General features: G+C 45.0%; 2 protein-coding genes and 1 long non-coding RNA gene across 3 annotated transcripts; 1 reads left to right on the top strand and 2 right to left on the bottom strand.

Moving 5' to 3' along the window:
• Window positions 1-4,450: 4,450 nt before the first annotated feature.
• Window positions 4,451-75,665, bottom strand: LOC131919948 (guanylate cyclase soluble subunit beta-2-like). The gene is made up of 15 exons (XM_059274377.1): window positions 75,612-75,665; window positions 69,043-69,116; window positions 54,590-54,684; window positions 41,661-41,821; window positions 36,560-36,659; window positions 35,512-35,708; window positions 33,459-33,567; window positions 31,966-32,069; window positions 30,033-30,249; window positions 20,187-20,507; window positions 16,132-16,280; window positions 15,374-15,520; window positions 13,861-14,015; window positions 12,349-12,500; window positions 4,451-4,758 (listed from the first exon to the last, which is right to left on the bottom strand). Exons 1-15 carry the CDS (start codon window positions 75,648-75,650, stop codon window positions 4,616-4,618), a joined length of 2,163 nt encoding a protein of 720 aa, XP_059130360.1. The 5' UTR covers window positions 75,651-75,665; the 3' UTR covers window positions 4,451-4,615.
• On the top strand, window positions 48,948-51,103 carry LOC131919949 (uncharacterized). The gene is made up of 2 exons (XR_009381471.1): window positions 48,948-49,074; window positions 50,967-51,103. It is a non-coding gene; the product is annotated as an uncharacterized LOC131919949 (long non-coding RNA).
• Window positions 75,666-89,044: 13,379 nt separating the features above from the next.
• C9H13orf42 (chromosome 9 C13orf42 homolog) lies at window positions 89,045-117,167 on the bottom strand. The gene is made up of 4 exons (XM_059273069.1): window positions 116,772-117,167; window positions 92,477-92,624; window positions 90,113-90,347; window positions 89,045-89,219 (listed from the first exon to the last, which is right to left on the bottom strand). The coding sequence occupies exons 1-4, from the start codon at window positions 117,165-117,167 to the stop codon at window positions 89,045-89,047; spliced, it is 954 nt and encodes a 317-aa protein (XP_059129052.1).
• Between the last annotated feature and the right edge of the window lie 5,566 nt (window positions 117,168-122,733).

The raw sequence follows: 122,733 nt of genomic DNA, 5'->3' as shown, positions 1-122,733 counted from the left end.
CCAGCACTCGGGAGGCAGAAGCAGGCAGATTCCTGTGAGTTCGAGGCCAGCCTGGTCTACAGAGTGAGTTCCAGGACAGCCAGAGCTCCACAGAGAAACCCTGTCTCAAAAAAGAAAAAAAATAAACGAAAGAACAAAAAACAATTAGAAGCAATGGCTACCCAAAGCAGGACAGCATCCGGTGAAAGAAGGAGGAAGGACATTTGGCTGCAGAAGTCAGACCACGTCATGAGGAACAACAACCTGCAGACACGGGGGAGGTAAGGAGCAGGGTCTGCATCCGTGTTGACAGCGGTGGGAACAGTGTAAGGATCAAGGCAGCAAGAACTCGCCCACACCAACTTCCTTGTGGAAAGCAAAGGTATAAGGTTGTAAAACCTGCTGATGACAAGGCAAAACCTTTCTTCTCAGACCCAGGCAAAGCTGGAGCCAGGAATTCATGAAGGGGGAGGAGCTCGTGCCTGCCTGTCTGAGACAGCACTCCTCTGGAGGACTTTAAAAGCCACAAGAAGTTCCTTCATGCTCTACTTGCCTGCCTTGCAGCAGCATGGGTTTCTGTCACAAACTTTATCTTTAACGTTCTTTGAGATGGAAGCAATTCAGATGAGATGCTCTGACAAAGCATGTGTCCAGAAGTGCTACCTCCACCAAGAATCTGGAGCTAACTCCAGCCTCCGGTCTCTAAGGTCACAGATGTGTATCCAGCAGCCTATGTGAGCATCTCACTTATTCCCACTAAAACCTTCCTCTTGCTACAACCTCCTTGATACACAAAATTTACTGTGACATGTGTAATCTCATTACAATGCCACACCCTCTGAGAAATTAACCTCTGGGAAATCTCTTATTTAACATTAGATGCTCTTTCTTTCTTTTCTTTCCTTCTTTTTTTTTTTTTTCTTTTTTTTTTTTTTTAAGAAACAGGCTAGTGAGGTAGCCTGACTACTTGAGTTGGATCCCTCAAAGTCACTTAATAGGAGGAGAGATCCAACTCCTGCAAGATGTCTTCTGATCTCCAGACCCCTGCTATGTTACAAGCACACACACACACACACACACACACACACACACACACACACACACACACGAGTGCAGTCACATGCACGTAAACTCTTTAAATAAAAGTACATACACATACACAGTCTAAAGAAAAGCACATGCGCCAGGCGGTGGTGGCACACGCCTTCAATCCCAGCACTTGGGAGGCAGAGCCAGGCGGATCTCTGTGAGTTCGAAGCCAGCCTGGTCTACAGAGTGAGTTCCAGGAAAGGCACAAAGCTACACCGAGAAACCCTGTCTCGAAAAACCAAAAAAAAAAAAAAAGAAAGAAAAGAAAAGAAAAGCACATGCACACACACACATGCTCCTTAATGAAAAGTGCTTGCACGCACAAACACTTTAGAGAAAAGCACACACACTTATCAGATCTGCGTTGATAAAAGTCATTATCTGTGGCAACAGAAAAGACACCATTTTTTAAAAACCCTTCAGTATTGTACACAGTTAAATATTCTTTACTCTTTTCACCTGCTCTTTGGTGTTTTATCTACCATCTCCCTTTCCTGAACAGTTTCTTATTTCATGTCCTATATCTTTGAACTAGCTTGGGTTGGCTCTCAGTGATTCTCACCCTTAAGGCAGATTGAGTTTACCTTAAATAGAATATCTGTGGTCACATCTCAGCATAGCCGGCATTTCCTTTATGAACCAGGGTTTTAAATGGGAAGTTTAGGTGTATTTCTCCAAGACCAATGAAAAGACACTACCAGGATATTTGAAATGCAAGAAGTTGATACAAAAGTTCATATGAGAAAAATAAATTAGCATGAATATTCAAGAAAAAGTTTTTAAAAAGTACTACCAGAAATATCTTTGCAAGCTCAGTGAAATTTACTGTTTCAGTTACAAAGATTAGGAGTGTGGTGCTGATATCCACTGTCAAAGAAAAAAAAATCAGTTTTCTCCAGTGGAGTTTCACTGGGTACCAACCACACTCCAGAGCAAGTCCCATGCCCACACAAAATGGACTCCATAAGGCACGTGTGTGTGTGTGTGTGTGTGTGTGTGTGTGTGTGTGTGTGTGTGTTTGGGGGGTTGCTTTTTTTTTCTTCCTGGTTTTTATGTTTTTGTTTTTTCAGTTCTTTTGTTTTGTGAGTGTGTGTGTGTGTGTGTGTGTGTGTGTGTGTGTGTGTGAGAGAGAGAGAGAGAGAGAGAGAGAGAGAGAGAGAGAGATGAAATTGAGTCACATCAAGTGGAGCCTCCTGAGGGGAAATAAAATGATTCAAAAACCCTTGGAAACTTTTTGGACTGCACCATGCAGATGCTCAGATGCTCAGTCTCTCCTCTGTTTCAATACACACGGAGACGGATTTTCTCATGCCACCTTTAAAGAATGACTCAGGCATTCGGTTGACGTATCATTATCACATTTAGAAGTTAAACAGCCACTGAGTCTGTGAATGCTCATCACACAGTTATTCTTGAATTTTTCTGTGCTCTCCGAACGTACTCTATTTATTTAATGGTCCCTCGGGGAGCACCAGGTGCCTTTGTCCCTCAGACAGGGCCAGTTGTGTAAAAACCTCTGCATCTGTCAGGTTTCTCTATGTGGCACATAATTGCCTGATTTCCATTTGAAAGTGCAGCCCTGACATTAAAGCCGCAGAGACCCACCATGGATCACAATAGCTTCCTGACACCCCCAAGAGGGACAGGGGTGGGGAGAATAAGCGTGCTCCCCAAATGAACGCTTGCCTCCACAGGGGCCAGGTCTGAATTTACAGCTGCAGATGAAGTGCTCCTGGGGAACACACCAAGAAGAATAAAGAAAAAGAAAGCTACCGATTAGCATGAGTCTGTCACAGCCAGATGGTCGTCTTCGGAGAACAAGCTCCTCGGCTTGCTCTCCTGGGTCTCCAGGCTATGGCACAGCACCCACTCTCTGCGGGATGGATGACGATGACCTCACCCCTCAGCCAGGCAACCAGCAAGTCACTCTCTTTCTTTCTCACACAACTTGAGCTGAAGGAAAGTTGGAAATGAAAGAAAGACTAAGAAGGGACAGGGGAAGCCAGAAGAATGAACAACAAGCCTTAGCCCAGGAGAGGGGGATAAGACACCAAGCCCAAATGATGCGTCAGGAATTGACATCAGCTGGGCACAAAGAGGGCCGTTGGAGGAGAAAGTGGCAGACAGGGGCCCCAGCAGACTGCCATCTCCTTCTCAGTGCCCTAGAACTTTGCCTCCACCATCCAGGATTTCCCGGGTGTACAGGAGAGTGAGTGGGAGAAGGGGTGGGGTGACTTTTAGAAGCCCGAGTTTGAGCTCTGTGCCCCTGAGGCAGGGCAGTGGAGAGTGTTTTCAACTTCTTATTTAGGAAACTATGTCACCTCCCTCTGTGGCTAGAGGCCAAGGAATCTGTCAGTCATCAGTCTGAGGACCAGCCATCTGCCACTATCTGGATAGGCCAAGCCTGGGACAGGTGCCCTGAAGTGGAAGAAGCTAAGAGGGACTGGAGCAAGGCTGGGTTGGGGGTTAAAATGAGCCTGCCAAGCTGTAGAAGTAGGGGGCGGTTCTCTGTAATTTTCTGCTCTGGGAAGGGCTCTAACTAGAGTATGCTGTCCACCAAGCCAAGCATTTACTGTTTATGAGCAAGTCTCTTATTGGAGTGACAGCCTACATCTGCTGGTGTCCATGAGGTAGACCACCAGATGTTTCTATGGAAACACAGCATGCACAGGTGTATGCCAGAGCATAGACATTCCATGAGCTAACCTGTTCAGTAAGGGTTCACACACCTCTCCTGGCCTCTGGGGCCTCAACTCACAGAAGATTCCAGACCGAATGAAGGTGCATTTGAGGTATGAGGGGCCCTGTGAGCATTTTATCAGCCTGGCCAAGCTTCCCAAGTATCGTGGTTTGAATAAGAATGGCCTTCTTCCTCCATGTGATAGTGATGGACTCTTACCTCTCTGGTACCATAAGCCCCAAATAAACCCTCCCTTCTATAAGTTACCTTAGTCAGGGTGTTTTAACAAAGCAATAAGAAAGTAACAAACACACCCGAGGACCGGGAAGATTGTCTCTAGCAGTGTTTAATAGAATAAATGGCAGCTCCAGGACGATGTGTGGAGCGTCCGGAAAGGAAAATGACTTCCTTTCACCCCACTGGCCCAGTGCCTTCCACAGTCCAGCTGTCTTAGTGGGCAACTTATAAACTGTAGGGTCTGGGTCTCTTTACTCCAGCTCCTCTCCCTTTCTCCTCCCACTACCTGTTAAAAAGCATACTGGAGCCCAAGGCCAGGGTGTCCTGTGAAAGCAGACCCTAGGGCACCTGTCCAGAGGCAAGGATTTGGGACGCTAGGGAGCTAAGACCAGACATAAGCAGACCCACAGGCAAAGTCAACATCTAGAACACGTACAGCCCAAGTCAGTTGAAGGCCGGCCACGAACCATTACTACAAAGCATTTTCCGAACCTTCCAGGCTTGGGTTTCATTTCTCTTCCTTTATTCTCAAAGGGGTGCTGAGAAAGATACGCAACTGAAAACATTTTAATTTTCTTTGCTGCCGTTGATTAAAAGGAATGAATCCCATAGGTTCACTTTTTCTCTTGATTACAATACAACACAGAAGGCAGACGGCACAGCACTAGCCAGGAAACTTGTCTTGGTCTGATCTGGTGATGGCTGGCCATTGCCTGCATCTGTGGAGTCTTGCCCTGCCACAGGGCTCCCAGCAGGTGTGGCTTCATCAGAAGCTGAAACAAGACAGAAGTGTCAGTGAATAAAACTTCCAGCTGGTTTTCCTGCAAGGGGGCCCTGTTGGAGCCAGGCTCCTGGAAACACAATGTGGCCACTCTGTATAATAAGGTCTTCCCAGCTACAAAGACACCCCCACACCCCTTACTCCTCTCAGTAATTTTGTTCTGTTAGGCTGCGTCACTACAAATCTTTACCTCTACACAGCTCACATGCCCTTGCTGGCCTGAAACTGTCTATGTGCTCTGGACAGTAAGGCCACCGGGCGTGGGGTTCAGACCTGGGGCCACGCACTGGGGTGTACAGCACTGCTGGCCTGTGACTGCCATGTCACTTACTCTTTGGGTCTCATGTTTTCTCATCTGTAAAATGGGAGAAACTAATAATTCAAGTGATGATTTCTATCAAGTGATTAACCCAATGTCCCACATGGAGAAAAAACACCAACAGCCAATTTGTCTACCTGTGGGAGGCCAGAGAGCGGGCTCAGGGACACAGCTGCCTCTGGGATGAGAGCCAGGAGAGGAGGAGGGAGTGGAGTTAGAGAGCTCTGGCCATAGGAGGCTGCCTGTCAGAGGCCGGCTCTGTCCCTGCTGCCTGCCCGCTCTGCAGCATCTGAGATTCGGTAACATGTCATGTCTGTTTTCTTCTCTATAGTAATCATTGTCCCAGACACACTTAAGTTCAGAAAGGCTCCTGTGGTGGGTTGAGGCTCACATACATCTAGCATCCTTAGAAAGCCGGCAATCAAATCTGCTCTCCCTCCCTAAATTCATGAGTCTACTTCTGTGGCACAGGGTGGGGGCTGGTAGCCCACAAATCTGCCTCATGATCAGTTTCACCTTAAGCTCTAAAGAGTATCAGGCAGTTTCCAGCATGGTCAGCCTGTAACAAGCCCTGTTTAATAAAGTATTTAGTGACCAGGAGGTGAGTCAGAAACCTGGGGCTTCTGAACCTGCCTCCAGTCTCATGTCCTCAGACCCAGAAGCAAAGAAGGAGATCGGGACAGGCAGGGCCTGCCTCATGGCAACTCAAGTAGATAAGTTATGTGCAGAATTTAAAATGGATCTAAAAGTGACATGGAATCAAGGTCCATAGAACTCTCAAATTACACATTTTCTTTTCAAATATATTCTTATAGAACATGGCCCAAGTGGAGTGGATAAGTCTAGATCCCACTAGTTGAAGGTTCATCTGATAATCTATCATTCCCCCCTCTCCCCATCACTCAGCACACATGAAGGCAAATGCTGAATCGTGTTCAGCCAGCAACTGTTACCTATTCAAGGGTTAGCGTTGTTTTTTCCTTTTGTTTTGTATTGCGAATTTTATTATTCTTAATACTCTTTATTTCTTTCATTTTTAATTATGGAGTTTATTGTACTACTAGGTTTTTTGGAAATCTGATAATTACTATAATTGTAAAAGTTGAATGATGAGAGAGTGTGTTTGAAAGGGTTTGGGTTCACTTTAATGCTAGTATCACAGTGCAGAAATGCAGAACACAAACTCCGTGTGTGTGTGTGTGTGTGTGTGTGTGTGTGTGTGTGTGTGTGTGTTTCTGTTTGTTTTCTATTGAAAACACTTGGGGTTTAGAAGAAGGCTCAGTGGGGGAAAGTTGCTTAAGTGTGAGGATTAGAATTCAAATCCCCAGAAGCCACATAGAAGCCACAATGGTTGGTGGGCTTGGCCGCTTACCTGTAATCCCAGCACAAAGGTGGAGACAGAGAATCTCTCAGCAAGATGACTATCTAGACTCTGAAACACCTAGCTTCACATTTGGTGAGAGAGCCTGCCTCAATATATAAAGGTAAAGACATCTGATGCCAGTCTCAGGCCTCTGCATGCATATGCGCGCGCGCGCGCACACACACACACACACACACACACAAACACCCACACACACACAAACATGTGAACACACATACATTGGCAAGCACACTACACACATACATTTAAAACAAAAAACTACCCAGCCACCCGTCTCCAGGTTCACTGCCACCACCAGCACTAAAGAGTGACTGAATTCTGTCACCCCAACAGTGCTCTGTGCCTCAGTTTCCCAGAGGTAAAAGCATCCCCATGGGCATTCTGCTTTCCTCTAAACTCATAGATACATAATGCTGCAGGAGGGCCAAGAAGATGTCTCAGTCAGTAAGGAGCTGGCCAATCCCCAGCATCCACATAAAAGACGGGCACGGTGGCACACACCTGTAAGCCCAGCACTGTGGGGGAGAGACAGGAAGATTCACTACCAGCCAGCCTGGCCAGCCAGTGAACTCCAGGTTCAGAGAGAGACTCTGTCTCAAAAGTTAAGTGGCAGGAGGAACTTCAAACTTTGGCTTCCATTAGTATATGCACTGTACCTGTACACACACACACACACACACACACACACACACACCCCACATACATACAAACAAGTGCATGCACACATGAGAACACACACATACATGCATATGTGTGTGCACATACAGTATAACATTCTGATTAATTACCTTTCCAGATTCATTATGAGGTTTATCATCTATGGATTACTAATAATATCCATACACCTGAGATAAACTACACAGAAACCTAAATTGGATGAACTTAATCTTTCCTGAAGATTTTAGCAGAAACTTCATGATTTTCAGAATGTCAAGGTCACCAAAGTTACACTGTAAATGTGCAGAGACATACGATCACTGGAATTTCCATGTGATAGTACATAAATGCGTGTGTGAATATGTCACAGCACAAGTCATGTGGGAACTAAGGTGCCATGTAAGTGCACCTTTTGTTTAATTTCCATACTCTGCTTTAAAATATGTTTCAGGGGCTGGAGAGGTGGTTTAGCAGTTGTGAGCAATGGCTCTTTTTCCAGAGGAGCAGGGTTCAATCCTCAGAACCCACATGGCAGCTCACAACAATCTATAACTCCAGTCTCAGGGACCTGACATCCTGCTGTGGCCTCCATAGGCACTGTATACATGGGCTGCACCGACATACATGCAGGAGAAATATCAAATAAAATGAAAACAGAATAAAAAATAAAAGTTATTTGAAACTCTAAAGGAAAGAACAAAACAGTATAAGATAAACACATGTATATGTAATACTCCCATTTTTGTAAGAGAAAGCATACACACATATGCCTTTATGCACACAACTCTAAGAAGATGTGCACCTCAATTTTTAAAACATTAATCTCTCTGAGTGATAAGTCACAATGGAGTTCATTTTCTTCTTTTGGCTTATTGAACTTTCTGGGTTTTTTTAAATAAGCATTTCTTCTCAAATATAAATTAATAAAAAAAAAATCTTTGGTTAGATGAACCACACAGCCAGGTACCAGAAGCAGAATAAAAACATTTGGAAATAGACTGGACGCACATAAATGGAAATAATGGCTGCAGACGATACCTCCCCTCCCCCACACTGGGCAGACATCCATTGTGTGGTTGTGTGCGTGATATTGCCAGTTATGAGGGGGTTGGGCAGGGTGCTGTGGTGTTGGCCAGGACAGTAACATGGAGTTTGGGGAAATGCTGTTGTCTTGGGGAATAGAGATTGGATTTAGACCACTGCTTGGTATAGGGGCAGGACTCTGTGGGTCTACCGGGTATGAGTTTACAAGCAGAGATTCTAACACTTGTGAATAAAATCATCTTTTATTTTTCTTGCATTGCTGCATCTGTCCTACCACCTAGATAATAAAATCTGGAAGGTCACATTTGGCTTCAGCCCTGACCCTCTATGAACTGGGGCAGAAGGTTTGGGGCAAGTCTGGGCATAGACTCTTCAATCTTCTCCTTCATCTGTAGGCTTTGCCCACCTCAGTGTGACCCTGACAGAAGCTTTGCCCATTCTAGTATTCAGCATGAGGCATATAGCTGGCTTGATCCCTGGACCTCTATCTAATTTGCCCAGATCTAGTCTTCAGCTGTATGGCATTAACTGGCTGTGGCAGAAAGACAGGTGATAGGCTAACCATATCAGAGTGTGGCCAGAGAAAAGGGGTCATGGTTCCAGAAATGAGGGGTGTGTTGGGGGAAAGGCAGGGGTTCAATTCTACCAATGAGAAGAGAAATCTATGCAGGTGGCACAAAGGGTACAGTGGCATCCCCAGGACATGGAGAGAGGGTATTATTCCATGGTTTCTTTCCATGGGCGAGGGAGCCCATGCCGTGGAGGAAATATGTCTCCAATTTCTAGAACCCTTCACGTTTTGCAGTGATCTGAGCAGATCCTCTGCCCATTTCTGCCATCATAGGAGCTCTTCCTCTACACTGTTTGCTGGATGCATTGTGTGTACTCAACACCACCCATGCCTACCACAGTGCCTGATGCTCTATGAGAGGTTGGAGGTCCTCATGCCTGCAGAAGGATCACATTTTCCTGCTCATTCAATGCTCCCTGTGTGGTTTGAATGAACATGACCCCATAGGCTGTGGTAGTTGAACACTTGGCGCCCGGCTGCTGGTGCTGTTTGAGTAGGTTTAGGAGGTGAGGCCTTGATGGAGAAAGTATGTCACTGGTATGTGCTCTTTGGGAATTTAAAGGCTCACACCATTTCTAGTTCAATCTCTCTGCTTTGTGCTTGAGGTTCAAGATGTAAGCGCTCAACTTCCTACTCCAGCCACCATGCATATAATCTGAGTGTTTTCTGCCTCCACTCTGCCGTGGGAGACTCTTCTCCCTCAGGAGCCATAAACTCTTCTGTAAGTGGCCTTGGTCCTGGTGTTTTGTTACAGCAGCAGAGCAGTAACTAAGACATACCCTATACAGTCTCTTTCCTGTAAGCCACTGTGGGGTCTCTAACAGTCTTGTTAGTGACTAGATATTTCTTTCCAGATGAGCCCTCAGCAGTAGGGTCTCAAAGTGACTGCCACGTATAAACACCTGGAGTCTGTGGGAGTGCCTTCTGCCTAATGTATTCCTCAGAACAACTCTGTGAAGCAGGCCCTTCATCACTCCTGCCTTCAGAGTGAGGAAAACAAATGCTCTCCCTACACTCCAACCCAACCCGAGTAATTCTGGATTCCAATGATCTATCTCTCTGTCTTTCTGATGGCTCCTGAACCCAGCAGCTTATTAGAACTGCCTTTAAAGCTGATTATTAATCCAGAGTCACAAGACCCATGCTCGACCTCCTGGATTGTCCTCAGGGTGAAGCCCAGCTATCTGTCTGTCCATAGCTGTCTCAAAGATGCTTCTGTTCCCTTTACACCCACTGCTCCCATGGGACCCATTTCCAGTGTGGCATACCTGCCGTAGCCCCCAGAGTGATAAGAGTGACTTTAGAGGCCACCCTAACACTAACAACCCACATTCCTCTTTTCAGAGGTTACTTATGCAGAGTCCATTTACACCTCTCAAGGTGCCCCTTCTACAGAGCCTTGCTGGGTTAACAGCCCAACTTCCCAAAGCCCAAGGGTCAGAACAGCGAAGCCACTCATGAGTCCTGAGCAAGAGAGGTGTGGAAAATTTGACAGTCACACTTTGGAAAGACTCAGGAAGGCTTGTGAGCTGAGGATAGTGACCCAGCCTCCCCAGCAGCTGGCTGCAAACAGCTGGACCACAGTAAATTGGATATGTCTAGAAAGACGCTTACGTCGCTTAGACTCTGTAAAGTAAGGAGTCAGGATCCTGGCAATTGAGTGACCACAAACCCATCCAAGAAGCGCTCCAACAGGGGGATTGCAAGGGTGGGAAACTTCCCCCTGTTTGCAGGAGACAAGTGAGAAGTGAATCAGTAAGGCCACAGCAGGTAACCACAAAACCCTAAACTTGACCAAGAGAGAGACCCTAACCTCTAAAGTTCTCCAGAGGAACAGTTAAGAGTTGGTTAAGTAAGTCCCTCAGACTAACTTTACCTGAGGGGAACCTAGCAAGAAGACACCTCTCACTACGGTTTCTAAGGAGGGGTCACGGCAGAGAGGGACCTGGGCTACTTGTCTAAGCATTGTATACAGATCAGCCTGGAAAGCATTACTCTATAGTCACCGGGAGATTAGGAGACAAGTTGAAGAGAGCTGAAATTCACAAAAAGCATTAATCCCAAGGAGCCTGCCTGCAAAGACAGCCAGAAGGGCAACTTTTTAGTCAATGCTGAAAGGCATTTGCTTAAATATCTAAGTAAACATACCCCAGTTTCTCTCTGGCTCATACTCCCTTTTAATTACACTGGGAAAGTCTTCTTACAGAGAAACACCCAAATTCACTGTATAGGGAAAGAAAAGCATGTTATCAAAGTGTTACTGAGGTTCTGGGTGGAGCCTACAGGTCTGGTTCCTGCCCTGAGCTTCCTATCACCATAGCAGAAGGCTTAAGAAGGTTGAGAGAAGGGTTAGCCTGGCCCTCAAAGAGGCATCTGTATAGTGCTCTTCAGTGCTGCCAGGGCTCTGAGACATTCTCTTCAGGAGAAATGGTACCTATCAGGGCAAGAAGGTGGCAAGGGATTGTCTACATCTGACAGCCATGAGCCAAGTCAGATAGAAAAGTATGCCAAACAGCCACCATGTGTGGCAGGCAGCCAGGTGGTCACATGCTGAGGTGGGTACAGATGTGACCAATGAGGGAAGTCCTGGGTGTTCATCCAACTCCCAAGAGCTTGGGAAACAAGTAGATGCTGAGGTGGCAAGGTCTTCTCTCAGCAACCATGACCTTTAAAAAACACACATGCTGTGATAGCCTGTGGCAGCTGTATTCTGCAGCCTTTCCCCCAAAGCTTAATCCCATAGGGGTTTATGTGGTTTGAATGAGAATGTCCCCCATAGGCTAAGATGTTTGAACACTTTGTCCCCAAGTAGAGGTGCTCTTTGGGGAGGCTCAGGAGGTAGGATTTTTATTCCTTTTTCCCTTTGGAAGCTTCTAGTATATGTGGAAAGCCTATTCAGGAGCCTCTACTTGGGTGGAGGAGCAGGAGAAGCACTCAGAATAATTCCTTAGTGCCAGGGCATCTGTGGGAAAGCTAATCTCTTGGATAGACAGGCTCCATGGAAACTGATGTGGGTGAGACCTTGCCCCAGAGTGTGAGTGTACAGGGAAAGATTGCCGAGCTGATCATGGCAGGTTTCCATTGCATGGATGGTAGCAGCCTTGTGGAGGATGGGATCCTACCTGTCTGACCCAAGGACCATGTTAGACACATCTGAAGAACTCAGTGCTGTGGGATGGTCTGTATGTCAAATTGCTCTGATTGGTCAATAAATAAAACACTGATTGGCCAGTGGCCAGGCAGGAAGTAGGTGGGACAAGGAGAGAGGAGAATTCTGGGAAGCGGAAGGCTGAGGCAGGGAGACACTGCCATCTGCCACCATGACAAGCAGCATGTGAAGATGCCGGTAAGCCATGAGCCACGTGGCAAGGTATAGATTTATAGAAATGGATTAATTTAAGATATAAGAACAGTTAGCAAGAAGCCTGCCACGGCCATACAGTTTGTAAGCAATATAAGTCTCTCTGTTTACTTGGTCGGGTCTGAGCGGCTGTGGGACTGGCGGGTGACAGAGATTTGTCCTGACTGTGGGCAAGGCAGGAAAACTCTAGCTACAGCTTAGTGAGGAACCCCCGGCATTGAGGACAAGCCTCATGGATTTGCTTACCCTTCGGATGGGTGAGAGCTGTAGGTCGCCCCATGATTTCATCCTCGGTGGCATTCAGGTTCTGGATCAGAAAGTATGTGGTCATTTTTCCTTTCCCTTTTACTTCAATCTCACCTCTCTTGACAATTTCAAACCCTTTGTTTTCCAGGGCTCTATAGAGAGAGAAGTGAAATGTGCTAAATACCAAAGATCACAGACCAGTCCTGGACCCACAGCAGAGGAGGGAGGATCTGAGGTGACATCAGAGCCTGTTAGGACATCAGGGTGAGGGACTCAGTGGGGAAGGAGGGAGGCACGAAGGGCCAGTGTTCTGAGCAGGGTGCCAAAGGCTAGGAGTGGCCACAGGGGACCCACACACCTTGTTTCTACCCTCCTGCTTGGTCTTTACTCCCAAGCACCCTAGTTCTGTCTAAATCCTTATTCAAGATTCAGCTCGGGCCATCTCCACAAAGCCTTCTTTCTGGCTATGGACCCCTCCCCACCTCCCATATCCCATGCTCTAATTCTAAAGGTGGGAGAGTAGACTGGTTAGTGTGGGAGTCTGAACCTTACCCAGTTCTTCCTGGCCTTCTTGGAGCTGAGGCAAGCTGTTAACTGGTATTTCTTTTGTTTTGTTTGTAAGACTCAATATCAAATGTTTTCCTTTGCTCTTCTTTTATTGGGAGTATTTTTTTTCTACAATATATTCTGATCAAGGTTTTGCCTCCCTCACCTCCTACAAAATCTTCCCACCCATCCAACTCCAAGCCTTCTTTCTCTCTCTCTTTAGAAAACAGGAAAATTAAAAAACAACAACAAAGTCACCGGATCTTTTTTTTTAATTGTGCTTCATGTTAATAAGAGTGGCAGTGGCTTTTCTTCATGGGGCAGTTTAACAGCGAAGGAGCTAACTGGTATGAAGGAACTTAATCTAAGTGTGGCCTAACCTAACGGCTAGAGAAATAGTGCTATTTTGGTGTACATCTTTATATTTGTTCTACTTAAAAAACAACTATGAATTCTCTTTCTTCCTTTACTAGACCAAGCTGACAAGATTTTCCTGAGAAAGACCAGGGAGTACCTGTTTCAGGCATTGTGAGCCACAGTCTCTGTCAAGATTGCCTGACTGCCATTCACAGAGACATCAGCTAGTGATAATGTGCAAATAAAAGCATATGTCTTATATCATGAGACCTTGCTGCTGAATTCTAGCTTCTCTTTTGGGTACCACAAACAAAACAGTCACTCCATTTAGCTCAGTACTGGGGCTATTTTCTCCAAGTACCACTGTCTTATCCCATTAAAACTATTTACAAAAACAAGCAATAAATTGGATTTGGCCTGGGGGTTATATGAAAAAAAAAAACACACAAGTTATGGTAGAAGTCCCACACTATTTCCTGTCTGCAAGTCAGCAAAGCACAGGAGAATTAACATCAGCTTCCTTTCCTGTCCTTCCCCATGCTGCTGGGCAGTGAGATGGTCTGGGGAAGCTGGAAGGACAGTGAAGGCAGGAGTAAACCAATGACCAACCTGTAGGCTGTGGGGCTCAGATGCACTTTGTTGGGAAGCCCGTGACTTTCCATCCTCGAGGCTGTATTTACAGTATCACCGAACAAGCAGTACCGGGGCATCTTGTCTCCCACGACACCTGCCAAGACTGGTCCAGTATGGATTCCCACTCTGATCTGTACAGAGAGAACTTCACTGAAAAGAGAACACTGAATCTTTTTGCCTTTACTTTGAAGGCATGGTTTAGCTAAAATGAAAAAACACCTATTAAAGTGGTCAGCTCCATGAGGTTTGAGAAGTGCACATGTCACTGCGATCACCATCAAAAATGAAATGTAGAACGGTCCATTACTCTGCAAAGTCATCTTGTGCCTTTTTCTTGTTAGCATCCCCCAGTCTGCTGCATGGGGAATTAGAGCATTTCTTTCTGGGGGAGAAGGGAAGACCGTAAGTCTTAGAATGCTAATGCAGCATATAAGGATGGCAAACCTCAGGAAGTTCCCAAAGGTTGTAAAAGCCCAAGGGAAGGGAAACTGCCTTTGCAGGAGCTGCCTGAAAAACTGTGTGTTGGGGTCGGGGGTCCAAGGAGGCAGCCTCCATGAGCTGTTGCTAATACTAGGGTAGGCTTCTTAGTGTCACAGCTGCATTTGAGGCTCCTGTGAGTATCCCTAATAATCTCACAGGTTCACTAAGCTAGTCTTAGGCTCAATTGCTCATTTGGCCTGTTTCTGGTGCCCTACATGAGATGAATATTTGATCATGTCTCCCAGGAAAAGTCCCACAACCTCACCCTCCCTCCAGAAGAGATTATTGATTTCTTACTTATATCAAAGATTAATTTGCCCTTCTAGGACATCACATAGTCATAATTTTTATTGCCTAGTAGGAAGAATGTACCACGATTCATCCATCCATTCTCCTCTTTGTGGATATTTAGGTTATTTCCAGTTTGGAGCTATGATAAGTATGGCAGCTATAAACAGTCTGTAGAGATACATTTGTGAACACATTTTCATTCCTTTCAGGTAAAATACCTAAAAATGTAGGTACCACCTTGTGTCATAAAATAAATACACATTTAATTTTTACCAAACCAAAACCACCCCAAATTGTCCAAGGTTGATTGTCCAGTTCTCCATTCATATCAGTAATGGTAAACACATGCTATCAGGGGCATGCTTTTCCCCAAGCAGGAATCTTGGTGACTTAGGAAAGCCAAGTCACCTGCAGCGATGCTTGAACAGAAAAGCAGGAATCACAAATGAGGTGTGCTCAGCACCGGCCTATCACAAAGAAGAGTATCCATGAGTCACAGGAAAATCTCAAGAGCGAACAGCCTGCTCTGGAGCCTGGGAAAGCTGAGCCTTCTTCACAGCTTTCCTGCTCAGGAGCATGAGCAAGAGAAGAAAAGACTCTTGATAGACGATGCAATGTATATGCTATAGCATACGCCAAACCTACCCTGGGCAGACGAGAGCTTTACTTTCGTGTGTTACATTTTGTCTCTCGAGTGAAATACTCCTTTGCTCCCTACCTGGATGGGTTCTCCAGTGACAGGATTCATCACTTCCTCTGCAGAAATTCTCATGCCCAAAGCAAAATTAGCAACTCTCTGAGCATGGCTCTCAACAGGCACTGGTACGCCACCCACCACCATGTAGGCATCACCTATTGTTTCCACCTGCCAGGGCAAAAACAAACAACAAACAAAAAAGTGTTCAATGAGTTTCCTTCGTGTCCCAACCAAACACCCACATGTGCCTGCCATTTTCCAGACATTGACAAGAGCTTTTTAAGGTACTGATTTCTTTTCCCCCTGGGGAAATGAGGAGCAGGAAGGAACACAGGAGAAGGAGCACAAGATGGCCAAGAGATATTTCTGACTTTGTTTTGTTTTTCTTTTGGTGTCAGGGATGGAACCCAGGGTCTCACATAGCTAGGCAAACACCTTATCTCTGAGCCAAACCCCCAACCTCCTTTCTGCTTTTAGTGAAAATGAGTCCCAGAGAAGATGAAGTTCCTGGGTAGTCATATGATGTTTTATATTAGTTAATGAAATGTGTGGGTGAAACTCTGCTGAGCAGGAGACTGGTGCCGGGGAAAGTGGTGATTGCTGCTCCTGGGTCCCCAAGCACCCTCTGAGTATGGGTATTCTAAAAGGACTCCTAAAGCACTTCTTTTCCTTGTGTGCCTCTCCTCTTCAGACTGGTGCAGACCAGTAAAGGGAGACAGGCTCAAGTGCTTCCTTCCTGGCCTGATTCCAGAAGCAGGCTGCACCACACACACACTTACTTTGTAGACCTCGTGAACACTGGTCAGCCTGTCAAACTTGGAGTACATTGAGTTCAGCATATTCACTATTTGGATAGGTTCACAGACTGCACAGATGTTGGTAAATGTCACCACATCACTGAAAAGGATTGTACACGTTTCAAATTCTCCTGCAACAGAAACGATGTCAGTGGTAGCCAAGGATACAGAATAATGATTCTATGAATGTTTAATTCAGGGTCTTTTGAAGACCAAGCCTGCCTGCACCCTGGGGGAAAGGAGCTGATGTCATTCTCTGCTCCCCATCTAGTCAACAGATATGAGCACATACATTGAGTCCCTGCTGTGAGATAGCCATTGTTCCACAAGAGTCCTGTTGCATGAAATAGACAGAAGGAGCTCCGAGCCTTATAGAGTGCTCCAGCTAGTGGTGGAGGCAGGAATATGAGCAAGCAAATGCTCCCACTGAGAAGTGATAGTGGTGTGGGTTGAGAGAAAGGGCCCTTTTGATAAAGCAGAACCTGAACTACAGAAATGCCAAGCTTCGGGTCCCGAGGAGTCCGTCTTGGTACAGTGCCATAGCTGCCACTTTCTCCTCTTTCTTTTCCTCTTCTACCATGGTCCCCAGTTATACTAACTTCCACATGGCAAACGACGATCTTGTTAAGTTAGTACTCACTTTTTTATCCTTAGCATACACTACAAATGGGACCCTGCTCTGTCCATGCCACCTCTAACCTTACATCTCCACGACTCCTTCTGGCTTACTCTGATCCAGTCATGCTGTCTTTCTTGGGGTTATCTCAGCATGAGGAGCACCCCCTACCTTGGGGCCTGCACAACTGCTGTCTCTATGCCTGACGCACACTGCTCATCTCAGGGAGAAACTATTTTGGAAGACTATTTATACTAATAAATGCTGCATGCTAGCATGTAGAGCAGGCTTGTCGTGGGCAGATTCTCAGTAACTATGGACTGACTAAGTGGATTGCTGAGACCTGGAACATAGTAGGTGCCTTCTGCATTGTCTGTCTGTCCGCCTGGCACTAATCTGTCTTCACACGACTCTATCACTCTTACTCTGCCCTTCTCAGCATTCTCACCTTGTTTTATTTTTTTCTTGTTCATTATGGTCATTTTTTAAATGGAAAATATTTTTTTTAATAAAATACATTCTGATCATGGTTTCCCATCCCTCATCTCCTCCCAGGTCCTTCCCACCTCCCTACCCATCCAACTCCACACCTTCTTTCTCTCTGTTTAAAACACAAATAGATAAATAAAAAGCAAATGAACCAGAATAAAACAAAACAAAACAAACAGATAGAAAAAACACAAAGAAAAAGCACAAGGAACATATATACACACACAGACACATTCACACATCCATAAAGACACAAAACTGGAAACCATATTATATAAGCAAAAGACCAACAGGGTTAAGAACAAAAAGACCAAACAAAGCAACATGGGACAGAATATCTAAAAACAGCACTGAGCTCATTTGGCTTTATGTCTTTGTCTGGTTCCCTCATTCCTAAATGTTGCCTGTTCCCCACCATCTTCTCCTCTCACCTCATATCCTGCCCAGCTGCTTCTCTGTTGCTCTCATGAAACACTGACTAAAGGCACATGGGAAGAAAGGGGTTGTCTCCTCTTACAATTCCCAGTTAACAATAAATCACCGAGGAAAGTCAGGGCAGGAACTAAAGCAGGACTGTGGAGGAACACTGCTTACCTGCTCGCTTCCAGGCTCACTTAGAGCTACCATTCAGATACAACGTAGGACCACGCGCTCAGAGGCGGCACCACCCACAGTGAGCTAGGTCACCCTCCATCAATCAAGAAAAGCCCACAGACATGCCACAGGCCAACTTGATAGAGGCAATTCACCCTCCATCAATCATCAAGAAAACACCCCACAGACATGCGACAGGCCGACCTGATGGAGACAATTCCTCAGCTGAAGTTCCCTCATCTCAGGTGACTCAGGTGACTTTAGCTTGTGTCAACTTGACAAAAGCTATTCAGATGATCTTACATCATTCACAGAGCCTATGATTAATTATCATCCACAGTTCAATAGATTCTAGACCTATATAGTTCTATGCCAGAACTTTCCCTTCATTTCTGCCTACAATTTCTGTTGTTGTTGTTTTTTGTGGGGGTTTTTTTTGGCTGTTTTGGGGGGCCCACCACCCAGCTCCCAAATCACTCACGGAGGCTTATTCTTGGTTATGATTGACCGGTCTTAGCTTGGCTTAGTTTCTAGCCAGCTTTATTTTAACTTAAATTATCCCAACTACCTTTTGCCTCTGGGCTTTTCTCATTCTCTTGCTTCTGTAAATCTTACTCTTACTCCGTGGCTTGCTGTGTAGCTGGGTGGCTGGCCCCTGGAGTCCTCCTCATTCTCTGGCTACTTCTTTTCTTTTTCTTCACCTCCCAGATTTCTCCTTCTACATATTCTCTCTGCCTGCCAGTCCCACCTATCCTTTCTCCTGCCTTGCCATTGGCCATTCAGTTCTTTATTAGACCATCAGGTGTTTTAGACAGGCACAGTAACACAGATACACAGAGTTAAACAAATGCAACATAAGCAAAAGTAGCACACTTCAAAATAATATTCTGCAATAAATTCCTAACTACTCGCTGCTCTTATTATGGGAGGTCCTGCAGATATCTCACGCTCAACCTTTCTAAACTGACCTGACTGCCATTGCCTCAGGCCTGATCTTCTTTCTGGTGTGTGTGTGTGTGTGTGTCTGTGTGTGTGTGTGTGTGTGTGTGTGTGTGTGTGTGTGTTGCATATACATGAGAGTTCATATACATGAGCCCACAGGCCAGAAGAAGGAATTGGGTATCTTCCTCTACTGCTCCCTAACTTCTGCCTGGAAACAAGGTCTCTTACTGAATTAGAAGCTCCCCATTTCAGCTAGGCTGGCTGGCCAGCAAGCTCCTGCATCTACCAGTCTCCACCTCCTCCAACCCCAATGCTGGGGTTCTAGTCCATGCAGCCATACCCAGCTTTTTAATAAGTTTCTCTCATTGTATCAGGCTTCCGCATGGTCACGTACTGCTTTTTTATGGCGGTAATGGGGATTTGAACTCAGATCTTCGTGTTTGCAGAACAAGTGCTCTTACCCATTGAACCATATTCCCAACTGTCTATTCCATCTGTAAATAAATCACAACATGTTTTTATGCTGGCAACTTCAGAGCCCTCACCATTTACCCTCAGAATAAAATCTTGCTGGTTGCCCCTTGCCCAGCCTCAGCCCAGGCCTGCCTCATCATCTGCTGTGTGATGAGCTCCCAGTCTTCCCTCGCCTCCTTCACTCCATCACATAGCCGGCATACGTTAAACTAATCACGCCACTTCTACTGCAAGAAAATGAACTTGAGAGTAGGGAGATGGCTAAGAGGGCAAGATTGCTACTGTGTGAGCATGAGGGCCTGAGTTCAAATCCCCAACACTCACATAAAAAGCCAAATACAGCGGTCCGAAAGCCTGAATGTGGTGAGGGGAAGATACCGGAACATTTCTGAGGCTTGCTGCCCTCTAGCACGGCTCTAGTATCAGTGACAAGCCACGTCTCAAAGGAATAAGACAGAAAGGAGTAGAAAGGGACAGCTGTCTCTGACCTCCATGGGTGTACAGGCACATGCACCAACACACACACATATCTATACAACACACACACACACACATGCACACACACATGCACGCACACACACACACACACACATAAAACCAGTGAACTCTCACTGTCTAAAAAATAACAATTTCATTTTCTATAGGAACCCAGAAACATCACTACACCCCCAGAGCCTCCTTGTCCATGTCCTGCTCTGAAAACAATCCACGCCCCACTCTTGTATTGTTTTTTTATTATCTTCAGTATAGGGAGAGAAATGAAGGGGATGTGGGTTAACCACTTAACCCAAGGTGATGCCATTTCTAAATGATAAAGCCATAAATCAAGCCCAGATCTGCCTAGGTTCAAAGTCCACATCCTTTAGCATGAGCACCATCCTCCCTATACTCCAAGGTCGCTGTCAAAGGAAGGGTACCTTACCTGCTGCCACCTTTTTGCCCTCCTTGAGCTGGTTGGCCACGTGCTCAGGCAGCATGGCATACAGCAAGGTCTCTGTCTTCTTCTTTTCGATGGCCAAGTGCTTGGAGAGGACACGCAACTCCTCCTTCTTCTCCTCCAGCTGGCGGGACAGCTCCATCTCTGCCAGCCTTTGCTGGTTGAGGAGGATGAGATCCCTGGTGGTATCGTGGGGGGCGATGTCAGAAAGATGCATCTTGCTCTCTTCCAGCTCTTGCAGGCTGCGGAGCTTTGGAGAACACATGAAGATCATGCACTCCAGAGAGTCCATCCAGATCATCTGGCCTGCCCATCACAGAGAGGAGTGTGACAATATAGAATGTCCCACACGGAACAAGAGGCAAGCAGCTCCCGTCCAGCTTGTCCTTTAGCCTCTGCACAGCCTGCTCCCTCCTTCTCAGCCATGTGTCATGAAACTCATCTGTACTTCTGTCCCCACTCACTCATCTGCCACTTGTGCATAGTGGCTCTTCCTGTGACTGTGGTTCTGAGCTCGAGGTGCCAACACCAGCTGCTGTGTCTTCTCTCTTTGCTCTTCTACTGTCTTAGATGCCAACCTAACCTTCCCTCTGGAAGTCTTGCTTCCTGAGGCTTCCTACCACTGATTTCTCTCTGGACTTGCCCTACTTAACTGAGTGTTTTCTCTGCTCTGTATCTGTCCTCTCCCCTCTTCTCACTTTCGTAAATGTTGCATTGTCTAAGACTTTGATTCAGGGGCACTCTCCCTCTGTCTCTCTGTCTCCATCTCTCTGTCTCTCTCTGCCTCTGTCTCTGTCTCTGTGTGTGTGTGTGTGTGTGTGTGTGTGTGTGTGTTTCTTTCTTTAAAAATTTGTATTTGTGTGTAGGTATGTGTGTTTATGTTCCCAATTTGAGTGTGGCTGTGTCAGATGCCCTAGAACTAGAGCTACAGCCAGTTAGAGACCATCTGATGTGGGTACTGGGATCTGAACTTGGGTCCTCTACAAGATCAAGTGCTCTTAATCACTGGGTCATCCCTTCAGCCCATTTATTTATTTATTTATTTATTTACTTACTTACTTATTTATTCATTTATTCATTCATTCATTTTTGATGTCAGAATATGTATCACTCTGTAGCCTAGGCTGGTCTTGCACTCATAGCCATCCCCCTGTCTCAACCTCCCAAGTGCTGGTATTATACGTATGAGCCACCACACCTGTCTGGGTTTTCTCTTTTAACATTATCCAGCAGTGTCCTATGCTACAATGACAAAAAAAAACTGTGTCTCATAAGAAATCTTGTTTCCCAGACTCAAATTGTGTATTTCTTTAAGAATAGATATAATTCTTAATGTATCATAAAAGCAGTGCCCATTCATTACAGTAAAGGAAAAAGCATAAGAGAATAGTGAACATCATCTATAATAATCATATTGCAGATACATATTGACTTTTAATGTTCTGAATTACCCAAAGAGGGATTCTAAGCACAAGAGAATAGTGAAAATCATCTAAAATAATAATACTTCAAATGCATAATGACTCTTAATATTCTGTATTACCCAAAGAGGGACTATCCGGTATCTATTTGCAATCTGAATTTTTCACATAAAATATACTTTCCTGCAGTATATACAGCACAACTTTTGCTGACTACACTGGTTGTGGTGTCTTATTTAAATTATAAGCCAGCATTGATTACATCATGTCTAGTGTATCTTTCTATAAACAATACTGCCGTGAACGAGCCTGACACCTCTTTATGTATACCTGTGGCTGTTTTGTTAAAGGATACACTCCCGCAGACGGTATTACTTAGACAAAAATAAGCTGTTTCTGAAAGCTCTTAATACTCACTTCCCAATCGCCCTCCGTGATGATGTGGTAGCTATGGTGGTTGTTTCCCCAGCTCCCCGTTAGATGCTTGTTTACACATGTCTGCATCTCACTTCCCACCTTCTCTACAAGTGACCTCCATCACGGACTCTTTTGTCACCTAAGTATTAAGTACCAAGTATTGACCTGGCACACTGCTTTAGGCATCAGAATATGTGGTGACTTGAACTGACAAAATTCTTGCCCTCAAGGATTTTAGTTATGCCCTTTCTCAGTTCCTCACACCTTCCTTACCAGTTCCTCAGCAAGAATGGTAATAATTATCCTAAATATTCTCTTGTAACACCTAGTAACCACGTCCTGCCTTATTATGTTGTGAGTTTGTCCTGATTGTCTCCCCTGGACTCCTGTCTAAGCTAATCAGACACCTAACCCCTCCCACCTGCACCCCAGCAACGGCCATCACCTGCTCACCAGACTCCATTTCTCTAAACCAGGATCCATTCTTTGACACGCTTCTAGTCTGGCATTCAGACCTCAAATCATATCCACAAGAAACCTTTTAAAGTGTTTCCAACTTCATGGCAGAGTTCAGGTCTTCATCTGGCCAGTTATGTCTCTTATCACTACACTTTATGATTAACTCAAGCTTTCAGAACATCTTTTCCTATGGCTTTTTCCTCAGATCAATGTGTATATATGCTCAACAATATATATACACATGTGTGTGTGTGTGTGTGTGTGTGTGTGTGTGTGTGTGTATAATCAGTGTAACAGGTAGCTCAAGGTGCCCTCCATACAGGTACAAAAATGTGCTCGCACTGTATTGAAGACCTAAGCACAAGAGTAAAAGTATAAAACTCTTAGAAGAAAACAGAGGAAAATGGCTTTGGTTGTGTCAGTGATTTTGTGACTGTGACACCTAAACACAGCCAGAAAGAGAAATCTAGATGAATTAGACTACGCTAAAATTTAAAACATCTGTGCATCAAAGAACACAAACAATAAATCGGGGGCAACCCATAGGACGAGAGAAGATGTTTGTAAATCATCTGTCTAATAAGGAGTTAATAACTAGAATACATAAAGAACTAGCTCTCTCTCACACACAGGAAAATATGGACAAAGGACTTGAATAAACATTTTACCAAATACACAAAGAAATGGACTAGAAGTGATGGTATTGGCATACTCCTGTAACCCAGAACTTGAAAAGAAGAGGCAGGAGGATCATCATGGTTTTAGAGATCTTATCTCAAAAAGAAAGAGAGAAAGAAGGAAGGAAGAAAGGAAGTTACAGAAATACTTAAAGTCACCAATTATTAGAGAAATACAAATAAATCAAAACCACAAGAGACTTTGCAGTTATTAGGATGGCTGTTATTTTTAAACATATAGAATGTAATAAGTATTTGTGAGTATGTGGAAAAATTGAAACCCTTGTGCCTTATTAGTAGGAAGGTAAAATATTGTAGCAACTTAAAAAATGTTAAAGTTTCTATTAAAAAATCCACATCAATTCTTTGCTCTACTGCAACCTGCCTGTAAGAGCCCCTCCTCCCACATCACCTCTATTCCTGAGGCCTCCATCTCTTGTTATCAATCCTGTCCCCTTAGTTCTTTCCACAGCCTGTTTCAGCCTTTCCTCTTAGCCACCAACCCGCAGAAACACTATCTACCAGGGACCCCATAGCCACCACACTTGCCTGGGATTCAGAAAGGGCAAAAGCAACCAAAGAATGGAACGCCCCCACAACAAAGACACAACCAGATATCGACACCAAGAAACACCTCAAAATATAACAACTCTAGATGCCTAGATCCCTGCACAAAACCACAAACAACCAGGACACTATGCCTCCGTCAGAAGCCGGTAACCCTACTGCAACAGGCCCTGACAGATGCAGCATAACTAAAGCACAAGCCAGGGACTTCAAAACAGTGATTATGAATGTGTTCAAGGGCCTTAAATAGGAAATAAATAAATCCCTCAATGAAGTCTGTGAAAACACAAAAATAGAGGGGAATGAAGTAATAAAAACAATCAAGACATGAAAGTAGAAGTTGACAAAGAAATAGAATCACTAAAGGAAACTCAATTGAAATAAAACTGGGATGAAAAACTTAAGATGTCAAACAAAAGTCTCAGAGGTAAGCCTCACCAACAGAGTGCAAGACGTGAAAGAGAGTATCTCGGGTATTAAGGACAAGGTAGAATAATGGACAGCTCAGCCAAAGAGAATGTTAAATGTAAGAACATCCAGGCACAAATCATCCAGGAAAGCTGGCACGTCATGAAAAGACCAAATCTATGAATAACAGAATAGCATGGGATAGAGGAAAGAAAATAAGCCCAGGTCAAAGGCACGGGAAATACTTTAAACAAAATCATAGAAGAAAATTTCCCCAATCTAAAGGAAGAGGTGCCTATCAATGTACAAGAAGCATACAGAACACCAAATAGACAGGACAAGAAAAAATTTCCCCAGAACACATTATAATTAAAGCATTAAAAAATGTATAAAACAGATAAAGAATATTAAAAACTGCAAGGGAAAAAGATGAAGTAACATATAAAGGCATGTTCATTAAAATAAAACTCAGTGGAGACTCTGAAAGCCACAAGGGACTGTTCTTCAAACTCTGAGAGACCACAGACGGCAGCCCTGACTTCTATAACTAGCAAATCTATTGGTATCAGTAGACAGATAAAGAAAAACATTCTACAATAAAGCCAAATTTATATAATTTCTATCTATAAACTCATAGCACTAGTGCCTACATCAAAAAAAGGAAAGATCTCACATTACTAACTTAGTGACATGTATGAAATCCCTAAAACAAAAAGAAACAGCACACAAACAGTAGATGAAAATATGTATTATGAAAAACCATATTCAGGGTGAAGCCAATAGAGACAAATAAAAAACACAAAGAACGAAATAAAGAGCTGGCTCTTTGAGAACATCAACAAGATGGACACAACCTTAGCCAAACTAACTAGAAGACAGAGAAAGAAGGTCCAAATGAATAAAACTAGATACAAAAGGAGGAGATAATAATAGACACTGAGGAAATTCAGAGAAGCATAATGACATATTTTAAAAATCTGTACTCCACCTGGAAATGGGTGATTTTTTTTATATGTCTGTGACCTATCAAAGTCAAAACAAGATCAAATAAGCAATTTAAACAGCCTCATAAGCCCCATGAAAGAAAAGCAGCAATTACAAGTCTCCCAATAACAACCAAAGCATAGGGCTGGATGGGTTCAGTGTGGAATTCTATCAGACTGTCAAAGAAGAATTAATATCAATACCCCTCCAATTATTCTACAAAATAGAAACTAAGGGAACATTTCTTAATTCTTTTTACAAGGTCACTAGTACCTGAAGGCAAAGCCTCACAAAGAGCCAACATAAATTATGGTCCAATTTCCCTTAAGAATATAGATACAAAAATTCTTAATAAAACACTTGTAAACCAAGTCCATAAACATATCAAAAAGGTTATCCATCATGATCAAGTTGGTTTCATCCCAGAAATGCAGGGATGGTTCAACATGCACAAATCAATAAATACAATCCACCATATAACAGATTGAAGGCAAAAACCACGTTATAATCTGAGTCAACACAGGAAAGGCCTTTGACAAAATCCAGCATCCCTTCATGATAAAAGTCCTGGAGAGACTAGGGATACAAGGGACATACCTCAACGTAATAAAGGCAGTTTACAGCAAGTCCACAACCAACATCAACCTAAATGGAGAGAAACTCAAAGCATTTCCACTAAAATCAGGAACAAATTAAGGTTGTCCGCTCTTACCATACATATTCAATGTAGTACTTGAAGTCTTAGCCAGAGCAATAATACTAAAGGAGATAAAAGGTATACAAACAGGAAAGGAAGTAGTCAAAGTATCTTTATTTGCAGATTGTATAATTTTACATATTAAAAAAACCCTAAAGATTCTACAAGGAAACTTCTACAGTTGATAAATAATTTTTAGGAAATTAAAAGGATTCAAAATTAACACACACAAAATTTAGTAGCTTTCCTATGTACAAATGATGGACAAACTGAGAAAAAAAATCAAGGAAGTAGTACCTTTCTTTTTTTTCATAATAGCCTCAAAAATATATTGGGATAACTCTAACTAATCAAGTGAAAGACTTGTATAATAAAAACTTCAAGAAATTGGAGAAAGAAATTGAAGATACAAGAAGCTAGAAAGATCTCCCAAGCTAATGGACTGGTAGGACTAATATTGTTAAAATGGTCATTATACCAAAACTAATCTACAGATTCAGTGCAATCCACATCAAAATTCCAACACAATTCTTCACAGAAATTGTAAAATAGTTCTCAACTTCATATAGAAACAACCCCTGCCCCAAATCCAGGATAGCTAAAACAATCCTGAATAATAGAATAACTGCTGGAGGTATCACCATCCCAGAGTTCAAGTTGTACTACAGATCTGTAGTAATAAAAACAGCTTGGTATTGGCATAAAAGTAGACACATTAATCAACTGAATCAAATTGAAGGGCACCACATATCTAAGGGCACCTGATTTTTTTTTTTTTTTTTTTTTTTTTTTTTTTTAGCAAGGAAGCAAAGTAAGTAAATAAGTCAACATTGGAAGAAAATACAGTATCTTCAACAAATGGTGCTGGTCAAACTGGATGATGTTTGCAGAAGAATGAAAGCAGATCCATGTCTATCACCTTGAACAAAACTGAACTCCAAATAGATCAAGGACTTTAAATAAAACCAGATACTCTGAATCTGACAGATGAGAAAGTGGGGGATAGGTTTGAAGTCATTGGAACAAGAAAGACTTTCTGAATAGCACATCATTAGCATGGGCACTAAGACTAACAATTAATAATGAGACCCCATGAAGCTGAAAAACTTTTGTATGTCAAAGCACGGTATAATTTGGGCAAAGCAGTAACCTATGCAATGGGAAAAGATCATTACTAGTTATACATCTGATAGAGAGTTCATATCTAAAGTATAAAACTGAACATCAAAAAACAAATAACCCAATTTAAAAATGGGGTACAGAACTAAACAGAGAATTCTCAAAGGATAAAACCCAAATGACTGAGAAACACAGAAATGTTCAACCTTCTTAGCCATTGGGAAGATGCAAACTAACACTACTTTGGGTTTTCAACTTACCCTAGTCAGAATGGTCAAGATCAATAAAAATGACAGCACATGCTGGTAAAGATGTGGTGAAAGCAGAACACTTACTCATTGCTAGTGGGAGTGAAAACTAGTACAGTGACTATAGAAACCAGTATGTCAGTTCCTCAGAAAACTGAGAACTGATCTACCTCAAGATCCAGCTGTACCACTCTTGGGCATAGAACTAAGGGATTCTACAGCCTACTACAGGGATACTTGTTTATTCATGTTCATTGCTGTTCTAGTCTTAATACCCAGAAATTGGAAACAGACTAGATGTCTATCAACTGATGAATGAACAGTAAAAATGTAGTACATTTATACAACACACTATTATTCAATTGTTAAGAAAAATGAAATCATGAAATTGTCAGCTAAATGGATGGAGCTAGAAAATGGGAAACTGCAATAGGAGGATTAAATAGGGGTGGGGATAGGAGAGAACAGTAAAGGAAGAAATGTGGGGAGGGACAGGTAATACTAAAGGACATTTGAAAAACCATATGAAAACTTCCAACTGTAGAAGCTTTCTAAATATATACATATAAATACATATATATATATATATATATATATATATGGAATCTAAATAGAATCACCAAATATTAGCCAAGACAATATCCCAACTAGACTTTTAATGACACCCAGTAAAACCTCCAATACCAGGATTAGATCTTGTTAAGATGTATTGCCAAGGCTATTGGCTACTTTCCACAACCTGAGGGTAAGGCCCTATGGCTAAAGAAAACACATTTGTCATCGAACATGGAGACATCAAGCTGATGTCTAACTAGAAGCTTCACCCCTAGTGACTAATATTCATGGTACTGGAGAGTACTCCACATGATACAGAAGGACTAAGGCAAATCATCAATGTCTTCCAGCTATAAACTTTGCAACCCCCAACAGTGACCTGCCTCCAAGATATATATTTTTGTGTAATAGTGGCACAAATGTTATGGGAGTAACCAACTATTATGTGATTGGACTTAAGGCCCACTCCATGAGAAGGAACAACATCTGACACTGATAAATTTGCCAAGAACCTGAGAATAGCTAGGTCATGGGCATAGGGGGACACCTAATACTATTATTCTGCTAAAGAAAAAAAGACCAAAAAATGACTTCTAATGATATACCACTATACCCATAGATCAGTACCTCACTCAACCCACATCAAGAGAAACTTCTTCATATAGCAGGTGGGAAACCAGTGCAGAAACAGACAATGTGCAGAGAATAAGAGACTTTAGATCACTCAGTTCTAAATTGAATGTCTTCATTAAATCCCTCCCTTCAGTGCTCAGGGGAAATAAAGAAGATGAGGCAGGAATATTTTAAGATCAGAGGGGATAGACAACACAAAAGAAATAGTGTCTTCCAGACACCACAGGACTGATGCATATATGAACTCAGAGACTGGAAGCATGCATAGGACCTGCACAGGTTCAAGTCAGATGGGGACCCAGCACTAAGAGGGGGAAGTGGACATGATCTCCTACCCCTAACCAAGAAGTTATCTACAATTGATACATGCTGGTAAAGGAAAAATTAGTTTTCTTCAATGAAGTCTTACTGATTTTGTTGACCACACTTTAGGGTAGGATCCATTCAGGAGTAATTGGCTAACACAAAGAAAACTCAGTGGTATCTTTGTAGATTTTTTTTGTCTAATTTTTTTTGCTTGCTTATTTTTATTTCTGGTGTGTGTGTGTGTGTGTGTGTGTGTGTGTGTGTGTATCTTGTTTTTTTTTTCCTTTTTGTTTCTATATTTTAAAGAGAGAGAACATGAAGTTGTCTGGGTAGGAGGAGGGGGGATCTGAAAGCAGTTGGGGGAAAAGAAAATGATGGTCAAAATACATTGGATGGAAAAAATTTTCAATAAAATTCAATTTATTATATGACCTATCAATCTACTTCTGTATATACATATGCTCAAAAGAACTAAAATCCAGGACTCAAGAAGATAGATATTTGGGTCCTATAGTCACAGATACTAACAATAGCCAAAGGAATTAAGCCAAGTCTTTCAGTGGATGAGTGGCTAGACACAATAAAGCAATGGAATATTGTCCAACCAAAAAGAGAACTTCCCCAGAGGAACAAGTCCTATAAGACTCCTCTTCCCTTACTCAGCACCTAGAACAGCCACAGCCACAGAGATGAAAGTAGAAAGCTGGTAGAAGCCAGAGGGGAGGAAAGAGGAATAGGGAGCTATTTAATAGGCAGAGGATTTGAGTTCTTCAGATGTTTAAAGTGTTCTGAACATGGATAGGGTGACGTGTGTACCAACCGTGAGCATTCTTAATATGAATCTCCTGTAGTGCAGATTAAAATATAGAAAAACTTCTATTATAATCAAAGCAAAACCAAAATGTATTCCCTACCAGTAGGTTGGATGAGTGTGTTGCTTTAGAAAGGATAGACATTAAGTTAATATATTATCTCTCATGTAACAGAGCAGAATTGTATAACTATAGAATTTATAATTACAACTGCATATTTTAGTGTACAGTATAACCGTATCATATAGTGTTGGAATATATAATATATACATTTCTATATACTATGTTTATATACATATATGTACTTATCGTATAGTCCTTTTATGTCTAAACCAGAAATAATTGAAAATATAAAATGTTATTTACTGATCAGACCAAGTAAAAATAGCAGAAAATAAACAAACAAACAAACAAAACAAAAAATCCCTGTTCTCAATGTAGTCCCTCCCCTGGCTTGGGGGAAGTTGAAAAGCTGTCTTCCCATTTTTACTGCTCTAACAGGCAGAAGGGAATGGCATGGCCTCTTACCCCGGAGTTTGAGTGTTGGCTGGCTCTTCCATGCTCTGGGCATCATTTCTCTTCGTGTCTTCAAGACAAATTGGCTGTTAATGAACTTGCAGATGCTGGAGATGCTGAAGGTTACTTGAGGGTGGATGAGGGAGAAATATTCATCTATTCCAAACTTCTGGGTTAGGAGTCCAGGGATGTACTTCTGAATATTCACTCCAGCTTGCTTGACCCTTAGCTATCCACAGAGGACACATGTCAGTCTAGGAATCAGAAAGCAACTTCCACCGTTGGCTTTCCCTTAGTTGTGACACTTGGGCTTTGCTTTGTGACTCACTGGGGAAGAGGGTCAATAATGGAATAAACATAACAAAACTATAATTTTCTTAAATAGTCCAATCTGCAGCTGATGTCGGAAGAGGAATGAAATAAGCGTAGGGCTGCTCAGAATCACATTCTGACTGCCCAGAGGCATTAAGGCTCTCAACAAAGCCAATAGTACTTCATTCCGTGCTATCTCTCCCCATCCCCTGCACAGCTCCTGGCTCCTTCATAAACTAGCAAAATTCTGGACTTGTCACCAGTGCATCCTGGGACCAGGACAAGATTTCTCTGCTCTCTCCAGAGAATGCACAAAAGAAGCATGAAATAGGAACCTTGACATCACACGTCCAATACCAGCACAGTGTCTGGGAGCCTTTACTAACCATAAGAACACAGGTAAGCTACAGAAATCAACTTTATGTACCATTCTGTTTCTGTTAGTTTTTAACAGAAGCTAAAAGGGAAGGGAGTATTTAGAGCAGATTGGATTGAAAACAATGGCCTGAGTAATAATAATGTTGTGGCACTGGAAGAACGTTGGCATTCATTGGCTTACAATTCTGTTTCACACCTATGGTTTTGTTTTGTTTTTTTGGTTGTTGTTGTTTTTTTTTGTTTTTTTTTTTTTTTTGGTTTTTCGAGACAGGGTTTCTCTGTGTAGCTTTGCGCCTTTCCTGGAACTCACTTGGTAGCCCAGGCTGGCCTCGAACTCACAGAGATCCGCCTGGCTCTGCCTCCCAAGTGCTGGGATTAAAGGCGTGCGCCACCACCGCCCGGCTGGTTGTTGTTGTTTTTAACTGTCATGATACCATCACTTTCCATGGGAAGATACTATCCTCAGGTGAGTACATGTCACAGAATTCATGCTGAGCAGTCAGCTGCCAGGCGATGTGCATATGAATTCCAATAAACACTAGAGGAAATCCTAATGGCTGACTAGTTTAACACATATGTTTACTAAATTCATCTTGCCTACATGCCCTTTCAACAAATAAAAAAAAAAATCAACGCAGTTCACATGTCTGTATCATCTATATCTATATCTGGTTTTGCTTTGAGGTGTTATCTCTTGCTATGCAGTGTAGGCTGACCTTGAACTTAACCCTTGCCTCAGCCTCCTGGGTGCTGTAGTGATAGTTGTGTGCCATCATACTCAAGCTTCAGTTGAAAGATACTTTATCCTGGGAAATGGATAGCAGTCAAATTTAAATGGCCGTGCTCACAGCCCCAACAGAACACAGCAGGAAGTGAAGCACCATGGGATTGAGAATCAGCTGTGCTCACAGTGGGTGGAGGGTCGCTTTTAGAACCATGGCTACAGGGTGCATTTTGATGCCACCTTCTGGAGTGAATTTTAAAGTCTTCCTCCAGTCTTTCTTTCTGACCATAAACTTTCCCATTTATTCACTGGTTCAACTCTCTTGCTATACTTACCTGAATAAGAACATGCATTTCAGAAGAGTCTACAACATGAAATGAAGTCAGTAGACCCTCCAGGGCAAAGTCTAGTCTCTTAAACCCTGTGAACTCGGGGATCTAAAGTCCTTATGGGCCATGACAGTGAATTGAGCTCCCCATCCCTGGCTCAGCCCCCAAGCCCAAGCTTCTGAGACTTGTAAGGGACTCTTACTGCTTCATCAAAAACAAGGTGGAAAGGAAAAGCATTGCAGAACACCTCCTCTTCAATCCACAGTCTCTCAGGATAGACAGGCTGGAAGGCATCCCTGAGGGGCCCTGGACACACAGAGAGAGAAAGCTCTAGTGAGAGGCCCTGGTGGAGCCACTTGGACAGGGTTAGAATCTTAAGTGTGTCAGGAGCGAAGTGTGATTTCCACTCCTCAGCACAGGCTCCCTCAGCATCTCCAGATGGCCACAGCAATTATCTTCCAAATTAAAACAAACAGAAAATTTGCGACCAGGTTGAGAAGCCCTCCTGCCCCCTGCCAAGTTTCTGCCCGCTGCTGAAGAGTTAGTTTCGGGGCCAATTGAGTATGTCTCACCATGAAAACAGAGCTGGCATTGAAATGGTGACAAGCAGACAATGAGCCAGGAGAGGAGTGAGTGTGTGCCCGGGGCCGGCAGCAGGGACGTTTGCCATGGAGCATTGTAGACTGACAGTTTAGGGTGGCACGTGAAAATTTAACCAACAGTCCTATTTGGCAGGGGGTGCAGATTCTCAATGGAGCCTTTTTGATATGAAAATCTCCTAGACAAAGGATGTCAACTGTGTTTGCCACAGCTTGAAGGACTCAGAATGCAGCTCTTTGAGCCCTGCAGACCCTCTCCCAGATGTCTGTCATTTGACCTACCAGGCCATGACAAGGAGCATCTAGCTCCCTTCTTCCACTGGGTCGGAGCTCTGATTCTGACTTGAATGTCAGGTGCCGGGTGTCAGTCTAGCTCAGTGCCCCAAGACCCAATGTGTTGAGCTTATCATCTTTACTTTGTGAATGGAAAGCTGGACAGCATTGTCCCATGTCACAGCTCCTCAGAGAGAGACAGAAATGTGCTTTCTTGATTCTTGCCCTCTGTCCTTCATTCTGCTGGCTGGCTGTGGTTAGCTACATATTTCCAGTCCAGAAACACACCCCAGTTAATAAGGCCTGGATCCAGAAGAGATGCAGAATTTACTGTGCCCAGGACATCTGTGCCCAGCCTCCTCTTCACAGGCACCTCCTGGGATGAGCCCAAGCCAGTGGCTTTCCTGATCACAAAGATGATGGTGTCTCCATGCTACCCAGTACAAACAAAGAGCTGCTGTATGGCAAGTTAGAAGCTGATTTTAAAAGTTAAAAACCGCCGGGTGGTGGTGGCATGTGCCTTTAATCCCAGCACTCGGGAGGCAGAGCCAGGCGGATCTCTGTGAGCTCAAGGCCAGCCTGGGCTACCAAGCGAGTTCCAGGAAAGGCGCAAAGCTACACAGAGAAACCCTGTCTCGAAAAGCAAAACAAAACTAACAAACTAAAAAAAGTTAAAAACCACAGTTGCTAAATCCAAGCTCCAAAGGAATCAAGGCCTCGAAATTGTAGGGGGCTTTGCCCCATTTGTGTATAGGGCTCTTGCCCTGCAAACCAGACAGTTGTTCTTATCTAAGAGCTGGATCCAGGAGAACAGCACACTCACCTTTTCCAAACACGACTGATGCCTTCACATCCCTGTGAGATTTCTCCCCAGGGCCAACAGAGATGCTCAAATATTTCTCCTTCATCGTACAGAGCGTTGTCTTGAGAGCCTGCAGAGGGCGGGGAGGGAAGGAAGCACAGCACCTGGTCACAGGACTGGGGATGAAGAAGCCCTGCTTGCTGCTGCTGGGCCCATCTTTGGGCACCAAAGAGTGTTGGTGGCCGGAGGGACAGTGTGAGGGCTTGGAAGATCAGTTCTATCGGGAGCCTGGAGCTCCAAGGTGTACTTGCTAGTTAATCCTCCAGCCCTTTCTCTCTCAAAGGAAGCAAGATGTTTTTACAAGATCTCTGGGGAATGCTTAGAGGCTCGTGATTTCCTAAGCGTAGCTCTGAGACTATGTCCTAGGGTTAAGTACAAAATGTGGCAAAAGCAGGTTGGAAAGGTGCTCGCCAGAGTCTCCCTTTACAGTAGCAAAAGTTCCAGGAAAGGCGCAAAGCTACACAGAGAAACCCTGTCTCGAAAAACAAAACAAAACTAACAAACCAAAAAAAGTTAAAAACCACAGTTGCTAAATCCAAGCTCCAAAGGAATCAAGGCCTCGAAATTGTTGGCAACTGAAGATACACAGCAGTGGGGTAGTTAACCATGCCAAGAAACATTTCCCAGAGAAGATGTTCACACACAGAATGGGCAGCCTCTTGAGACAGGAGATGACTCTTAGGCAATAAGTGCATGGCTCTTGGTGGCCCATGAGCTCATCACACAGCACACAAAGCCCTCCCCTAGATCGATGAGTCACTCTCAACTTGGGCCAAGAGGGTATGCAGAGGGTTTGTGGACCCCTTACTGGTTCAGGCTGCTGACACGTTTAAAAATGACCAGGCCCAATAAAGACCATCTCAGCGGTCATCCAGTTCTCACCGTAAGATCTACTAGGCCAGCAACATGTCTGCACTCCTCTCATGGAGCCTCCCCGAATTGTAGGAGCTCTTTCTCATGTTTCCCTGATAAACCTGTGTTCATTCTGCCTACCCCTTATCCCAGTTTCCTTCTTGGATGTGAGACAACAAATTCAGAAGCTACCGGCTCATTGGTGACTGTCATTTATCTGAGACCCTAGAACCTGAGGCAAACTCACCAAGAATCCGGAAAGTCTCTGTCACTTTCAACGAACCCATAGCACTCTTCCTGAGGTTGAATCCTCTCCGGTGAGTGGACCCTGACAGCTTTGCATGCTATCAAATGTAACCCTGGGCTGTAAAACGTAACCTCAGGCTCCAGGAGTCATACTCCTATCTGTGTGTTTGAACAGGCTATGTGGATTCAGAAAGATTTTAACCTAACACACGTGGCATCTAAACTGGCAGTGATCACCTTATGTGCTGTGGCTGAGGTGGTCAAAGATGGACTCTTGACTGCGTGCTGGACCTGTCACTGGTTCCACCTGCTAAGTGGACACTGAGGACCTGACAGGTCCACTCATCGCAAGAGGATTGCGAAAGAAGATACCAAATTCCAACTTCAAATCCTTTATCTTGGTTTGTTGTTGAGGTTTTAAGAGAGTTCTTGTTCTTCATCCCAGACTGGCCTCAAATTCATAGCAATTCTCCTACCTCAGCATCCCAAGTGCGTTATAGGTATGAACTATACCTATACCCAGTGAACATTTTACAGGCTAAGGTACATACTAGAAAGTCTGCATTAAGTTAACCTTGACTTTGTGATTCTCAGGTAGAAGTGATTTTTACTCTCACCTCTAGTCAGGGGACCTGGGCAATGCTTGGAAACAATTATTTTGCCACAACTAAGCAGCAGCATTTTAGTCACATTGGATAGACAGAGGTCTGTGATATGGCTAAGGATCCTACAAAGTGCAGTCCATCACAACCCAGAATAATCTGGTCCACAGTGTCAAGAAAGCCAGGCCTGGGAGAGCTTGCCTTGAATTCCACTGTTCAAGGCCCGCTTATTTGTGTTGTTTGCATAGACCATTCCAGGACAAGTAGCCGTCCTGGGGAAGCTATGCTCTCTGAAGACACAGCAAAGGCAGTACCTCTTGGTCTGTGTGGATGTCCTCACTGTTGTGCGGCCTGTTGGCCTTTGCCCTTCTCGTCTGTCTGCGAGCCTTCTGCACAACCAGAAACACTACATGCTCCTTCTTCCCTGTCCTCTCCACCTCTTCGTTCATGTCAAGGATGCTCATGGTCACATCAGTGTCAAAGAAGTCCTTGGCCACAGCTTCAATGATGCCTGCAGCAGAACGACACCTGTGGGTGAGGAATGGCAGGAGGCAGCACACTGCCAAGCATCACTGGCATATCCACGCGTACAACCCTGTGAGTTTTCTTCAGTTTGCTACGTCCGTGTCGCGCCTCAAGACAGACGTCCTATGATGACTCAAGGGGAAGATTATGCAGGGATTTAAGTTCTGAGAGTCTGAATACTAAATGTGTTTCTGTCCTTATGATTTCTACTTCAATGTCTGTTCATGCTTTTCTTCCAGGAAGACATATAACTCATTAGACAGACTCTGTAAATGGAAGCAAAATTCCACTGGAAATGCATTAAAGCTCATGGGTTCAAAACTATTGTTCTGGGGTAAAATATAAAATATGAAGAAAGCAAACATGAAGTTTCCCACTGCAGTATCTACATTAGCGAAGGATCAGCGACAACCACAAATGCAGCCATGGGGCAGTTAAGGGGAGTGTGGCATGAAATAGCCACCTGCCCATACAGGGCTTTAGGGCAGGAGATGGACCTCCATGGAAGAGAATGTATACTTAGAATGCAGGAGGCGTTGGGTTCAAAGCAAAACACCATCAACAAAAAGACTAAGTACCAAGACTGTTCTACAATGCTGAATTCTTTTAAAGTCAATAGATACAAACATCTCCACAGAATTATCATAGCTCTGCAAACAACTGTGTAGAGTATTAAAGATCATGTCTTCTTCTGATGTTCTGGAAATTACTCTAAAAATCTCCAGATCCTTAAGATCATGACAAAGAAGCCGGTCACTATAGGAGGTGGAGTGTTCTCCTCACAGCGGGTGTATGGCCACCCTAGAGAGCTCTGGGATGGGCTGATCCATGTCCTACCTGGTACAATGTGGCAGAGGCCACTTCTGTCCGAGTAGTAATGGAGAAGCATTGCCCCGTCAGCTCCTCCCTCGACTCGAAAGGACGGTGCATTCATTTCCTGATGAACAGAAACAGCACATTTCTCCAATAGGGAAAACACATTGTTTATATTATGGTTTTTATAGGCTCATAACAGATTTTTATTTTTCTAGGTTAACATACAAAATAATGAGTTTAACCACAGCACGCACACACACACACACACACACACACACACACACACACACACACACATATATATATAGTTTTATTCTTATTCAGTCCCCTCCTAGACTGGCCCTGCACCCCCTCCAGCTGGCTCCCTTTCTTCCTCATTTATACCCTTTGGTTTAATTATCACATGTATTCTATCACCTCTACCTCCTACCTCCCTTAAGATCTCTTGTTCCTCTCATGATCCCCTTTCTATTCTGTGATGCTAACATGCATACATATTAACATATATATGTACATGTACATGCATATATAATTTAAAATATTCGTTAGTTATTTTTATTTTACGTGTATGAGTGTTTCGCCTGTGTGTGTGTGTGTGTGTGTGTGTGTGTGTGTGTGTGTGTATACCACATGTGTGCCTGGTGCCTGTGGACGCCAGAGAGGGTATTGGATTCTCTGGAACTGGAGTTACAGATGGTTGTGAGCTGCCATGTAAGTGCAGGGAAGTGAGCCCAGGTTCTCTGAAAGAGCAGTAAGCTTCCTTAATCACTGTGACATCATTCCAGCCCCTCCTTGTAAATTTTATTTTTGAGATAGGGTCTCAACGTGTAACCAAGGTTGGTCTAGAATTCACTATATAGACCAGGCTGACCTCAAACTCACAGAAATCTGTCCACCTGTGCCTCTGAATGCTAGATTAAAGGAGCATACTGCTACATATGGTCTGAATATGCATAATTTTAAATCCAGGTCTGCATATGGGAGAAAACACACAGAATTGGTCTTTCTGAGTCTGACTTATTTCACTTAACATAATCGTTTCCAGTTGTATTCATTTTCCTGAAAATGATATGACTTTATTTTTCTATATAGCTATAAAAATACTCAATTGTGTGTATGTACCATATTTTCTTTGTCTATTAATTGGATTTTAGACTGGTCCCATGGCTTGCCTGTTTGCACAGTGCAGCAATAAACATGGATATGTAAATATTTCTCTAGATGACTTAGAGCCCTTGGGTATATGCCCAAGAATGAATGGTATAGCTGTGTCATAAACTACGATTTTTAAAGTGGGTGTGAAGCAATAGTATGTACCCATTAGCCCACACAGAACTATAATAGTATGTATCCTTTACTATACACATAGAACTACAATAGTATTTCTCTATTCCCACACATAGAACTAATATATATATATATATATATATATATATTTATATATATAGGCCACACATAGAGCTATGTCCCCATCATCTCTCCAGTCACATAACACCACTACTTCAGCTCCTGTTGAGGAAGTTTACCCTGCGTCTTACTCCCTGAACTATTCCATTTGGCAACTGGGCCTCACCCAGACAAGTTAAAATGAGATTGATGAGAGAACCGTTGCTAAGCCTCCATGAACCTTAGCACTACACCATGCTGCTTCTGTATACCCCAAGGGTTATCTGTCACCATACTTGGCCTGTGACCAAGCCACATGAGCACTTTCACTCGGGAAGATTAGCGGCTCAGAGACCTCACAACTGGAAATAATCAACTCATTTTTGTTCTGAAGGCTGGTTCCACTTGAAAACTAGAACCCTCAAGAATGTACAAAAAGGAACATTATTTGTCCAGAAATAACTGTAGACACTTCCACGTGGCCCTCTTATGACAGGTGAGGAAAAGGTCACTGGGAGGTTCTCTGAAGGAGTGAACAGGAGGGCAGGGGGTCCTCTGCTTGCTCAGCAGCAATTCAGCACCCAAATGATCTTTAACACTCTGCACGGTGGGCTTTGCTCTAAACTAAGGAAGAAGTGGAGGAGACTACGGTCCTTCATGGTGCAGGCTGCTAATGAAAACGGGTTTCTTCTTGAATTTCAAATGTTTATTTTATATTTCTAAAAGTATATTAGTGTATGTAGATTATCAGTTTCCTTCCATATTAAAACATTCCATCTTTCAGGAAAGCTTTTTAAGCCAGCTGGTAAGCAACTCAAAATAGCTTTAGGAAGTTCCTAAAACTGACCAGACTCATTAGGCTCCTTCCTCCCAGAGTAAGCAACAAAGACGGCTGAGGGTCACTTTCACACAAGTCATGCTAGAAGGAAGACTTTGAGACCACACCAGCTGCCTAGAAAAGATTTAGACTAAGCCACTTGGCGGGAACATGATCCAACTTTTGAGATTTCTGCAGTCTGTGTAGTGTGTTCCAGATTCTCAGCTTTTGTGAGCTGTCACCCATGCTGGGGAGAACTTTGGTGATGCAGCTGTCTGTGAGTCATTTCAGCTCCTGTAAGTGACCTCTCACCTATATTCCTGTAAGTCACCCCAATAAAACTCATTGGTTCACCAAGTTGGACTGGGTGGTATCTGTGCTTTGGTCTGTCATGGGCTCCCCATCTGGACTAAGTAGACATGTGTTGCATCTTCCCAGGAAAGGTCTTGTCACACAGCAACAGTGTATGTTATGTTGGTGTGAATATATGTTTCCATCTGTGTGTGTGTGTGTGTGTGTGTGTGTGTGTGTGTGTATTATGTGTGGTGTATGTATGTATGTGCACATGTTGGGTGGTAGAGGGGTAGGGTCTAACTATTCGCACCCTACTGGGCCTACTTCAGTGAAGAAATGGAACTGCAGCTGCCATGTAAGTTCTTATGATGTTGGAACTGTCTGTGTTGAACAGAGAGAAGGAAGTTCAAGGAGAAGGAATTGTTTACAAAACCTTATCTGGGTCCACTCCAGTGTTACAGCCCTTTATGTTGCCTCTTTCAATCCACACATCACAGTAAAGAGGGTTATTTGCTTCCTATTTTTGTCTGTGTCAAATGCCTTTGTAAAAAGTGCTTCATACATGGTGGGTACTCAGTAACTACTTAGGAGCTGCCAGGATAACTCAATAGGAAAAACTCTTACTGTGAAAGTGTAAGGACCTGAGTTCAAATCCCTAAAATCCACATAAAGCCAGGTGTGGTCATGTATATAGTAATCCCAGGACTCCTACGGCAAAATGAGAGGACAAGACAAGATAATCCAGGTCCAGCTAGCCTGGTCTACACAGCAGCAAACCACGAGAAGCTTTGTGTCAAACAAGATGGGAAGTGGGAATTGACACCTGTGGTCATCCGCTGCTTTCCATATGCCCACATTCCTACACATACACGCCACACACACACACACACACACACACACACACACACACACACATACCACACACACACACCACATACATATACAAACCACACAAACACACATACACACCATACACGCATACACACAAACACACATACATACCACATACATACACAAACACCTCACATACACACCACACAAACACACACAAACACATACATACACCACACACACACAAACACATACACACACCACACACACACCATATACATATACAAACCACACAAACACATGTACACACACCACACACAAACACACAAACACATACACACACCACACACACATAAACACACATATACCACATACACACTAACACACATACACATACCACACACACCACATATATCAGATACATATACAAACCACACAAACACACACACACACACACACCATATACACACCACACATACACATCTGACACACACAAACACACATACACTTAACCCCCCCACACACAATGCTTTCATACTGTCTTGATCTGGAAGATGGAAAAAGCATGTTCCCCTTTGCCATAATAGTTGAGGGGGCACTTTAGCAAGCACAGTCCTATCTTATCCTCATGACCACCCTCCTGAAGTGCTTATGAACACAAGATATAGAAATAATGAAGAAAGTTCTTGGTCAGTTACAAAGGGGCATAAAAATAAACTGTTTGAATCAACTAAGCAGGGCTCGCAGGGGCTCACAGAGACTCAAGTGGCAATCATGGACCCTGTATGGGTCTGAGCTAGGTCCTCTGCAAATATGTTATGGTTGTGTAGCTCGATGTTCTTGTGGAACTCCTAATAGTGGGAGCAGGGGCTGTCTCTGACTCTTTTGCCTGCTCCTGGGACCCTCTTCCTCCTACTGGGTTGCCTGGCCGAGCCTTGATATGAGGATTCGTGTCCAGTCTTATTGTAACTTGTTATGCCATGTTCAGTGGATATCATTGGGAGGCCTGCTCTTTTTTGAGGGGAAATGAAGGAGGAATGAATCTGGGCGAGAGGGGGGATGAGAAGAAGAACTGAGAGGAAAGGAGGGAGGGGAAACTGTGGTCGGGATGTAATGAACAATAAACAAATAAATAAATAAACAAATAAAATAAAAATAAACAGCTTTATGTGAGTTAATAAACTATTATTTATGCCATGGATGAATACCACACCTTTACAATAAAGCATTTTGATGTTTAAAAAGAAAATCTAGGCATTTGGATTTTCAATCAGCTCTACCAAGAACACCAGCAAGGCATGAACTCCAGAAAGATGTATCCCAGTTGGGAATTTAAGGTTCCTAACACCCCAATGGGTTAATCAGTGTTGGATGGCTCCCAGTTCTGGCTCTTGGCCCTGCCAAGCTTTGCCTAATCTGGTTGCATATGCTATTATCAGCTCAACCCCGGCCAAGAGACCTGAAGAGATATTTGAAAATCCACCCCAACCTGTTTTTCAGCCCTTGTTCCCATCTCAGATTCATTCCAAGTCTGCATTCAACCTTCAGAAGTACACCACCCCCCAACCCCCTACCCCGCAAAACCACCACAAGGCTAGAACTCTGACTTTTGTCAAACATTTATAAAGGAAGCCAGTGGGTATTTATCCTCCTTTTTTCCTCTAAGAGAGCTACTGGGCCCACTAATGCCAGAGGCCACCACGGATTGTGCAGCTCCTCTGCTGTGGACACTGGGGAGGTCTTTCTTTTTTCCAAACTCTCAGGACCACCAAGACAAAGCCTAGATAGACTTACCTGGTAGGACAGTGCCAGGTAACTGTGGAGGGCATCTAAGTTTTCAATAAACTCCGTGAGACTCCCTCCCAGGGTCCGCAGCATCCTGTCGTAGCCAGACATCTTACAGAACTTGAAGAAGTATTCGCCAAAGAGCTTCAGAATGGCTTCCATGGATATGTCTGTGGGATACACACCCCCAGTCAGATCCCTAGAAGGTGTGGTTATCCCTTGGGGAGTCTTTATTCATAGCCAAAGTGCTCAAACCCTGCTGCTGTGATACTGACTGTCTAATCCTGCACCTTCTTCATCAGCCACACGTCAGGAATCACCTCAGTGTTACCAGGCAACATAAAAAAAAAGCCAGGAGCAGTCCTGGTTAACCATGAGTCCCTCCCAAGCTCACTCACTCTTTTCTCTAACCTCTAGGACAGATATTTCCCAGTGGTTCAAGAGAGAGCTGTAGAGCCAGTAGACTCTCTTGACCACAGATCCTGTGCCCAGATCCAGGTTAACTCAGGGCAGGGTAGAGCGCAGCCCCTCCGGTCTCTCCCACCACCTTGTACACCTTCAAACAACAGCCTGCTGTGGAATCGAAGGCTGACTCTGAGAACTGACTAACACTGAAATGCAAAATGATTTTACCCAAAATTCACCTGAAAGATGAGAGCAAACACCCGAGACATCGACGCCCTTCTCTCTCTGCTTCACCAAGTCTGTTTCCCTTCAGGGTTGTTTTCATGTGAAATTCTCCATAATGATTTCCCTACCAGTCTCCAGGCTACCCTGACCTTTCTCTCCCTGTGTGTTTCTAACTATCAGGGAATTCTTATGGGCAGTAGCCAAGTCCTGCTTGTTTTTTTTTTTTAGCTAGATACAAAGTAAGTGATGATGAATCCCAGAGGTAGAGTTATAGTACGAGTTGGGGTATGGCCCATGTCTCCCCTTTTCCTGTGTGCACGGTGGGGACAGGGAGTGTTTCCAAGTGTAGTGTGGAGTTCCTACAATATTCAATAATCAATTATTCTTCTCAGAGCATGCTAGGATCTTGGACACAGATGATGCTGTTAGGGTGTCCCTCTTTGTCCAAGAGAGAAATTGGGAGCAAGCTAGAGGCCAGATTTGCTGCCATGTCTCTGACTGAATTCCATGTCCTCTGTGCCATATCCCACAGCCAAACAAGGTGAAGGCTTCTCTCACTATCATTGTGGACACAGGACATAGACTTCACTGCTGTGGCCAGTCTGAAGCTCCCGGAGACCATTCTCTTACTTGGGGTAGAGTTCTGACTCCTGGTAGGGCTGAAGAAAGTCCCTGGGATTCCTAGAAGAGTCACAGTTCCTGACTGCATCCTCTAAAGACTGCTTTTCCCAATGGACCTGGACATCACAGTGAGAAGCTCTCTGTCCTGCGCAGCAAGTCAATGTAGAGTACTGCAGAGTGGCAGGCATGCAAAGTGGTCCTTATTCCCAAGACTCTGCTCATTTAAGATGGTCAGAGCATCAAGGCCCTAGGATACAAGCCTGTACATAGCAATAAGATATTCAGAGGCAGAGGCAGGAGGACCACAAACTTTTGGCATGCCTGGGCTACAGAGTCCATTTAAGGCTAGGCTAGATGACCTAGTGAGACCCTGTCTCTAAGTGAAAAATAAAAAGAAGGATGGAGATATAACTCAGTGGTAAGGGGTCACTTTAACACACATGAGCCCCTAGACTCAATCCTTAATAACTTGCATATGAGTGCATACACACACACACACACACACACACACACACACACACACGCACACACGCACACATGCACACACACACACACAATAACAGATTCCTTATAGCTCTCTGGGAAGATAATTCTTATGGAATCTGAGCTTGCACAGATAAATCAAACATAGTTTGCCAAAACTACTAGCCAGGTCTTCTGAGTCTAGACAATGGTCCGGATGGAAGGATAAGAGAAAGCCATGGCCTGTGTGAATTGCCTCTTTTGTCCCTCTTAGCTGACAACAGGTTTGTCTATGGCAGAACTCAGGAGCCACCTGCTCAATCCTAAGGGAACTGAAATACATTCTATCCAGGTTTTTCCCGACCCATGCAGACAGGTGTGGGACTGCCATTTCCCGCTCTCCCCCACCCTTCCTGCTGCATGAATCCAGCTCATTCAAGCTAAGATGAACCAGCTGTGCTGTGTAGCTGCAGCCTGGAGCTCTATGCAGGTGCATCCTGTTACCTGCCAGGAAACATGAAGGGCTCCCTTCTCCCGGGGGAACTGTCTGTTTGGTTTGAGTTAGAGCTGAAAACCTGGGGGGAGGGGAACCCAAGGTATTGGCTGGTTCAGCCCCAGCTGTTTGTCTCTGGGTGCGAGCACTGTCAACAGAAAAGGACCCCCATTTGAGGCTAACTTCCTTAAACCACAACCTGGGCTTAGGGGAGGGAGTTGCCATCTGGGCTGGCCTTGAGCTGCTTCTGGGACTGTCAGTGCAGAATGCCTGCCCTGACAGGGGACAAAGGCCTCTTTTTAAAGTCAACAGCTGCCACATTTTTTTATTCTGTGAATTCAGGATTTTGAGAGCCCTCTGCTTCACAGGAGACCAGGGACGTATGGAAAATGAGAGGGAAGGGGGAAGAGAGCCCAAAACATAAGTCGACTTTAAAATGTTATTTGGCAGTGTGAAGAAAAGTCTCTAGGATGTGAACTTTTGTATCTTTGTCCATGAGAGGGAAATAAAAAGGGAGGCATCTCTCTGTTTATCTGTACAAAATTAAACACCAGCAGTATAAACCAGGGTCTTTGAGACTGGTTATCTATGGGACCTTGGTGGGAATGGGGTGGGGAGAAAAGTTCTCACCAGAACTCTGTGAAGAGCTCCAGCAGTATGAATCATGTTACAGATGCATGGGCTTATGTTAAGTAAGACAATGAATGAGAGAGCTCTGAGACAGAAAACCAAACCAAGTCAACATTCAGGAAATAACCTCAGCTGTTCAGGGAACTGAAGCAGGAGAACCACCAGTTCAGGGCTTGACTGAACTATAAAGCCAGTTCAAAGCCACCCTAGGCAACTTAATGAGACCTTGTCACAAAATAAAAGATAAAGGGCTGGGGACATGACTCAATAATAGAGCACTTGCCTACCAAGTGAGATGATCTAGATTCAATCCCTAATACAAGAAGAGAAAGTCCTCTCTGTCTCTCTCTCTCTCTGTCTCTCTCTCTCTGTCTCTGTCTCTCTGTCTCTGTGTGTGTGTGTGTGTGTGTGTGAGAGAGAGAGAGAGAGAGAGAGAGAGAGAGAGAGAGAGAGAGAGAGAGAGACAGACAGACAGAGAGGGAGAGAGAGAGAGGTGGACATACACAAAGAAAGAAGCAAAGAAGTCATCAGAATAATATTTCAACAGAAACATTTGGGTAACAAAATTATTCATGAAAAACTTTCACCTGTCTGGGCAGAGAGACGGTTCCGTGGTTAAGAGCATGTACCGCTCTTGCAGAGGACCTGAGTTTGGTTCCCAGCACCCATGCCAAATGGCTCAGAACTAGCTTCAAAGGATCTGATGCCTCTTCTGGCTTCTCAGACACCAGCACTCACATGCACAACACAGGTGTAAACATGATTTTTAAAAATTATTTTTAATCTTTAAAAAAATCCGGTAACATTTAAACATAGTCTTTAGACTGCTTTGTCCTAAGGCTAAAGACAGAACTTTGAGCAAATATCTGGCTGTAATCTGAAGGCCTTGCTATCACATCGATGTGTTACCGATTTTGAAAGTACTTCCTAAGCATCCAAGGGCTATGCACATAAGCAAAGGTATTGATAATAAGTAGAGCCAGGTTTCTCATTGTCTAAGAAGAAGGCTAAAATTACAGAAAAGGGAAAAAAGAAGGAATATGGTATGGTTGGGGTAGATAAATCTCCCATAATAATGGGCTGAAGAGAGGCTCTGTGAGCAAGCATGAGACCCGAGTTCTGATGTCAGCACCCATGTAAAAAGCAGGGTGTGGTCCTGTGTGCACCTGCAGCCCTGCCATTGTGGAGGGCAGAGATGGGAGTCACTGGGCTTACTGGCTAGTCTAGCTCCAGGCTTCCTGGATGATACTGTCTTCAAAAGAAGAAAGCGTAGGGTAGGCGAGACCGCTCAGTGGGTAAGGGTGCTTGCCAACAACCTGATCATCTGAGTTCGGTCAGGACTACATGGTGGAAGAAAAGAACAGACTCCCCAAAGTTGTACTCTGACCCCACACACAAGCCGTGTCAGGTTCACACGCATAATATAAATACACTAATGTAAAGCATTAAAAATACACACAAAAAGTCAGAGAATGATAGACCAGGAGACTCTCACATACAATGCACACACATACATCACACTCATACACACAAAGATATGACTTAAGATCATGAAACCCATCACAGGATATAGATAACTAGATGGTCGAGGTTAGATAATGGCTGGATGGAGAGATAAAGGATGGAAAGGTAGATAGGAGAGAGACAGAGACAGAGATGTGTGTACATGTCTGCCCACTGGGACCATCTAACAGAGGTCATTTTATAGGAGCTCTGAGCTCCCCTACTGTCCAGATCATGGATTTTTTTTTTTTTTTTTTAGATGCTATCCTCTACTGAGTAGAACCAGAACTTCTTTGAGAAACAGAATATTCCCAGGCTGGAACAAGGAAAGGAAAGAATAAATTGAACCTGTCATGCCAGAAAATAAAGAGATGTTAAAGAATGGTAGAGACATCAAGGTATGGGAGAGGGGGAGTTGCTTCTGTTAGTTAAGTCTTGAATTTGAACATCAACAGAAATAATGAAAGCAGTGTGGCCTATTTTTAAAGACCAGACTCAAGATCACATTGATATAAACAGACAAGCAGGAGAGGGAGAACATCTTTCCTCATGGAAGTCTAAATAAAAGAAGAATAACACACACACACACTTGAGTACTGATTCCTAAGGGTCACAGGAGACAGCATCCATGAGGACTAAAGTCATACAAGAGGGAGTTTGAGAGGTAATAAGACACCTGCATGATCTGAGAGCAGCTTCTCGAGAGGTCCTGATTACAGAGAAGTCGGTGGCTTTGGAGCAGAGAAACCTGGCAGATGCCGGTTTCACCAAGTGGTCAGAGTTCACACCGGCCACAGTGGAGACACTGAACACCTGCTCCTTCTGACTGAACCAACTCTGAAAGACAAGAGACCACTCTGTCGTCTCCCTGCCAAGAGGCATCTCCAGCAGGACATCACAAAGAACTATCAATGATGCCCCAGTGGTGGACACTCTACCAAGCACCTGATGATGACAGCTTCTGCAAAGACAGCCATGTTAGGAACTGTACCAGAGACTGGGACTCTTCCAGACCAAAGGAGCCTGAAACAACAGGACACTATTAAAGGTTTTCTTTACTCTCCCCTCTCCCTCTCCCTCTCCCTCTCCCTCTCCCTCTCCCTCTTCCTCTCTCTCTCTTTAAGGACATTATAGATCAGTTGGAGTATTTTTGCTAATGTCTACAGGATAGATGACAGAATTGTCTCAGCACTCACTTCCTGAATTCAATACTTGTCCTTTCCTAAGAGAATTTTTTAGGGACAAAGAGGTTATTTTATCTGTAATAATCCAGAGGCTGTGCAGATCCAGGCTCAGAGAGGGGTAGAGATGTTCACATGTGGGGAGGGAGCAGGCATGAGGGTAAATGAGGTGTTTTGGGTTCTATTCTTATAAACTTGTCATAGGGTTGCATGTATGTCGAAGTGAAAAGGTTTAGCTGATAACCCTAAAAGGGAGGAGATCGTGTGCAAGAAGACCACAAAGAACATGGGTCACATGCGGCTAGATCCACACTCTTTAAGGTTTCATATCTATAAATGGAATGTTGTCGTCCCATCTTAAAATGTCTTCATCTTGTTAGAGACTCATGCTGAAATATTTATGAATAAAATTATAGGAAACCTGAGACTTGTTTTGAGACACTCCAGCAAAAAAACAAAACCAGAAAATGGCGGAGGGATCCAGATATAAAATGAAATTGGCAAAATCATTTAATTAGAGAAATTGGGTAAAAGACATGTAGGCTTCAGTCTACGAGTTTTTTTGCTTTTGTGGATGTATTAAATATCTATTAAAAAGTGTTTTTTTAATGAAAGATTTCTTTTTCCTCTTTTTGTTCTTTTTAAGACAGGGTTTCTCTGTATAACAGCTCTCTTTCTAAACCAGGCTGGCCTCGAACTCACAGAGATCCTCCTGCCTCTGCCTCCTGAGTGCTAGGATTAAAGGCATGGGCCACCATGCCTGGCTAAGGATGAAAGATTTCTTTGTTAGCAGGAAAATACCTGCTGTGAAGCATCTATGCTTGGCCTCCCCGAGAGGTGTGGAGCCCTTAAATGGGATCTAAAGTTGAATGCTGTATGAACTTGGGCAATCTGACTTAACAAGCTTAGCTCTTCTGTGCTGCCCAGAAGTCTTTACTTCTTGCAGGGTTACAGCTGTGGGAATTGGAAAACGGAGGTGATCTGTCCAGGGCTAGGGGAGAAAGGCCACCTGCTGAAGTCTGGGTGAGGGCTGCAATGAAGTTTCTACCTTCTGGACTTCATCTCCTCAACAAAGGGCAGACTCTGACTTATGACCCCTGCCCTCACCTCATCATCCAAGATAGAGGCACCAGGACCTATTCCTTATCACTGTCTCCAGCGGTTACCCAGAGAAGCATGTGCAGATCCATGGGACAAGGACTTACTCTACAACTTGCAAAGGTCTCCATTCAAGATAAGAGCTTCTAGCCGGGCGGTGGTGGCGCATGCCTTTAGTCCCAGCACTCGGGAGGCAGAGGCAGGCGGATCTTTGTGAGTTCGAGGCCAGCCTGATCTACAGAGCGAGATCCAGGAAAGGCACAAAGCTACACAGAGAAACCCTGTCTCGAAAAAACGGAAAAAAAAAAAAGAAAAAGAAAAAGATAAGAGCTTCTGTTCACAGTGGGAAGCATTGGCTGTCTGAGAAAAGCCATTCACAGAATTATTCTTCTTGTTTCCCTGCGCAGTGGACAGTGGTTAATGTGGAGACTCGTAACTGCCAAAGTGCAAGAGGATAAGGGTCATTAGAGCGCTCAGCCCAGAATTAGACACGCGTATCGTTCTCCCATCCACAAGGCTCAGGACCATCTGGGAAGGTAGTCAGAGTCTGGGGAGGACCAAGACAAAACCGAGTCCTCTGGCCATGACCGGACTGTTGGTACTTATGACCTCACAGCAGGTGTGCTTGCCCATACAACATCAAGCCAGTCAAGCATGGAGAGGGAGGAGAGGGCGGACCGTCCATGGTTTGTCGGGAGGGAGAATCAGTTTCCTTAGTCGTGTGGCTCCTGGTAGCTCCACCATGCTCCAGGGAACGGCCACAAATGGGATCTAATGGCTTGTTTGAAGAATAAAACAAATGGAAGTGAGTTGGGGGATGGGTAGGAGGTGAAGGTAGGTCTGGGGTTGGGGGAAAAAATTGGGGCATGAAATTCTCAAGGAATTAATAAAAACGTTTTTTAAAGAATATACTCTTCTAGAATGATATCACTCGGGTCAGGCTTGGATGAAAACGTGGGGCAGAGTTTGGTGAACAGGAGAACAAGACACAGCTATGCAGGGAGGAGACGTGCTCTGCGGGCGGGGAGGGCTGGTATACAGATTCGGCAGGAAATGTATTTGGGCATCGAGAAAAGAAGCAGCTGAGAAGCAGTTGAAGGTAGCCCAGCGGGGTAGCTCTGCAGGGAGGAAGCATTTGGGCTAAACTGGAAGATGCATCCTTGCCTGCTCCTCATCCGTCCTTGACAAGCAGAGCCTAACCAGGGCCCAGAGCACAGGGCAAGTGGCAACCGAGCAGTGGCGGAGGTGGGGAGAAAGGATGTATTCTGCCGAGTACCAACTTGGCTTCATTATTTGAATTCATCCCTTGGACAGTCTCTGATGTCATAGGTGTCACTGCTGTTTTACCAACGAGGAACTGACCTCGGTTCATCCTTAGGAGTCACAGAGCCAAAGGCCAGCCCTCCCCTGTCTGACTCCTAAACGCACGCATACCGGGACAGTGTGAATGTCTCCTCCAGCCTTAGAGATTCTGCACTGGCCTTGGGCTATTGAGACCCTAGTTCAGGTCTCCATCTTCTGTTGGCTGTGCACCCTGGGTTGCATGTCTGGCTTCTGGCTTTGTACAATTTTAATCTTAAGTTTTGCACTGGTACTCTTATTTTGAAGCGAGTTCAGGGAAGGGCTGTTGACATTTGCTGATAGCTAACTGGAAATGCAGTTTACTCTGGGTTTCTTAGCAGACATGTCTAGACAGGCACAGCTGTGCCAAGTGGCTGGTGGGTGTTGTTGTGCATGTTTTTACTTCAGGTCACTAATAACCTACATACACGCTAAGTAGGCACTTACTTTTACAGTGATTCCTTGTCCAGTGCTCAACCTGCCATCTGGTCCCATCCTGATTACTCTAATTAGACAGCAGAGTTACGCAGTTCAGAGTGTTGTAGAGGAGTTCCAGTAATCAAGGCAGGGGGATGGCATGCTAGAGGCCACTTGGAAGGCAAAGCACTGGCTGGTGGAGATAAAACATGCTTTTCTCTTTGTCAAAGGAAGGACTCCGGTCTCAACTGACCAGCATATTTTATTAAACGTGAAATGCCTGTCCTGGCTGGGCCTCGCTCTGTCTGACGCAGGGCATTTGTGCAAATAGAGGGAAGCTGCAAGTTTCCCATAGCACCATGATTCCAAATCATATGTTTGTGTTTGTTTTGGAAATAGAGGGGGGGTGTGTGCATGTGTGTGTGTGTGTGTGTGTGTGTGTGTGTGTGTGTGTATGTGTGTGTGTGTGTGTGTGTGTGTGTGTGTAGGTAAAGGCCAGAGGTCTCTCAATGAACCTGAACCTCTTTGGTAGGCCAGCCAGGCTGGTCAGTGAGTGCCTAGAATCAGACCATCTCAATCTCCACTGGGATTATAGCCTCATGTGGCCATGCTAGCCTCTACTCGGGTCCTAGGGATCCAAGTTCAAATGTTTACCCTTGTACAGCAAGTATTTTACTTCCCAGCCCCTGTGTATTGGGATTTCATGATCCCAACATTTTCTTTGTGTAATGTACCTGTCACGCTTATCTTTCCTTTGAAATGTGAGCCAACAGATTTTCTAGAGATAACAAGGAGACAAAAGTTTTGATAGTCGAAGTGAGTCAAACAGAAATCATTGTGGTAAAGGCTGGCTTTGGGTTGGAAGGGACATGGTCATATCCACACATGGGCCTGCAAACTTGTTGCTGCCTCTAAATGTGTTGGTTGTGTTGGAAACAGGACCAGGACAGGTGTGTGATGGCACCTCCCCACTGAAACTGCTGCCACATGGAAGATTGTTCTACAGAATCGTCACCAAATGCACAGGCTGAGTGTTCTACAGCATCGTTACAAAAATACACAAGGGTGAGAACAGATGTCCAGAGTGTTTATTTCTGAAGATCTAGAAACTTGTTAGAGTTTTTAATCTGTGAGGGCACCTGTAACAACATGCAATAGACATGTCTTTAACCACAGAACTCTATTTTCGGACTGTGGTGAAGGCAGCAAAATGCTAACCTGAATGGTTTCTGGTGAGGGCTCTTCCTGACTCATGAATGGCTGCTTTCCTTCTCTGTCCTCACAGGATAGAAGGAACAGGGTGAGCCTCTGGTATCACTTCTTAGTGGGGGCACTTTACATCTAAACATATTTATCTTCCAAATACCATCACCCTGTCAGCACCTCAAGAAGGAAATTTGTCAGGACACAGTTCAATCCACAGCAGCTCTTAGCTAAACTCAGATTTTTTTTAAACCTTCAAAACCAAGTGAATTGTCAGAAATCCATTCTCTAGACTATGAAACTGCAGACTTTTTTCTCTAAAAGGAACTTGTGAATACCTTAAGAATCATAATCCATGTGGATTTCATTGGGACCACTCAATTCTAACAATATACCACAAAAGATGTGTAGATAATATGTAAACAAATGGGCATGGCTGTGTTTCAATAAAACATTATTTACAGAACCAGATAGGGACCCAGATTTGGCCCATGAGCTGCATTGCAGACAGTTTCCTGACCACAGGCCAAAGGACTCAGAGCATTATTACTAATTTTTAACCACAGCCATTTGAAGTGAACAGCAAAGCCTGTCTCTACTTTTAAGAGATGTCAGTGATGGACCCTGCCTTTCTTTTGAAGTTCAACACTCAGTCACATTTGCTGAGGTCACTAAGAATTTTGCACACTGACTGCTTCATGGCTTACAGTGGCTTTGTGATTTCATGAATATTCCCCACCACCTCCAGAGGTGTTGTTCTTTCCTGAGTAGAAAAATAAGCTCTCAAGGAAACTCTAGCTAAAGTCAGACAGACGATAGGGCAGAACTGAATCAACCCTCAAGCTCCAGAATGTTCCCCTTTAGCAGAGAATGGAAAACTAAGTGAAGGCTGTTTCCTCCTTGTCAAGACTCCCAAAATAAGCCTAACAAGATAGCTTGACTTTAGCATACAACCCCGGCTTTTTCTGTCCTTTAATAGTTGAAGCTCTGTCAGACTCCAGCTTCTCAGGCAATAGTCACGTCTCACCGCACACTTCTCACCTAGCATCCTGCGTCTTTTCTGGAGAGAACAGGACTACTCAGAGAAGAGGGAGCAATTGGAAACGGCTGAATTTGCCCACAGGGGGCAACTGGCCTCCATCTGGAATCTCAGAGCTGCAGAACTGTCCTTCTTAGAAGGGTAGCATTGGGACTTTGCCTGGGCACGGGGAGCTTCACATGGTGGGCTGCCCAACCCCAGTTGATGCATCTATCATATAATCCCTATCTCTAAGGCTCAGGAAACATTGCAGAAGATTCTAGTAGCCAGAGACGAGAACATCATCTGCTTTGAGGCAGTGCCTTCTAAGTATGACAGGGAAGCTGCACCCAGGAAATTTCCACAATACCTGTGTAATGACAACACCAGTTGACAAGCTAAGGTGGATGGGGGAAATTTCACAAGGCCCCGCCCCTAGATGAAGAGTGACAGGCAACCCATGACTGCTAAGGAGGGAGGATCAGTTTTCTCCAGGGACAAACCCACTGATAGGCTATCCAATCCCAAGTGGTCAGCCCTAAACATGTTTGCCTGAGCAACACCAAATAGACTCGATAGGGTGTATATAATAATTAAAGGAGAAGAGGCCATGAATTTGAGAGAGAATGGGAGGGATACAGAAATGGCTGGAGAGGGCATGGAGTGGAAATGAGGAAACCTTAAAAACTTAAATATTTAAATTTTAAAAATTGATAACTAATCCCCCAAAAACCAATAATGTGGCCATATGACTTTGGAAAAGATATTTTGTGGTGATATTGTGTTCCCCAAAATATTGTGCACCCTAATAAACTTATCTGGGGTCAGAGAAAAGAACAGCCACTAGACAGACATAGAGGCCAGAAAATGGTGGCACACACACCTTTAATCCTAGCCTTCTGGAGGCAGAGATCCATTGGGATCTCTGTGAGTTTAAAGCCACACTGGGAACAGCCAGGTATGGTGACTCACGCCTTTAATCCCAGGAAGTGAGTCTTTAATCCCAGGAAGTGATGGCAGAAAGAAAAAAGGTATATAAGGCGTGAGGACCAGGAACTAGAGCTGGTTAAGCTTTTAGGCATTTGAGCAGCAGTTCAGCTGAGACCCATTGGGATGAGGACACAGAGGCTTCCACTCAGTTTATGATGCAATGCAGTTGGTCCCCATTATTTGCTATTTTTACGTCCTGCTAAAAGAGGGGGCCCCTAAACTCAGCCTAGAGCTGTCAAGGTCAGTGCAAGACCTGAGAAGAGGAATGGAAATTTTGTAACATCCTGTCCTGGTTAGGTTTTCGTCAACTTGACACATGCTAGAGTCACTGGAAAGGGAGACCCTCAGCTGAGGAGTTGCCCCTCTCAGATCAGCCTGTGGGTGTGTCTGTGGGGCATTTTCTTGATTGATGGCTGATGAGGGAGGGCCCAGCCCACTGTAGATGGTGTCACCCCTGGGCAGAGGATCTGGGGTTGTATAAGAAAGCAGCCTGAGCAAGTCATGAGGAGCGAGCTAGGAAGCAGTGTTCCTCTGCGGCTAGGGTGTGTAAGGCAGAGAAATTCTTCCTTTCCCAAGTTTCTAGGTAAGATAAACAAGGTGTTATGTCATGTGCATGTTTCAGCTCTCATGAACACATAACCTCACTACAGTCCAGGTTCACATTTTTCTGGGTTTTGTTGGTGATTCTCTTGATTAAAATGCTCAAGTGTACTGTCAAAGAGCTCTCTAATGTCCCTGAGAACAAGAAAGCGTTTTATTAGCTCTTTTCAGACATAATGTTATAATGCAATTGGTTGTGAGTTTAGTGGGTTTCTTTAAATATTTTATTTTATTTTCATTATGTATATATGAGTATCCTTGTGTGACTATATGCATGTGAGCTCACTGCAATAGGAGGCCAAAAGAGGGTGTTAGACCCTTCAGAGCCAGAGTCATGACCCCATTGTGCACATTGGCATTAGAACCCCAGAGCTAGGATTATAAGTCCCCAGTGTGGGTGCAGGAACTGAACTTGGTTCCTTAGCAAAATATTATACACTCTTAATGGCTGAACCAATGTCAATGAATCAAGTGTGTGTGTGTGTGTGTGTGTGTGTGTGTGTGTGTGTGTGTGTGTGTGTTTAAACAGAATCCAACATAAACAACATTATACATTGATTGCTCATCAGAAATTGTGACTAAAGACTCAGAAACAGCCCTGTGTTTCCCCTAGGAGCCAAAAGCCAGTATTTACTACTTCATTGTCAGCAACGACTTCATAGCAGAACAACTGTACATGAGGAGAAGCAACCGTGGTGTTCTGTTTTTTATAACAGTCTTAAGAAACCCAAACAAGCCTTTTTGGACTTACCCAGAACCTTGCAGGCTTCTTGGATGAGCTTAATGGTGATGACATCATCATATACAGTGTAGGTCATGAAGGCATCTTGCACTTCTGCAGAAGCCCTGGAAGTTGCATCAAGGTTGGTTAAGCACTGGTCCACTGGAGCTCAGTCCCAGGACAATCGCTGATGCAGAAATGTATGGTACAGCAAGGGCTGCATTCAGGGCCTTGAACAATGTGACTGTGTGGGTGTTGACTCCTGCTGAGACCATCCTCTAGACCCCAGTTTGAGCCTGAATAGGCTCTGCATCTTCAACTTAGCTGAAGATGATTAGTCTACCCACCACTATCTCATGCTGGACTCCTTGACAGTGGCTACTGCCATTTGTCCCTTATCTTTGAATCCCAGAAAATGGTGCTGGGCCTGGCACGCACATTTTGAGGATCCTCAAACAGACAAGGGGTACTTGTGCCTGCAGCTGAGTCTCTGGATTTCCTTCTGCCTATAGGATTCCTGGTTTGGATCCAATGGTTTCTGAGAATTATCACATGTGGCTATAACAGATGAGGAGGCTGGGGCAGATGTGGAATGCCACAAACCCTCACCACTGCCACCCCAAATGGAGTATCCTCCACTGTGTTGGAGTGGCCTCTCCACTCATGCCACAGGGTGCCTCATGAACCATAAAATAATAGGCAAGACCCTAATTGAGATGATGCATTGCCATAAACTCAGATGAAGGCACTAAGGGAGGTGATGTGAATCCTGGGCCCTTTGGAGTGTGATCTGTGTGACTGAGGCTGTCCCCACCTCACCTCCAGTTCACTGTCCAGGTCACACAGCCTCTTCTTTCCTGCAGGCTGAACTGATGATACTGTAGCATTGGATGTTTTGTGGATTTATGTACATGCTGCATGTTGCTGGGGTGGCAGACTCACTGACTGCTAGGACTTCCAGCCCTGTTCTGGGTCTCTAACTCTGCATGCAGCAGTCACCATGGCCACTGCACACTGGAACACAAAATCTTTCAAACTGCCTTCGGGAAACAGCATGCTGGCCAATAGTTTGTTTTTGTTTTTGTTTTTAAATAAACAAATTGATATTTTAAGCGAGATGGATGGACTTCTGCTAAGAAGGGAGAGAAACAACAGCAGGAGACATCCCCCGCCCCTCAGGGAGACCAGGATTTGAGAGAGCAAGTGATGAGAGACAGAAAAAGGATACTCATCATGTAACGTGAATGTCAGTCATGCAGGGCTCACCTCCACACATGCAGGGTTCACCTCTATACACTGAGGGCTCACCTTCACACATGCAAAGGTCTGTCTACACACACACACACACACACACACACACACACACACACACACACACAGAAAGAGAGGGGGGCTCACCTCCAAAGTTAAAGTCCATTGACTTAATTGGTACTACCTTGGAACATCTAGGGTTCCTCATTAGTGAATAACACCTAGTGTTATCCAAACTATCTATGCAGCCAGGGCTGGCTGTCTGGATCAGAATAATTTGAGGAGGGGAAAAAATTCACGCAGGCTCTTGAGTCTTATCTTTTAACCACTTGCCTCTTGTCCCTCAAAGTTGAGAAATTGCTGCTCCCCAATGCTTTCTAGATTCAATCCAGAAAAGAGAGAGGTGACAAATGGTAGCTCTTACATTATTCAAGTGATGTCACAGTTTGTTAGAGTCCAGGGTGAGTCATAAATGTTACAGGAGAAATGAGAAGCTCTTCAAGGCAAGTCTAGGGCCAAGGAAATGGCATGGATTTAAGCAATGGGAAGCCATTCTTTCAAGAGCCCCTTAGAGCAATAAAGTGTGTCTACAGCTGTACTGAGGGCACTGATACCACAGTGACGGTCACCCTCAGGACAGGCACTGATACCACAGTGACGGTCACCCTCAGGACAGTCACTGATACCACAGTGATGGTCACCCTCAGGACAGGCACTGATACCACAGTGACGGTCACCCTCAGGACAGTCACTGATACCACAGTGATGGTCACTCTCAGGACAGTCACTGATGCCACAGTGACGTCACCCTCAGGACAGGCACTGATGTCACGCCCTTAGGAGCCCAATTAGCCACTTTCCATTAAAACATCATTTCTGCTTGACAGAACCATTGGGAGGTAAATGAATTATAGTCACTTGGACTTAGCTATTTGGCAGATATAAAAACAAAAGAAATAAGTGTTACTTTCCTCCAAATCCACTCCAGTATTTATATTCTTCTTCTTTTTAAAAATCTTATCCATTCTGACTGGGGTAGGACAAAATTTCCAAGTAGCTGGTTAGTTAGCAGTAGAAGTTGGTGTGAAGATTCTTCAGAAAGCTAGAAATATATCTACCACATGATCTAGTCATATCACTCTTGGGCATATGCCTAAAGGACTCTATATCTTTCTATAGAAATACCTGCTCATCTAGATTACCCTAGTCACAAAAGCCCTGAAATGGAAACACTCTAGATGTCCATCAACTGATGAATGAATAATGAAAATGGAATGTTATTCTACTGTTAAGAAAAATGGAATTATGAAGTTTACAAGTGAATGGATGGAGCTGGAATAGTCATCCAGAGTGAGGTAACCCAGACCAGAAAGACAAATGTTGAATGTTGCATTTGTTGATGTTAGCTTTGAATCTCCAGATATGTGCATTCCATTTAGAACAGGAAATTAGTAACAAGACATGGGGATGGGTGCTTTCAAGAGAGGGGAGATAGAATGAAGTGGTATAAGGTTTAAAGAGGAATTCCATTGAACAGGAAGGGTTAAACCGGGGTAGGGCATGGGAATTCGGGATAGAGGAAATACAAGAAGGGATAACAACCAAAGAAATTTGAAAGAGTCATATGGAAACCTATTGTTATAGGAGCTTCTAAAATACATACATACATTAAAAAAAAAAGTTTAAATGAAGCTACTGTACTCTACCCTGCAGGCCTAAATAAAAATCCCAATGCCAGGAATGGGTTATCTGTCTTGCAGTTTGTGGTGGTATTGTGTTCCCCAAAATATTGTGCACCCTAATAAACTTATCTGGGGTCAGAGAACAGAACAGCCACTAGATGTAGAGGCCAGAAAATGGTGGCACACACGCCTTTAATCCTAGCATTCCAGAGACAGAGATCCGCCTGGATCTCTGTGAGTTCAAGGCCACACTGGAAATAGCCAGGCATGGTGACTCACGCCTTTAATCCCAGGAAGTGATGACAGAAAGGTCTAAAAGGCGTGAGGACCAGAAACTAGCTCTGGTTAAGTTTTTAGGCTTTTAGCAGCAGTTCAGCTGAGATCCATTCTGGATGAGGACTCAGAGGCTTCCAGTCTGAGAAAACAGGATCAGCTGAGGAACTGGCAAGGTGAGGAAGCTGTGGCTTGCTCTGCTTCTCTGATCTTCCAGTGTTGACCCCAGTCCCTGGCTCCGGGTTTGTTTTTATTAATAAGAACTTCTAAGAATTCGTGCTACCGCAGTTCTTTACTAACAAGGTCCTATTGACCCTGAAACATTATAGGTTACTGCCAGTGCTCCAGAACTTGGTGGTAAAACTCTATTGCTGAAGAAACCACATGCTTGAGTTATAGAACATGGCAAAATCAAGCTGGTACACACCTGGAAGCTTCATCTCTACTGGCTAGCTGTCATTGCATGCTAAGGTGCTAGGCATGCTATCAGAGAAGAAAACTAATCATCAGTTCCACCCAGCTATGAGCCCTGTGAGCTAAAATAATGACTGACCGAGCAAGACACACCCACTAGTGTAATAGTGGCAAGAACATCAAGGGAGTAACCAACCATTCTCTGCTTGGATTAAAGAATGGCTCCAAAGAAGAAACCCATGTCTGGTACTATTACCAAAACAGGAGCTAGACAAATTGTAGACCTTACAGAAGAACCTACTACTATTCTACTAAACGGACAAGGTATTAAACTGACTTCTACTCACTTATTGTTATTTCCACAGATTAATGTATCTTCCAACCCTTTTCCGAGAAGCTTTTATTTGCAGTAGATGACTAATATAAGAGACCTAGAACTGATCAAGGTACAGAGAATAAAAAATAGCTGAATTCTCTGCTCTAAATTGAACATTTATATAACACCCCTCCTTCCAAGGCTCAAGGATCATTGTGGAAGAAGAGACAGAAAGATCAAGGGAGCTAGCGGTGGTGGGTGGTTACAACGAAAGGGTTTTCTGGACTCCCCAGGGCAGATGTATGGAGGAACTTAACATCAATTGTGATAGTATGAGAAAGCTCAAGCCAGACAAAATCCCAGCATAGAGAGGGGAGGTGGCGAGGGGTCTACCCCTGGCTCAGGAGCTAGTGCACCTGCTGCCAAGAGCACAAGAGTCAGCTCAGTCTGAAGGTGTGGGTGTGGCCATGGAGGTCTACCCCGCCTGAGTGGAAGGACACAGATCAGAGAGTACACAGGCAACGCAAACTGGACTTGACGGCTTTTTTTTTTGTAAAGACGACACAAAGATGGGTAACAAAGAGGGAGTGGAACTGAAAGGAGATGGGGAGGGAGTGAGCATGATGAAATCACATTGCACAACATTCTCATATAACTACTAAAAGACGAGAGGGGAGGAGAGAGGGAGAGAGTGCAAGGTTAGCATGTCACTTCAAGGAACAGACTGCTGCCCAGGATGAAACGAACGCGCTCCAGGAACCGTGGGCGGTCTGGGAAATCCTTCCAGACTGCCGCGTTCTTTGAGCTGATGGCATAGATAGATGTAGTTTTCAAATAGGATGGTGAAAGATATCAATCATATGAATATCTGCACCCCTAAGTGAGCTAACCCTGCCCCAGTGACTAATGGGAAACAGAAAAAAATGAGGGCAAAGTCAAGTGTGGACCTGGGCATTCTATTGAGACACTTCGAAGGTCATTGTGTAGTTTTGGTGACTGACCTTGAGTAGACGCCACTTGTCCAGTATCTACGAGCCTTAAAAGAAGAGATGGCTCAGAAAGTAAAGTGCTTCCTGTGTAGGCATACAGAACTGAGTTCAGATCTCAGAACCCACATAAAAAGATAGGCAGGAAGACACATCTGTAACCCTGGGATCTGGCGGGGGAGGGGGCTAATGTGGGGAGACAGGAGGACCCTAGTGGCAGCCGGTCAGTCTAGCAACAAGAGACCATGTGGAAAAAAAAAAAATGCTGAGGTCGTTAGTCAAATACCTTTTTTTTCACGTATTTCAAATAAAAGCTCTCATTACAAGCAGAAGAATGTAAAGGACAGAAGCCAGATACTTTCTACTAAGTCAGACGTGAAAGGAATTTGTAGCACATAAAATGTAAAATTCAGAATGTAAGATGGCGTCCCTGTTCTTGCTAATTTTTTAATTTGGATAATATAGTTATCACTGAAACACATTAGTTATACTAATACAGAATGGATTTATTATTTTAGTAGTAGCAACAAAAGAGCTGAAGAATTTGTTCAGTTTTAATTTCTCTTACTTTAAAAAACACAGATAAAGTATTGGGGGGGGGTTCTTTGTAAGATCAGTGTATTTGAGATCTGATTTAGACTCAAAACGAGTCTAGTTTGCTTTGGAAACTCCCTTCAGGACAGGAAGAAACAGCCCTACCCAGTACCTGGCTGGTCAGCCTGGGGGCCACCCTCTAAACCCCAGAATGGCCCTAAGTAGGGCCTTGTTTCATCCAGCTGAGCACCACCCACGCATGTAGAGTCAGCAAGCACCTAGACCCTAATATGACTCTCAAAAAATGGTTTCCAAAGGAGACGGGGAAGGCAGGTAAAAACCTCTCCTGGGACTTCAGCAAGGAAGAAGCACGGCTCTTGAAGAAACTGCTGAGATTCCTTTAGATGTGCAATACATTTGTACGAATTATTAGTAAAAATAAAATGCGATAAAACCATGGGGAAATGATTTCTCCCTGTTGGGCAAGGCCTTCACCATCAATCATGCAGTCATGGCCAGGAAATGAGCAAAGCAGTTCTACCCGCATCTATGATAACAACAGTGAGGATGTGAACTCTCCCTCAGGGAAACCCTTGCCCAAGGTCACCGTCACCACTCCTCTCAGTTCGAGCTGCTCACAGGAGGAGAAACAAAGGCTGGTCAGTCAGCCACTGAGTTAGAATAAGAATAAAGACTTCTTCCAGGCATTTTGGTTAGCCATCAGCATTAAATTTTATTATTCAGTCTAATAAATAAGCACTGCCGTTGATTACACTTTTATTTATAATTTCATGCTCTTTTTTCTCTTTTCTTTTTATACTAGACTTACTTATATGCTAACACATTGCAAATTAGTTTCATATTTACCACGTCTTTACTTTTTTTCTACTTACACACTCTTAATACTTTGGCCATATGCAAATATTTGCATTTCTGCATAAAACATATACAGAGAGCAGGGCAAAAGCTTACAAGTTTATTAAAAAACACTCAAATTTCACATTTGGTGGATACTGTAAACTCACAGAGAAGAAACACAAGATCTCCCCCGTTTTCTGTTACTGAGGACTGTTCCTGAGATCACCCACAGTTTGGTTAGTGCTCCACCATGGGCTCATAGTCTACTCCCCATTTTGTTGTTTTTATTTTGAAGTAAGGCCCACTAAGCTGCCCATGCTGACCTTGACCTCCATCTGTAGTTCCCACAGACCTTGAGCTTGCTGTCGTCCTGTACCAGCCTCTTTTATAATCTTTTTAAAGGAAGCTTCAGACCTCAAAAATGCCTGTTTTGTCTTCTTGCTAAATTCACCCCCAATATAGTCTTATTAAACAAAACTATCTCTCAAGCCTTACTTTTGATGGTTCTTGTTATGTATAAGAAATTCGACCTTACATACAGTATTATAAAATGAGCTATGCTTTTAGATTTTCCCACACCCTCAGCTGTTTTGATCTGACGTTTTTGGAAGCTGAGTTCCCCAGCTGAAATGCTCTGGCCACATTGATGTCAAAGCCCTTTGATTGGCCTGTGGTTTGAGGCAGCTGGATGAGGCACAAATACGTTCTCAGCCAGGAAGGAGGAAGGAAACCCTACTCCCAGATCAAACTCAAGAGAGAGCAGAGGCTCCATGCAGCTCTCTTTCCCTGGACTTCATTCAGGGAAAACTAGAGGACCATGGAGAAGGGGCCTTTCAGTCAAAAAGGAAAGGGGAGAGTCGATGGGATGAAGACCCCTCAGAAAGGGGAGAAATGCAAGGCATTTGCTGTCTATGGCTCAGATCGTGTTTGTGTGTGTGTGTGTGTGTGTGTGTGTGTGTGTGTGTGTGTGTGTGCAAGCGCACGTGCATTCATGCTAGTTTCATTCTGATGCTATAACACCGTGACCAAGAGCAACTTAGAAGAAGACAGGGCTTTTCTCAGTTTACAGGTCACATTCCATCATTGAGTCAGGACAAGAATTCAAGCAGAACATTAGCGGCAGGAGCCACCAAGGAAATGCAATGTTGGCTCACGCACAGGCTCAGGCTGTGCAGGGAATGATGCTGCCAACAGTGGGCTGGATCTCTTACATCAACTAACAGCCAAGATAATTTTACCCACTGGCATGCCCACAAGCCGGTATGATATGGGCAGTCCCTCAATTGTGTCTCTCTTCTCAGATGACTCTGGGCTGTGTCAGGTTAACTGTTAAAGCTGAATAAGACAGGACATTTCTTGACCTTTGATGGGGAAAATCCCAATAAACCCCCTGTAAATGGAAAGATATCTTTAAATCCCCAAATACATTTGATGTACCCAACCTACAGATTATCACAGATTAGCCAAGCCTAGTTTAAATGAGTTCAGAACACTTGCTTGGCCTACAGTTGGGCAGTGCTATCTAACACAAGGCCTGTTTCACAATAAGATGAAATTATAACATGCATTTCCCTGCAGAACACAGCACTTTTGTAAGAAAAACTTCTACACTTTGCTCTAACCTGCCTTCCTGATGTTTCTACCAGTGTATTTAAAAACTGTCTTGACTTTATGACTTTCTTTTATTTTGTAACTATAAAGCTGATGAATTTGTTACTACACTAGGTTATGGTATTCAGGGCAACCTGAATGGTGATCATTCATATTTGACTTCAGAATAAGCTACCTCTTAATGGCTTTGAGGTGAGATCTGTGTATTTATGTTGGCAATAGGTTTGGGACCATCTATGTTTGAAAGGATGCTGTGTAGGATGCTGGGATGCTTGGCATTCTTCCTATTTAGCCAGCGCAAGCCCTAGGATGCACAGGCAGGGATTATGGAAGCATTTAAGTCTCAGAGCTCTTGGGGATTCTGATGAATACTATATACTTTCCCCCCAGAAATACATAGATACCTGTGTACATGATACTTGACAGATGACTTCAGAGAGCTCCAAAGTTCTCTCTAGTATATTCATGAGCCCCTGCTTAAGAGCCTCAGATACAGAGAAAAGTCCTGTAGTTCCATTCACCTCCTTCCTAAATTGATGGGTTTGAGCTCAAAGCCATCTGTCCACCTACAGTTCATTTGATCACTGTCTTCCATTCTAATGCACTTAAACCCCCAACCACTCACCATCTCTGTGAATTTGTCCCTATTGTAGGGAGCATCTGCCAGTCATGAGGCTGTGCCTATCACATCTTCTTAGGGCCCTGCCCTGGCAAGTCTGTCTAGTGGACATGCATGACCACTAACCAAGCCAGACCCATTAAACCTCTGTCTCAGCCATTAGGAACAAGGATGTAGGAAGACTGAGCCAGTCAGATGATGGTGACCTCTTGAGTCTAAAGCAGTGGTTCTCAACCTGTGGGTTGTGACCCCTTTGGGGAGGGCATTGAATAACCCTTTCACAGTCACATGTCAGATATCCTGCATATTAGGTATTTACATTATGACTCATAACGGTAGCAAAGTTAGAGTTATGAGGTAGCAATGAAAATAATGTTATAGTTGGGAGTCACCACACCATGAGGAACTGCATTAAAGTGTTGCAGCATTAGGAAGGTTGAGAACCACTGGTCTAAAGAGAACGTAGAAAAGTTTGAAGAAAGAAAAGTAAGAGGCATGCAGAGAGAGGCAGGAACATGTGTTCAGAGAGCCCCCTGTCTTCTATTTCTTAGCCCCTAGGGTCCCCTGGATGTCTGAAATGACCTCTTTAAACTGTAGCTCACAAAATACATGGCTGATCCTTGCAAGCAAAATCTTAAAGTGCTAGATGTTAACCACCTCACTTGATATGCCCCTTAGGTGTTCCTAAGTGGATGAGGAAAGGACTGTACCAGGGCCTCAGACCTTAGCACAACTGACTCCATGATGGAAGTACCACTCAGGCTGTAAAACTCAGCATGTAGACAGCACCACCTGTCAACACTAAAACAAAGACCTAATCCTTCAAAGTCTGGGAAGGTCTCTAAATGTACTAACCTTGCTTTGGCTTCTATAGTTCTGGTTCTGGCTAACTGTTTTTGTTAACTGAAGTATGTCAACCCAGAACATGGGTTTTGTGCTTAAAAGCTCACCCTGAGAAAGGCTTGGTGCTACACTGGGATTCTGAACACCCATTGTAGTCATCGGCCAGCTAACAAAGACTTTCTATTGGCTTAAAGCCATGTTCCAGCAGTCTTCTCTGGTGGATACCCCACAACAAGGGCCATTTGTCCTCTTTACTTGTGAGTGGGTGTAAAGAGGCCCAGGGGTTAGTAACCTATGCTCACTAGAAAGAAATGTCAGTGCCTTTCTATCTTCTACACGTGTAGATGCTCTGGTCCCTCAAACCTTCTCTCCCTTACCTTCTATCAGACAGCACATGTGTGATACTCCAGTCACACTGGTTGTTTTCCATCAAGTTCAGCTCGCCCCAGACTTTTGGCACTTGCTGTTTCCTCTTCTGGAGTACACACACTTCCCTGACCCAGGCTGGCTGCTTCCTTCCAGATCCTAGGTTGCCTCTCCTAGAGACTGTTTCTAACCCCCCGATGGAGACATGTGTCTTTCATCAGTCTCTTTCAAATGCTCTACGTTTGCACAGCTCTTTGAGCAATCTGACAAGTTTTCATTCATGGACTTGTTTGCTGTCTGTTCCTCACACTAGAATCCATTCCCTGACACAGCCCCTGTATCTACTCATCATTACCCTCCCCAATGCCAGTACCTCTGCCCAACATGTGCTAGGAGCTGAAAAAGCAAGCTGGGCCATGGTGGCGCATGCCTTTAATCCCAGCACTTGGGAGTCAGAGGCAGGAGGATCTTTGTGAGTTCAAGGCCAGCCTGGGCTACAGAGTGAGTCCCAGGAAAGGCACAAAGCTACACAGAGAAACCCTGTCTCGAAAAACAACAACAACAACAACAAACAAAAAAACAAAAAAGCAGTTGAACAAGCACCTGCCTAGTGGGGAAAGTGGCCCCACCCAATCAGCCAGTGAGCAGACTGTGCAGTGTGGAGGTGAAGCTCATCCCAAAGGCCCTACTCTTCCCAGCCCATTAGTTGCCTCCACTGTTGAGGTTGAAGCCGGGAGGTTACAAAAGGGGGCCTCAGAATTAGAAACCCATAAATCTAGACCATAGGAGAGCGAAATCAGCAAGGCGAGTGGAGGAGGACACACATCTGTTTCTGATTATTTCATATAAAATAAAATCTATGTCATAATGTCTGCAGACATAGTTCACTTTGCCTAATCATTTCTTCTAAGTTTTGTATGGGAATTGATGGCTTTTTTCCCCCTTTCAGCAAAAATTCTGCTTTAAAAGCACTAGGGAATTTGTTGTTTAAACATAGCCCAAAGTAGATCCTTTGGCACAGCAAATAATCTTGGCTTTGTTTCAATTTATGTTTATAAGCTGACATTTCTGTACTATGGAGTTCTTTTTAATAGTATTCCCTAAATGAATCTAGTTTCTTAGCTAGCCGTGCTTATTGGGTAGACCTTACTCTTGGCTTTTAGCGTCTAGTTAGTGCTGACCGTGTGAACACATCCTCAAATGTTCCAGATTAAGCAAACACTCAAGCTAAAACCTGGTGACATAAACCCCAAACATTGTCTTGCTAGGTCCTCTGCTCCTGGTGGTGTTTCTTTAATCCCCCTGCAAACTTGTGCTCTGTTTTGGTCATCTTTCTCATTGCTGTGGCCAGATGCCCAGCAAGATGTAGTTTATCCTTGATCATAGTTTGAAAGACGACAGTCCACCCTAGCAGGAAGGCATGGCAGTAGGAGCTTGCTCACATTTGGGTGAATCAGGAAGCAGAGGGAGATGAAAATGTGCAGGCCACATGTCCCTCTCCCCCTTTTGATTTGGTCATTGCCTCTAGCCCAGGGAACAGCACCACTCATGTTCACTGTGGGTTTTCTATCGGCTAATCCTCTCTGGAACTCACCTCACAGATACACCCAGAAGTGTGCCTCAGTCATGCCCTATGCATTTTACATTAATACAATCAAGCTGCCAATCAACTAATTACCCTATGCTCTTCTGTATCTAGTCCAACACTGATGACTGTCCATTTTGTGTTGGAACAATGGTCTCAGTATCCCATGGGACATGGACCTATGACATCTTGCTTCCCAAATTCCAGATCTATAAGGTAAGGTCTCTGCAGATGGTGAAATCGACTGGGTGACTGATCTATTGGATTCACTAGCCCCGCAGTGTTTCCACAGCACCAGACATAGCGACTGAGGTCAGTAAATGCACATTTACAGAGATGCCCTCCTCTTTCATCCAGAGACATGGCACAGATTAGGAGAGGATGATTTGCCATCACAAACTTCGCCTTCTTTCTGTAGGTAGTGGGACTAGTCGGCCCCATTTACTGTACAGCCTCCAATAAGGGCCTTTCTGGATCTTGGTTTCCTTCTTAGGGAAGAGAAGCAACAAACTGCTTTATAGCATTCATGTTAGGCTTTGATGAAAAGGTGTGTGACTCAAAGTAGGTCCTCCGCAGAGGAAGGGTGTTCCCTCCTGTGTTCTCGCCACTTGTCCTCCAAGACGTGGAGGCTGCGAACAAAGGCTCAGTCACCCAGGCAGTACTCCCCAGGGCAGGTCCCCAAAGGAGCCCTTAAATGCAGATGCTGGGACTGGAGAGATGGCTCAGCAGTTAAGAACCCCTGCTTCTCCTTCAGGGAACCCAGGGTTTGTTTCCAACACCCGCATTGGAAAGCTCACAGCCACCTATGGTCCCAACTTCAGGGGATCAAATGACCTTTTCTGGCCTCTATAGGTGACCACACGCATGTACTCACCTCCACCCACATGAGAAGGCAAAACTGATATTTGTGTCCTGGCCCAGCCTCTGACTTGCAGTTTGGTGCCAACCAAGTCACTTGACCTCTCCAAGATTCAGGGTGTCTGTTTTGTTTTAAAGTGAAGAGATTTTGACTAAATGATTGCTATGGTTTGGATCTGGAATAGCCTTCAAACACTCCAGTGAAGGCAACCACAGAGCTCAGGGTGCAGGCTCGGCCTGCCTCCACCTCAGTTTCGCCCATGCTTATACGTAACTTACTCCCTCCTCAGCTCTACTTTATTTGAAACCAGAGGTCGAAAGAAAATTTGCATTGAACATTTTAGGTTTGTTTAAATAAAAAACAATAAAAACCTATTAAAAAATAAGAAATAGAAAATGGGAAATTTGGCTCATAGATATTGAGAGAAAAAAATCTAAATTCAATTACTACTTGTTTTGAACTTTCTCTTACATTTTTGTTTGGTTGCGTGATTTATCTGGTAGTTATATTAATTTTGTTTGTTTCTTTGGTCTTTTTAATCTAATAGCGCCACACAATTTGACAGTTCACCTCATAGACTTTGCAACCATCATATGCAATGGTACAAATTTTGTCATTCCATTTGCTGGTTGATTTGTTTTTGACACCCGAAGAACTTAATTTTTAATTTATTTCATATAAATATAAGGCGATGTCATATCTTTCCTCACATATATGTGCATATGTGTGATGTAGGACAAGATAATATACTTTTCAGAGAACAGATTTCCACAAGCTGGCTTCCGGCGTCAAAGCACGCGCTCATCTTCATCACTCTGGGTTCACGGGACTGCACTGACAGTCCGTGCCAATGGGCAAGTTCCCGTTTTTCTGCTTCTTAACCAGAATTGGCTATGACCATGTAAAATTTTTGGAGATTTCATAAACAAAGCCATGCCTAATCGTCTTAATTTACCTGTTATTGATTAACTGAGAAAGCCAACCATCTTCCATACGTTTGCACTCATTTCTCGTCTAGAGGACTAGGTGATTTCTGAGACCCTTTAGACCCCAATCTGTAACACCGGAAGGTGTGGGGCCAGGAAGATTACAGAAATCAAATGAGGGACTATTTGGAGATGTAAATGACACAGTTAAGAAAAAAAACTGCTGGATGAAGTCAGGAAGGGAAAACTAAGAATTATCTAAAGAACATATAAGGAGGGAGGCTATGGCTTAATGGCAGCTTGCTTGCCTGGCACACTCAAGACTCTGGGTTCCAGTCCTAGTCTCTCCCTCTCTCCCCATCAGTGATCACTTCCTCATCAGTGATCACAAACAACAAACAAGACGGTGTAGGCAACGCTAAGGACCTAGCATGGTCCAAGGCCCTAAGTGGAATCTCTGCTATTAGGAGAGGGAGGGGTGGAGAGAGACAGAAAGACACCCAAAGACGGACAGAGACGTGAAAAGGAGAGAGACGTAGAGAATGCAAATGGAAGTTCATTCATGAAATACATGCTAGAATCATGTGAATTCTTGTTAACACCCTGGGGACCCTGTTTTAAGGCTTATTTTAGGAATAGAGAGGATATGGGGGTCTGGAAAGATGCCTCAGTCAGGAAAGTATTTTCCACACAAGCATGAGGACCTAAGTTTGGGCCCCTAACACCCACATAAAAGCAGGGCATGGTGGTACATGGTGGTACAACCCCAACACAGGAGTTGAGGGAAGACAGGCAGGCAGATCCCTAGAACTTGTCAGCTACCAGGCTAGCCAAATCAGTGAGCTCCAGGTTCAGTAAGATACTCTATATCTGAAAGATAGGGGAGAGAGATTGAGGAAGACATCTGATGGATCTCTGGCCTCCACATGCATACAAATACACATGCACCCACATACTCACATGGACATACATATGATAAGGAGTCTTTTCTGTGTCTAGTTAGTGTGTTTAAGGCACTATGGTTGGTCTCCAAGTCACTACATCTCACTGTGCATTAGAATAGCACAGTTAGCCATTCAACTAACTCTCATCAAGAAGTCAATAAAATACTAGGACGCTTTCAAAGGAAAGAAAAGAAATGACAGACCACATGCCGGGCGGTGGTGGTGCACGCCTTTAATCCCAGCACTCAGGAGGCAGAGCCAGGCGGATCTCTGTGAGTTCAAGGCCAGCCTGGGCTACCAAGTGAGTTCCAGGAAAGGCACAAAGCTACACAGAGAAACCCTGTCTCGAAAAACCTAAAAAAAAAAAAAAACCACATGGAAGCTCACGTGCTTCACCTTCCTTTTGAGGCACTCACCTCAGTTTTTCCCACGTCTCTTCACCGAATTTCTCTGTCACGAGAGACTGCAGACAGGTGTTGATGAATCCGTACTAGAACGCAAACGGAGGGAATATTTGGAGAATGAAGCACGCCGCCCTAGACCCAGCCTTCCTGTGGGTGTCTTTGGAGGTGTGCATGGCCCTCGGGAGCTGACGGTGGCTTTTCCGGGGTTTTCTGGTCACTGAGTACCTGTCAACCTTTCCTGGTAGAGGAAAAGCTGAGCAGCTAGAGGCTGGTGGTGTGCAGACAGAGATCCTGTGAGCTGGAGTTCCAATCATACCATCCTCAGAAGGGGCTTCCTGCTCCTTGGGACCCCACTTTGAATAGGCAGTTGTTGAATAGATGAAGCGTTTGAAGGCATTACATTGGGCATTGGGAGACTGAGGGTACAGACATGGTGTCAGGTCCAAAATAGTAGTGAAAGGACACATTGTTTTGTCTTTATAAAAATGAATCTAGGTCTGGGTGTGTGTGCAGGAAGTAAAGAGTGGAGAAAAGAAGGAACCAAGAGTACAGATTGAGAAAGATGAGCTGGGGTGTGGTGCAGTGGTCGAGCATTCGCCTGGTACAGGCAAAAGTATGAAGAAAAAGAGGAGGAGGAGGAGGAGGAGGAGGAGGAGGAGGAGGAGGAGGAGGAGGAGGAGGAGGAGGAGGAGAGAAAAGAAAAAGATAATACTGGAAGGTGAAGCAGATTCCACCCTATCACCCACTCCCTAAAAGACAGCGTCAGGGAGACAGGGAGATCTTTCCTATGGGTTCCCTCTTTTATCTGTTCCCTTCTCTGCTCCAGGAGAACCAGAAGGGCCTCTAAGAGTCGTTAGTGCCCTGCATGGACCATACAGGTCACCTACCTGCTCAGCTCCTGGGCTCCTGCCTCAGGGCTGGGTCCTATTTGAAAGCACCAGTGAACTGAGTTCTAGAAGGTTCTTCCTAAAGCAAAGGACCCTTTTGTTCATCAGTGCCTGGCTAGAAGTTGATTATGTAGGTCTGGATTGTCACAGAGCTTTTTTCTTTCTTGTTTTGGGTTTTTGAGACAGGGTCTCCTGTAATCCAGGCTGGGCTCAAACTCTATGTGGGCAAGGATGGCCTTTGATTCCGGTTCTCCTGCCTTCATTTCCCAAGTGTTGGAATTACAGGTGTGTACCAGCAGAGTCCTCACCATAGGTGTGTGTCTGTCTGTCTGTCTGTGTGTCTGTGTGTCTGTGTGTGCCTACGTATGCTTCTCTGTGTCTGTGTGTGCCTCTGTGTGCCTCTCTGTGTCTGTGTGTATGTCTGTCTGTCTGTCTTTCTGTCTGTCTTTCTGTCTGTCTCTCTGCCTCTGTGTGTGTGTGTGTGTGTGTGTGTGTGTGTGTGTGTATGTGTATGTGTGTGTGTGTGTGTGCATGGAGACCAGAGGTCAAAGTTGCATGGTATGGAGTTTTCCTCAATCACTTCAGACAAAGGTCTCTCACTGAACTTGGAGCTCACTGATTGGCTGGACTAGCTGGCCCCCACCTCCAAGTGCTAGAATTACAGGTAACACCCGCTCCCAATGCATACAGATTTTTACACAGTACTGGAGATCTGAACTCAGGACCTTATGCTTTGTATAGCCCGCAGTTTGTCAACAGAACCAGCTTCCCAGCTCCACGATGGAGGTTTTAAAGAGAAAGGACCCAGGGCAGCAGCACAGAGGGGGTCACTAGCATAGTTCTACCCTGGAAACAGGCTTCTGTCCTGTTATAGTTCCAGTTCCCACAACAGCGTCATGGTCACCCCCCCCCTCCCCGTCTCCCAGCCCCAAGATGTCTCCTCCTCACCCTAGCCTGGCACCAATGCACTCATTCGGTATTATGTCCACTCCTCTGACTTTGGCTCATCCCAGTGCCTGCTACCATTCCCCAGCTCAGCAGGCTCCTGCAAAAGAAGGGGCCCTCTCCTTCCCTTGCTAAATCACAAGCTCCATAAGATGAAGGTGCATGAGTCATTTACCTATATTTTGATCAAAGTACCATAGATAGAACCTGGCACACAGCAGGTGTTTAATAAACACACTAAATGTATAAGCACCCAGCTGAAGCCTCCAGTCTGAACTTGAGGAAATCTGTAAATATCCCAGGTATTTCAAATCAATCCAGGTTAACAAAAATTATAATTATTTGTCTCATTGATCTTTACAAAAGAATGTGAGATCAAATGAGAGCATCATGCCCATTATCTTCACCCCAACGACCATGGACACCTACCAGTGTACAGCAAGGGAAACTGAGGCTCAGGGGAATCTGATAGTTGCTGGATTGTATGTAGCCTTATCATCTTTTCTGGGTTTCAACCACTTGGATGGTACACCTTGGATTCGGTCAGTTAGACAAGTGGCCCAGTTTTTTGTTTTGTTTTGTTTTGTTTTGTTTTGTTTTGTTTTTTTATCTTTTGGTGTTCATCAGTGTCTGGAATTGATATAGCTAATCCCTGGGGCCCCCAAATCTATAGGTCACAGAGAATCCCACATAGCATCTAAAGATTAATATCATGCTCTCAGCTCCAGCTGACTGAGTGCTGACCTCGCCTGCACAAAACCTGAATTCGAGCTCAGCACCACACACATCTTTGAAAAGGAAAAAGATGAGAGGAGACGTATGTTCTTCTCCTTCACTACTGACAGATGTCACCACTGGGAAAAGCGGAGAACCGACAGGCTGGTGCACGGAGTGTGCTGGAGTTTCTGGGGCTGCTGCTCCCCAGTCTGCAGAGGATTCTCAGAAGACACCATCATCCCGTCACAGACCACTCAAGGACTTTGTAGAAGTGGGCATGCGTCACAGCCAGCCCTGGATTTCTCTGAAACTCTGCTGCCAGCACTGCTCTCCAGCCAGATCGACAAGCCAGCAGGGACTGTCACTGGCCAGGGCCATCCCAGTCTTTCAGAGGGAACTTGGGTCCTACCGGAGGCACCCTCAAGAAAGGCTGGTGTTTGAAAGGAGTGCTGAAGTATCTGAAAATGGTAAGAGCTAACTAAATCTTTCTCCCAGTGTCTGTGCCTGCCATCTGTTGACTGGGGTACACACTCCATCCTGTAATACAGCCTTAGTGAGGCCGGGAGATGGGGGCACTTAGAAGGAAAGGCTTGGGCTCTAGAGCCATGCAGGGTTCTGTCTGTGCTTTAGAGCTGTGTGTTTGGGGGTGAACTGTCTAACTTCTATGAACCCAGTCTGCTCCATGAGCCACACTGGAAATGATAGGACCTGGGAGATGATAGCACCTGGGGGAATCATTGTTAAGTTATAGATGAATGGTTCTGGAGTCTACCCAAGAAGGCGCTGTTTGACATTGGCCCTTCCTGCAATCTCACAATGGGCATCAGAGCGGTCCTTCCTCCTGAAGCTGAATGACATGATGGATAGAAGCACGTGATGACTCTAAGTGCCAAGAGCCATGCTGCCCAGAGACTGTGCCCTGAAGGGCTCAGGATGGAGCAATCTGTAGAGTACTTGCCTAGCACGCATGAGGGCTGTGGGTTTGACCTTCAACCACACAGAAACTGGGCATGATGGTCCAAACCTGCCATCCCAGCACTCTGGGGCTAGAAGTTCAAGGACATCCATGGGCACATACTGAGTGCATCAAGCCTGGGCTACAGAAGATTCTGTCTCACACGTAAGTAATTTACCTTTGAAATCTAAAATGTGCTCTAGCATACAGTAGCTGCTTTTGCAAAACCAGCAGTTTCTTAATGAGATATCAACATGATTTTTCTAGCTCTATATTGATACGAAATCAGTAGTCATTTCTTCTGCTTACCTATAAAACCAAGTCAACAAACAGTGACTGGGGATGTAGCTCAGTGGATAGTGTACTTGTCTAGCATGAACAAAGCCCTGGGTTCAGTCCCCACTATTGTGTAAACCACCAAGATGGTGCACATCTATAGTTTTAGCACTTGGAAAGTAGAGTCAAGAGGATCAAAAGTTCAAGGTTATCTTCAGCTACACAATGAGTTCAAGACCAGCCTGGGCTGTAAGAGATCCTGTCTCAAACAAATGAACAAAATATTGGCAGGGTTTCATGTCTGGAATAAGTGATACAAGATGTGGCCATTTTATTCAAGAATTTCCTCTCTTTAAGAATATTTTTAGCAGGGCATGGTGGTGCATGCCTTTGATCCCAGCACTCAGGAAGCTGGTGGATCTCTGGGAGTTCAAGGCCAGCCTGGTCAACAAAGTGAGTTCCAGGACAGCCAGGACTGTTACACAGAGAAACCCTCTCAAAAAACAACAACAACAAAAAGTTTTACTTTTTGTCCCAGGGCTGAGAGGAGAAAGTAGACACAAGCTCCCATCCCTAACCAAGAAGGTGTCTCTAATCAACAACCATTTGCAAAAGAAAAACCCACTTTCTCCAACGGAGTACTCTTGGATATATTAACCACAATTAAGGGCAAGCCCATGCCTAGCAGTAGATGGCCAACACAAAACAAACTCAATGGTGTTTTTGTAGGTTTTTTTCCCCATATTGCTTTGTTTGAACATTTTTAATCTTTCTTGTCTTTCGTTTATATATTACAGTTCCTGATTTTGTGTTTTATATGTTTTGAGTGCGTGTGTGTGTGTGTGTGTGTGTGTGTGTGTGTGTGTGTTTCTGGTGATTTTCTTTTTCTTTTTTTATGTTTGTTTCATTTGCCTGATTGTTTTCTAAAGAGAGAGAGAGAGAGAGAGAGAGAGAGAGAGAGAGAGAGAGAGAGAGAGAGATTGGTGTAGAGTTAGATGGGCAGGGAGGTGGGGAGGTGGGAAGGATCTGGGAAGAGATGAGGGAGGGGAAACCATGATCAGAATATATTGTATGAATTTTCAATTTAAAGAAACACTTAATTTTTTATTTGTATTCTTGAGACAGAATTTCTTATAGTATTCCAGGATAGCCTTGAACTCACTATGTAACCAAGGCTGATCTTGAACTTCCAACCCTTCCACCTACCTTCTGAGTGCTCCTGTTAGAAGTACAGGCCTTCTTTATGAGATGCTGGGAACCAAAACTGGGGGGTTTGTGTGTGCTAGGCCAGCCCTGTATGGAGCTGCTTTCCAGCTCTGGTGTCCTTATTTCAATATAGGAGCGTTTTTAAAAGGTTTTCAATAAAAATCACAGAATTATACTTAAGAATAAAACTGTAAGAGGAGAAACTTTAAAGTTGTGTTAGCAGTGAGGCAGTGTGTAGTGGGTAGCCATTCCAGCTTTGACCTGGAAGTTCCAACCCCCATTGAAGCTTCGGTAACTGTCACGCCTACAAGGCGGGCCGAGAGAGGACCCTGAAGACTCAAGATCCCGATGCGCTGTCTCTCTTGGTTCCTGGACCCTGGACGCTGGAGGTAAACCGAGCAGAGTTCTCCAGAGAACACCGCTGGACTGTGCTACACCTTTCCCAGACCCTGTTACCTATCCCTTCACTTGTGAGTTACCTCACAAAACAAACCTCCCTTTTAACTACGTGGAGTGGCCTTAATAATTTCACCAGTATCAGTGACTCATTTAGAAGAGAACATTCCTGTTTACCTACTGCTGACCCTGATGCCAACTCACCAATTCTTGATTTTTTTAAATATATTACATGTCACACACAAATATACACACGTGTACATATCTTGTTACAGTCTAAACAAGTCACAGGATTTTAAACTTTCAGAAGGGTTGTGGGGATGCCTGTGTTCCTGGGAGCCCCGTCCCACTTCACTTGTTGATGTCTTCCTTAACTGAAGCATCTCTCAGCATTAAGGAGTTCCTCTCCCACAGTGCAGTCAGTGTCAGCTAAGGTGGGGAGCTGAAAGCCGACCTTACAGTGGTTTTGTGTGTTTGCTTTGCTAACATCCTCTTAGCTCTCCAGGATTCCATCTGTGACAGTCTGTCAGAAGGATGGCTGAGGCATTTCACACTGAACACTGTGCTGAGGTAGTGTCTGCCAGGATTCTCTACTTTAAGCCTACCATGCTTTCCTCAGCATTTGCTAAATGTTTGCTAAAGGTAATTTGAAATTATGCAAATATCCCCATTTCTGCTGAAAACCTACCCTTCCTCCTACTATCTCCTGGCCGATGCTGCTTGGGGCAGCTACTACAGTGAGATCATATAGTGATTTCCTATTTTTTCCACTCCTGCTCACTTCAGGACTCTTCTGGAAGGAAGAGTTACAGCTCTAAATTGACTTTTTTTTTTTTTTTAGTTATAACAAGATATCCAGGCTAGGTGGACACACAGAACCTGAAGATGCAAAGTGATACCTTGACCACACACAGTGCCAAAGAAAAGAGCCAAGCAGATAGCTTGACCTTAAAAAGTAATAGACTTAGGAAGGTAAATAGTGTTTCTATGACTCATGAAGCTTGCCTGACTTTTAACTCGATAGGCACTGGAAACTGCAATCAGTTTTCTTTTGAAATTCCACACCTAGACTTTTAAAAACCATCTAGAGTCGTATTGCTTTGGTGATCATTTCTGTCAAAATCTTGAGTAAAGTTACCCACACCTGGTGCCAGGGAGGCTTTGTCCTAGCAGAATAGATGCCACTGGCAGCTGCTTACCATGATGTCCAGCGAGGTGTCTCCAGGCCCGAGCTGCATACACCGGGTGTCCCAGCTGGCTTACTGAGTCTCTAGAAGATGTCTTGAAATAGTCGAGCTCTTCCACAATGAAGCTGGGAACTAACCATGGCCTTCTGCTGAACCCTGCCTAGGGAGTAAAAGGCCGGGCTCTCTCTGTTGGGAGCAGGTGGGACTTGGCACCTGGCACCCCCGGGGGTGCACATCTCCAATGCTAAGCTCTTAGGAGTTGAGTGTGAAGCCTGAGGCATACCCCGGAGGAGGTGTCAACACAACAGCCGTGTGCCATGCTCTCCCTGCGGAGGCTGTAGCCCACACAGCAGAGACCAGCAGAACTCCAGGAGGCTGGCTGTACTGCCTTGCCACCTGTGTGTGACAAGTTGGGGGACTTGAAGGAAAAGAGTGTCCCAGGCCTGCCAGACCCTCAGGACTACGGTGACTGGTGACTCTTCCTACCGATTCTGCTGTGCATGACCTTCCCTCCCCAGAAGGTCTCTGGTGTTTATTTTTGGTTTTTTGTTTTGTTTATTTTTGTTTGTTTGTTTTGTTTTGTTGTTTATTTGTTTTTTGCTTTCTTTCTCTTGAGACAGGATCTTTATGTAGCCCTGGCTGTCCTGGAATTCACTATGTTGACCAGACTGGCCTTGAAGTCACAGAGATCCTCCTGTCTCTGGCTCCAGAGTCCTGAGATCAAAGGCGTACCTGGTTCATTCTGAGAAACAGATGCCGAAATTCCTGCCTGCTGTGTGACAAACCCACTTTCCACACAGCGGGTTTGAGGCCTGAGGAGACGAGGGGCTCGGGGCAGCAGTCCTGTTTCGGGAAGCCAATCACAAGTGTATTCCCAGAACCCTGAACTTGGCTTCAGGAGTCCCCCCAGCATGCTTCAGGAAGGCTGCCTCTTCCGGGAGATTGTCTCCTGGGAGGCCTCTAATTAACCCCCTTCGGATGACATCCAAGAAATGCCTGCCTCGACCAGCATTTGACCCCGTGATGCTCTCAATGTGGACTCTGCTGGGGCCTGGAAACTCCGTTCTCCTGCTGAATCACAGCAATGCTGAGGCCCAGGTAAGCTGCTGCCTGAAGTCTACTGCCTGGGTATTTCTTGGGGTCACAGATGAGAAACGCAGACACTAACCAGATCCCGTGAGTGTCACCTGAGCCTGTTCCAGCGGACCTGGCCACTTGTGCAAGCACAAGAGGCTGAATAAATAAGTGCAATAAACTGAAGGAGGAGGACGTGGACCCTCCTGACACAGAGTGTGGAGGTCAAGGCAGCCACTGAAACGTGACTCATGGTTGAGACAAGACCTTGACCATGAGGAGGCTGCGATGGTTCACGGACATCTGTCCAGACAGACCAGGTGCTCTCCTGAAGTCCCCTGGCCACCGGTCCCAGGAGCTCTAGCTTGGCAAAGGGCACCCCTCACATTCTCCTTTCCAGAGCCCTCTCCCACCCAGCTGCAGCTCCCCTGAGAAAGCTTTCCCAGTGTCTCCATCATTGGCTTTCTCCAGCTCCTGGCTCCCCCTCTTCACTCACTCCATCTACTCTATGGAGAGGCCAGACCCTCAGAGACACCAGGACTGAGTGAAGCCCCTCTTCACTCCAAAACAGTGATGGTGCATATTTGCAAAAGCTAGAGGACCCTGTGCTGGTCCTATGTGGAGGGGACATGTGGTCATGAGAAACAGCCTCCAGAATAGATGATTTCCATAATTACGCTACCCAAACCCTTCCCACCATATTCAGCTGACAGATCTTTTGGCCCTGCCAAATGGGCTTGCTCTGGCTCCCCCTTACAGCTCAAAACCACCACTCTGTTTTTTCAAACACATACAAACGCTCACACTTCACAATAAGTAAATGGTTTAAAAAAAAAGAAAAAACACAACAACTCCCCCTTTCTTTTTTTCACGAAGCAGATGGTAGGTCTCGGGAACTTGGTGGAAATTAGGCTTTCTGATTTTCTAATAAATTTTAGCATCTCACACAAAAAGCACAAGCTCATTTTCATTCTGATGTTAAGTACCATATGGCCCATCATCCATGGAACGTGGCAGCTTCATAACCAGAGTGATGTGGAAGGGAGGAGCTTCCCTACGAGGCCAGTGTGTATGAACCAATTGGATTCCAGGGTGAATACCATTTGATAATAATATTGTATATGGCAGAGGACTAATTATCCCTCTTTTATGGTATGTGTTAATTTTCTCTGCCAGTTTCCCTAATTACGACTGTCACCCAAAGGACGACTCTTTGTAAATACTCTGTAAACATCTGAAAAGACACAGACAGTGTGTGCATGAAGAAAGCCGTCCCTGGGTTTCGAAGCTGTCTGGAAGACTAGCTGACATTTCATATGTTTTTCAGTTGTATAAGCAGCCAAGAAGGACTTGCAACTGTATGGAAAGACCCCCTTCCTTTCCCATGACATCATGGGCTTTCCTGTACATTCTGGGACCACTGTTTTGAGGGACATTTTTTATGGCTGTCTTTGTTGCTCTGAAGTGAATTCTGACAAATGTATATGCTAGCCTCACTCATACCCCAATATAGACAGAGTGTCTCTATTGTCAAGCTGGTTCCCTTGGTGCCCCTTCTCTGCCAGTTGGCCCCCAGCTTTCACTGTTCTCTTCCCTGAACCTGTAGGTGGTTTTGCTTGCTCTCAAATTCCACACACATCAGGTCATACAGCACGCCTTCCGCTGTGTCTGCCATTTTAACTTTTAGCTCATCTCCAGTACACTCAGTCCAGACATTGTCCTCCCGATTAGACAGACATTCGTAACACACAGCTTCGTCAGCTGCACTTCTGATAATGCTGCTCGCTGACCCAGCACAACAATTGCAGTGTCGTGTGCAATAGGAAACAAACTTTCATTGTTCATAGGACAGTAAGGAAAGGCAAGATACCACACACTTAAGTAAGCTTTAGCGATCGTTTAAGGACATTCGTGAGAGGGATGTCGAAGGCGCAAGCATCAGCCCAGAAAAACCCACCCTTACATGGTTTTGTTGAGTGCTTTGCATTTGTGTCTGTGTAGCATTGTGTGCTGCTTGGCTTCCTCCCCTGGTGTGCCTAACACCTCAAGGTGCCTCCAGTGGGGATGACCAAGCTGAAGGTACAGCTAGGGTACAGCTAGTCGGGAAGCTGAGGTGGGAGATTGTTTCACAATAGACTGGGAAACCTAACAAGAGCCTGTCTCAAAACCAAAAGATGATGTGTCAGAAGAGGGTGTTGTGATTGGGGCTTGTAATCTCACCAGCAGGATGGCTGAGGCAGGGGATGAGGAGCTCCAGTCAGGAAGATCCCGTCTCATAAACACACAAATGAATAAGAACCAACACTCCAGACCGAAGGCTCCAGATTTCTCTCAGTCCTTTTCCCATAGTTATTAATTCAGCACGCAGAAGCCAGGAAACCCACGCCGGCAGGCCGGCAGACCAAGCAGTCCAATTCCCTAAATGCCCACAGCCACTGGGTGCTTTAGACTGGTCACAGCAGCTGTGGAGACCATCGTTTGTTTTTTACCACGCCCCACCCATCACCTGGCCCAGCGCACTCCGCTGGATTTAGGATAAATCACATGAAACTGCCAGTTTTGCACCAATGGATAAAAGCAATGTCCTGAGGTTCTGCGCCATTTCCTTTCCTCCTTACTATGACCCTGTAAAGTTGGTCCTCTCACCATTAACACACACACCCCGAAAAAAAAAAAAAAAAGACTTTCCTGAGGCTCCCACACTGGCAGGGGTCAGAGCGGAACTGACCCCTCTCTTTTTTAGTAAAAACTTAGGGAGTCAGATGTTACCCCTTCTCTAGCAAAGTCCACTATCGGGTCTTACTCGTCTGTTTTCCCTCATCTAGCACAAGGGAAGATGGAGATTTAATTTGCTTGTGGTCTAAGGTTTGGGTTTCAGCACCTAGCCCTTTCATTTCACATCAGAACCTTCGCTTGGGACCCAGGAAACCAGCGAGAACGTAGACATTTTCCACAGTGAGGCCACCCACTCACGAATCCAGATCGCCTCCCTGCGGACATGCACCTACTCTACCCAGATCTCGCTTCCTCTCTTCAGCTTGCATTTTAAATTTCCAGCCATCGGCAGACCGGAAATTGTTAGGCTTGGAGCGCCACCGTGTGCCCAGAGTCATGCATACCGGCAGATCCCTGGTAGGAATGAGGGGTGTGAGGTTGGCTCTGAGAAACTCAGCCTTGATCACCAACATAAAAGGGGTAGGACCTTTGTGGATTTCTGTGGGCCTCTCTAGCACTTTGTTTCTTCCTATTCTCATGTGGTCTTCATTTACCATGGTCTCCTATTCCTTGTTCTCCCTCTCTGTTGTTGATCTAGCTGTGATCTCCCACTCACCCAAGCTCTCTTTCCCTCGACCCTCGCCCTTCACTACCCCCACTCATGTCCAGGCTGTTCATGTAGATCTCATTCCATTTCTCTGTCATTGGGCGATCCCTGTGTCTTTCTTGGGGTCCTGTTTTCCAGGTGATGTGAGTAGCAGTCCAGTCATCCTTGTTCCACATCTAGTATCCTGTTATGAGTGAGTACATACCATGTTTGTCTTTCTGAGTCTGGGATACCTCACTCAGGATGACTTTTTCTAGATCCATCCATTTGTCTGCAAACCTCATGATGTCATTGTTTTTCTCTGCTGAGTAGTATTCCTGGCAATGGTCCAGAGACAGTCCGAACTGACCTACTCTGGTGATGGGATGGCCAAACACCCTAATTGTCGTGCTAGAAACCTCATCCAACTACTGAGGGATCTGGATGCAGAGATCCATGACTAGGCCCCGGGTGGATCTCTGGGAGTCCAATTAGCGAGAATGAGGAGGGTTTATATGAGCGAGAATTGTTGAGACCAAGGTCGGATTAAGCACAGAGACAAATAGCCAAACAAACGGAAACACATGAAATATGAACCAATGGCTGAGGGGTCACCAACTGGATCAGGCCCTCTGAATGGGTGAGACAGTTGATTGGCCTGATCTGTTTGGGAGGCATCCAGGCAGTGGGACCGGGTCCTGTGCTCATTGCATGAGTCGGCTGTTTGAAACCTGGGGCCTATGCAGGGTCCCTTGGCTCGGCCTGTGAGGAGGGGACTGGACCTACCTGGACTGAGTCTACCAGGTTGATCTCAGTCTGTGGGGAAGGCTTTGCCCTGGAGGAGATTGGAATGGGGGGCGGGCTGGGGGGGGAAGGTGAGGGGGGACGGGAGGGGGGAGAACAAGGGAATCTGTGGCTGATATGTAGAACTGAATTGTATTGCAAAATAAAAATTTAAAAAAATAATAATAATAATTTAAAAAAAAAAAAAGGGGGTAGGACCGTCTCCAGGTCATCATCTTGTAAGTGCAGTGTTACATACGGAAACAGGCAAGGTGGTAGTGATAAATTTGAACGTACCATGACATGCAAGGGCTCATTTAGGACCAAATTCAGCCTCCTTCAAGTTTAATTGAGTCTGACTCACTTGATAAAGTAAAAGCCACCTGTAAATCGGATGACCTGACTGTCATATTGCAAACAACTGGCTGTCACTTAAATGCAGATGCATTGAAAGCCTGGAAAACGTTAAGTGCAATACTGACCATGCTCACTGTTCCCTGGCCACTGCTGTGAGGACACAGGTACCATCCAGGCCTGATTCTGCATCGGGAGCTGGAACCCCAGACACCTGCAGACACCTGGGGGTGGTCACAGACACCTGGGGGTGGTCACAGAGCCGTGACTTTGGAGAACCCACCTTTCACCGCACGTTGGTACACTGTCTTCCTGAAAGTGGTTTTCTTAGCTTATTCTTCCTCCAGAGATGCTTACAACATTCTTAGAAATTTTCCTTCACTATTGCTTAAGTGTGAGGCAAAATCAATATCCTAGGTAATAATTAATACTCCTTCATGATAACCAGTTAATGATGCACATAGGCCTTGCACTTTGACAGGTAATAATCATTTAATTATCACCTTAACACTGTAAGTTAGAAGCATTAGAACCATGCATGTGAGATGTCCTGTCACCCCAGAGCCATTATAGCAGGGGAGTCTGAGTGCAGCCTGGGACATCTCTCAGGTTGAAGATGAAGAAGAAGAAGAAGAAGAAGAAGAAGAAGAAGAAGAAGAAGAAGAAGAAGAAGAAGAAGAAGAGGAGGAGGAGGAGGAGGAGGAGGAGGAGGAGGAGGAGGAGGAGGAGGAGGAGTGCAGCCTAGGTCTTATCTCAGGTTGAAGATGATGGAAGAAGAAGAAGAAGAAGAAGAAGAAGAAGAAGAAGAAGAAGAAGAAGAAGAAGAAGAAGAAGAGAAGGAGGAGGAGGAGGAGGAGGAGGAGGAGGAGGAAGGAGTCTGAGTGCAGCCTGGGTCTTACCTCAGGTTGAAGAAGAAGAAGAAGAAGAAGAAGAAGAAGAAGAAGAAGAAGAAGAAGAAGAAGAAGAAGAAGAAGAAGAAGGGCCAGGATGGTGGCACACATTTTTAATCTTGGTACTTAGGACACAGAGACAGGATCTCTTGAGTTCTAGGCGAGCCTATTCTACATACTGAGTTCTAGGTAGACCTGTCAGAGCTACATAATTAAAATGTCTAAAAAATGGAGAGGGGCTGGAAAGATGGTTTCACTTATTGTCTTTCCAGAGAACCCAGATTTTATTCCCAGTAGGTACTTCAGGTGACTCACAACTATTTATATCTCCAGCTCCAGGGGGACCCAGTGTCCTCTGCCTCCCTGGGCACCTGCACATACATGGCATATATAGGCTCATGTAGGGATGTACACATATGTACAAACAAATATATATTTATTTTATTTTATTTCGAGACAAGGCTTTTTCTTGTAGCCCTGGCTGTCCTGTAACTCACTCTGTAGACCAAGCTGGCCTGGAGTTCTGCCTGCCTCTGCCTCCCGAATGCTGGGATTAAAGGCATGTGCCATCACCACCCAGTATGAATACATACTTTTTATTAAAAATAAAACAGGGCTAGAGAGATGGCTCAGAGGTTAAGAGCACTGGCTGTTCTTCCAGAGGTCCTGAGTTCAATTCCCAGCAACCACATGGTGGCTCACAATCATCTACAATGAGATCTGGCTCCCTCTTCTGGCCTGCAGACAGAACACTCACTGTGTACATAATAAATAAATAAATCTTTTAAAAAAACAATAATAACAGAGCTAGGCATAATGATAATCCAAACATTTAGGAGATAATGATGATGATAATGATGATAAGTGCTGTGGAATAATGCTCTTGTACAATGTAAAGATTTTTCACTCGATTGGTTTTAATAAAATGCTGATTGGCCAGTAGCCAGGCAGGAAATATAGGTGAAGCGACCAAATTAAGAATGATGGAAAGGAGAAGGCAGAGTCAGGAGTTGCCAGCCAGACACAGAGGGAGCAAGAGATGAACATGCCATGCTAATAAAAGTTCTGCCACATGTCAAAGCATAAATAAGAAATATGGTTAACCTAAAATGTAAGAGCTAGTTAGTAATAAGCCTGAGCTACTGACCAAGCATTTTATAATTCATATTCAGCCTCTGAGTCAGTTATTTGGGACCAGGTGGTCAGGACAGAGAAACATCCGTTTGCAATAAAGTATTACAATTATACTAGATTCACATTTGAGACAAATAAGGCCTATGTGTCCTCAAGATACCCCCATTGCTAACTGCTTGCTGCTCACATATCCCTCTCACATCCATCTTGTTCTGCTCCAGGGTCCACTGTGGTCAATGTTGGACACCTCTGGTTGTTCTGCAATATCTCATGAATGAGCTGAAGCTCTGAGCTCCCTCAAATGTGCCACACGCGCTCTGACATGGATCATGCACGATACAGCCTTGGCCTGGATCCCTCTCTGTTCCCCAAACCCTTTACATGTTGACGCCTCGTGCTTTCCATAGATCTTAGTGCTGGCACCTCACTCTGTTTATTCAGATAAGTTGCAGAGCAACTCATCAACAATTTGTGATGAGTGTGGTTCCAGGCACTGAGGACAGAGAAAGCTCCGACTAAAGCTCCCTCTTGGCAGCTCTAAATGAAACGGAAAATGTTTGTGTGAGTGAGCATCCACTCAGGTTAGATCATGGTGAACCCAACCAAGAGGACCCCTGCCGGTGGGATGATGCATGGCACCCTCTGGGAGTGACCACAAGCTGACTGAGGAGCATGAAAGGAAACCTCTCAAAAGCTTTCCCCAGCCATCCTCCTCTGACTAAGTCACTTTCCTGTGACAAACCTTTGGTGACATCAGGGCCTTCTGCACAGCTTGCTGCCCTCCTAATCTTCATTCTTTAGTGCAATCTTGTCATCAATGTCTGACCCTCCCTCTGGACTAATGCCAGGCGGCCTCTATCCATATCATAACCCCAGACATGGGCTAGAGCAGTGCTCACTATTTTTTGCCAAATGATAGATAAATTGACACACAGACAATGCCCTTCACTCCACCAAGAGAATATTCATCATGTGCTGGCATCTTGTGTGGCATGAGGTCTATTCAGTGTCAACTCTGGCTGGAGACAGCCCCTGGGGCAGCAGGCTAAACCACACACACATAGGGACCATAGAGAGATCGACCCCAGGGTTTCCACCTGGCCATATCTGGCAATATCTTTTGGTGAACATCATGTTCCAAGGAGGAGTCAGATCAAAGAGGATGGAGAAAGTGAAGAGACAGAGTCAAGCAGGAGTAGACAGAAGGCCCGAGAGTGCCTCCTCGGGATGGGCAGTTCAGACAGACTTAATATCACAATATCCCGGAGGCTTCCCACCTCTTCCTCTAGCTGCTGCAGCTTCTCCAACTTCTCAGGATTCTACATCACCTCCACCCTCTCGCCTCAGCTCCAGTTAACGGTTCGATGCTTTATCTCCATGTGACCAACTCTCTTTCAACTTTACCTACTTTCCAATATGACCTCCATGGCTGTCTACTAGAAGATGCCCTTCCATTGGGAGCATCTCCTGGCTGTGCACTCCTTCCCTACACTTCTGATGATTGTTCTTTGAATGTTAATTCCCTGACACAATATCACCCCTCTGCAACCTTCTGCTAAAGTCTCAATCTATCTTTCAAGACTCTGGGTATCCATAAAGCCCTTCCTTCCCCCAACCCTAGGCTACATGTGCTCTCTACATTTATGCATTTCCTGGGCAGGTAGAGACACTGGATGAAGTAACAAGATCTCTCCTTTAGATCACCAGCTGCTGAAGGGAAGAAGTGTCTTATTCTGCATCGTGGCTGCTTGATAAAGACCCTGTGGAAAGCAGCGCCGTTCTTCTTTACAGAAAGAAACTGTCATGTCCCTCCACTTGGGGATTCTGTGTAATGAGAATGAGCAGCTGGAGCTCTGAGGACAGAAGAGGCTGGGGTCATGCAAGGAAAGAGCCATTAGCCAAGGAGTGAGGGCATCCCCAGAGGCTAGAGGGGGCCCTCAGAAGGAACGAGCCCTACCAACACTTAACAACCAATATGGCTGATTTGGGCTTTCTCACTTCCAAAGTTTAGGAAAACAAGCTTGTGGGGATTCTATGCTTTTATATTTGCTATCACTTATTTTACAGTTATATCTCATTTGTGATAACTATTGTGACAATAATTTGTGATAAATTATTAAGGTTTTTATAAAAGGCAACCAATGGTGCAGGGAATACAGTCTCCTGTTAGAGCCACTCTGGCTTAACCCCAGGTGGCTGTGTTCTGGGCTGCTGCATAGCAACCCAGCAGCAGGAGGCTTACCTGGGGTGAGAGGTTGGGGGTGAGGGGACAGGAAGGCAGTAGCCAAAGGCCAGGGAGTCTCCCTCTCTTTTGAATTTGTCTCTTTCTCTCTCTCTCTCTCTCTCTCTCTCTCTCTCTCTCTCTCTCTCTCTTTCTTTCTCTCATTTCCTTCCTTTTTTCTTGTGCATTTATATGTATATGTGTTTAGGTATGTGCATTCCTGCACATATGTGCCCATGTGTATGCACACATGTGTATGTGTGTGTGTGTGCACATATGTGTGTGTAAGGGCCAGAGGACAATCTCAAGTGTCTTTCCTCAGGTACCATCGACCTTACTTTTTGTCTGAGCCAGGATCTTTCATTGGTCTGGAGCTCACCAATAGGTTAGGCTAAGGGACTACAGGAGTCCCAAAGATCCACACCCCTCTGCCTTTCCAGTGCTGGGATTACAAGTGTGTGCCACCAAACCTGGCTTTAAGAAATTGTGTTCTACTTAAAAACAATTTCATCATGGGGTTTAGGGGTTGAACTTGGGTCTTCATGCTTGCAAGGCGAGAACTTCATTGACTAAGGCGTCATTATGCACCCCTCGCCTTTGGCATTCCATCTTTGCAGGTTTTCATGTACCCAAGCTAAGACAGCTTTGACCAGCGGACCCCCTTGAATAGTTGATCACCCTGAGAAGGACAAAAAAACAGTCAAAGCATCTTGGTTTTCCAAATTGGCTTTATTATTTCCAGTTTGACTTATCTCAAATCCTTGTATTAACTCTCCAAGATTGGTGAGCCACAGCCCAGCTTCTGGGTTTTACCACCAACTTCAAAGACAGAAAAGCTGCTCCATAAGACATGAGTTCAACCCTTAGAACTTCTCAATCAGGCTGGGTCTTACTAAAGACAAAAGCATCCAAAACCCCCATGAGAAGTAGAACAGCACAGCCTCGTGTCCGCAGAGAGGAAACCCTAGAGAAGAAGAAATCGTAGTGGGCTCTGAGCATCTTCTCTATTCTGCTGCCTTTCAGATCTGTAAGCGCAAGATTTTCACAGTGCGTTCCCCATGGTAAATCAGGGTGGCCTGTAATAAACTGTTGCCTGGTGAGGCTGAGTGGACTCCCCACCCCCACCCGAGTGTGTTCCCAGCAGAGAAAGAAAGTGACATTCAGGGAACACATTTGTGCAGATAGACCACAGCATGAAAGCTGTCCATTAAACAACTCTCCAGACATGGTTTTTCTGGTCAGGCAACAAGTGAACGACTTCTCCCTTCCTCCCCGCTCCGCCCCCCCCCCACATTGATATTGGCACTTGCAAAACACTGGAGAGGAGGACGCTGAGGGTGACTCTGGGTTCTCCTAGGAAACATGTTGGCTTGAGGTTCTTACGGCTGCTGCACAGTGGCTGTTGATTTTTCCTCTTCTGAGTTAAGGATTCTCAGCTTGAGACACCCAAGATCACAGAAATAAAAGTTTTTATTACTACTATTTAATTTAAAGAACATCACACAGGCCTTTATGCAGTTGTCATGGCCACTAAGCCTAGAGTGTCCCTGGCTTGATTTAGACAATGCTTCTCTTTTTATGTCTGCCTCCCTGTCCCCGGCAGGCTAGCATTCATGGGCATGCTCCCTGAAGAATCACTGCTGTACACACACACACACACACACACTCACACACACACACACACACACACACACACACACACACATGCACACACACATACAGGCATGCACACATGCACACAGTGTACCTGATCTCAGCTCTCTCAGAAGTTAAGCAGGTAGGTATATGCCTTGTGTGGTGGTTTGAATGAGATTGGCCTCCATAGGCTCATATATTTGAGTACTTGGGGCCCCCCAGTTGGTGGAACTGTTTGGGAAAGATTAGGAGGTGTGACCTTGTTGGAGGAGGTGTGTCACTGGGGACAGCTTTGAGGTTTCTAAAGCAGAAACTATTCCCTAACAGGAGCTTGTTCTCCTGTTCCCACCTCCCCCACCTCCATCCCCCACCCGGCTCTCACTCTCGCTCTTGCTCCCGCTCTGTCTTGTGGTGGTTGTCTCAAGATGAGAATTCTCAGCTACCACTCCAGCAGTATGCCTGCCTGCCTGCTGCCATTGCTCCCTACCATGGTGGTCATGGACTCAACCTCTGCAGCTGTAAGCTCCAAATAAATTCTTTTACCTATAAGTTGCCTTGGTCATAATGTCTCATGGTGACAATAGAAAAGTAAGACATCTGGCTAGTATTTGGATAAGATAAAAAGCAGGAAGGTCAACGTGTAGAGTCTTCTGTAACCAGTGGCCCTAAAAACTTGACTGGGTACAGCTCTGTGGCCAGATGAAGAGTGTCTGCTGGGTTGTGCACAAGGCACACATTGAAGGTGGAGCTGAGAGTCAGACTGGAAGGGAAAGTGGCAGCTCAGGACCCCCCAGGCCAAGTGCTCGACACAAAGGAGATGTATGTGCCGCAGTGGGACAGAGGGCTGGGAATAAGAGACAAAGACAGGAGACAGAGGAAAGAGGGAGAAGGGAATGGGGGGGGGGGTATTTGTCCCAGATGGTGGGTGGGGGTTGACAGCAAAAGACTGTCTCTGGATAGAGGGGTCACATAAGAAAATGACATTTTATAAAGGGAGAGGGAGAGGCCCCGTGTTAGGGTGAGTTGTTTGATTTTGACTGAGCACGTTAATTAGGTGGGCCAAGGGGACTTTTGATTGCTGGACCTTAATCTTTTGATAGCTGGACCTTAGTAGTCAGCCTCAGGAGAGGAAGTGGCCAAGTAAGGGAATAGACTCGGTGGCTTGCTTTAGGAATGTCATCTAATGGTTTTTAGCAAGGCAGAGGGAATGGAGGAAGGGCAAGGCCTGCCAGAGCCATGCTCAAGTGGGCTAGTGTCTCTTCACAAACAATGTCTGAACTACAAAAATTCTTCCCAGACAGAAAGAACGTTTTGCTTCTAGCTACCTGTAAGTGGGAGGTGCAGAGCCTGTCACGGGCTGGTTGCATGGATACAGCTTTATTTGTGTGAGTCAGAAAGGAGAAAGACCTGCCTACCTCCACCTCCTTCAGCCAGCTGTCTGTGCAGGAGCTCTGGGCAACAGTGTGATCACAAGGCAAGCCCTGACAGAACCATTGTCTACCCTACCGCCTGGATACTGGCCCCGTTTTCAGGCTAACCCAGCAGCAGAGTTTCTGAAAACCCCAGAAAGACCTAGAGCAGAAGGGGCTGCCTTCTTGACTGCGTTCTGCATGGATGGAGGTGACCTCAGGACTTGCCCCTTGGGCTTCTGAGACACATCCTTGGAGACTTTAGGCCAGAACTCTAGAGCGGCTCCTTTCCAGTTCTGAGTACATCATATGCAGCCATTTACGCCATCTTCTGTGTATGCCAGGCAAGGCAGGGTAGCAGGGTCACTCATTCAAGGCCTCTGTGCCGCTGCTCTGGGACACCAGCGGCCAGCTCTCCTTTCCTTCTCTCCTGTCCACGGCTGTGGGAAGCGCCCAGTCTCTGAATCCCCCAGGACATGTCCCCTGGGAAGCTCCGGCTCTTTTTGGCACTAGCTGGGTACCGACAGGCAGTGCTGGAGTTTGGTTGTGTTATAAGTTTATAATTTCATTTTTAACTCTACCGAACACCTCACACTGCCCAAAAGCAGACCACCTGACAAAGACCCAAGCTGAGACAAGTCAAGTCAGGACACTGTCCGTTCCCAGAGTCTTTCTCGAATCAGCCATTGCCCTTTGGGATGCTCTGCCTCAAAATGATCCTCCTCCAAAGACCCGGGGGACTCCTGTGCAAAGAACTCCTCATCCCACTCCATGTCTTCTCTGGAGAAGCTGCGGAGGATCTGTCTGGAGCTCCCCAGGCTGCAAGGGAAGGGTGAGGGAGACGGTCAGGCTCAAGCTGGCCACCACACAGAGGGAAGGCACACCCAAATTACCACCATTTCTGCTAAGAACATCAGCTTCCCCCCCCCCCTCAGTTCCGGGCCTTAAAGTGATACGGGGTGGGGTGCGGGTGGACTTCAGTGGGCATTGACCTGGTCTCAAAGGAGAAGGTCAAGGATGAGGACTGGGCCATGGCTTCACTATGTTGAGCACATGGCTTATTACTATAGGAGTAAAATGCTGTCAAGGAAACCCTGGATCCACCAGAGTTGAGTGACTTGTGAAGAGGTAAGGGGACAACCACGGAGTCTGAACAGACCCTTGTGTCCTGTGGCTTGGCCTGAGTGGTTGCCCTGCACAAAGCAAGGGGGGCGTGGGAGTTGGTCATGGGAACTAGTCTTGAGAGACAAGGGTCTGGCAGCAGAGAAGTCACAGGAGCCAGTGGCAATATGCCCCCACAGGAGCTAGTGGCAGTATGTCCCCACAGGGGCCAGACCAGCAGGAAGCCCTGCTCTGCAGAGCAGAGGCTCGTCAATGTCTTCCAAGGTGACAGTATCTCAGCATAACACTGCTTGCTGCTTGCTGCTCTGTCTGTACAACCCACGCTGTCACTGGAGAGCTACAGAAGATGTAAGCAGCGGGCCAGAGAGGAAGCTGGCAGGCAGGGTGGAAACAAGGTCAGAACGGAGGACAATGTGAGCCAGGCTGCTGGAGTACAGACTGTGGGAAAACATCTCAGCCAAGCCCCACCCCCCATAAAATCAACAACTTCTGCACATGGGATGAGGGACCAACACACACTAAGTCTGGAGCACCCCATGAGTCGGGAGCACAATGAGATTGTCTCGGTTCTGTTAAGTCCAAGCACTTACTCTTTTTTGTGGGCTTTGGGCTTAAATTTCAGGGTGTTGAATGCCCCTTCCACAGCCTTTGGCAGGTAAATGGGGTATCTCTCAAGCCTCCTCTGGGTGCCCGTGACCCTGTGTTCCGTGCTCCTTCGAAACCGGCTGTCTGCAGTGGCGTGAGCAGTGATGGCCTCAGAATGTCTGCGTGGTGCCCGCAGAATCCAGTTGGAGTGCAAGCTATGCTCCTGTGAACTGGTCGCCACTGGAAGAGAGAAGCAAGTGACCTTGGCAGCTGGCCACTATCGGGGGGAGCAGAAGGTAAAGGAGAGCATGGACAGGTGGGGAATCCCCAGCATGGAAAGACAGGCTCACTGCCGTGAGTTCTGCAGGAGGCTGCAGGGGTCTGGGGGTGGAGTCAGATTCAGCAAAGCTCAGGGCTGGGACAGCACCAAGAGCTGTACTCATTGACTCTTGACTCCGGAAGGATGCCCCAATGCATGACATATTGTTCAAAGAGATTCCATTTTTGCTAAAAAGTAAAATATAAATAAAATCTGAGTGTGTTGAATATCCTTTGGGAAAGTCATATGCCCAAGTGCCAACTGTGGCCGTGACCTACAGATGGTATCTGTCTTTTAGTTTCTTTTTTCTAATTGGTTTTTAATTTTAATTGTGTGCACATGAGTGTAGGCACTGTCAGAGGCCAGAAGACAGTGTTGAATCACCTGAAGCTAGAATTACAGGAGGCCAGTGTGGGTGCTGGGTACCGAACTCTGGTCCTCTGTGAGATCAGGACCACCTTGGAACTGCTGAGCTGTGACTCCTAGCACCTAGAGGTTTTAATACTTCAGTGTGCTGTTTGGTTCATTTGTTTTTACAACGAACAGAGATTGTTGCTGCTGTTGTTGGGGGGTGGGGGTGGGGAAGGGTGTGTCAGAGGACAACCTTCCCAAGTCAGTTCTCTCCAGGAGTGAATTCAGTTTTTCAGGCTCAAGCACTTTTGCCATTGAGCCCCATCACTGGCTGTTATGGCTCACTCCTCCCAATTGCAACCCTCCCTCTGCATTTCCTGGGGGAGGGAGGTGCTCACCAGCATCAGTGAACAATAGGTCACCAAGAGGTCACACGTGTCAGAACAAAAGCTTGGAAGACTCTGGAGGTCCCCTACCCAACCCTGTAGAAAGGATTATAAGCACTTATAATTTATATATCTTTATAGTCTGTATAACTGTAAACAGTTGCTGGGGTGGAGACTCTGAGCAGCCAAACTTTAGAGAAAAAGATGTTGTCACCTGTGTTGGGGTGGCCTTCCTGGCAACACAGCTGCTTTTGAGTTACCCCTGCTCTTTGTAAGTAACACCTCCCCATCCTCCAGCTCATCACCTCAGTAAAAATTCATTGCTTCACCAATGTGGACATCTGTGCAACAGTCACTGTGGTCTGTCCTGGGTGATCGATCTGTCTAGCCCCTAGCCTCCAGGGTAAGTAGACATATTTGTGTTAGGTCTCCCCAGGAGAAGTCACACAACACTGGCCTTCTTTTTTTTCTTTTTCTTTTCCTTTTGAGACAGGGCCTCACTCCGTAGTTTTGGTTTGGGCTTTGTTGTTTTTGTTTAGTTTTGAGTATGCCTTCCTCAATTTATCCACCCTGTTTTTGTTTTTGTTTGTTTATTTTTTTTTAAAAAACAGGGTCTCTCACTATCCTGCTCACTATTTCAGCCAGCCTGTCTGAAAAGGCCCAGGGATCCTCCAGTTTCTGCCTCCTGAGCACTGAGATTATAGGCTCACACCATCACACATACCTGGCTGCTGGGGATTGAACTCTGGTCCTCATACTTTTGAGGCAAGCACATTATAGACTGAGCCATATATTTAGGCCTGGAGTTTTGGCTTTTTGAAATAAAGTCTCCTTAGGCAGCCCACGCTGGCCTCCAAACTCTTGTCTGTCCTCCTAAAGGGTTTACCCTTCCAATTGCTGGGATTATAGGGGGGCACCATCATGCCCGGCCTGTTTTAGTCATTTGAGTACACCATTAGGTAGTGTTAAGAATGTTCACATTCCAGAATTTTGTTTGCATCTTGCAAAATAGAAACATCCCCCTGTATGACAACATTCCCCACTGACATCTTCTCTCCTTAGCCATTTCCTCTCGCTTTCCCTCATGGAGTGTTAGGGGTCCCACCCTGGCAGCTGCAGTAAAAAAATAAAATAAAATAAAATAAAAAAACACCACAGGTGAAGGCTGGGGCAGTGACAGCCAGGGCGACTGAGACAAGGTACCGGGATCAAGCCTGTCATGACAGTGAGGGAGTTCCTTTCAGCAAAGAAGGTCTAGTCCCTGATGCCATCCCCGGAGCCCACTCACAGCCCCACCTCTCCTCAGCACTCACCATCAAAGTCCACATCTTCATTGGGCAGGTCAACCTCAGCAGTCCTCGGCCGTTTTTCTGTCTCTAGCTCTGCGATGATGGAGTCAAAGAAGGCGATGGCCTCGGCCACGTCGGTGCTGAACTGGGAGTATTTCTTTGAGGCTGCTTTCTGCAGCAGAAGAACAGGTGGGGGGGGGGGTGTGAGAGAGAGTTGCCTGGGAGTTTTATGAGTGTCCTCACATACAAAAGCCAGAAACACTGAAAAGAATTAATACTCCTAGAACTAAACGCATATGGGGTTTTGTATTTGTGAGATTTCAGAGGAAAATTTGATGGCTAAGATATGGATTTAACCACAGTCCTTATCATTAGACAGATGGATTTTTATTTATTTATTTATTTATTTATTTATTTATTTATTTATTTATTTTTGGTTTTTCGAGACAGGGTTTCTCTGTGTAGCTTTGCGCCTTTCCTGGAACTCGCTTTGTAGACTAGGCTGGCCTCGAACTCACAGAGATTTGCCCGCTTCTGCCTCCTGAGTGCTGGGATTAAAGGCGTACGCCACCACCACCCGTCTGACAGACGGATTTTTTTAAAGGATAAAATATTGTGTATCCACAAAGAATAAAATTTTGTCATTTGTCACAATGTAGATGGAGCTGGAGGCCATTACATTAAGTGAAATAAATCAAATACCGCAAGGCAAATGCCTCATGTAATCAGTCATATGTAGAAGTTAAAAGATTTTATCTGATTTAAGTAAAGGGTTTTAAAACAATTGTCCTGGGGGGGCGGGGGGGGGGAAGAGGAGGGAAGAAACACTAGAAACTAATGTGCCAAAATAATTAGACAGGAGAAGTTCTAGAGTTCCACAGCACAGCAGCGGCTGTAGTTACAACAATTTATTATATGTTTTATATAGAACGAGAAGAGGGGCTTGAAGACTCACAGAAAGAGTACGTGTTTAAGAAATGCTCACGGTGGAAACGCTCCTCATCATTACTTACTGCACACGCAGTAAGTAAGAGAGGCAGGATGGACGTATGAACTGAGAGGCTCCATGAGGAATTCCAGAGAAACAAGCAGGACACTGTTTATCAATGTGTTAAGCATGGTAAAACATGAAGTCCCGTTGGATGAAACATGGAGTCCCATTCTGTGAGGCTTTGAAAGTGGTATGTGGGCATGGTAATAAACACAAACAGTTAAGTTACGGAGTAGAATGTGGGGTGGCATTTCTAGGTGCACATTGTGGGGTACATCTTGTATGACCAGGAAACAGTAATCACAGAATCTCTTTCTTTCCTGTTTTCTTTTTCTTTTTCGAATTGCAAAGAGCTTTCTTATAGGAAAAACTGTTGACAGACCATAGCACCCACCTGAATACTTTGTCTTAAAAGTGGAAGATGGCTGGGCAGTGGTGGCGCACACCTTTAATCCCAGCACTCGGGAGGCAGAGGCAGGCAGATCTCTGTGAATTCGAGGCCAGCCTGGGCTACCAAGTGAGTTCCAGGAAAGGCGCAAAGCTACACAGAGAAACCCTGTCTCGAAGAAAAAAAAAAAAAAAAAAAAAGAAAAGTGGAAGATGATCTCCAAATATTTATCCATCCCTCTCTAAAGAGCTGCTAAAAATGAGAGCAGTTTTCTTATAGCTCCCAGGACCACCAGCCCATGGGGGCCACTATCCACAGTGAGTTAGGCCCTCCCATATCAATTATCAATGAAGAAAATACCCACAGGCTTGCCTATGAGCCATTCTGGTGGGTGATTTTTTTCTTAACTATGGGGTTTCTTTTCCCAAATAACTCTAGTGTGTGTCAAGTTGATTCAAAAAACTAGCGAGCACAATTGATCCCTTGTGAACTTGACACATGAACACATTTTTACTGAACTATAACCTTCCCTTTCTTATTTATCCCCAAGATCTCATTGAGATATTAGTATCAGTGCCTCAATATAAAACATATTCCAGCCTTTGAAAGTCCCACATACTTTAAAAATTCAAACATCTTAAAAATTTAGCTTCTTTAAAATACCCAGTCTCTGCCAAAGTTAAAAGTTTCTCTAAAACATCCAGTCTCTCTAAAATCCCCAGAGTCTTTTTAAAATATCCAGTCTCTCTGAAATATTCAAAGTCTTTCTAAAACTCCAAAATATTTGTACAATTCCAAAGTTTCTCTAAGATATCCAGAACATGGGTTCCTGTAAAATCAAAAAGCAAGTTAAATATTTTTTTTGTATTCCAAGAAAGAATAACCAGGGCACAGTCACAATATGAACAATGCAAAACTAAACTCTGAAAGTGTAAATAACTCAATGTCTACTGTCTGGCATTCAGAAATGATCTTTTGGGCTCCAAAGGGCTTGGAGAGTTGCATTCCTCTGGCTTTACCATTCATAGCATACTCAGCTCGTCTCACAAGCTCCAGTTATCTGCACTCCACACCTGCTGTTGCCCTCAGTGGTCATCCCACAGTACTGGCATTTGCAAATTGCTGGAGTCTCTGCACCTGGGCTGCACCTTCAGCGATAGCCTCTCCTGGAATCTCTTCAGGAACCTTGACCCTGCTACACAGTACCAAGCCTTAACTTCTCTCCATGATCTCTTCAGACTTGAGGCTTCTTTTACAACTGAGGCTGCATCTTCACTGATGGCCTCTCCTGGTGCCGGGCGGATCTCCATGACCTCTTCATGCCTTCAAATCCAGGACCATCTGAGGGACTCTTAGATACACAGAGTTAAGCTGTCAGCACAAAGGACAGCTATGGCCCCTCTGTCCCACAGCATCTGTGTGCTGCCCTTGAGAAACACTTTCCCAAAGAGTTTGCCTCAGTGATGCAGGTCTCTTCTTAACCACAGCTGGTTCTTTAGCTTCAGCTCACCAGAGCCCCAGATTGTTGTTCAAAATGTTGAACAGCCTGAGATTCTTGAAGGGAATCTTTCAAACTTCCCTATGAAACTTCAAAGGCCGGGCCTCGATTATCTGCACTGATTATTGCCCATGGGCCAATCTGGCGGAGTGACTTTTCTCAGTTGAAGCTCGCCCTTCCCAAATAACTCTAGCTTGGATCAAGTGGGTAGAAAACGAACTAGCACCCTCACCAAGTGCCCTCCCTATTCTCGGTGTATCTGTGTCCTTTCTAGTCTGGTCACTGGTTATTCTGAAAGTTTCTGTCTTATTACTGGAGTTCTCCACCAGACATGCTTTCCATTTTTCCCACTTGGACTTTTAAGCATCAAAAAGTTGTTTAAAAATCAATGTTGCTGGGCGGTGGTGGCGCACGCCTTTAATCCCAGCACTCGGGAGGCAGAGCCAGGAGGATCTCTGTGAGTTCGAGGCCAGCCTGGGCTACCAAGTGAGTTCCAGGAAAGGCACAAAGCTACACAGAGAAACCCTGTCTCGAAAACCAAAAAAAAAAATCAATGTTTAGAAACAAGTTGGGACCAGTTGGCTGGTCCCAGCGTCTGTCACTCGGAGTCTTGTCTGTTTGGTGCCTTGTTTCTTGACGTCCCTTTCATTTCCCCTTGTGTGGTGGTTTTGTTAAAGTCTACACGCTGTGTTGTCAATAGGTGCTGAGGATTTTGGTATCTGAAAGCTGTCTTTGCTTTGCTAGACCTTCAGTTTAGCTTTTTGCCAGTCTTAGGCAGTCTGCTGATGTTCAAATCTTTTATTGCTATGGTTACCATGCGTGGATCATTTTTCAATTTCTCTTGAAACACCATGTTTAAAGTGGAGGCTAATTATTTTCCAAAGAGCTTCTTTGTCCTCAGTGTAGGTCCCCTCTGTGATGCACTGGCCAGAGGATCCTTTTCCCACACTCTAGGCAGTATTCCACTACAGTCACTACTAGATGCTTGTTTGCATGGTAGTGGGAGGCAAGGGGACAGTCTGTTTTTAGGACCAGTCCCAATCTTAGGCAGTACCCTATGTTTGGGGATGTGACCCTCTCAGGGGTTTTGACCTCCTCAACATCTGCAGTCTTGGACCCAATATCCCTCATATACCCCCATACTCCTCTCCCCCAGAAACTTCTGGTTTCAGGAGATACAGAAGAAGAATCTGGCCTGGCTTTTATATGTCAACTGGAGGGAACCCTCGGCAGCTGGTCCCTCCCGTAGGCCTGCACTGTAAGGGATACTGGCTTAGGGTCTGCCAGCCTTTTGTGAGCATCCACTTATGATAATGAGAGAGTTTTCTGTATTTGTGGCCTTCCAAGCCTCCCCCAACTCCCCAACTCATTTGCTATTGCCAGTTGTCAACAGCTCTAGGAGGCTTTCCAGGTATATGGTTACCTCACTTCAGCAGGTGCAGCTGTCCTGCTGAGGCAAGATTGAAAGAAGAGGACATGATGGAGACACAGGAGGGGAGAAGAACCTCCCACTCCGGAGTCAGTGAAGAAATACAACTTCTATGGAATTAATTAACATTTCCTGCAAAGGCTGCAGACATAAAGTTAATATTCTTTTCATATACAGATATTTTATGTTCAGATAACAATGTGGCAGGCTTAAGGCCTCAATACCTTTCCCTAGACATCTCCTGGGATTTTTCAAAAAGGACCATTAACTTTGCAGTAAAGGTGTCCTACTTTCCTGTGTCTTGGGGACTTTGTCAATTGTAATCTTGTGCAGTGCCCCCAGGAACCACCCTATGAGCTCATTTAGGCTTCTCAGCCACTCTTTAAAGACAGTAGCTTCAAACACTGCCCCCCAACCCAATACATGAGTTTTGTAAAATTACTCAAAAGAGAGCCACATTTCCTGAGACTCCTCTCTGAGAAGCCCACACTGTTTCTCTGGGTATGTCTTAGTTTCTTCCGAGTGCTTCTCCTTTTTCCTCAAGCGTTGTGTTTAAGCTTACATGAAAATATTAATAAACTCCAACTCTGCTTCATAAGCTGTCCAGTCCTGAAATCCTTCTCTGCATCAAAGCCTAAGGTTTGGGCCTCAAAGTCCCGGCAAACTCCTCTGGCTGTTGGGAGTAACAACAGGGAGATATGCCTCCTGCCTCTGCCTCCCCCAAGTAAGTATCAACACTTACTGCGAGCCGCATCCAATTCTCCCCTTGCCGTTTAGTTTGGCCGATTTCCCAGGGACCTCAGCTATCTGGTGCTGCCAAGAAAAATTATGAACTTGCTGCATATTTGGATTGTTGTTGTTGTTATAGAAATGGGTATGGACAAGGAATGATGGCCCATGCTTGAAATCTCAGCACCTGAGAAGGGGAGGCAGAGGATCAGGAGTACATGACCTCCTAAGCTGTATGACACCCTGTTTAAAAACAAAAAATAAAATATTAAAAAGGTGGAGTGGGGATATAGCTCAGTGGTATAAAACTTGCCTAAAACAAACGAAGTATACATTCAATTCCCAATATCATCAAAACATAAATTAATCAATTAATTGATTAATTACATCAATTAAAATGAGAATCTTATTTTTTCTAGGTCTCTACATCCCAAACATCTCTCAAATTAATATTACATTTTTCATTTTTCTTTTTCTTTGTATCTCTTACATTGAAAAGCTGGGTTCCATATGCCATTAACAAAATAACTTCCTGTACCTTACTGTACATGATCATGTCAAGGCATTCCCAACATCATCCTTGAATGCAACTGAGGGTCCTGTGGCAATGTCAGCAGAGCCCTGCCCAAGGCCTTCTGGAATAACTCCTTTCTGTGTGGTTGTGCTGTTGACTTGGTGGTCAGACACCTTCAAAAGCAGCAGTTAGTTTTCCAGGTTTGGTGTTTTGGATTTTCAAGACAGGGTTTCTCTGTGTAACTCTGGCTGTCCTGGAACTTACTCAGTAAACCAGGCTGGCCTCAAGCTCACAGAGATCCAACTGCCTCTGCCTCCCAAGTGCAGTTTTTAAGTTTTAAGGGCTACCATGGTTTCACTCTTTTGTTTAATGCTTTAAAAGCCACAACAGCATTTGTGGTTCCACCAAAATTAGAACCATCACTCAAGACAGAGGTTGTTTCCATGAAGGGCTCTTCTCCTCACAGCCTCTCATTAGTCTTTGTCTTCCCATCATTTCTTTCTGGAAATCTAAGCAAATGTGTAGACCCCACACAGTAATGCAAACCTGTAATCCCAAGATCCAGGAGGCTGAAGCAGGAGGTTGGTGAGTGAAAGGCTAGTCTGCTACATAGTGAAATGTGTCTTATCAAGAAAAAAAAAGTGAGGAGCCAGCAAGATGGCTCATCAGATAAAGATACTTGCTGTAGATGTCTAATAGCCCTGAATTCGATCTCTGGAACCCACATAAACATAGAAAGAGAGAACCTCTGACCTCCACATGTATGCCATGTCATGACCCACACATACATCATGCTCACACACACATAATAATAATAATAATTAATTTTCTATTTTTCTCCTTATTTTATTTATGTTTTTACTTTATGGTGTTTTGCCTGTGTGTGTTTGTGCACCATGTGTGTTCAGTGCCCTTGGAGGCCAAAAGAAAGCACTGGATACTTTAGCCAGAGGACTGTAGTTACAGGTGGTTGTAAGCTACTTCATGGGTGCTGGGAATCCAACCCCAGTCCTCTGGGAAAGCAGCCAGTGCTCTTAACCACTGAGCCATCTCTCTGGGGTCTGAGGGACAGCTCAGAGGCTTGCTACATGAGCATAGAGACTTGTGTGTAGATCCACAGAATCCACATGAAGCCAGTCAAGGGGGCACACATCTGTAATCCCAGCTCTTTTATGGTGAGATGGAGATGGAGAATCCCCATGAAGGCTAGCCTGGTTCATACAGCCATGAACAAGATTCCCTGACTAAGATACCGTGGAAATCAAGCAGAGACACTCAAAGTTGCTCTCTGGTCATCATACATGCACACCTCCATTCACACACATGGGCATACACACAAGATTTTCAAAAAGAAACAATGGCTGTATTTATATTCATGCTTACTCAGTAAGTCACTTATATTTATAATACACACCTGTGAACACATCCTTCTTCATTCCACATCCAGAATTCAGCTCCCTGGTCTACACAGAGAACCTCCTGTCCCTCTTAATAACTGTAGATTTCCATTGTATCCATGCACCATGGCAACAAATGTAGTCATTTTTGGATTAATTTGTAAGCTTCGACTCCAGCAATTAGTGCTGTAATGAAGAGCCTAGTGTCTATATTGTTTGAACATTGCCAGGAGGAGCCTAGCTGTAAGAAGAGCTCTGTGAGTGCCCAGCTTACTGTAAGTATTAAAGAGAGTAAATCACAGCTGCCTGTTTCCTTCATGGGGTACGACGCTTTGAAACGCCTCTGAGTGGACTTTGTGGTATTTTCACAGACCAAAGCTTGATTCCGATCTTTCCTGCCTTCCACAGTCTCTCTGACCCACACTTATGACAGTTCCTCCTTTCACAAGGTCAGAGGCTGAGGATTTAGGGATCCAGCTGCTATTACAGGAAAACCTACTTTACGAAGAAGTGACCAGCAGGATGGGGTGTCTGTCACCAACACGCTAAGTGAGCTCGGAACTCCAGGCAGACTCCACTGTTTCCTCTTTACCCTAACTGTTTAGAAAGGCCTGGTGTAGTGGAGCTTGCTTCCTGGTGTAGGAAGATAGCCCCTTCTCCAGCCACTGGGGAAGAAAATCACTCTCTAAGGGGATCTATCCCAGAGAACAGAGGGCACTCACTTGCTTCTCAGGAAACCTCCCATTGCCCTAGGCTTAGCAGCTTAGCATTGTCTAAGTTCCTCTGGCTCTAGTACTTCATCTACAGGAGGCTTGAATTACTCTTCCTAGGGGGAATCTTTTGCACTTTTCCGAACCAAACCCCATCATATTTCTTGCTTTAGTTTCTGACTCCCTGAAGGCAATTTCCAACATTTTTCTGCTTTTACTATCAGCCTGTTCCACTGGTACCAAGGCCACTGCTTTTCTTCTGGGCTTTGTCTGTCAGTAATTATCTGCAGGAGACTTGAGTCTTTCCAAATGAACTTCCCATGTAAACAGCAACCAGAGGAGAGGGGAGAGAGATGCTCCACGTGCACCCAGTGCCAAGGAAAACTCCATGAGACCTGTCCATCCCTGACCTCCTACCCCATCCACCGCCATCTCAATGGTCAGAGAGTCAGTTCCTGTGTTCCCTCCTCTTTGAAGTCCTCAGCCTGGTTGCCACAGACAGAGCTAGACATGCTTTTCCACGCTGGCATTCTGCCTTGTGTGCGTGGGACCTTGAGCCATGCCCAATACCGCTCTACACTAGATCCATACCTCTTCCATGAGACGCCATTGGCCAACCACACAGGGTGTAGGACACCAGCTACAAAATGTGATCTAATCAAAGGACTTTAAGATAAGCTTCAAGAACTCCAACTACAGCATCCTGCCTTATGCCATCCATGCCCAGGGGGATCAGGACTATGTCAAAAGGCAATGTGTATCTTTGTTTCTTTTCCTCCTTTGTTCTAGACAGGGTCTCGTTATTTGCCCCTGGCTGGTCTGGAACTCACAAAGATCTGCCTGATTCTCCTTCCTGAATGTTGGAATTAAAGATGTGCACCCAAACGCCCAGCTCCAATATACATCTGATCTTTTAACACTATAGTATTTAAAGAGAGAGGTGCCCATAATTGAATGGGATTTTAGTTTAGTTTTGTTTTTGTTTTTTTAATGAGCGCTCATGAAACAAGATCTATCTATAGTCTAAATAACTCAGAGAACATAGTCACTGGTATTTGAATGCAGGCATGTACACATCCACATCCACGTTCTCCACAGATAAGCAAGTTCGTAAACTTGCCCAGGCTGAGTGAAAACTAAATGAAGTAGACAGCAGAGCTGAGGAGACCAACACAAAGAGATTAAAAAAGAGGAAATAACCCCAGAACGACTAATTATTGCTGCTGTCTGCTGCACTTAAACACTGTAAGAGGAAAAACATAAACAGCCAGTCAGCAACAGCCACGTCATCACACATACTAGGGTTGCTAGATTTAACAAATAGAAATACAGAATGGGAGCTAAATTTCGACTTCACACAATGAGTAATATTTTCAGTGTAAGCGAGTGTCAGCCTGAGATGGTGTTATAACCCTTAGAGTTAGGCAGAAGAATCACACACACCTAGGAGTTCAAGACCAGCCTGGGCAACACAGCAAGATTCCATTTCAAAAACTACCAGACAAACAGAAACAAAACATAAAAACGCATCCATCATTTACTAGAAATTCTAATTTAACTAGATACCATCCGTTTTAGTTTGCAACCCCAAACTAAAACACACAGGAGAAATGATTGACGAAACAAATGCCTAATCTTATATAATAATTATTTTCAGATCATAGAATTTTAAGTTATTATCTTCTTTTTTATATTTCTTGTGTCTTATAAATTTCACCTAAAGAGCAAATACACCTTTTTAAAATCATATCTTATGAGACTGAGCAGTCTCGGTGGGGAACCGACCCTGAGAGCTAAGTATGGCCAGAAGAAACACATATTGATTAAACCCAGCTGCCTGTGTGGCTGCACTCTGCAGTCCAGCGGGCGCTCAACCACTGTTAGAGTTCTCCACACTCCAGTGGGTTCTTGACACCATTGTGATAGCAGGAAAGTGACTTTCTTCAGTCAGGTGACAGGGAGAGGTGTGCATTTTGTAGCTAGTTCCTTCACGCACACCCCAAGCTGCTCACCGCTAGAAGGTCCAGGGGAGAATTAATGAGCTTTCATTTGACAGAGGTGGGTGAACAGAAACCCTGACTTAAATAGCAACCAGCCCACACTGGGAGCTTCACAGAGATCAACCCCTTCCCCAGATGGCCTCCCTCAGCCAGCCTGAGCTCTAGGAGTTCTTCCCCCATCATGCTGGGATTAAACTCAGGTCCTCAAGCTTGCAGAGGCTCTTACCCACTGAGCCATTTCCCCAGCCCCATTAAAAAAAAAAAAAGATATAAAATCATTCTAAGAAAATGGCTTCTTAAAGAGTCATTGACTGGAATGCACATATTACCTATAGTTTGAGGACACTAAAAAGCAGTCACTTAGGGACTCTGAAGTGCTGCACTGAAAATGGTAAACTCCATCTTATCTTTATTCTACCACACACACAGCTGAAATGGAAGGTGGAAACATTCAATCAGATAGCAGTTAAAGTTACATAGGTCACAGTAACTCAACCTCACTGACTTGGACATTTCAAAGGGATGAGCTAGTTTTTAAGACAAGTGGAGTCAAGGAGTGATTACGAGAAAAGAAAGACGTGCAACAGCTCAGAGCAACCACAGCAGGAGAGGGACACAGCTTGGAGAAAGCAACAAGGAGAGGACCCCCAAAGCCTAAGTGAGCAAGTCTGAGGAGGGACCCAGAGCAAGCCACGGAGGAAGTTGGGCTCCCTCATCTTCTCTGATGTGGGTGACAGAAGAAGAAACAGCAAGACAGCAAGACAGAGGGTCACCATCCTTAGGGGGAGCATTCTTCAGAGGTCTTCATTTGCTTCTTTGTCATTGAGCCAAGGTCTTTTGGTGTAGCCCAAGCCAGCCTGGGACTCACCCTAAAGCTCAGGCTGGTCTTTTTTATTGTGTGTGTGTGGGGGGGGGGGGGGGTGTTTCAAGACAGGGTTTCTCTGTGTAGCTTTTGGAGCCTGTCCTGGAACTCCCTTTGTAGACCAGGCTGGCCTTGAACTCACAGAGATTCACCTGCCTCTGCCTCCAGAGTGCTGGGATTAAAGACGTGTGCCGCCGCCACCACCACCCGGCCAGCCCAGGCTGGTCTTTAATTGACAATCCTCCTGCTTCAGCCTCCCCCATGCTGGGATTATAGGGTGCAGCACACCCGCCTGGCTACTCAGAGAATTTTTCCCCAACATTTTTATCACACACACACACACACACACACACACACACACACACACACACACCCCTCATCCTCCATGTAAGAACAGGAGCATGATCTCATGTACCAGCACACAGAACAGTTCCTGACATAGTGTGCTCTCAATGAACGTGCTAATAAATGAATAACATATGATTCCTAAAACATTACTGAAGCCATTGTCAATCACACAACTCAGGGGTCCTTATATCAAGTACCATATAAGAAAGACTGAAATCCAAAGTTGGTGGGGGAAATCTCACTTCCCTAAGCAATGGGCCTGGTTCTTTTCATATGGACAGAATTTTGAACAAGTCCAGATCTTCTTTGTATCTTCGCTTTCCCACAAGCACCCATGAAAACCTGAAAATCACTATAGCCTCTGGATTAGCTCAGTGATAGCATATGCTTTTCTGTGGATGTTTTGTCTTTCCTACTTTTCCAGCCTCTGCTTGCTGCCCCTTTATTACTCTGGCGTGCAGTTCATCTCGGGTGCTTTGCACAATGCATTGGATGAACATGTGTGAAAATTATTTGAGAAAAGGACGCCTACCCACAGTGAGGAGCCCATCACAGCTCTGCAGTGTTAGCTTGGCCCCCTGCTCCAGACATTTCCAAGAAGTGAAGGTAAGAGCAATGTGACCTCAAGACCTCTAGGCTGTGGAGACCTAGGGTGGAAAGCAACCAGCAGCAGCCACAGGAAGAAAATTTATGCACAGATTGGGAAAGAAATACCTATGGCCTGCCTTCTGGTCACCCCCCCCAGGGGGGGTTTCTGCTGGGGGAAAGCAGCCTGGGTCATGCAGCCCCTGGTGAGAGGGTCTGAGAGCAAGTTACATGTAGTACTTGCCCCTCCGTGCCACCTCGGTGTCCTGAGGAGGGCACTCTGATGTCCCATATGTTACATGAGCTCAATCCTCAGTCTCCAATGGAGAGACGCAAGGATCTACCACCAACAGTATCTGACACCATCCGTGCACGGCCTTACAAAAACCACGGCTCCATGTCAGATTTGGAGGGATGTCTGTGGATGGGTCCTGATGCACCTTGGTGGGACCACAGGGATGGGAGATGGAATGTGGGAAGCTACTGCTTCTTTTCACTGACACAAATATCCTGGTGCCCAAGCCAGGAGGAACCTTAGCCTGTTGGTTCCATTCTTGGAAATGCCCTTCTGACTTGTGTGTTATTCTCTATATTGGACATTCTAATATTTGAGCATCCAGACTGCATCCCAGATATAGCCTATGCACTACACTGACCCAAAATCCTCAGATATGATTTCTGTTGTTTCCGTGTGGTGTGTGTGTGTGTGTGTGTGTGTGTGTGTGTGTGTGTGTGTATAAGAATGAGAGACAGAGAGACAGAGAGACAGAGAATAACATTCAGAAGTTGGTTCTTCCATAATGTCAGTCCTGAGAATTGACTCTGGTTGTCAGGTTTGGTAGCAGGTCCCTTTAATTCTGAATCACCTTGCAAGCCCTGTGGTTTCTATTTTATGAATGTTATAAACAATGTAGTTTATTCATCATTATGGTATCATCTTTCTCTGTGGTGTGGGAGAGAAGATTGACACAGTATCTGACTGGGACTCTCACCTATGTGGTCTTATTATACCCACCCCAGACTCACCTCCCTTCCAGTGTGTTCTCCTTCCTTCCCTCCCCGGGGGAGTCCTTGTATGCTCAGGGTTTCTCCAGAAAACTGGGATAGCAAACCCCTTGGCACCCAGGTGCCACGCCTTAATCACACTAATATTTCAGAGAAGCCTATTAAAATGCCTTACTCCAGAGCAGGACACAGTGCAAGTCTTGATCCAAGGTGTACTTTGAAATCAGGTTGTGTATCACGACCAGTATGTAAACAAAATCGAACGGGAAGAGTAGAGTACTACAGAAACACCAGAGTACCAAGCAAGGAGCAGATAAAAGTTTACTTCTTTAAAAAAAAAATGGTTACAGACTTGGGTAAACTGGCTCAGTATCTAAAGCAAAGAGGAAAAGACGGTGACATCCAGGCTCTGGGGCCAGGATGTGGGATGAGGGATGTGGGACTGCCACAGCACCCTGGGGTTGCAGGAAGCATGCCTCACTTGGGAAAGCCAGCACTCACAAAAGATGCCAGACTTTTTAAATTTATACATGTCCGCAAGTGTCCAACGGTGTCTACTGCCAGTCCAGGGAAAGAGAAAAGAAAAAGAGACTGGTTTTGCTTCAAGTCCATCAGTCTTGCTGCAGTCCATCCAGGGGCACACAGCTGAACAAGGCACAAGAAGATGTGATAAATGCTGGAACAGAGGTGCAGGGCTGGCAAGATGGCTCAGAGGGTGAAGGTGCTTGCAGCCAACCCTGACCATCTGAGATAGAGCCCTAGGGTCCATTTGTTGGAAGGCGAGAGCCAATAGTCACAAGTTGGCCTCTGATCTCCACCTGTGGGTCATGGCATGTGTGCCCATCCATCCATCCACACAAATAAATAAATAAACAGAATAGTAGTGAAGTGAATTTATGCTAATGCGAGAGAAGAGAAAATGAAGCTAATTCTGTAGAAGAGTTTGTACATGCCTATAACTGTCATTAGCAAGGATGATGTGGAGCAAATACATTGTCTTCCAGTTCTGAAGGTCTGAAATCTAGGGCTAAGGTGTGGAAAGGGTCATGCTACCTCCAACAGTGCTGGGAGGGGATTAGCTCTCAGCCATTCTCCTAACTTCCAGCAAGCCTTGGTTTGTGGCCACATGACCGCAATCTCTCTGTGGCCCTCCCCAGCCTCTGTAGCTGAATGTAGCTGTAGCTGGAGAGCTTCTCTCCAGGTTCCATCAAGCCCCGCAGTCCCACAACCCACTTATAAAATAATCACTCAGACGCTTATATTACTTATAAACTGTATGGCCGTGGCAGGCTTCTTGTTATCTATTTCTTCTATCTTGAATTAACCCATTTCTATTAATTTATAAGTTGCCACATGGCTCGTGGCCTTCCGGTACCTTACATCTCGCTTGTCATGGCGGTGGCTGGCAGGTCTCTCCCCCTCAGCCTTCCACTTCCCAGAATTCTCCTCTCTCCTTGTCCCGCCTATACTTCCTGCCTGGCCACTCGCCAATCAGTGTTTTATTTATATAGAGCCATATCCACAGCACTTCCCCTTTTCTTCTTTTTCAAAAAGGAAGGTTTTAACTTTAACACAGTAAAATTACATATAACAAAACAATTATCGAGCAAGAATTACAGTTACAATATTAAAGAAGATATCTTATCTAGCTTATATTTGTGAGTTTAAGGTTTTATATCTAACTTATCTTTTATCATAACTAAGGAAATTGTAACTATCTAGCTTCAACTACATCAAAGACCTCAGAAGGATATAATATTATCTGAGAAACGGGAGAAGGTCAAGCTCAAACGCATGTTTTGCATCATCTAGCTGTCTGTATGAGACATGAAGCAGGAACCTGGTTTTGGCTCTGTTTAGAATCACTTATTAAAAATTCTCAGGTTTAAGGTGGAAATTCAAGCCATTGGGTGCCATTTGTAGCTGGAGAGCTTCTCTCCAGGTCCCACCAAGCCCCGCAGTCCCACAACCCACTTATAAAATAATCACTAAGACGCTTATATTACTTACAAACTGTATGGCCGTGGCAGACTTCTTGTTATCTACTTCTTCTATCTTGAATTAACCCATTTCTATTAATCTATAAGTTGCCACATATCTCGTTGTGGTATTGTATTCCCCCAAATATTGTGCATGCTAATAAACTTATCTGGGGTCAGAGACAGAGCAGCCATAATATTAAACATAAAGGATAGGCAGTGGTAGCACACGCCTTTAATCCTAGCATTCCAGAGGCAGAAATCCATGTGTTCAAGGATACAGACAGGCATGGTGACTCATCATGCCTTTAATCCCAGAAAGCAAGCCTTTAATCCCAGGAAGTGGTGGTAGAAAGCAGAAAGGTATATAAGGTGTGAGGACCAGAAACTAGAAGCATTTGGCTGGTTAAGCATTTGGCCTGGTTAAGCATTCAGGCTTTTGAGCAGCAATTCAGCTGAGACCCATTCTGGATGAGGACTCAGAGGCCTCCAGTCTGAGGAGACAAGACCAGCTGAGGATCCGGCAAGGTGAGGTAGCTGTGGCTTGTTCTGTCTCTCTGATCTACCAGCATTGACCCCAATAACTGGCCTCGGGTTTGATTTTATTAATAAGAACTTTTAAGATTCATGCTACAGCTCGTGGCTTACTGGTACCTTACATCTTGCTTGTCATGGTGGTGGCTGGCAGGTCTCTCCCCCTCAGCCTTCCACTTCTCAGAATTCTCCTCTCTCCTTGTCCCGCCTATACTTCCTGCCTGGCCACTCGCCAATCAGTGTTTTATTTCCATAGAGCAATATCCACAGCATGTAGCCACCCCTTACAAGGACAGCAATCATAGAAAAGAGACCACTTTACTCACATGGCTTTATCTTAACCAATTATAGCTGCAACAAGGCCTGATTGTAGCCACCCTGTCAAGAGCGAAGACATTATAGAATCTAGAAGCTTGGGCCCCTCCCTTCACTGTGAGACTACTGAAACAGTGGGCCCCTGGGAATTGAAATTTCCTTAGGTTCTCCTGCTGGATAGAGAGAAAAGTTGACTCCTGATGCCAGAGGAGGACCTTGCTCCTCAGGAAAAGATTTCACGCAGTTCTCACAACTTATCAGATCACCTTTCAAGACAGACTAGAACCCAGCAACGATGTGTCAGAGACGGGTGGGGCCACACTTTGATGGGGACTGTGCTGCTATGTGTTCTTCCTGCCCTCTGCTGAAATGTTTTGCTGAGCCCCCAAAATGGTCTTATGTGTCACTTCTTTATCTGCTCCTCTTCCAGCTGTGGCCACCACTGGGTACATCTTTCTCTGCTTTTCACATTCCTTGCCTCTTAATTGGTCTGTGGAGGATGAGAAGCTGAACCTGGCTTGTTAGGGCTGCCAGGGACCAGGCTTTGATTCTCAAATCTCTGGTAACAATTTTGGCCAAGCCATGAGAAAAGACACACTGAGGTGTCAGTCATTCGCAGCAAATTGGCCCTGGGTGGGAAGGAGGGCTGAGCTTCCCCACACAGTCCCTAGGACCATGCTAATCCAAAGACTTTACCTTTCCAGTTCAGTGGGAATTAGCAGCTTTCTGCTTGTGTTTGGTAAAGCACAGAAAAGAGGGCGTGAACTCCTTGCCCTGAAGTCTGGCCCTCGGGAAGCTCTCCGCTTAGCAAGGAACCACCATGGGCTTCGCCTTCCTTCTTAGTGCAGAGGCAGCTTTGAGCTATTCGAGTGCTTGGGCAACCAGGGCAGATACTGTCTGCACAGGCTTGCCGTCCGTAGGAAGAATTTTGCTTGACTGGCCTTTCTCACACATGTGATGATTTCATCTAACAACACCCACTAGATTAGTCATTGTTTTCACATGTCATTCTGCATATGAGACGGAGCTAGCAAAGCACCCAACCTAGAGCTCCTGCAAAGAACTGACTGCCAAACCTCTGCCCGCTTCATGTTTGCATTGATTGTTTTTCAACTTATTGCGTGCTAGCACCTCTGTTCTTGGCACGGCTACTTTAAAATGTATAGGAATATGAAGGTTTGGGGGACAATATTACTACACATTACTATATTAATGTGAAATCCACTCTCTGATTTGCCTGTCACTGGGCTCTCTCTCCCTCACCCCCTCTCTCCTCCATTTTTTCTCTCTCTTTGAAAAAGCAGTTAGTTGAAATAGAGGAATTCAAAAGTTGACTGTAGACACTGGAGTGATGGTTCTGTATATGAGCAGGTACTGCTCATCCAGAGAACCAGAGTTCAGCTCCCTGTACCTATATCAGGCGACTCATAATCCCTACTAACATACAGAAGCTGAGCCACCTTATTCTGTATATGATAGGCAATAGCCTGTTATAAAGCCTTGCCCTCATGCATTTCAAGACTAATTAATTATTTAGAGGGTAATTAATTAATGAAAATATGCTAATGTTAAGTGTCCAGAAGAGTTCTAAGCAGGCTCTTGCTTGGTCAATTTCAAGTATAAACTTAAGAGAGAAAAAAGTAAAGGACTGACCTGTACATAGAGACATTCTTACACAGTTTCAGAGCTTTGCTCCACATGCAACATACATATGTTTTTTTTCCATGTTGTGATGGAAGAATTTCTCGACTGGAATGACAAGGGTGTCACTCAATGCCAAGTCACTGGTAGCAGATCGTGCACTGTGTTATAAATAATGTCAAGAGATTAGGTATTTGCTCATCCAGTTTGGCAGTATGTACATTACAAACCTATCAAGCTAGAGCAAACATCATTCATAAAAAGGTAGTGCTAGGCTGAGAGTCTTTGTGTTGGGTCATTAGATACTTATATTTGTAACAGAAAATGCTCTTGTAATGTATGCAATACAGTGCTATATATGTAATCCTCTGATATAATATGATAAAATGTTATTAGAAATTTTGTTCATATTTTAATGACTTTTTAGGTATGAATTTAAGGATCATTCGATGACTGTATCAATAAATACCAGCTGTACTTTGTCTGGAGTATAGATATAAGTCTATGAGAAGAGTAAGTCTTAAAAGACTTATATGTAATTAGGTTAACCATAAACAAAATGCTGTCTGTCTACAAGGTCTTTTTAGTAAAGGTTTTAAAAATGTTTTCTGTCTAAAACAGTCAGTGTTTCCTAGATTACCGATCTACTTTTGGTAAAATTTTAAAAGGGCTAACATGAAAAGATAAAAATTTTATGGTTTTTTATCCTAGTTTTTCCAAGTTTTCTTTTAAAAAGAAACAGAGCTCATTTAAATTTCTGTTTAGGCTGAAATGATTTTAAAGATTTCCTAGCCTAGTTAAATGGGGCAATCACACACACAGCATACTTGTGCACTAGGGAATATCTGTTTATGGTAATGATGTTATTTTTATAGAAATTATAAAAGATATTTCAAAATAACTATCTGAAGGATTTCACAAGGTCAAATTTTAATGCCCTGGGACTGGGAGACAGCTCAGTGGGAAAAGTGCTTCCTGAGCATGCCTGACAACTGGAATCCCCAGCACCTACCTCAAACTGGGGGCAGACAGGTGGATCCCAGAAGACACTGGCTGGCAAGCCGAGCCAAAACAGCTTAGTGGGAGACCCTGCCTTAAGGCGGTAATGTAGAGAGCAATAGAGAAGGCTATTCATCACCCTGCTCTAGGTGAGCACCCACACACTCAATATTCACATATCTCTGTGCACATACCACACATGCAAACACACACACGCACACACACACACACACACACACACACACACACAATTTAATACACTGCTAGAACTTAATTTTCTGTGTCTAAAGTAAAAAAAAAAAAAAAAGCACAAGTTAAATGCATATCCCATCTGCATTACATAAGCCTTCTAAGATGCAATACTTAGGAAAATGCCTGAGTTACTTTCTTCTTGCAGTGATAAGACACCATGACCAAGGCTACTTTTTTGGTTACAGTTTCAGAGGGTTAGAGTCCATGGCCATTATGTCAGGGGACACAGCAGCAGGCTGACAGGCATGGTGCTGGATCAGTAGCTGTGAGTTTATATTCTCATACACAATTGGGGGGGGCAGAGTGAGAGAATTAACTGGGAATGGCATGGGTTTGTGAACTTCAAAGCCCACCCTAATAGTGACACACCTCCTCCAAAAAAGGCCACATCTTCTAATCCTTCCCAAACAGTTCCACCAGCTGGAGACAAAGCTTTCCAATATATAAGCCTATAGGGACATTTCTCATTCAAACCAACTCAGAGAACATTTTCCCCAACCAGTGTCTTCCAAACTAGAATTATTAGTGGAACTAACTTTTCACAGGGAAGTTCCTAATTGTGTCATGAACTAGCCCTTTAGGCAATGAGAACTAGATAAGCCCTAACATTGGGCATGTTTTAAAATTAAAAGGCAATGGCATTGGTTATAAAGTACATCTATAAGCAAGTACTGGATTTTTCAGACTTTCTCTTTTAGTTTTCCTTTTAAGATTTATTTATATTTTTTTATGTGTATGTGTGCATGGATGTGTAAGTGAATGTCACCTGTGTGCTTATGGAGGCCAGAGAAGTCACTTGAGTCCTTTGAGCTGGAATTCCAGATGGTTGTAAATTACCCGATCTGGGATGTCTGCTTGGGTTCTCTGGAAGAGCAGCACTCATTCTTAACCTCTGTACCATCTCTCCAGCCCCACAAACTAGTTTTCTTTAAGTATTTTTTATTGACTGTGTTTTATATTCATCTTATGTAACTCTGTGGCCATTGCTGTTTAATATCCTGCAGAAACAGTTTCTAACAAAGGACCCTGGACAAATTGTCCCCCTAAGATATTAGGTTATCACCCACAGGACAGACAGCATAAAATTCATACCACTTAGTTGCTTAAAATTTACTCATAAAGGGTTTTATTGGCACTAACTCCTTGGCCTCTGTTACTTGTCCCTCATGATATGGGACCGTGTCAGCCCATCTGGGTCAGATCTTGTCCCAGTAATGAAGGAAAGTTGATATCGAACCAGATGCTAATCATCAATGTCTTCAAAGAAAATTGCTCAGAAGCAAGAAAGGGAGTTATCAACTCTGAATGAAGTCACACTGGACAGAGGGTGCCTGCTTTTCATTGAGAGGCTGAAGCAGGGGGGTCTTGAGTTTGAGGACAGCCAGGGTTTCATAGGAAGAACCTGTCTCAAAACAGCAACAGGGATGGTATCACTTACAGAAGCCTTTCCAAAAGCAGCTCAAGCCGAGAAGTCACAGCTTTGTGGCGCTTATGCATGGTCACATGGTCACATGTGCTCTGACTTTGGCCCCTCCAATGCTTCTTGTGATATTTTTTTCAGTAATAAAAGTACTTCAGATATTTTCACAAACTCAGCATATCACCCTAGATCTCTCAAAAACTGAGGTCTGAAAACAAAGAAGAGAAGTGTCCTGACAGCAGAGGAGACATTTTAGAGAGACTGCTGTCAGATTGCTAAAACAATGGTTCCCAAAGCGTTAAAAAAATCTCGATACCACCTTACACCCGTCAGAATGGCTAAGATCAAAAACACTGAAGACAGCTTATGCTGGAGAGGATGTGGAGCAAGAGAACTCTCCTCCACTGTTGGTGGGAATGCAAACTTGTACAGCCACTTTGGAAATCAGTATGGCGCTTTCTTAGAAAATTGGGAATCAATCTCCCCCAAGACCCAGCTATACCTCTCTTGGGCATATTCCTAAGGAATGCTCAATCATACTACAAGGGCACATGCTCAGCTATGTTCACAGCAGCATTGTTTGTAATAGCCAGAACCTGAAAACAACCTAGATGCCCTTCAACTGAAGAATGGATAAAGAAAATGTGGTACATATACACAATGGAGTACTACTCAGCAGAGAAAAACAATGACATCATGAGGCTTGCAGGCAAATGGATGGAACTAGAAAAAATCACTCTGAGTGAGGTAACCCATACTCAAAAAGACAAACATGGTATGTACTCACTCATAGGTGGATACCAGATGTAAAACAAAGGATGACTAGACTGCTACTCACAACTCCAAGGAGGCTACCTAGTAAAGAGGACCCTAAGAAAGACACAGGAATCGCCCAACGACAGAGAAATGGATGAGATCTACATGAGCAAACTGGACGTGAAGGGGGGGGGGTGATAATGAAGGGCAAGGGTCGGGGGAAAGAGAACTTATGGGAGCGGGAGATCCCAGCTGGATCAAGAACAGAGAGGGAGAACAAGGAAAGAGATACCATGATAAATGAAGACCCCATGGGAATAGGAAGAAGCAAAGTTCTAGAGAGGTCCCCAGAAATCCTCAAAGATACCTCCACAATAGACTACTGGCAATGGTTGAGAGAAAGCCCAAACTGACCTACTCTGGTGATAGGATGGCCGAACACCCTTACTGTCATGATAGAACTCTCAACCAGTGACTGATGGAAGCAGATGCAGAGATCCACAGCCAGGCCCCAGGCTTGGGGATCTGGAGTTCCGGGAGTCCAGTTGGCGAGAAAGAGGAAGGATTCTATGAGCGAGAGATGTTGAGACCATGACTGGAAAAAGCACAGGAACAAATAGCCGAACTAGTGGAAACACATGAACTATGAACCAATTGCTGAGGAGCCCCCAACTGGATCAGGCCCTCTGGATAAGTGAGACAGTCGATTAACTTGAACTGTTTGGGAGGCCCCCAGGCAATGGGACCGGGACCTGTCCTTTGGTGCATGGGCAGGCTTTTTGGAGCCTGGGGCCTATGCTGGGACACTTTGCTCAGCTTTGGTGAAGGGAGGAGGGGACTGGACCTGCCTCAACTGAATCTACCAGGCTGAGCTGAATCTCCAGGGGAGACCTTGCCCTGGAGGAAATGGGAATGGGGGATGGATTGAGGGGAGGGGGGGCAGGAGGAGGGAAGACAGGGGAATCCGTGGCTGATACATAAAATTAAATTGAATTATAAAATTTTTTAAAAAGTGAAAAAAAATCTCAAGGCTAGGAAACTAGATCAATCAATAACACACTTGCCACACAAGCATGGGGACCTGAGTTCAGTTCCCACCACCCACGTAAAAAGTGCATTCACAATCCCAGTGCCTGGGAGGTGGGTCCTGGGGGGGTTGCTGACCAGCCAGCCCAGCTTAATTGGTGAGCCCCAGATCCCAGAGAGAAATGCGGTCCCCAAATCTAAGGTAGATGGCTCATGAGCAATAATATCTGAAGTTGACCTCTAACCTACACACACACACACACACACACACACACACACACACACACACACACACGAGAATTAAAATTCCCCTAGGGATCTCACACTTGCAGCATTGAAAGACTGAAACTCTGCTACCAGAGAAGGAACTTGCCTCCAAGGAAGAGAGCACACGTTGCTAACAACTTTTCAAGGCCACCCTGCAGAACAGACCAGAGGCAAGCCCGTGATGGGTCGGTATTGAGGGGAGCACACCCTGCCCAGGACTGCTTTCCTGCACATCCTGCTTGTCCGGTATTAAGCCTAAACTCATGTCAGTGTCCTGAAGATGAATAATTTTTCTTCCTCTTCTCACTGCAGCCAAATTAATTGCCTCTCCTTCCTCCTTCCTTTCGCTAGCCCTGTCTCTTTAATTGGTGTACTGGGATAGACTGTCCATTATGCCTTCCAGAGTCCGGGCTTTGACACGAAAACTCTGGAAACAACTGGACTCCCTTACTTGTTCCTCTTCCTGATGTGGCCACACTGAACACATACTCTTTCTCTGCCTTTCACGACTGCTTTTCTCTTTAACTGAAATTTATTGGGACTTCCCAATCCTGGACTTTAACCCTAAAACTTCCCGGTACACTATTTCCAAATAAAATCTCCTTTGGTGATTTTGGGGACCTTCAACATGTGAATTTTGAGAGACTACATATAATTCAACCTGAAATGGAGAGCAGGAAAAAGAACAGTGGGGGCCTAAATCCTGACTATCCGCAGGACTATGGCATTTGAGGAGGGAAGAGCCCTCCTGGTGGCTGCCCTACAGGCCCTGGAGATTGAATGCATCCCCTCACAGCCAAGCCCAGCCTGTGGCTTTCTGTAGGATGACGGCAAAGGATGCCAGCGGCTGATCTGTAGCCGCTGACTGGGTATTCCTGGCATTTCTGAGGTAATAAACATGGGCACAGCAGGATGGACTGGGTGCCAGCACCTGTGAGGTGGCACTACTCCACAGGTGTCACATCCACGGCTTTGCCACTAAAACAGGCCCAAAAAACTCAGAAGAGCAAAAATTCAAACTTCAGTCTGTTCTTCAGCACCCTTTCAATATGCTCCCTTCTTAGGTAGAGGACCCTAAAACAATGGCCCAAAGAACTGCAATTGCCCAGTGCCTACAGAGAAAATAGGCTGAAACCCTGGCCCCAAGGGAGAGGCTTGCCTCCCTGGAAGAGATTTTACGTGGTTCAGACTGCCTCTCTCACAGCTAAATCAGCATCTGCCTTTCTTTCTATAAAATTGTAACATTGTCTTTTCTACAAAATTGTAACATTGTTCCAGGAAAGGGGAAAGAATCTAAGTTTTCTATCTCCAGTTCTGGTCAAACTGTAAATAAATCCATTTTCTTTTACCAATGTCTGTTCTCAAATTTCTTCTGAAATACAGGGAAACCGAAGAGAAGTTTATGGACTGAGCTGCCAGGTAATCTGTGGAGGTCACCCATGGCAGGTGGCCGTGTGCATCACAGCTGCTCCACGGGGCTAGAGCTTTTGTGTGCCCACCCCCATCCTCAGCACCGTAAGAAACCAACTGTGTCCTAGCAGAGCGGGCTTCATCTGCAGGGAGCTACAGAGCTGTTCTCCGTACGCAGCTAAGCAAGACCCGGACTCCCAAGAGAGCCAAGCTGGAAGGGAGCCCAGAGCCCTGCAGCCCCCTCTGTCACCAACGCCAGTTCCAGTAGAAGAAACTGTCTCAAAACCCATAGCCAGCTGGCACAGGCCTCGGCATCTTGACCCTAGACAAGGAGACCCTCTTCGGGGCTCAATGCTGACCCACTTTTACCGTTCAAATGATTGTTTAACCCATTTCCACCTAATATTAAATGCAAACGGTTGAAACCTGTTAGCTAAGCCAAGCCCTGGAGACTTGATAGCAGTCCAATCAGCCATTCAACATTAATGGACCTTGAGGAGCCTGCGGGACACTCTGGGGAGAGAGTGGAGTCTGCTCTGAACACTTAAGTCTTGCCATCAGGAAAACAATTGTTAGAAATATGCAGCAGAAGACACTCAAACCCGACAGGTACGATAAATAAGGAAACACAGCAGGAAATGGTAGCATGGTGGCATGGTAGCATGGTGTCACTGGCTTCCAGCCCTAGCCTTCAGGGGGCCCAGGTGGGAAGACTGCAAGTTCAAGGCCATCCTAGGCCACATAGAGAAACCCTTGGCTTAAAATGAAATAGGCCAAGAAAATGAATAAAGGGGTAACTGGCCTGGGGGACAGAAGTGGGTCCCTGAACCTCAGTTTGCCCTTCTGAAGCAGAAGATCTGGAACTCAAGAGGTTTCTTTCACTGATATCATGCTTGGATCTGGTTTGAGGCCTTTCAGATGTGGTGACAGCAGTTGTTTTAAGAGTAATCAATCATTCATGGGGATATTTGTTGCTGTCCCCCAAAAGCCATGCAAGCATCACCCCTCTATCAAGTCAGGCAATTTAACCACAAGTGGGGAACCTGGTGGCTCTGAAGCCCATGCCCTTGTCTCCTGTTCTGATCCAGTCCCCTATCTCCTCTGCAGTAAAAAGCAGTTTCCCCCAAGCCCAGGAACCTGGGAAGTCTGGGGACCGCAGCCCATCCTGGAACCTGTCAGACCCATTCAGGAGTGAAGACTTCCGACAAGGGTCCCAAGACTCTGGGAAGAGCCACGGCTTGCGGCCAGCCCACCCCACACTTACTTTGCCTTCTCCTGGGGTCTTTTGTGCTCCCTTGGAGGACTTGGAGGAGGTGGAGCCAGCGCCCTGCATGCGCCGGGGCCTCAGGTCACTCAGGGTGCTGAGATATTTCTTGCGCAGGGCTAGCAGCTCTTGAAGATATTGCAGGCAGTCCTGGGTACGCGAGTACATCCAGGCACGGTCCTCCTGCTGCAGGTAGTGCAGGCTGGTGTCCATGCTGTGGGTGCTTCTGTACTTTTTTAAGGACTCGCTGGACTTCTCGAAGTGCTCCCCAACCACATACATGGAGCTACTGCGAATCAGCCTGACGGTGGGGCTGGCTCCCGCGTAGTAGGGGCGCTCGGCCGCTGCCTTCCCCTGCGGGCCGTGGTGGAAGATGGAATGGAGCTTTCTGAACATGGTGCTCCGTTTCCCTCCGTGGGAACCGTTGGCCGGCCGCATAGGTGTCACTTGATCCAGCTGTAGGCAGAGGAGCCCACAGCCAGGCCCTGCGCCCTGCCTCCCAGAACGTTCAGCTCTCACAACCCCAGCGAGGAGCAGCTGTCTGTGTCAGGCGGGCAACCTGCACCTTTCTCACGAGGAACGCTTACATAGGAGACAGCGCCAGGCAGGCCTTTCAAAGCAGCTGCTGAAAATATGTCCTATGCTTTTCCATGGAAAGCTTCAGCTGGAGGGAGCTCGTGGCGACATTCTACCTGCTCAGTCATTATCTTTCCTTTGCGTTTTCCGTCCTCAAGAGAGGTCTCAGCAGGTTTGCCTTGATCTTCCCGGAAGTTTTCACAGTTCTGCCTAAACTGAGCTGGCCCTGGTGCTGAATTCTGTAGGTCCGAAATAAAATCTTACTCTTCAGGGACACCCTCTACCAAAACCCAGGTGTTGCTATGGATGAGATCCAGCCCCCCACCTCCACCCCCCCTGTAGGCCAGAGTGGACATGACCAGGGTCCTTAGCAGGAGCTGGCAGATGCCCTGATAAACCCGACTCTAAGCAGGCATCCGAGCGTCCTGGAGGAGGCTGGCCCTGCGTAAGAGGACCTCATGGAGGTCACCTGATAGCAGGCCTTTGAGGGCTAGAGGATTCAGGTATCTGGATCACGACTTTTAGCACAAATGCGTCAGTGAGTAGATGGATGGTCACATACACTGGGGAAGATTCATTTCTCCTGAGTGCATTTTTAACTCAGAACAACCCAAACCAAACGAATTACTTCTCAGGAACACTGAGTTATTAGCTCCTCAGCAACCTTCCTCCCAGTTTTCACAGTTCCATTCAGAACTTTCATTTATCTCTGGAGTTTATTTTCATCTAGGCTTGGACCTGAGAACTGGATCCTGAGTGTCTCTAGTGCAAGTATTTCTTTGGGTGTAGGTCAGGACAGTGCAGGAGCTGTGGGCTAGATAGTATGTGTAACGTACTGTTGCATGAATCCACACATTTTAGTTTTGTTGTTTGCTGGGTTTACTTTATTTTATTTTTTAAATAGAAAGCAATTATAGCTCTATCAGATACAAAGAAAAACATCTTTAAAAGTTTATATCCCGCTCTAAAATAGGTATTCATTTTAAGTCGTCATAGAAGCATGAGGCGTTGTTTGTACTGGGGCATCCTCTGTGTGTGTTCTTCTCCTGGGCAGGTTGAGGACAGAGTTCCTCGAGTGTGAAGCTGTGTAAGAACCTCCCCACTTCCCCCGCAGAGGGATTTAGGGAAGATGAAGTATTTTCCAGTGAATACTAGTATATTCAGTGTTTAGCTTTCTGGGGAGGGAAACAGGGTCTCAACCACCATCTTTAATGGCCATCAGTTCACAAGAATAAGGGGAGCCCACGGGAGAGATTTGTCTAAGGTCTAAACAGTTCAGCTGCAAGCCCCATGTTCTCCCTCAAAAAGTCACCAAGATGCATCTCCCCTCGACTCTCTCTGTCTCTGTCTTCATTGGGGCACAGTGTGAAGGAGCCCATAGAGAGCAGGTCCAGAGGCATCTCTTCTCAGAAGTGCCCATGACTGGGAAACTCAGCCTTCCTTAGGAGACGATGCCAGTGACTAGTGGACATGTTTATGCTGTGTGCATCAAGAAAAATGTGTGAAGCAATTTTAAAGACAGTACCTACTCTCCAGAATGTCACCTGCAGCCTCATCTTTTACTCACAAAGGGCATAAAACTACCTTCCTGCACACACGCCCTTCTTTCTGCACTCCTCTCTGCTGGATTCTTCTCAAGGGCCAGACTTAGGGGGAACAGCTGGTAATGGCTCTTGCACTGGAGCCTGATGACCTGAGTTCAACCCTAGGTAATAGATAAGAATTCTGAGACCAACAGCTACATGCTTCTGACTCCACACATACCTCATGGTACACACACACACACACACACACACACACACACACACACACACACAGGCATGTTCAATCATGCTCATACACAAATACAGACAGACAGACACACAGACACATTCAACTATGCTCATGCATACACATAGACACACACACACAATAGACACAGAGACTCAGACATGTTCAAACATGTATGCACACACATATAAATATATGTAATAAAAATGTTAAGAATTAAAAATAAGTACAACATTGAGGGGGGAAAAGATGGCTGTTCATTTGCAGAACACTTTACATCAATAGACAAAACATCATCAATGGACACAACCCAGTAGGAGACTTTAATCACCTTCTGTGCCAGTTCTGCCCCCAAAGCCATGCCTCTCACTGGCCTCAGGGGTGTCTGGGAAGAGGCAAGGCTATCTTCTCTGCAGGACGAAGGAAATACATCCAGGGCGACTCCTCAGCCTTGAGTTACTTAGATTTTCTGATGGTCTCGGCTGTAAGAAATAGTGTGAATCACCTTGTGGTTTTACACAGTGTGTTTTGCAAACTGCAAATACCTTCAAATGCCTGGCCCTCCAGGCTCCATCTCCTCTTGAATTGTGAAGAGCTCTGGACAGGTACCACCTGAGAAGGGAAAATGAGGCAGCTGCACCCCCCGAAGCCTAGCTCTGCATCCCCTTGGGCCGGGGTCGGTGCTGCAGCAGACCTGCTGTTTTTGGAGAAGTCTGAGCCTTGAGACTTGAGCAGAGAACCTGCCTAAAGTTAGTCTGTGTGATGAGCTTTGCATTATTTCAGAATGATAAATTCTTACAATTTGCACAGTGGCATCCCCACCACCAGCAAGAGATCCTGGCAGTGATGCCAGGAGAAGTAACGGGCAATGTGAACAGGGTGACCGAGTTCTGTATGCTCTAAGGGAGCCTCATCTCACACAGCTGCTCATAGCCTAATGGGGCCAAGCAGAGCGGCAGGAAAGAATGCAGCTGTTCAGATCTTGGCTACTTACTAGCTTAAGATAATCATTTAAACTTGCTGAGCTTTAATTCCCTCCTCTGCAAAAGTTGATACCTGCTCATTCCACGGAGTGCTCTTGTAATTGAATGAGATCACCAGACTGGGTGATCAGCATGTTGTGTCTGTGCTATTAAAGTACATACTTCCTTAGGGCGGGTGTGGTGGCACACATCTTAATGCCAGCACTCAGGAGGCAGAGGCAGCTGGATCTCTGAGTCTGAGTCCAGCCAGGTCTACAAAGCAAGTCCAGACAGCCCAGGCTACACAGAGAAACCCTTTCTCCAAAAACAAATGAACAGACGAAAAGCACACATGCCCTATTCTATGCAGGTCCTAGAATGTTTATGAGGTAATTGTGTTAGTCGATATTCTGATGCCATTTCTGGTGCTGACACCCTGACAAAAAGCAGCTTTAGAGAGAAATAGTTTAGAAATAGAATAGTCACAATTCTAGTTTCCAGTCCATCATAGCAGAGACGTCAAGGCAGGGACTTAAAACAGCTGGCCACATCACACCGACACTTGAGAGCAGAGAGGAATGAATGCATGTGTGCTTAGTGTCCAGCTAGCTTTCTCTGCTCTTATACCGTCCAGGGCCCTAAACTAGGGCCACATTCCACTTTCAGGCTGGGTCTTCCAGAGTCAGTTAGGGCAACTGAGACAAGCCCCCACAGACAAGCCCGCAGACCAACCTGATCTAGGGAACCCCTCATTCAGACACTCTGACAATTAAAACTAACCATCATGGTCAGTATTTCATTTCCACAATGAAACAACAGAGAGAAGCAACTTAAGGAAGGAAACATTTATTTTGGCTCACAGCCACCAAGGTCCATGGTCAGCTGGACCACATGGTCTACTTCTTTGGTCCTGAGGTGAGACTAAGCATCTAGGCAGCAGGATGTGTAGAGAGGAAGCATCTCACCCCGTAGCAGCCAGGAAGCAAAGAATGGATCATGCATTGGACAAGACACACTTCAAAGGTCCCCAAAGCTCTGCTCCCTCCAACTCAGCCCCATCTCCTAATTGTGCCACCTCCTCAAAATGTCATCGAATTATAAAGCTATCAGTGGATTAACCTTCCTATGATGTCATAGCCCCTGTGGCCTTACAACCTTCCCAAGCCTCCGCTCTCAAAACTGCCGCAATGAGAATTAAGCCTTCCATACATGAGCCCTTTTGGGGCAACACTGTCAAACCATAACAATAGCACTTCTCTCTCCCTGCTTCTGTTCCCTTTCCCACCATAGTTTATTCTCCATCTCTGTAGATTCAACTTTAAAATCCACGTGTAAGTGTGACTATGAGATAGCTTTCGATCTGTCTTAGCACGATGTCCCCGAGGCCGTGTGTGTTGTGGCAAGTGGCAGGATCTTCTCTTCTGAGACAGAATAATATCCCACTGTGTACCTAGAACAGTTTCTTTTTTCACTCATTGATCAGAAGATATTTTGGCTGTTTTTACATCCTGGTTGCTGTGACAGTATGCTGATATATAAGACAGGTCCAGAAAGAGGGGAATGGTCCTGTTAGATCAAGAGCATGTTAGAAGTGTATTATGTATTTCAAACATACACAATAAAAAATAAACAAAAAACAACAAAATGAGATAATGTAAAGAGAGCACCAACTGTCCTATATCCTCCATTCAAGGTAGCATTTTAATAGTATAAAATATCACCACGGTTTCTATCTCACAGCCCCTGCCAGTTGCTAAGCTTCTTTCCCAGACGCATGTTTGGATTCAGTCAAACTCAAGAAGCCTGCCATGCTTCGATATTTATAAAAGTCCACAGGCCTGGACAGGTCCCTAAGTAACAATCAGATGAGATACTGCTGGGTGCTCCCACCACCATGAGGAGGGTCTATTTCCCAGATGCCAGTTGGTTGGCCTGTCTGGAGCAGCCAGCTGCTCACAGGCCACCTGCCCTGCACCTTTCCTTTTCTGGCAGGATTCCAATGAGCACCTCACCCCCTTGCCTACAGCCAGGTGCATAGCTGCCATTGGAACAGCCTGGGTCCTCAATGGGAAGCGCATCTCAACGTCATAGCTCTTTCAAGCCCACAGGCCAGTACCTGCGCTTTCTAAAGAGAGTGCTGACTGAAACAGCAATAAACTGCCAAATGTTTTTGTTCCCAATGGCAGGTCTGGAAATCCCTGTCACCCTGTTCCTGACGGGGAGAAAGTGACTTTGAGTCAGCTCAATGCTTCCCAGAGGTGAGGAGAATGTTGGACCAGAGCAGTTGAGGGGCTGGAGGAAGAATGTGGAGGAAGAAGGGGATGCTGAGAGAAGGAAGCGATCAAATTCCTCCACTGAATTGTTAATGAAGGGTAAGATTACAAAGTTCGACAACATGGATCCCATGTCATGGTGGTCCATTTGCACAGCTTCCTGGAACATTCCACTTTCTGACTATGCTGAATGGCAAGGAAAAGAATTCTCCCTGTAGACAGCTTCCCCAGCTCAGAAAGCGATGCTGTTTGCTTGAATTTTTTACCAAAAAAAGTGAAAATCATCTTTATCTGATGAAGCCTGCCCCCAGAACAGAACATGCCTAAGCCTCTCTGGGTACCTCCTCTATCCACAGTGACAGAAAGTGGGGCAGAAAGGAC

This window comes from Peromyscus eremicus, chromosome 9, assembly GCF_949786415.1.
Source record: "Peromyscus eremicus chromosome 9, PerEre_H2_v1, whole genome shotgun sequence".
Taxonomy (NCBI): Eukaryota; Metazoa; Chordata; class Mammalia; order Rodentia; family Cricetidae; genus Peromyscus; species Peromyscus eremicus.
This window is presented reverse-complemented; position numbering and strand designations above follow the sequence as displayed.

Coding starts and splice junctions, on each gene's coding strand:
- LOC131919948 (XM_059274377.1), bottom strand. CDS start 75,650: ATGCAGCTCGGGCCTGGAGACACCTCGCTGGACATCATG. Junction 33,568..35,511: donor ACATCCACACAGACCAAGAG/GTACTGCCTTTG, acceptor CGCCCTCTGCAG/GCTCTCAAGACAACGCTCTG. Junction 16,281..20,186: donor GGGCAAAAAGGTGGCAGCAG/GTAAGGTACCCT, acceptor TTTCTGTTGCAG/GAGAATTTGAAACGTGTACA.
- C9H13orf42 (XM_059273069.1), bottom strand. CDS start 117,167: ATGTTCAGAAAGCTCCATTCCATCTTCCACCACGGCCCGCAGGGGAAG. Junction 92,625..116,771: donor AGACCCCAGGAGAAGGCAAA/GTAAGTGTGGGG, acceptor CTTCTGCTGCAG/AAAGCAGCCTCAAAGAAATA. Junction 90,348..92,476: donor TGAAGATGTGGACTTTGATG/GTGAGTGCTGAG, acceptor TCTCTCTTCCAG/TGGCGACCAGTTCACAGGAG.